Source organism: Pelobates fuscus, chromosome 3 (genome assembly GCF_036172605.1).
Source record: "Pelobates fuscus isolate aPelFus1 chromosome 3, aPelFus1.pri, whole genome shotgun sequence".
Taxonomy (NCBI): Eukaryota; Metazoa; Chordata; class Amphibia; order Anura; family Pelobatidae; genus Pelobates; species Pelobates fuscus.
In genome coordinates, this window is record NC_086319.1 from 92,610,292 (window position 1) to 92,732,187 (window position 121,896).

The following is a 121,896-nucleotide window of genomic DNA, read 5'->3' on the forward strand; positions in this document are numbered from 1 at the left end:
CTTAATTTTTACCATTCTTTTCTGCCTGATAAAGCCACTGTTGCTGAACCTCTGCATCGTCTACTAGATAAAGATGCTCCATGGAAGTGGACTGACGTTCATACTACCGCTTTCAGCGCTGCTAAAAAACTGTTGTCTTCTGCCAGTTTGCTTGTACACTATGATTTGGAGAAACCGCTCAACCTCACCTGCGATGCTTCTCCGTATGGCATAGGGGCTGTATTGAGCCACACTTTGAGAAATGGGGTTGAGGCTCCTATTGCATTTTATTCACGGACTTTATCTACTACAGAGAGGAATTACGCCCAAATTGACAAGGAGGCTTTAGCTATTGTGTCCGGTGTAAAAAAGTTTCATGACTATTTGTATGGGCGGAGGTTTACTATTATAACAGATCATAAACCTTTACTGGGTCTGTTCACCAGCAATACTCCCACTCCTCAAATAATTTCACCACGCATGCTCAGGTGGTCCCTTTTGCTGAATGCCTATGATTGTGAGTTCAAGTATCGTCCTGGCAAGGATATCACACATGCTGATGGATTAAGCCGATTACCTTTGCCTTCTCCTGACTTCCTTGTTCCTCCTATTTCTGAGGTCCTCATGTTGGAATCCATTCCAAACCCTCCGTTACATGCAAGTGACATTGCTTGTATGTCTGCCAAGGATCCTTTGCTGTCCCGTGTGCTCAACTGGGTTTGGAGGGGGTGGCCAAAATCAAAAGTGGAAGACAAGTTCAAACCATTTGTAGTGCGCCAACATGAACTATCTGCCTATAAAGGGTGCCTATTATGGGGAAACAGAGTGGTAATTCCAAATGCAGGACAAGCTCGAGTATTGCATGCTCTTCATGAAGGACATCCTGGAATAGTTCGCATGAAAGCTTTAGCCAGAAGTTATGTTTGGTGGCCTAAAATGGATGAAGTTATTGAAAAGTGGGTGAAGAACTGTGTACCATGCCAATCTACTCGTCATGCTCCACCTAAAGCCTCAGTACATCCTTGGGAAGTGACTAGGTCACCTTGGTCCCGTTTACATATAGATTTTGCTGGCCCTTTTCACGGACAGATGTTTTTTTTAGTTGTTGACTCCTTTTCAAAATGGTTAGAAGTTGTTCCAGTTACATCTGCTACCTCAGTCACAGTCATAAAGATTCTAAGGAGGTTGTTTGCTACACATGGGTTGCCAGATACAATTGTGTCTGATAATGGAACACAATTTACCTCATCAGAATTCAAAATGTTCATGGAAAGTAATCTTATTCGACATGTTACTATTGCACCATTTCACCCATCATCAAATGGTCAAGCTGAGCGTATGGTTCAGACTACCAAAGACTCATTAAAGAGAATTATTGAAGGAGATTGGAATCGTAGACTTGCAAATTTCCTTCTGCAACAACATGTGACACCTTGCTCAAGCACCGGTAGTAGTCCAGCAGAGCTCCTTATGAACCGGCGTCTTAAAACTTGTTTGGATCGTTTACATCCTGATTTGACAACTGAGTTACAAGAGAAGCAAGAATTGCAATTCAATAAGAACTATAATGCTTCTACTGTCAGAGTATTTGCACCTGACAGTGATGTCTATGTCAGGAACTATGTGTCTGGGCCTAAATGGATACCTGCAAAAGTACTTATGGCCACAGGACCTTTGTCATACAAAGTACGAATTCCTGATGGTAGAATATTACGAAGGCATGTCGATCAGATTCGGGAACGGAGTGATGAGATTGTGCCTGCTGCCGGTCCCAGTCATACTGGGTTTTCTGTGATACCAAATGATGTGGAACCACTGGATGATACAGGTCTCAGTTCTCCAGGAGTTGTTATTGAAGAACCAGTTCTGTGCGGTCCATCTGACAGAGCACAGGAAGAAGGGATGGGCACAACTGAAGGTCCAGGTGAAGCAGTTCCAAACACGGTTTTGGGGCGCCCAAGACGAAATATTAAACCTCCCAGTTATCTCAAAGACTTTGAGGTCTAGGGGGGAGGAGTGTTATGTATTGAGGTTTATGCAGTCCACCTTCCAGTAGATGGCATCATAGTGAAGTTATGCACTTGTTCTATTGTGTTTAGTCTCTTTGGTGTTATGTCATTATGTGTGTGTACTGAAGTAAAGAGAAGTTTATTTACTACAATGTCTGAGAGCCATTTTGTGAATATATAACATGCTAATACACTAAACTCTCTTTCTGTGTCTCTTTCTCTGTCTCTTTCTCTCTCTTTCTCTGTCTCTTTCTCACCTTTCTGTGTCTCTTTCTGTGTCTCTTTCTCTCTCTTTCTGACCTTTCTCCTACCTCCCCCCATCCCCCCCATTTACCCGAGAGGAGTCAGGGGGGCCGGCCGTGCTCCACGCTGGAGCTCCTGGGCTGCAGCCTCGCCGGTCCGGCGGCACTCTTAATGCTGAGGACTGAAGGAGGAGGGAGCATGTCTCTCTACCACGCTCCCTAGCGGTTCCCACAATTCACAGCAGCTGCTGCTGTGAATTGTGGGAACCGCGAGGGAGCATGGTAGAGAGACATGCTCCCTCCTCCTTCAGTCCTCAGCATTAGGAGTGTTGGCGAGGCTGCAGCCCGGCTGCTCCAGCGTGGAGCACGGCCGGCCCCCTCTAAGTGTGCCACCGGACCGGCCACCCGGTGGCACATACCTGCGCAGCCCCCAGATGCCGCGGCCCACCGGGAAATTTCCCGGTATCCCGGTGGGCCAGTCCGGCCCTGACTGCATCCATTACAAAGTACACACACACTGCATCCAATATACAGACACACAATGCATTCACTACACACACTGCATGCAATCGACAGACACTGCAGCCACTGCACACACTGCATCCACGACACAAATACACACTCTGTATCCACTATATACACTGCATAGCATAATGGATGTGGGTGTTTTCTGCTTGGTGTGGTTTTGTTGGGGATGTGGGAGCGTGGGGGGGGGGGGGAGGTGAGGGGAGAAGGGGTTGCATTTCATCCTTTGATTCAGGCAGCACAATGCCTTGGGCCAGAATTTTTCGGTTCTTTTACAACCTTAAGTTAAACCGATAAGGTAAGAAAGCGCCAGGGACCTCTGGGCATCATAACAACTTCATCTACGTTGTTATGGTGCCCATACAGTTACTTTAAATGATATATCTATCTAATTCATTAAATAAAGTGAGTCAAATTTGCCTAGCGTGTTTGTCTCCATAAAGGAACATTCCACTTGCTGTTTTTAACAAATTAGTAGATATGCCCGCAATGAAAAAATGCATGCATTTATTGCTTCATTTTATCATTAGGGATATATCCAAAAATCCTACAAAACCAGCAGATCTGTTGCGGACTGCTGTCTATGCAATAAAAAATATCTAACATTGCCCTCCCCTTCTTCCCCAGCCTAGACTTTCTGTGACTTTCAATCACAGATTTCCAAATGCAGCTCAACTAGAATTTTTCGCAAGGCTGTACAATTGCCTGTCTTTTGAGTTTAACTCCACTGAGCTAAACAACCAGGAAGCAACGGGACAGTTTTTTTTATTGACATCCAAGGGGGCTGTAACAAGGTTCCAAGTACCAAGTTCTATTGAAACCTGCACATTTTGTAAAATAAAAATAGCGGACAAAGTCTTCACACATAGGTGTTTGGAGTATTCCTTTAACTCATGTTCCAGAACTATTTAGTGCTATATGTGCCTGTACATTCATGATGCTTATTACTTAATTAAGAAACAACCTTAACTTTTCAATATTTAATTAAAAAAAAAAAAGAATATATATATATATATATATATATATATATACACAGGGCTTGACAAATTAGTGTGGAACCTAGGAGCCAGTTAAACAAGTTAGGAGCCAGTCATTTTCAACGAGAAAATGCAATTCTTAAAGGGACACTATAGTCACCAGAACCACTACGGCTTGATGTAGTTGTTCTGGTGTCTATAGCCTGTCCCTGCAGGCATTTTAGTGTAAACACAGCCTTTTCTGTAAAAAGGAAGAATTTACATTGCTGCTTAGTAACACCTCTAGTAACAGTGACTCAGACGGTCACTAGAGAGTCCTGGGTCACTGCCCCCAGGTTCAGTATCTCCAAGCTCTGCATGGAGGTGCTGAATGTTCCTTGTAGAGATTCATTAATTTAATGCATCTCTATGAGGAGATGAGGATTGGTACATTTGCTGCGCATGCACAAAATCCTCCCAATGCTTTCCCTTGGCTTAGCTGAGATCATAAAGATTGATCATCTCAGCCATGGGGAAACTGGCACGGCGTGAGAAAATGGAGAAAAAAGTGAGTAAAAACAATCGGAGGGTGCAGGTACTTAAACGCACACACACTCATGCTGACAACAGGCTTGGACGCACAAACTCTTGACAGACACACACACACACACTCGACAGGCACACACACACTCTTGACAGACTCGCTCGCGCACACACACACACACAGTCTCTTGACAGGCTCACACACAGTCTTACGCTGACAACAGGCTTCCACGCACCCACTCTTACAGGAATTCACACACACGCACATATAGGCGTTCACAGACACACACACACTCTGACAGGCTTGCACACACATACAGGCGGCGCACACACATACATACAGACACTGACAGGCTCACACACACACACACTGACAGGTTCTAACACACACATACACACACTCTGACAGTCTCTCTCACACACACACATTTTTGTTTTAATTGAAACCCACTCAGCCTCCCTACCTTCGGGAGAGCTGAGAGGGTCTTTCCTGGGGTCCAGTGGGGCTACACTCTTCCTGTGTATGAGGGAGCAGTACTCTGCCTGTAGCTCCTCTCTGCTCCCTCGCGCTCTGTAATGATGCCGGGGCCGGAATGACGTCATATTCCGGCCGCAGCATCATTACGCCTGCCTCCATGCTCCTCAGGGCGGCCGCATCCCAGGCGTCAGGGCGAAATTTTTATTTGCCGTGGCGACTTGGCGCCTGGGATTTGTTGAGCCCTGTGTGTATATATATATATATATATATATATATACATACTATATATATATACATTTGCCACCAATCTGATCATACATCTAAAAAGTTATCTTTTAAAGTACACTTTAAATCAATAAAGTATGCCAGAGACAGACTGATGAGATTTCTGAACAGTTGTGCTCAATTTAGATAAAATAGTCCACAGAAACACATTCTGCAGAAGCAGGGATGCGTTTGGATGTCTGTTTTTCATTATAATTGATATAATGAATTGACTTGTCTCCTAAAAAGTGTGTAACAATTTATATGTAACGCAAACACAAATAAATACAAGAAATCAGAATATAGCTATGGAGAAAATGTTTTAAAGTGCAATTATCAAGAAAGAAGAAGCAACTGAATTTGAAATGTTTAATTTGATTTTACAACAAAAGCAAAATGTATTTTTGAGAAAGCAAAATAATTTTTTTATAAAGAGACACTAAACGTTTTCATTGTTCCTCCTTTAGAACCAATGCAAGATTTTTTTAATGAAATGTAACCTCTCTAGCAGTCAGATAATGTCACTGCCATACAATCCCTTAAAGGATCATTATAGTGTCAGGTTTCCTGACACTATAGTGCCCTGAGGGTGCCCCCACCCTCAGGGTCACCCTCCCGTGGTTAAAACCCCTTCAGCAGTTTACCTTATTCCAGCGCCGGTGACCTCTCCTCCCCCGCCGACGTCAGCTCCCCCGTCCGACATTACTGGAGCCGCGTGCGCATCCAAAGTGTCCATAGGAAAGATTTCTCAATGCTTTCCTATGGACGCTCTGCGCAATGGAGGCGAAATTTGCCTCCAGCGTCGCAGATGCGCCTCTAGTGGCTGTCCGGAGGACAGCCACTAGAGGCTGGATTAACCCCAAATGTAAACATAGCAGTTTCCCTGAAACTGATATGTTTGCATTTGAAGGGTTAAAACCTGAGGGACCTGGCACCCAGACCACTTCATTGAGCTGAAGTTGTCTGGGTGACTATAGTGTCCCTTTAACTGATAGCTAATGGTGATAGGCTAGGTCGCTAGAGTGTACTCAGGGCTTTTTTTTCCAGGAGACTTGTGTATTAGTAAGTTTCAGGAGGTTTGAACAAATCAGATTCCTTTTAATCTCCCAAACAAATAGATCTGCCCGTTGGATAAGACTCCACAGTAAACCCTGGTCAAATAAACGCATTAGTCAACTGCGATGCTCATAATGGGTGGGCATGCCCCAAAAGGAGCTGGCGAGTCCAGAAAAGGGTTGTGCCAATCCACTGAAGCACCAAAGAACCCTATCTAGCTGGCCATGTAATGATGAGCTGCCCGCACAGTTCTCTGGTCTCCCTGGATGTGGGACAACAGGAAATTAAACCAGGACAGATGGACTCTCCCGTTGAAATCGGGACTGTTGGGGGGGGGGGCTGCATCTACTATGGAATGTCCCCAGACTATGAATAAATACTTTATCTTTTTAGATACATTTTATACATTTTTTTATTTTGTGTATGGTAATTGTATTTATTTATTTTTATTATTTTTGGAGGGAGGGGGTATGGATTGAGATATCTAACTGCTAACTCTTGTGAATTATCTCTAAATCATGGAGCAAGCGATGGCTGGCAGATGCCTGAGAGTTCATCCTTTACAGGCACATGACATGTAAATCTCACCATGGATGCATTTAGATGCTATTAGCTCCCAAAACAAGTCTGATCAACTGTGAGCAGGCTACGAGTGGTATTGATTTTAAAACATGTATTTACCAGAATACATGCCTGTTTTACACCACTCAGTCTGACATATTATTAGTATTATTATATTATATAAGAATCACAATTTAAAATTAGTTTAATGGCATTTCAACTAAAGTGCAGTCTCTCACTGCAGGTATACACATGGCTGCTATTAGTGGGGGTATGGCCAGTAATCTGTTAAGAAGCGCAGTCCTTCTCTGAGACATAGTAATTTGGTTGGGAAACAGACCACATTGTGGCTCTCTGATGGCACAGATCCTTTACAAGTCAGTACAGCTCCCCCTCACCCCTCGTGCACATCCAAATTAGGAGGAGGTGATGCCCATTCGTTTCCTCCAGAGACTCCAGGTAAGCCACACTTATGGTAAAGGTCAGGCAAAGAAGAGGGAGGATAACATTACTTAGATTTCAATATCTGAGTTTGTGTGTTTCTGTTAGTGTTTGTGCATTCCTGTTTGTTACTGTGTGTGTACGTGTGCCGTAGCATGGCTGTCACAATACAAGGTGTATATGTTTGTCAGTGTGTGTGTCTGCCTGGCAGTTTGTATTGGTATCTTATGTATGTATTTCTGTCATTGAGTAAGCATGAGTATGTGAGCGTGTGTCTATGTATGTGTGTGAATGTGTTGATGGGACCACAACCACTAGAACTGTAAGGAGGCCCTAATCATTGATGGCTAACATTGACACCATAAATTGTTTCTGGACTACATTTCCTTTGATGCTCAGCTAGCTTTTAGAGTCTAAAAGCTAGCTGAGCATCATGGGAAATGTAATCCAGAAACAATTTATGGTGTCAAGGTTAGCCATAACTGCCCTAACTGTTATGATGGCAGCCCTGGTTCTAAATGCTCTTTTTCATAGTGCATATACATTTACTGGGTTAGTCCAACAACAACAACAACAAAAAAAAACATGATACTGATTGGCCAGTGCTGCGGTTTGCCGCATCTGCACAATTGCCTTGGATTGGCTGGGATTGTCAATTCTGATTATTTCAGGGCCAGCAGGCCTGCACAGCTCTGAAAAATAAGTTCTAACCCGATTTAGGGAGACAAAGGGAGGGCCGGAAACCTAAATAGTGTTATTAACACTATAGGGTCAGGAATATATGTTTGTATTCCTGACCCTATTGTGTTCCTTCAAGGCTAGGATAGCCAAACTGAAAAAAAATGCTTCCTCTGATTGAGAGAATTTCTCCAGTCCATCTATTTTGACAAGCAAGATTCTCCCAGGCTGAGCTGTCCAGCCAGTTAAAATGTCCTTGACATATTTTGGTAAATAGAATGTTTGTTGAACATTCTTCTTTAACAGCACCAGGGTATGATCCACATTTAAATTAACTAGAGCCTAGTAAACTTTCCCCTCTGCTTATTTTATTTGTGTGTGTATATATATAAAAAAAATTTTTTCAGGAATATACTTTAAAAATATTGCAGTCTGACATAAGACATAATTTTAAGATATCTTAAATTCAAGGTGAAGAGACAGGTCAGTGCCAAAGTTCCATTCTAACAAATAGTAAACATAATGCAAAATATAATTTATAAATTCTATAGACTATAGCAGAAATAAAATACTCTTGGATAATGTGTAAAATGGGTAAAAGAGGTCACATTGTGTATGAGTGTCCCTGTCGTCCTGGTAACAGCGGACACAATCAGGAGGGTACAGTCCCAGCTCACACACTGACAGAGAACACGATGCCGCCCGTGACGTCACAACCTCTGCCAGAGCACGGGCTGCTGGTGGAGCTGGTGGAGAAGGTTGGGGGGGATGTGTGACGTAGATCTGCGCGCTCCCTCCGCAGCTCTCTCTCCTCCTCGCCGTTCCCGCGCACGGGGTCGCGCTGCGTGAGCGCGCCCGCCGTCTGTGTGAAGGATAGAGAGAGCCGTGACGGCCGAGGCTGCCCCCGCCGGCACCCATGGGAGGGTGTGTGGGCACTCACCACGACTCCTCGGGAAGCCTGAACGAGAACTCGGACGGGACCGGAGGTGAGGAGGCAGGGGTAGGGGGGAAAGCTCCAGGGATAGTGGGGAGAGGGCAGAGGCAGGGGAGGAGGAGGGGAAGGAGAAACGGATCCGCTGCTCTTTTGTCTGATACTGGACCCTTTAAGGCACATCCCTCAGCTGTTAGAGAACTACAACTCCCATGATGCATTGACAGCATTAGGCTGCCAAAGCATTGTGGGAGTTGTAGTACTTCAGCTGCTAGGGATGCCCACCCATGCTTTCATATAATGCCCACTCTAGGGACATGAAGAACAGGGGCTAACCCAGTGTATGCCCCTTCTAGGGGGAGAGTAGAAAATAATGTTACTGATAGCACCACCTGCTGGTGAGGGCACTAAGCACACCCTGTTATGTCAACCACCCCACATGGCAGGGGCACAGTAAGGGTAGGTGGAGCAGCCATAGGGGTTATAAAGGTTGGCATGTCATTCAGGATGAACAGAGAGACAGTTTGAATCAAGTAGAATTACATCTTCTTGTAGATTCACTCAGAACACTGGGGTAACTGGACAGATACATAGTTACAATTCAGAGAGAACACATTTGTTGTCACTCAATATAAACCTTTTTTTGGTTTGTTAGTTATTTGACACTGATGGTATACATACTCCCATTGATGTAAATCCACAGTTGTTAAGGTTGGAAGAGCATCATGGGAATGATAGTTCTACAACAGTTGGGTGGAGGGTCTGCATTTTGGCCGCCCCTGTGCAAACACAATTTTAAAGTGTTTTTTTATGTTAGAAACTAAACTTATAGACTCCATTAATACGGTGTGACATTAACCACCTCCTTTGTTCTAAATAATGAACACAACTGGCAACAAAGTATTGGTAGAATCCGCCAGTTCCAGCCTCTCATCTCCTCATAGAGAACTGTCAAATTCCCAGTTTCTTGAGTTGTGGAATATTGAGTTCCAGGTCACTTGACCTTCTGATCATCTGTTTTCTCATTTAGTGAAATGGCAACTTTCTTTTTAAAACTTTGGAGACAGTAGAGGCCGTGGGTTCTAAATAGCAAACCGTTTTTTGTGTGGTTTTTTTTTTTTTTGCAACTCTGCTATTCGCAGAAATGCTACATTTGGTGTGTTACATTATTTATTTTGCCATGTATAATGCAGGAAAGGCAGTGAATGTTGGACACAGTTCGTATTTGTTATTGGGTTTCATTGAGAAGCTGTTTCAATACCTCAGTGGTACTTTAAGATATATATATATATATATATATATATATATATATATATATATATATATATATATATATATATATATATATATATATATATATCGTTTAGGTCATGTTAGGTGGCCTAATCATATTTTAACATATTTGTTTGATGATATATTGGTGAACGTTTAATAGTTGTCAGAGCAGAATGTCATATATGTTGCTGTTTAACCAGCAGCTTTTTTCAAATTTATCCAAGATTTATTTTCTCTGACATTACTGTAAGTTTTACCAGATCTACGGAACTAAAATTATTGACTTCCACATTCACACACGATAAAGGACTTAATTCATTTTGACACAGATGTTAAAAGATGTCATAGGGAAACTGACCTGCTGCAAGGCAGATTTCCCTTGAACTTGGTAAATAGACATCTCCTTGTTTGCCAGCTGTGTCTACCTCCTGCTGTTATTTTTTTTCCCTCTCTCCCACCATCGCTCCAGTGCTTCCTATAGCATCTGGTCTTTGTCTCCTGCACACTCTTCTTTAGCTTCTCTTTGCCCTATCCCCACTAGGCCAAAAGCATGATTTATCACTATCATTATTGAAACAGACATACACACACCCAAATGCCCTGGATCATTAGAGGTAGATGAGCCACGGGATTAGTGTATATGTAGTTAGACTGACCAACCCTACTTTTCTGAAACTTATCCTTGGTGTCACTGTAACCTAGCATTTGAAACAAGATATTTTCTAGTTGTGTTTTAGTTCGATGTAACCTTTAAAAAAAAAAAAAATTCAAATAAAATAAAACCAATTTTTTACTCGAGTGTTTTGAATATGACCTTCAAACAGGTATTCTCTGTGAACTAAAGGCCCAGTTCAACAGCTTTTTTTTTTTTATTTCTTATTTTTTTAGTTTCTCTTGCAAATATTTTATTGGGTGCTTTATATCTGTTCGGTACTGGTAGCATTCTAGATCAAATTGGATGCTTTAGTTCTGCCCAACAACATTAGCATTCTAGATTATTTGGAGGTTTTAGAGTTCTGCCCAGCACTAATTGCGTCTTAGATTATATTTTAGACATTGGTTCTAGCCAACAGTAGTAGCATTCTAGATAACATGGGTGGCTTTAACTATGCCATGTAATAGCACCTGAGATGACATTGGATGCGTTGAATGGAACGGGTTGGAATACTTTCTCAAAATATGATGTCCCATTTTTGTTACATAAACCTTTGAACATTCTCCTTAGAAATGTGTGCATTTGCAAATTCTGCAAAAAAAACCCAAAATGTGTGACGTGGCCTGCTCCGATCATGCTTCAACTGGTGCAGGACTCAAAGTCTTACTCCCCCTAAAAGATCATAATCACTCTCTTAGGCTCTTTACTTCATTCCATACACCCCATGTAGCGAAGCGCTCCATTTTCCATCCCTGGGACTGCTCTGCAGGATCAGAAGCTATATGTCTGGAACTCTAAAATCAGACAAGTACGAGGCTCCTGCCCAGTGCAACTTACACTTATCGCCACTCAGTTCCCCAGAGTACTACTTGGAGAGGAGATGAGGAATATGAAGAACCATCAAAGCACACTGAAAGGAAAGGAGAGCCCTTTTTCTCCAGAATCAGGAGGTAAACATTACGGGGCTGCGGCAGCCTGGAACTCTGCGTCGGATTGGAAAATGTCCACAGCTTGGCTAAACGTCACTAGATAATTACTCGTGCTGGGTACATCTGATCCAGGCGCTTTGTGGACATTTTGCTCGACAGTTGTCGACATACTCTTGGAGAAAGTTATGTTTTGAGGTTACTGATGTAAGGTGCCGTCTTTGACTGGAAGTTTAATCAAAAATCATCCCCAGTTAATTGAGTTATCCCCCAGACACAGCGGCACCAGGCAAGGAACCTATTGTCCCTGTTGACGACCACTAATTGTGGAAGTCCCTATAAATATGTGCCTGTTGTCTAAATAAAGTGTTGTTGTTTTACCCTTCACCAAGTGTCATATGGTGTTTGGGGAAAGGGCTATATTCACTTCAAAGCTTTTTTTACTTCCAGCGAGAGGGAGCTCTGACAGAGATACAGGAGTTCCGTCACAACATGTTTTGTTGCTGAAAGTGTGAAACCTTAAAGGATATAATATGAATTCCTAACGTGAATGTGGTTAGCTTATTGGACCCCCTTAGAAGTAAAAATAAGATTTACTCCCCCTTAGTCCCCTTGCACACCAGTCTCTCTGTGGCGGCCATTATCTCCGTGGCTGAAGATCTCATTACTCACAACCTCTGCTAATCCAATGCTTTCCCATAGGGCAGTACTGGGATTAGTGCGACATTCTGCATTGCTAAGCATGAAAATTCACAATGTCGATCCTGCAAAGATTGCAGGACCACACCAGGAAGCACCTCCACTGGCTGCGAGAGTGATTGCTACTGGAGGTGTACCCAGCTGGCAATGTAAACACTACCTTTTCTCAGAAGAGGCAGTGTTTGCATTGCTGAGGCTGGAGAAATCCTGGTGCTTACAGGTTCCCCTTAAGAACAAATGATATTCATTGCCATTAACAAAGTTTACTACTTAAAGATCTATTTAACAACACAAAGCATCCTCTCTATTTTCCATAGTTTGATTGTCCCCTTCTAATGCTACATGTGTAGGACATTCTATGTTAAGATCTCTCAGGATCAGTTTATGATACCATAGACAGTCACAAGTTACTAGTTAGTTAAACCCATGCCACATGTCAGTGTGTTTTTAGCAGGTGTATTCTTACTGGCGATTTTTGCATTGGCAACACATTTGTTTACAGTTACTCAAATGAATTGTGAGATTTTACTAAAAAAAAAAATTTTGTTTAGCTTTTTTTCTTTTATATTATGGGAGTCTTGTTTTACTTTGTTTTGTTTTTTACTAGACAATGTTGTTTTTCCCAGAAAATATGTCCGTATCTTAAGATCTAGCTTTAGATCTTAAAACACAAAGGTATATACAACACAGATCTGCATATACCCCTTCCTTACCTATTACAAACGTCCTGGTGACTATTATTATTTTTTTTAGCTCTCGTAATTCTTCAAATGATTGCAGATTAAGAGTGAAGAAGGCTGGAATACCACTTGGAAGTAAAGGTTTTAGAAAAAAAGTTATTTAATTATATATAATGGTACTCAATGGTGGTAAATCTATCAGTTAAAAAAATACACCAGTGTATCATGAACAAGTTTGACAGTCACATGCATCCTTTTGCTTCTATTTTTTTTTCCTTCTTTTTAACAGGGATCACACGTAGAATACAGTTGGCAAGTAGCAATGAGAGATTCTGAAATTGTAGATAATTCAAGGTTACTGCAACTTTTTAGGTACAATTCCAGGGCTGAACGGTTATGATTCTAGTTTGACACTGTTAACATTTGCAATCGCCTTTTCAACTCTCAACAATTCTTTGTTTTCTGAATAAACCATTGAATTGGTGTCTCCATTAGATTGGCTGCTATCTATGTGGGCACAGAGAGACATTTTATTTAAAGGGATTCTATACTGCCAGGAAAACAAAGCTGTTGTCCCTGCACTATAGGTTTCTAAGGCGCCCCGCTGTGCTGAACAGTTAAAATCCCTTCAGGCACTTACCTAAATCCAGTGCCGATGTCCCTTGGTGCTGGGTCAGGCTCCGCCCACGCTCCTTCTTTCGCCGATGTCAGCCAACGGGGGAGGCCTAATGCACATGAGCGGCAATGGCCACGATTGCGTTAGGATTTTCCCATAGGAAAGCATTATTCAATGTCTTGTAACAAAGCCCTGGCTTGGAAGGAACATTCTTCAAGGATCAACAATTTGCAAACCAGACTCCTCATTGGTTGAAGGGGTCAATTTGTTCAATTTAAGGAAAATATTTTTTTTTAATAGAGACATTCTGTTACTTATTTATTTTTCAAGTGTGTCCACTTTTTTTCCTCATATATCATTTTTATTGAAGCACACATAGTAGTACAGCACTCTTGAATAATAGGCAGTTGGTAATCAGCCATTAACAATTAACAGTTGGCAAGAACCGCTTGCTAAACAGATTTCATACATTACTGAGCATCTAAGATAGACCAGGTACTCTCGATTGTGGCATCATGACTAGGTACCTCTCTGTAGTATTTACAGTATGATGCCATGCTATGATGCAGATTGTCATCTGGCATTATTCCATAGCCAATTCCTGCCACGTGTCTGCCTGTTTCGCTGCCTATTGTTCAAACTGATCACATTTAATTATGAAGTAACCTACATGGGAATGGGGGTACAGAAAAGAAAAGGACAGGGAAGGGTGGTATGGAGTTCTCACAGTTACCTGAACTAATTTGTGATACATTTCGTCTTACATGCACTAGTACCCCATTAACCTCCGGCTTATATTTAGTTCCTCAGTTTATGACCATGTTAATACTGCACTCTTGCACTCCTGTTGCATGTCTCCTCAAGACCCATCCTAGCTATAAGAGTTATCAGTGTGATCGGGCCCTATGCCTATTCGACCAGCTGCTCCAGTCTCTGGCAAATTCAGGCGCACAGTCATTCATCCTGCACACCATTTGTTCGTAAGAACTAATTGTGTCTAGTCTAGTGCTTATTTCGTCTAGCGACGGAATCGTTCTACTTTTCCAGTTGAGCGCTATGCAGATTTTTAACTACCGTGAGTATGTTTAAGATTACCTTGCGGTGAAGATTGCTGGCCATATTAGGGATTATATGGAGTAGGTAGTACTACAGTCATAATCGGAGGTTGAGTTTAGTGGTTGTGAGAATGACATCTCGAATTTGCTCTCAGAATTTATCAAGGTGGTGGCAGTTCCAAACCATATGCAGCATAGTGCCCGTCTGCTCTACACATCTCCTACACAGCGCAGAGGAGCCACTATATATACGTGATAACTTGTGCGGCAACTTGTACCATCTCATAGTGATGTTGCAATAGGCTTCCCAGAGCGAGGGACTCCTTGAGGCCTGCTTCATGTTAGCCATGGCTTCATGCCATTTTGGCTGTGAAAATGTGTTGCCCAGTTCCCTCTCCCACTGCCTCATGTAGGGCAATTTCTCTAGAGCCGTGCCTGTGATCAGTGCATTATAACACAGAGATAGCGGTTTAATCTGTTTTACTACTAGTACCTGATGAAGCGACAACAAAGCCGCTGTAGGTTGTTTCTGCCCATCCTGTACCACTGATAGTAGGATATTTTTTACTCTTAAATAGACATACATATCCCTCATCGGTAGAGCATATTGTCTTTTGTAGGTCTGGGAACAACTTAATATAATTTCCCTCAAGTAAGTCCTGTATCGTGCCCTTGGTGGTCCACGTTGACACTGGGAGATCCGGGGAGAGGGTAGTTAGCGCCTTTAGAGCCGCTGATCGGAAAAGCTCATTATTATACGGAATACTTGGACTCCAGAATAGCCATGAGTTCAACAGGAATCTTGAACACATTAGCATAGTTAGCATAGCATGGAGAAACGTGTTCGCCCAAAGTAAGTGAGCAATGTCATGTGGCTGCAGGCAAGCAATTTCTAGGGACATCCACACCGGGTGGTGGATGGATGTGAGGTCTTAAGTATGCATAGTCCTTGTGCCAGCAATAGCCCCCCCCCCCCCCCCCCCTTCGTGTATGGAAGCCCTAAACTGCGATATGCCACTCAAGGCTGTTTCCTCTTCAAGACTGGAAGAGTTAGACTGGAAGAGTTTGAGCAGTTTGTTTGGTAGCGCAATGGGTAGTGTTCGGAAAAGGTAGATAAACATGTGGGGGTCAGCTGTGGTGCAAGTTTAATAATAGTTGGATAGCCCGTCTGGTTTGGGGAGAGATTTTATTGCCATATTAACTTCCTCCTCCGTAAATGGGCTGTCAAGGAATGTGCACTGATCTTGGGATAGGTGAAGGAGGTGTACACAATCTAGAAATTGGTCTATCTCTGCTTGAGATGGCTGGTGCGTTTCAGGGTCATTTTGTAGCTGATATAGGGAAGCATAGTTACCCGCTAGATCATCTACCACATCCTGCGGATTGTATAGCTTATCCCCCTGTTTAGAAGTGAAGTAGGGAATGTTGTATTGGAGGTATTTTTGCTTGTCTCCTGGCCATGAGCTTATCCGCTTTATTGCCTGCTACATAGTGGGATTGACTCAAATATCTCGTGTGTTTTTCAGTAGTTTGTAGTTGTGAGGTATGAAGTTCAGCTTTAAGAAACAACAGCCATTTATGATATGTCTTGGCAGGGGTCATCTTGTGTGTGGCCTCCATGGCCGAAATCTCCTGAACTAGTCTATTCTGTTTCATGCAACCAGCCTTTTTTTTGAGAGATCCCAGCTCGCATTACTGCCCTATGTGCCATGCATTGCGTGACAATCGGGGTTGGGCAGTGCTTGTGGACTTCAAAGTAGGTGGTAAGATGAGATTTGATTTTGAGTAGACAATCTGTGTCATCTAGCAATGCTTAATTTAATCACCAAGTGCCGCAGTCCCTGGCTGGATACAGGATTGTTACTAGTAGTGGCGAATGATCTGACCATGTTATGGGACAAATATGCATGCTAATTGCATGCGGCAATGTGCACTTTTCAAAGAGACAGAGATCAATTCTTGTGTAGGTCATATGAACCAGCGAGTAAAATGTGTAATCCCTTGTGCGGGGATATAAGTTGCGCCATACATTGTAAAAGTCGTGAGTCTGTAGCAATTTGGCTAGGTGTTGGCTGAGAGAGAGAGACTTACGTTTAGACGGCCTGTTGTGGGCTTGCTTGATATCTAGCGAAGGGTCAGGGGTGCAATTGAAGTCTCCACATACTACATTATGCCCCTCCTGGGGTTGTCCTATTGTGCAGAAGGCCATGCTTAGGAAAGACTTTTGGGTGTCATTTGGGGCGTATAGAGATATCATAGTCAATTTAAGGCCATTTAGAGAGCCCACCACTATTAACAGTCTACCATCCCGACTTACATACTGTTTGGTAAGGGAGAAGAGCCAGTCGCTATGAAAATAAATAGACTCCTTTCGATTTGGTATGGGACATAGCATGAAAAGCTTGGGTATACTGCTTAACAATAAATTTAGGGGGGTTACGGACACAAAAGTGGGTCTCCTGTAAGCATACTATAGCCACCTTGGATGCACGTATTTCTTGAGAGGCTAGCCTTCTCTTGTGGGCGCTATTAAGGCCCTTGAAATTCAAGGACAGTATAGAGAGGGAATTAGTTATGGCCCCACATCAGTAGTATGCTTGCCCACCCTATCACTTCCATGGTCTGGATAGTATTGTAAGAGTTAATGTGAAAACTCAAGGAGAAGGGAAACAAAAACAACCTGAAAAATAAACCAAAGTATGCACAAAGCGCCATCACTACAGTTGGCGCTCTTTGTAGATGAGGCGCAAGCCACCAACTATGGCTTGCCGATTCTCTCATCCTTGGGGGAATACTCTGTGTTCCGAGCGAGGTACAAACGACCCTTAATGTAAACTCATAATCAACACTGCCTTACGGGATAAACGAGGCATAACTGTACAGTTTACTGCCTAGGGACCCTATCTCTCAACGCTCAGGGAGCTTAACTGGTATTGGGGAAGGGTGGACGTTTTGGTTCTAATTACCCCAACAACTCAAACTGTTGTAGCAGTCCGACACTCCTGCCCATAGTGTAAAATTCAATGCAATATCTGACATATATGGTAACACCATTTCATTTGGTAAGCCCCTATGCCCAGAGTCACATAGTAACCTCATGTCATCTGAAAATCAAAGGATATATTACGTGCCCATGGTCTAAGCTCCGGTGAGAGAAAGTTCAGTTGGCCCCGTTTTCATGCCTTATTAGGCAATCCCGCCATTTCCCACTCACCCTGGAGACGTTTTGGCGATAAGGGCAGCCGGATCCGCTTGTGCTTGGATAGGAAAAAGTCCCCATTCTTTTACGAGGCGCATGCCCACCTCCGGTTCGTTAGCAATGTTTCTTCCACTCCTCCATATGATTAGTTTAGCCAGGTATCCCCAGCGATATTGTACGTTGTTGTTGTTTCGTAGCAGATTCGTCACCGTCACAAATTCTCTACGACGGTTTATCGTTAATGTCGACAGATCCGCATATAGTTGGCAGCTTGATGATCTTTCTTGCCCCATTTAGCAGTGCATCTTTTCTTTTAAAATAATGAAAGTGCGCCACCGCATCGCATGGCATATCTTGGGCCAGTCTTGGAGGCCTTGTGAAGCGGTGGGCCCTGTCTAGCAGCCACTCACTGTCCTTAACATCTGGCAGCAGTGATTTACAAAGTCCCAGAATGTAGTCAGACAGTGCCTCCGCCGCCAAATTTTCTCGGATCCCGCGGTAGCGGACGTTGTTCCGCCTCGAGTGGTCCTCCATGTCCGCCAGCTTACACTTGTGTTGGAGGTGCTCCTCAGCCAAGTGTTGCACAGTGTCTGCCAGTTCGCTATGCCCTGAACAAAGCTCTTCAGTACGAACCTCCAGGCAGTTCGTCCTTTCTGCTAATTCCGAGATTTCCCGTTTTATTTCACATGTCACTCGCTTGAGGTCAGATTGAAGCGTGACCCTAAACACCTGCAGTATAGCATACAACCATTTCTCGGTCACTGGTGCATCCGTGTAATTGCCCGTTTCATGGTCTGATTCCGGCTGGTTCTTTGATGACTGTGAGAGCTCTGGCTTTCGTCTCCATCGCTAGCGAGCAGTCTTTTTTTAGATTAGCGGAATGGGTCTGTGAGCTTTTTCTGCTTCGCTGGTGCCATTGTGGAAGGTAAGGTTAGATCCCTTTTGGGCAAGGGAAAAGGCAGTGTTTGCTGCGATTATATCAAGCTATTGAGTCGTTCAGGACCGGGAGCTCTCACTTCATGCGTCCGTTCACCTCGGCACTCAGCCACGTCCCCAAGTGTGTCCTTTTTAAACTTACATTTTAAATGTGGGACCATTTTCAAAGTAGTAAATATTTTATAATTTTTCTTTTGCGTGTGTACTTTCAATCCAAATATTTACAAAACCCTCCAAGCTGGAGTATTGTTATTAAATACATTATATAGATAAACATATGGACAAAAAAGGGGAAAATATACTTTTCTGTGTCAAATTTTGTAATAGATGAGTACTTCTCTATTTTGTATAGATAAAGTGTCTCTGCCAATCCCTGCTCTCTCTATCGCAGTACTATGTGGCTGTTTCAGGATATAAGTAATTTGGAAGATAAGGATAAGCAGTTGAAGCTAATTGCATTCTGACTGAACCTTAGCCCAATGAATGCAATACGTCCTCTATTTAAGCGATAACTTTAAAAAGAGACATTTTGAATATCAGAGAAAAATAAAATCAAGCCAGACGATAAATTAGTTTCATGGCTAGGAGAGACAACAAAACACAAGAGTGCTGCTTAAAATGTTTACCAGGTTTTGCATGAAACTCAAAATTGTAAGAATTGAAGTCAGAATTGCAAAATGTAGGCAAATATAGCTAATTTGAAGAAATCATACTAGTTTGGTGTTTTTTGCCATTTGAATTGAAGTACACTGCAAATCATTTTTTGTAGAGAGAAGCCCACAGCTATTAGATCATTTTGAGCAATAAATATTTTCTTGATTATCACTTGAATGTGGAATGTTAGCTGAAGCTACTTTGTTCTAATGGTATATTATGAAATTGTGGTGCCTTGTCCATCAATGAAAAAGGTGTTTAAATTAGGAAAGTACTGGGTCAAGCATATAATGTCTTATTTTCCCCAAACTGGGCCATTTATTGTTTTTTATATTTACAATAATATACCTCAGGATGACCTAAAATGAGTACTTAGAAGTACTTTAGTCATCCAGTGATGTTTGCTCAGGTTTAATCTTAACCTTGCAATATCTTCAAAAACTGTCAACATTGTACATCAAACACCACAAGCTCTGCACAGTTTCATTATCAGTGTTACATAACTAGACTACTTGAAGCTCATAACAGTAACATTATCAGTCAGTCATTTGCAGCAGTAATAAATCTTTTTCTAAATGGACCTTACTCCTGGGTGATAAATATGTGCATTCCTCATACTTTTTTCTTTTCTTTTTTTAAAGTGATACTCTGGTATGCATTTACCATTGTTTGTAATTAATGGATGAAGCATTCTAGAAATAAAAAAAGTCACATGGTGTGTTCAGCATGTTTTGTATAATCTCTCTTGGGCAGAATTGCTTAACTGTGTATACATACACTAGGTACCCATAACTAGAGTTACCAAGTTAAAGGGACATACAGGTAACTTTCAAGAATGTCTGTGGCACAGGTTGACTGATATTGTCCTTGTACACAGATGAGTATTTTCTATCACTACAGTACCTAATGCTCTTAGGGAAGTGAATTAAATACCACATTTATTTCCACTGAACTTGTGTAAAAACGCATAACCAATGTACGTGCAGAAGCCATATTCAGTTTTCTTCAGCTAATCATTACCCATCTCTGCCAGATGGGGCCGACACTAGGTCCTTTCATTAGGTGCCTAACATCATATATCAATGACAGTGTAGACATTTGGGTATGTTAATATGTTCTGGCAAAACAGCTGTTACTTCATGCCTAACGTTAAAGGACTCCATCGGTGAGAAGTTTAAACCCTTTTACATCAGTAATTGAATCCTATACAGAGCTAAGTAGCCAGGAGTTGCCTTAGATACCATTTTACACAAGAAGGAAATCATGCCCCCCTTCTGTAAAAATAAAATAATAATTTTCTTATTAATTATTTATTTTTTTTAAATGATGGCAACAAAGAGGGAAGTCACAAGACAGTGAAAAATAATGCATGGAGGGAATTTAAATGTCAAATACATTGCTTACTCATCTGTTGGATAAAGTGTGAAAGGAATACTGTCACTTCTCTTAAAACTTACATAATTGAATAAAACATTTAAATTCTCGTATATGTTGTGTTAACCTATTTTCAATCCTGTACTGTAATACTTTGTTTTATATTAAATTTATTAGTAGCAAATGACATCACAATCCAGGCACAGCCAAGGCACACAATGCAAATCAGATGGAGAAATGGAAAAATGTAAAGCATATGCGTTCACTATGGTGACGTCCAGATGCATAAGATTAAAACAATGGTTGACAGGGAGCTACAGTGGAGGCATCCAGCTGCAGAATAAAGAGGTGTGGATTTCTGAATGTAAATTTCAGACCTCACAATTGCATATTTGTTAAATATAAGGGATACACAAACAAAATATTAAACCTTTTGCTGTCTATTCCCCTTTAAATCACTTTTCTGGTTTTCATTTCTGGGTATAAGCAAATGTTTTCATGAGATTCTTTCCATCATGTCATTGTCATGCATAGCTCTATTCACTCTTTGAGATAACACATTAAAAACTCACATGAGTACGAAGCGTACATTTATTAAAATTGCCTAAATGCCTCTCCCAGGCTAATCCACCTTACCTGTCACTCCAGACCTACCGCACCTCTCTGTGAATCCCTTCATTGGCTGACCAGTCACAGTGGAATTCAATACATAATGTCGCTCCCCACTACCTGTCCTCACTAATAAACTAGTATGCTCCAGCCCGCCCCTAATAGCCAACAGTGACCTGCTCCTTGCTTCTTCTATTATTACCTCTTCCTATGCTAGATTGCAGGACTTCTCTTGTGCTGCACCAACCCTGTGGAATGCACTGTCAGACCTTCCTTTAAAACATTTCTACAGTGATTCTTCTTCAGAGCCGTCTACCACTCAACTCATTTAACCAATAAGTGCCCTCATCTCACTCTATTAACTTAATTCCCATCTTTGCAGTCCCTGCCTCCTGTGTCTAACCCTTTCTATCCATGTAGATTGTAAATTCCCATGGTGATAGGGACCTCCTCTTCTCCTGCATGTGTCAAATTTTGTACGGTCTCTTTGTTGTATAGTACCTTTTAGAGATCAACCGATATTGATTTTTTAGAACCGAGACCGATAATCTGTGAACTTTCAGGCTGATAGCCGATAATTTACCAATATTCTGTACATTTACCGTTTTGAAAAAAAGGAAACTATTTCTACACAAATCTACTATTAACTGAACATGTTTCTAATTTTTTTATTTTTTTTTAGATCTTTTTTTTTATTAAGGTAAATGCACAAAATATTTATGCCAGTCAGAATGTTGTGTGTTCTCAAGAATATATGTGTGTAGTGGATACAGTGAGAGTATTTGATTAGTGAATGCAGTGTGTGTGTGTGTGTGTGTGTGAGTGTGTGAGTGTAGTGGATACAGTGAGAGTATTTGATTAGTGAATGCAGTGTGTGTGTGTAGTGGATACAGTGAGAGTATTTGATTAGTGAATGCTGTGTGTGTAGTGGATGCAGAGTGTGTGTAGCGGATGCAGTGGGTGTGTTTGTATGTAAATATGTGAGGTAGGAATCTGGGGTAGATATGTGAGCAGCTGCACTATGGTAGACAGGGAGCAGCAGCACTGGGGTAGATGGGATAGTAGGGGCACTGGGGTAAATAGGGGAGTAAGGGCACTATGGTAGACAGGGAGCAGGGGCACTGGGATAGATGGGGTTGTAAGGGCCCTGGGGAAGATGGGGTTGTAAGAGCACTGGGGTGGTAGGGGCACTGAAGTAGATGGGGTTGTAAGGGCACGGGGTTAGATAGATGGGAAGCATGGACTCCTTCTAGCTTACCCCACACTTACCAGTTCGGGCCACATTTATGCATGCTAAGCTACGCCCCCATTGCCCTGTCTGCATTATCAGCAATATCGGTATCTTTATAGGCCGATGCTAATACCGATATTGCTGAAAATTCAGAATATCGTCCAGACTGGTAATTGGTTGATCACCTTTATCTTTTTACTTGTACCTATTGCCCCCATGGTCAGTGCTGTGAAATATGTTGGTGCTTTATAAATAAAGTTTAATAACAATAATAATAATAATATAAAAAGTTAAATCATATCTAAGCCTTGCAAAAACAAACTAAATTCTAAATATTTGTAATGCGTTCTACTATAGTCATTGATAGTCACAATTATATTGCACAAAAATCATTCCTGAAAAATAAGCACCAATACCAATTAAACACTTGAGTCATATAAGCAAAAATGCATCTAACAGAAGGTATCCTGCTAAATAAAATCATCTGGATTGCTTTCTGTGATTCTAGAAAAAGACTCAATAGACAGCTGAGAGCTGTACTACATGTCATATAAAACCCTGCTCTGAGTTCGTTTGTGGGATATTCGTCTATACCCACTGGAGCAGCTCCTAAATCCACCTGCCTAATCTTAAAATGTACGTCACAATACACACAATTTGGTTTTAAATGAAACTGGTTTTAATTACATACATTCTGCTACCAGAATTCCAAGCATGTTTATACATTTTATTAATAAGCTATGTAAAAATGTCATCCCTCTCCAAACCTGTTGCTCATGTCTCGGCAAAGAGTGACATCGCAGAGCCTGAGAACCTGATCTCGGTCACGCCAAATAACATATGTTCACTGTTGTGATTATTACACACCGCCAAAAAGTGCAATGTATTTTAAATGTTTCTAACAGAAACACTGCACTAAACAGATCCTTGAACTTAATGGTTGTGGTGCTTAGAGTTATCATTTAATTTGTTATAAAATCGGCAAATTACTTCATTGCACATTTAGTGGAGGAGTGAGATATAGCCCAGTTGGTAAGATTCTGCGATTGTCTAAAAAAGTGCACTTCCCTTATTAAATCTCTGAACTCCTCAGTCTAGTGCATAAACATCATTGGCTTGCGTCACTTCATACAAAAATAAAACAACAAAAAAAACTCCATATAGGTTAAGGGATAAGGCAGACATTTTCAAAATGTGTGTAGCAGCATTTTGTATGTGTGAAAAAAATGAAACGAACTGTACTTGTGTATCATGTGAATTTTTTTGCAACATATTTACAAAATTTCACAATTTTTCAGCCAGGTGAATCTACAGAACAGAAAAGGTATTACATATCACTAGTTCTGGAAAACATAAAAAAGCCATTCTTCTAGACTACTTCGTTTTTGTTCAGGTTTGTATTTCTAGTGCTAAAGTGTTCCTTTAACATAAATTCAGGTGAAGATTGTGATGATTTCTCAATCTCAGAAGGCCTCAATGTTATTGAAATAAGAATTTACGTATGGTTACAAAAGTATAGCCTGTTTTAAAAAGTGGGAGAGAGGTTACATGTAAAATGTTGACTCTTTTTCTTTTAGAAATATACAACCCCCTTCATTTTGACTTAAAGGGACACTATAGTCACCCGAACAACTTTAGCTTAATGAAGCAGTTTTGGTGTACAGAACATGCCCCTGCAGCCTCACTGCTCAATCCTCTGCCATTTAGGAGGTAAATCCCTTTGTTTATGAACCCTAGTCACACCTCCCTGCATGTGACTTGCACAGCCTTCCATAAACACTTCCTGCAAAGAGAGCCCTATTTAGGCTTTCTTTATTGCAAGTTCTGTTTAATTAAGATTTTCTTATCCCCTGCTATGTTAATAGCTTGCTAGACCCTGCAAGAGCCTCCTGTATGTGATTAAAGTTCAATTTAGAGATTGAGGTACAATTATTTAACCCCTTCCCGCCGTTACGACGTACCATGCCGTCACGCATTAAATGGGCTTTAAAGCCGTTGCGACGGCATGGTACGCCGTAACGGCTTACAGCCCCAGGAGGTATGATTTACTTACCTCCGCCGCGATCCTCTTCTGGGGGACTGCCTGACAGCCCAGGCAGCCCCCTTCCGGCAAATGAGGCCCCCGGGGGCCATGTGATCGCTTTCAAAGAGCGATCACATGGCCCCCTATAGCTGGCTATGGATCTGCCAGCAGGGGGACTGTTTGAAATATCAGACAGTCCCCCTGCTGGTAGGAGGTGTAAAAAAAATAAATTAGACATGTGTAAAAATAAAATAAATATAATTTTATATATATATAATATGTATATATATTATATATAATATATATGTAACGTCATACAAAGTGTATTTTAATATTAATATAAGTATATATATTAATATTAAAATACACTTAGAATGACGTTACATATATATAATATGTATATATATTATATATATATATAATAGATGTACATATATATATTATATATAAATACGTATAATTAAAATAATAAATAAATAAAATAAATAAATAAATAAAATATTGAAACAAAATTTAATATAAATTATATATGCATATGTAATTTCATTCTAACTGTATTTTGTTATTAATATATATATATCGGTAACAAAATACACTTAGAATGACATTCTATATATATCTATCTATATATAAAATACAAATAACCGCAAATATATATATATATAGATAAATACATATAATTACATAAAAAAATACATTAGTATACACGTAGAATTTAAATACCTTTAAATGCATATATATTAAAATTCTACGTGTATATTTAAATAATCTTTTAACGTAATTATGTGATTTGATTAATTAAAATTTGATTGACATGCCTGACAACACAGGGAGAAAGTGCAGAGAATTTAATTTGCAAGCACTATATTTGACCCTGTAACTCTCCAAGACAACATAAAACCTGTACATAGGGGGTACTGTTTTACTCGGGAGACTTCGCTGAACTCGAATATTAGTGTTTCAAACTGGTAAATTGTATTACAACAATGATATTTTAAGTAAAAGTGACTTTTTTCGCATTTTTTACAAGCGAACTGCACTTTTATGGTCTATATTATTGTTGTAGTATGTTTTACTGTTTTAAAACACTAATATTTGTGTTTAGTGAAGTCTCCCGAGAATAACAGTACCCCCCATGTACAGGTTTTATGGTGTTTTGGAAAGTTAGAGAGTCACATATAAGGCTTGCATTTCATTTTTTTCACATTGAAATTTGCCAGATTGGTTATGTTGCCTTTGAGAGCGTATGGTAGCCCAGGAATGAGAATTACCCCCATGATGGCATACCATTTGCAAAAGTAGACAACCCGAGGTATTGCAAGTGGGGTATGTCCAGTCTTTCTTAGTAGCCACTCAGTCACAAACACTGGCCAAATATTAGTTTTTTTGCTTTTTTCACACAAAAACAAATATGAACGCTAACTTTGGCCAGTGTTTGTGACTAAGTGGCTACTAAAAAAGACTAAACATACCCCACTTTCAATACCTTGGCTTGTCTACTTTTTCAAATGCTATGCCATTATGGGGGTAATTCTCATTCCTGGCTACCACACCGTCTCAAAGGTAACATTACTCATCTGGAAAATTTCAATTTGAAAATGGAATGTTCTATATTTGACCCTGTAACTTTCCAAAACAACATAAAACCTGTTAATGGGGAGTACTGTTGTACTCGTGACACATCACTGATTACAAATATGTGCATTTATTTGCAGTAAAACCTAACAGTATTATGACATTCACAGTTAAAATGTCAGACGGAAATGCAAATTTAAAAAAAAATCTTATTTTCTCACATTTTTTTTTAAATTTTATTCATAATAAATTATGTTCCATATATGAATAGTGAATGATAGATTAAAGCCCTGTTTCTCCTGAACAAAATGATATATAATAAGTGTGGGTGCATATAATTTGAAAGAGGGGAACTACGGTTAACCAGACATATAGCGCAAATTCCAGTTTTTGTTTGTTTTGTTTTGATCAGAACGTGCACTATTGACTCCGTCCTGAAGGGGTTAAGGTAAATTACATCTGTTTGAAAGTGAAACCAGTTTTTTTTTCCATGCAGGCTCTGTCAATCATAGCCAGGGGAGGTGTGGCTAGGGCTGCATAAACAGAAACAAAGTGATTTAACTCCTAAATGACAGTGAATTGAGCAGTGAAATTGCAGGGGAATGATCTGTACACTAAAACTGCTTTATTTAGCTAAAGTAATTTAGGTGACTATAGTGTTCCTTTAAGATTCCTTGGGATGTATGGAGTATGGATCAGGGACGGATTGTGTGGGGGCAATAGAGCTAGGTCTCCAATAAAGGTGTGACACAGCAAGACGGACTCAGGGCAGCCCATATTCTCTTCTCCCTCTTAAGTTTTTAAATTTTTATTTTTTTACTTGATTCACGATTTTATCTCTTGGCCCCAAGAAGAGCTGTACACTAGAATTCTTTATAGATTCTATACATTTTTGGTTTCTGAAATTGGCTGACCATTCACAGTGGAATCCAATTCATAATGTCGCTCCCCACTACCTGTCCTCACTAATCAACTAGTATGCTCCAGCTCGCCCCTAATAGCTAACAGTGACCTTGCATCTTCTATTATTACCTCTTCCTATGCTAAATTGCAGGACTTCTCTTGTGCTGCACCAACCCTGTGGAATGCACTGTCAGACCTTCCTTTAAAAATTTCTAGTTTGTTTTTCTTAAAGAATGAAGTGTGTGTGTGTGTATATATTTATTTACATTTTTTTCGTTTAATGAAAAACTTAATAATCCCTTTAAAAACGTACAATTTCAAGACACCAAAGAAACAGGTATATTTTAGTAAACTTTTCTTAACTAATTTCCCATTGATGTGTAAATGTGTTGACTTCAAACAAGGAGATAAAAAATTACTGAGAGCCAAATGGTTTTGAAGATGAATTTCAGAAGAAAGGGAAATAGAAGCTCTGATTCACTTGGATCTTACTTCATTGAGATTTCCTATTAAATGAGATTATCATTATATATTAGATTATAATTTGTCATCTGCCTTACTTGCTGCCTGTCTCCTTTCTGTCTTTTCACATCTTGTTTAAAAACATGCCTATCTTAATAGTGCTAGACCACACATTGCCTCCTCTTCTAAATTAATATTGCCAGGCCCACTGAGTGTTGAACGTAAAAGCAAATGTGGACAAAATAATGGAAACCCCTAACAATATATTACTAAAAGGACACTCCAGGCACTTCTGCCCATTGGAGTGGTCTGGGTGCCAACTCCCATCACCCGTAATCCTTAATTATTGCAGTGTTTAGAATGTAAGCTCATTGAGCAGGGTCCTCCACCCCCTCTGTTCCTGTCTGGTTACAATTACATGTCTGTTAGTCCACCCATTGTACAGCGCTACGGAATCTGTTGGTGCTGTATAAATAATAAAATAATGATTATATAAACTGCAATAATTACCTTGCAGGTTAAGTCCTCCTCTAGTGACTGTCTATCAGACAGCCACTAGAGGGACTTCCGGGTTCTTAAAACACGAAAAGTGTTTTAAATGACGCTGGACGTCCTAATGCTATGCATAAGGACCTCCAGCGTCGCCGGAATCCCCATAGGAAAGCATTGAATAGGGATTTGTTTTCCTGGCAATGGAGAGTCCCTTTAAGGAAGGCCTAATAATGAACAAAAGCTTTGCCTTCAGTTTCAGCCTTAATTGTACTATGGAAATCTCTCTCTTTGTCATACATATGCTAAATTGTAAATAGTGTAATATTTCACACAAAAAAGTGTTTTCAATTGGTTTGTTTTTGAGATTAAAAAGATGTAAATGTACTCTACCCTCTATATGAATGTAAATCAAAAGTTATTGAGCGATATTTGACTAATATTTTTCCAGTTTAGTCCAGTCAGTTGGCCCAAGGGCCACATTCTAAAACCGCACCCTGCTCCACTTCTTGGGCCTTTGATAAGGAGTCAAAGGGGGTTCTGGGATATTAGGCACAGTCGGTTAGGGATGTGAGGGATAATAAGCAGTCTGTCATATTGCTGCCATAGTTCAGTGAGAAAAAGAAAAAGGAAAATTTGTTTCCATACTTATTTTAATATTCTTTACCTGACAATCGTCCATTGCAGCATTTCGTGGGTACTACCAAGAGTAGTAATATACAGAATATCCAAATGTTTCTTTCTTTTTAATCTTATGATCATGTTCAATGTAGATTAGAATGCTGACAAAAAAAATATTTGTGTCCATAGTTAGCCATCAGAGGAAGTGTCTGTAAATGGACTTATTTAACGAGTGATTTCTCTTCAATAGTGGTCTGTGCTCCCCTTTTTAGGGTTGCCACCTTTTAATGGAATAAAAATACCCGCTGTGCCAAGTTGCATAATTTATTATCTTTGCTATGACACTACCAGACGTAACATGAAAAAAAATAGAATACATTTGGATGAGGAAAATTCCATGCCTATGTGCATGCCCCCACATTGTACCATTGTCTTTCAAATCCTGTTCCCATACCTCCTACCACTCAATGCCAAGTTATTTTCAAACTGGTCGAGGAACGCATGTCCCTTCAGTGAGGCTTCCATACCGGGTGATGCAAAAATGCAAATTAGGTTGTCATGTCCCCAGACTCTCCAGTGATACAATCACTTCTTGACTGTTCTAATTTTCCAGTGGGTTAACCCCGACACAGGCAGCCTGCCCCTGCACCCACATTAATCTGCTTTATACCATATACCCCTTTGCTGCTAGCAAAAATACCAGCATTTGTATGACCAGTATTTGCATTAAATACTATCTGTGCTAGTAAAATACCAGCTAGGTGGCAACCCTATGCCTCCCATGAGTGTATCCATCCATTCGATCGTGCACTAGGCCAAACAAATATCTAGTTTTAAGTCAGGCTACAATCCTGGCTGAAGACAACTGCCAAGCTTCTTCTAAATATATATATATATATGTATGAATACACAAACAGCCACGGTGCATTACTTTTAGATAGTCTGTTTGACAAAATGAAAGTAATGTTAACCCCTTAAGGACCAAACTTCTGGAATAAAAGGGAATCATGACATGTCACACATGTCATGTGTCCTTAAGGGGTTAAGATAATCTGCCGTCATGCAGTCAATCATCTCCGAGTCCTTTTAAGAGTACATTGTAAGTTTGACTGCCCTAGTACAGCTGTGCACACCATGCAAATTCATTTAATCCCCATGACTCTGATTAGTGTGTGGTGTGCCTAAATGTCCTAGATCAGTGGTTCCCAACCCAGTCATCAAGAATCCCCTAACAGTCCAGGATTTAGGGATTAGCCAGTTGTGTCTAAGGTTTTGTTTTTAGAAGAAAAAAAACACTCTAGACACAGGGGTAGTCCCTGAATCCTGGACTGGAATGGGGATCTTTAGGACTGGGATAGAAACCCCTGTTCTAGAGCATCATGGATTGATAAAGTTCTTGTGGACATATATGTGCTGTGGAGGTAAGTGTGTTTGTACATGCCTAGCCTGCAATGTTACACCAAGTACATACCACCCAATATACTGCAGAGCTGGACAATTTTGCTTTTAATTCATTGAGAACCAGGACATCAGTGGGAGGGGCATAAAGGGGCAGATCAGTGATGCAATCATGTCACTGGCTCTGTCCAAAGGGCAGGTCTGTCCAAATTCCTGGCAGATCAGCCTGGCATGAATGCATATCATTGAGCACTGTTTAAAGGACCACTATAGGCACCCAGACCACTTCAGCTCAATGAAGTGGTCTGGGTGCCAGGTCCATCTAGGGTTAACCCTGCCTGCTGTAAACATAGCAGTTTCAGAGAAACTGCTATGTTTACATATGGGTTAATCCAGCCTCTAGTGGCTGTCTCATTGACAGCCGCTAGAGGCGCTTCCGCGCTTCTCACTGTGATTTTCACAGTGAGAAGACGCCAGCGTCCATAGGAAAGCATTGTGAATGCTTTCCTATGGACTGGCTGAATGCGCGCACAGCTCTTGCCGCACATGCACATTCAGCCGATGGCGTCCAAAGGAGGAGGAGAGTCCCCAGCGCCGAGAAAGGTAAGTGTTTAATCCCCTTCCTCCCCCTTCAGCCCGGCGGGAATGGGACCCTGAGTGTGAGGGCACCCTCAGGGCACTATAGTGCCAGGAAAACGAGTTTGTTTTCCTGGCACTATAGTGGTCCTTTAAGTGCTCTCTGCAAGTTCTAGTATCCTGAGTGCAGTGCAATTGTGTCTAATGATGTACTCTCACTCAAAGTGAATCATCCTTTTTCATCCTATTTACTGCAGAAAGATCCCTGTCAATTGGGGAAAATGTTAATATTATTTTTTGTTCTGTATTATTTGGCATATAGTTTACTTTAAGAACCAGCTGGTCCCACTTAGCTAGCTATATGTTATAAAATCTCTCTATATGCATGTTTTTCCAGATGGGGGATTTTGCATAGTAGGCAGTTTCTGGTGCACCTGCATTTAATATGTTAATTTGGATTCTTGTAATAAATGAACTCTTGTTTAGGGACAAACCTCTTGTGCTAATTAAACTAAGGGTGTCTAATCTAGTTCTTTAAAGAGTTGTTTTCTCTGTACTTTTTAAACTAAATGCATCTTATATAATTTGAACTTGTACTTCTAATATCAAGGTTTTAATCTATGAACACCAGTTTTTCTTTGATACATCCCATATCGTATACCAGTAACATCAAAAACAAAACTAGTATTAAAGTATCAGCAGGACACATGAGAAGTACCCCAAGGATGCACGTAACACAGGCTGAGAAGCTGGGGAGTAATAAATGTTCAGGTCACTGAAATGTAATTGGGCAATTGGACACATTCATTAAACAGTGAACTGTAGTAAATGGAAAACCAAATTGAAATATTAAAAGGCTATCCCAAGTACCATGACCAGGAGAGTGATTTAAGTGGTTATGGTACCTGTATGTGCAGCGATGCTGTAACTCTATTTCCAGTGTCTTTGGGTCAGGATTAGCCAACGTGGAACAAGAGTTTCTTGCTGTCTGATGTCAGTACACATAGCTGGTGTCAGTCTGTTGTGGCACAGCCACCCACCCTTCCTGTGCCACCTTTGTATTCCTCTTACCCGCCCTCCCCGTCAACCCTCCCACTCTGGTGACGATGAGTGACAGCGGAGGAATATCGGGCTGTAGGACTGAAAAAGGCACATGCCCCAATCAAATGCAGCGATCACCAAATAAAATGCTTCTCATTGGAAACTGCCCTACCATCACAATAAAACAAATTCTCAAGCACAGCCGTAGCATCATTGACAGATTATTAGACTGTTGCAGAGGTTCGAGTTGTCGGTTTTCACTTCACAAGAGTGTTTTAGGTGGGTTTTTTTTAATGGTTTTTCTTTTACATTATATTTTTTGTGTGATGCAATACTCACCACAGTAAGTACCTTAAAAAAAATGTATAAAACCAATATTTTACATTGCAGGGTTAAAATTAAACAAGCACTGCACCCAGACCCCTTCACTGAAATGATGTGGTTTGGGTGACTATAGTGTTCCATTACCATTTGGTGGAGTAAAGGAATGATGTTTTATCAATTGCAGAGCTTTAGAAATCAGATTATTATTATTATTATGGAATACCCCGTTATTGGTAATAAATGGTATAATAATTCCAAACGGACAGGTGTAAATATTTATTATCTGGAGTCTCATGGGGTAAACCTATTAGTTTGGCTGACAAAAGGGTAAAAAAAGAGAAATCTTAACATTGCAGTAGACCTGACTAATTGTCAACAGTAACTTTGCTATTGAAAGTATATTCTTTAAATCACACTGCTTTAACCCTGATACACAAACTCTGCAGCAGTACGGAGTTCTCTACTATTTTACACATTTTAGCTAACCCTTTTTGGAGCTGTTCTCCAATAAAAGTATTGTAATAGCGGCACACATGGCGTTGCCTTAGATCTCCACATCATACAATAGAGGGGGAGATCTCATATTGCAGATGCGGCATAACTCTGCTTCATAATGAAATATGGAACGTGACAGTTCTGTTTAGACTACCTGCACATATTATTTCATTTTATAAAGGGTGTCCCAAAGTGAAACTGGGAGTGATAGAGAACTAAAAGAGAATTAAAGCAAGCGTCAAATTGTCCTAATGGAGCATACTAGGGAATATTAGAATTATGTTCTGTGTCAAAGTATCCAATGTCCAAAAAAATTACAATGTGATTTTACGTTTGTTTTTACAGAGACAAATTTTTTTGATTGTGGTTGATTCTGCTAGTTTGTATACCGTGTGCACATAGTTGTCACCATTAAAAAAAAAAAAAAAAAATTCCAAGAAAACTTTGGGAGAGATTTAATAGTGTTGATAACAATTTTATCTCTAATTTTACTGTGAATATTTGGTGCAGCTTATTACATTTGTCAGGTTTTTCTTTTCTTTTTCTGTCACTTCTGACTGTCATGTTTTCTTCAACAAATCATATTTGTAAATGTTACCAACAATTTGTCCCCAGTACATCGCTCCCCGCAGCCACATTCTTACTCTAGAACTTTCCTCCCCACAACCATGTTCTTCTGACTGAGCAGTTTACAGGAGAAGGATGTGCAGGATATCAAATGTCTTTGTACGGTATCCCCTGCAATTCTTTTGCATTATAGAAAAGGCTGATATTGCAGCCCAGCAACTTTTTTTTTTATAGGCATCTCTATTCTGTGGCAGAACTTATGAAGAGTTTTTTTTGGGGCCACCATATAGATCAGGGGTGGCAAAGAGGTAGATCCTCAATGGCTACATATTTCTTACCTTGCAGTGACTGCTGAGGATCTACCCTTTTCCCCATCCTTGCAAGGTTGAATATGTGTGTAGTGTCTGTGTGTTTCAACATACATGGGTAATTTATGTTGTAGGCATGTAAATGGGGGGGACTGTATTTGTGTGTCGTGTTGGCGTTTGCATGTAGGGATGTATTTCTGTCTAGTAGTGGTATTTGTGTGCAGTATATGTGTGTGTGAATGTAAGAATATTTTTATATGGTGTGTGTGATTGCAAGGGTGTAGTTTCTTGTGTATTGTTGGCATACTAATGCCAGATGTATTCACACATGAACACAGATAAGCACACACCAATACATTCAAAGAGTTACGCAGAATGACACACATAGATATGAACACATATTTAACCACCCTGCAGGATGCCTCAGATTAGGGTAAACTGAGGCTGATGGGAGTGGGCTGCTGCTGGTCCAGGTTCTTTCCATTATATCTCCCTATCCTCCTTATCTTTATCCCAGTAGTCCCAGCAGTTAGGAGGCAGTACTCATTAACTTGGTGCATATACTTGGAAGGAGAAGGCAGGGAAGGTTGGGGAAGGAGGTGGAGTATTATTATACTGAATGTGAAAAGCATTTGGGGAAGGGAATTGAAAGAAGTCAGGCAATAGCAGAGAGAGACAGGCGGAGGCGGACTTCCAGCGAGGGAACACAGGTCTGGTAACCAAGGGCAGGTCTTGGGACCCATTACTGCCATAACAGGAGCCCAAAACATGGGACCATCCCAGCAAAATAAAAACTGTTAGAACAATGTATGCACATATAGAAGCGTTTTGTGTTGCTTTCTAATGTATCTATTTTGTTTATTTGTATTTTTTTTTATCTTTTCAATAAATGTGTTAAGCTATATTACACTATATATTAGGCCATATGTGTAACATCCCTTTTGACAAATTGACAGTCAGATTTCTCCTTGGATCAAGAAAGCATCACCCAACATATTAACTATTATATCCTTAGCTATTGTTTTTCCACAGCCCATCTGCTCTTTCTATGTTCTTCATATCCATATAAGCCATGAATTATTAATTACCTTACAATGAGTATAACTTATTTCTTTACTATACCTGTCATTGATGCATGAGTTGCGCACCATTTGATCAACTATCAATGTGCAGCGCCAGTGCAAGTTTAAAACTCCACCCACTGCTGCAATTACTCTCAGAATATGATCCTCATTTATGCTCTGCAAAGACTCTGTTTATAACATAAATTATTTCTATACATATGCTCTGTGTTGTTTAGCAAACCAGAAATTGTAGAAGCTGCAATTTTTAGGCGAAAACAGCCTAATTGTGAAAAAACATCCGATCTTGGCTGCTGTGTTAGCTTAATTATTTTGGCGTGTAACTTGCAGTTCCCCTGGCAATTCTCCACAAGTCTCGACTAACCTCTAAAGTCTACATAGAAGTAGTAAGCTTTTTCAGAAATGTTATACTTTGTTGGCTAGCCAGCTCAAGTGATATTTTCTAATATCAACATGAAGTATAGGTAAAGATTAGAGATATACAATATATTTTTACTTCCCCTCTCTCCATCTACTCCCATTTCAGGCATCCTGTCCCGTAATATATGTAGGGTTTTTGTATTATTCACCATATTAAAATTTACCATACATGTGGCATATAAATTGACAATTCAAAACGTAAATAAAAACCTCCCAAAAACTATAAGTTGACTAATACCCGAACATAAATTTGTGGAGAGACAACCAAAAAAAAATAAGGCCTTGGCCTATTGTTTTATTGATGTACGAGATAAAAATTAAACACCTTTGCTAACTTCCACAATGCACACTCTGGACACACTAACAAACACACTCTCCATACAAAGACAATCTGACACACACTGACTAATTTATGCACAAACTACATATTTGTTGACCCACATACTGTGTAGTAATATTACATCTTTCACATAAGCAGCAGCAGCCTTAATAGTCCAACACTCTGTCTGCAGCTAGTCCCCTTCACCTCTTTCCTTCATGCACTAATGTTGGCCCCTGGGATTTGACATCATGCTGTATTTTGATGACCTTCAGCTATGTTCATCAAAAGCAGTAGTGTCTCGCACCTCTCCTTAGACCTACGGCTGCCCACTGGGAAGTTTCCCGGTGGGTCAGTCTTTCCTTTGCACCAGTCACCACCAAGAAGACATTCCACTTGCCCACTGCAGGATTGAAATACTGCCAGCCCATCAATGTTTGCTGATATATATTATATATTCCACCTCCCTGTAATCTACACATTTGCTATCACAACGTAAAGATATTGTTTTATGTAGTTTTATTCAATACTAATTTGTGTGCACCTAGACAGGTCATTTTAACACAACGAGATTACAACTTCCAACAGTGACTTTCCAGCATGCTAAATGGATACTACAATGGGAACACGTGCAAGGGTGTAACAAGTACAAACAACTGTCCAACAAGTGTAAATAAAAAAACAGGAATGTAACCAAACTTTTTTTTTTCTTCCTCTCCCCTCTCTTGAAAGTGACTGCCAGTATTGCTTGCAATCATTTTTGTTGTTGGCCGAAGTGGTTAGTTCTTTAACAGCCGTCTGACTGCTTCTCTTAAAAATCAATAGAAAGAGGATTTTTTTTTCTTTCTGATTTCTGCTAAATGCAAACCTATTATTAGCAAAGTTACTCTAGTTAAGAGCAGCTAGGCCGCACAGAGAACTTTATTAATACTGCTATCACATACAAGTCTCTGGCTCTCGGTTAATATCATTTTATGAAAAGCTAGTGATAGATTTCATATATGACTTGTTGAAATTGGATGTGCAGATATTCAGCAGCTGTAGAAAACCAATTTCCCATTGCATTCCTCACTTTCCCCTCTGCTTTGCACAATTGTATAGAGGATGGATCTTCAATTGAAGACCTTCAGGGCTTTTGGAACAGCTCCCAGCCTGCTTTAAAAAAAAAAAAAAAAAAAAAAAAGCAGTTGAGGTTTATTCCCAGGATTCCAGAATTCATTTAGTGCAGGCTGACCCCAACCAACCTTCCAAACTGATATACCATAACGTTCATGTTCATTTAAACCCTTAGTCAGTGCGTAACCATCTGAGTTAGAAGGATCCTTTTCCAATATTGAACATCTTACACGTTTAATGGCAGCGAGGCATGGATACATGCAGCTCCTCCAATGCTAAATAAGCAGGACAGTCTATGCTGACATAAGATCTCTAGGGACCAGATTGCTATGCCATTGTATGGTTACAATTTAGTATATTTAAAAGCATCTTAACAATGTTAATTGTTTCTACCTATCATTTCCAATCTCCTTTTATTCAGTCTTAGAACATGGAATAAATAACAGATCAGCATATGTATAATCACATTACCATAAGGCAAAACCGACATGAGGTTGAGGTTTTTCTGCACAAATAAAATAGCTAACTAAAAGTATGTTGTTATTTTTTTGTTTTGTGTTTTTTTTTTTTTTTTAATGTATTTATTTAATTTACATTGCATGCCTGGGTAGGGGAACAAGCAAATAAGGGTTAAGTGGTACATCAGGCTTCAGAGCTTTACACTGATTTTCAGGAAAGGGGATCAGTAATGAACCCCTAGATTTTGCCAAATGGTTTGACAAAGCATGGGGGAAGGATAGTCTCTTGCAGCCTACCAGCACCGTGACCACCACAACAGGCTGTAGTGGTTATGGCAAATTAGCTGAACCATAAAAAAATCTCTAATTAAGCTGTGATTCTAGTTAATCTATTTTAGCCTTAAATTTGAAATTCACTTTGAATTCTTAGTTTAGTGAATAACCCTGTTAGTATTTTACTTTCTGGGATCGAGGAATTTGATAAGTAGTCTATTATTTCTTAACTGCAGTACAGTGATGGCTGAGATTTTTAGAACCAGTATTTCCCAGAAATCTTAGCTGCCAAAATTGGCCATGAAAAAATGAAAAACACAGCAAGAGGACGAGACAGAGAATTGATGTTTTCAACGGTTAATACAAAAGTAAACTTCAATCAAAATGGGTGCAGGAGATATGAAGTTACAGACACTTACCGGTACTTAGTACTTAAGGAATGTGATAGAAAATGCTTTGAGACCTCCTTTTCCAAGATGATTTATGTGGATTGCAAGTGGTCCTTAATAATGGTTTCTGTTTAAAAGTTTAACAAGGCTGTAAATGTGCAGATGTTTTCCCTTTTGCTGAATCAATATCAGGCCACAATTTTCAAGAGGATTCCTTAATCTGTTGCCAAATCAAACATCCAAACAGCAAAAGTTCTTGAACTAAGGGGGGTTGAGGGTGATTGCATTTCCACAGAAACAGTTTTTTTTGTTTTGTTTTTATTTAGTTTTACTTGTGGTTTGCAGCTCAACTTTGGCCTCCAGTTATCAAACATAGATAACTATATGATGGCTAATGTAATCCATTGATCATAGTGGTAGGGCACCGTATGTAGGTTATGTACTTTGCTGGAGAGCACATAATGAATGCAGATAATGCTTCTCTCAGATTGCACAAGGCTCCGTATGGTATTCATCATTTGCTTTGTACGCCACCCTGGTGCTTTATAAAGTTACCCAATTATGTTTTTTTTGTGCAGTGGAAAAAACACAAAACCTGGCAAGTACTAAAAACATGTCTGGGCTATATTGATGCAAGCATTTGTGGATGCCATCCCCCTAGATTGTAGCTAACCATTTTCAAGAACTTTGATTAAAGAAAAAATAAACGTAAATAGGAAGCTTCCCAGCTACTGCTCCCCTAATGTGCAATCGGACTTCCACATTAACCCATCAACACTATGGAAGGCACCAGTATGCACCCCTTGGGAGTGGGCTATTTAGTCAATTCTTGCCATCAATATTTTGCTGGAGCGTAGGCCATTTGTTTTACTTTCCAAGAATGAATTATTTATGACGTTCCCAAACCGCAACCTGTGCAGTGCATCAAATGTTATATTGGAATGATGTAACACATAAAACAAAAACACTGTAACGTGTGTGTGTGTGTGTGTGTATAGTTTTATATATATATATATATATATATATATATATATATATATATATATAATATATAATTTTTTTAATAAATGTTGGTGTTTCTTAGTGGATATTGGGGATTACTTTTAAAGGGGCCACTAAGCTACAAGCACAGGATCTATAGTACAACATGTAAATGTTTCAATTGACTACTGGAGCTTGTCAGTAATCTCTTTTTAAGACTCCCCATACATCCTGTATGTAATGTGGCTAGTTCAAATACATTTTTCTTAATATTCATTAAAAATAATGAATTGTAATGCCTTTTCTGCACACTTTCTCTGTTCCAATAAGCAGGATTTGTTTTAGTTTTTTTGTTTGATGTACATCAAGGTCAGGGCTGCCATCAGAAATTTTAGGGCCCCTGACACAGCTCAAGATCTGGGCCCCCGGGGCCAGCCCCGAGTCCGCCCACAAGGATGAAGTGTGTGTGTGTGTATAGTGGATGTAGAATGTGTGTCATGGATGCAGTGTGTATAGTGGATGCGGTATGTGTGTCATGGATGCAGTGTGTATAGTGGATGCAGTATGTGTGTCATGGATGCAGTGTGTATAGTGGATGCAGATTGTACGTTTTGTGTAATGTATTTAATGTTTGTATGCATGCATTAGATGCAGAGTGTGTGTGTACTGAATGTAGGTGTGTGTATAGTGAATGCAGAGTGTGTGTGTACTGAATGTAGGTGTGTGTATAGTGAATGCAGAGTGTGTGTTTTTGTAGTGGATGTAGTGTGTATAGTGAATGTAGTGCAAAGTGTGTATAGTGAATGTAGTGTGTGTTTAGTGAATGTAGTGTTTGTAGTGAGTGCAGAGAGTGTATTGTGAATGCAGTGTATGTGTAGTGCAGAGTGTGTTTAGTGAATGTAGTGTGTGTGTGTAGTGCAAAATGTGTATAGATACATATATATATGTGCACATAATGAATGTGGGGCTCGAGCCCCCCAGGACTGCCGGGCCCATGACAACCGTTATGGTTGTCATGCCCTGATCAAGGTGGTTTAAACAGACAGGGGCACTGCACCCAAACTACTTCAACAAGGTGTCCCTTTAAAACCTCTTTAATCCCACAAAAGGTCTGTCTCAAGCACTTCCAGAGCTTCACCTTCAGTATATAATAGATGCTACTCTTAAGATCAACATAGCCTTTGGCTATGTTTGTTAAAATAACTGCTTTTTACGAGTAAAGAGGGTCTGTCCATCTGAGAATTGTCCAAATTGTCTGTCTAATTGTCTTGAATCCTTACCTGCCCATATATTAAAGGAACACTCCACACCTCCAAAGCACTTAAACTTGCTGGAGTGTATTTGGGGTTAGCAGAGCATCCCTTTTTTCCCCCACACTTTCTAAAAGTGCCGAATCACCCACAGGGCCATGCAGACATGTGGCTAAAGGCCTGCTTTTTACTGTTGGATTGCAGGTAAGTTAACACTTTTTTTTACAGGTACTGTGGAGGGCAAAGCGGGGCTGGGAGATTCACCTGCACTGTATTATCGAGTTACTGTATTTATTTATAACACTGGAGTGTCCCTTTAATTAATTATGGACATGGTGCATGCATTCTCCATTATAATCCTGGGTTGTAAATTTAAAGGATCACTAGAGGGTCAGGAACACAAACATGTATTCCTAACCCTAGTCCCACAATAAAAGGAGAGGGAGCAAATGCATCTCTATGAGGAAAATTCAGTATCTCCATGCAGAGCGTGGGGACGTTGAACATCAGGGCTGCTTTGTCGGCAACACTGATCCAGGAAACACCTCCAATGGCTTTTCTCTCTGAAAAGGCAGTGTTTACATGAAAATGCCTGAAGGGAGCAATTATACTCACAAGAACAACTACATTAAGCTGTAGTTGTTCTGGTGACTACAGTGTCCCTTTAATCTCACCCCACTACAGGTGCTTTCAAGTTAGGTTAAAGGACCACTATAGCCACCCAGACCACTTCAGCTCAATGAAGTGGTCTGGGTGCCAGGTTCCTCTAGTTTTAACCCTGCAGCTGAAAACATAGCAGTTTCAGAGAAACTGCTATGTTTCACTGAGGGTTAATCCAGCCTCTAGTGGCTGTCTCACTGACAGCTGCTAGAGGCGCTTCCGCGATTCTCACTGTGAAAATCACAGTGAGAAGACGCTGGACATCCATAGGAAGGAACTGAGTAATGCTTTCCTATGGGCGGTTTGAATGCGCACGTGGCTCTTGCCGCGCATGCGCATTCTGAACTGACGTTGGCAGAGGGAGGAGAGTTCCCCAGCCCCGAGGGAGACCGGTGCTGGAGAAAGGTAAGTGGCTGAAGGGGTTTTAACCCCTTCAGCCCAGTGGGGTGGGGGCGACCTAATGACCCTATAGTGCCAGGAAAATGAGTTTGTTTTCCTGGCACTATAGTGTTCCTTTAAGTGAAGGTTGGAAACTTACCATCAATGTAAAGTGCTAGCCCACTCTTTAGTGAGTTTTGTTGAAACTGCATGCATCTAAAGTTTTCAGATAACTTATGACTTCACTTTATTATGATCTGAAATGTCTCTGAAGAATAATACCATAAACATTTTGTTTTATTTAACCATATGGTCACCATTATTTCCATATTTTACACAACACATTAGGATAAACTTAAAACCACCTTCCAATACTCCATTCAGATACCACATCGCTCCCCATTCTTCCATTTTGAAGCAAATAACCATAACAATTATTAGTTAAAATAAAGAAAAGGGAAAGAAAAATATTCTCCTTTGCCGTTCTTGTACACAAATAACTCAGAGGTTGCAGTTTATGCAGCATTCTCTCACCAAGCTATTGTATGTGTTTTTTTCTGCATTATCTGCATAAATCTATCCAACTTTGGATGGATATGTTTGCATAATGCAAAAAACTTTAAATTTGAGTACATTGGCTGGGTTAGGGTGCTCAAAAGCCCCATGTCTGTCAACACACTCACTTTGTGTTGGGAACAAAATAAGAGGATGAGGAACATGCAAAGGCTCATTGTACCATAACCACTATAATAAGTGTCTATGCATTTCTATTTCTTGTTATTTTTGGGAATTACAATATTCATTAGAGTATAGCCTATTTAGTGGTTTTATTTTCTACTTTGCTATGTATGCCTTTTTTTGTCCAACCAGTTGTCACCTCATGTCCTGTGCATTTACCTATAAAATGAAAACTTTTCTATATGGTCTCCTATCAGTACATGGATAGTCTTAGGTAATTTTTGTATTTTATTTTATTTTTTATTTTTTTTGGTAGCTCTACAAAATGTTTCTATTGATGTTATGATACTGTTTCTTACTCTCCTCACTGTTCATTTATGTGACTCTCTAAAAAAAAAAAAAAAAAGCAAGATGGATGCTGACTTTAATGTCATTTAAAGTGTTTTGCTCTGTCCAGTGCTGAAGGTTTTTGTTTTTGGAAATTTTCTGGTGTGCTTACAAAAGGGTTTTGTTTTTGGGGGTGGAGAGGTTTGCTATATGTCACAATATTACAATATATTTTTGTTTGTTTTGGTTCTAACTTTTTTCTTTTTTTTTTATTATAATAACAATTTACATGAAAACTACATTACCCAGAATGCAACAAAAATGGAAATTTCAGTAATACAACGCAAATAACAATATTAAAGGGTTAGTGTAAGCAACATTAATATTTTTGAATCAGTGCAAAATGTATGATGCAGAGAGTACCCTGCACCCACCCTCTCTTCCCTGTGCAGCTTGTAATCGCTGGCTCTCTGACATCAAAGGAAGATTTTTATTGTCTCCTTTGCTGCCAAAGATCGTTCCACACTGGGCATTCAATATACATAAACCGAACACACAAACTGGACGAACATTTCACCCCATTTCTGGAGAAAGCCCAGACCGTGCCAACTCGTATAGCTGGCCAACAGCTTAAAAGTTGCCGCACACAGCCTGGTTCACTAAACTGGGAAGCGGACTATGCAAAAATTAATAACAGCTGCGTTATTGCTGCTTTCTGATTATACATTGAGAGGTTCCACTCTATACTATGTGGTAAGTGGACCAACAACTAGGAATTAATCTGCTTATTTCATAAACCTCATTTTGCCGCAATGTTAGATGGCGTAAGCCAAATTTTAAATTTTTCACATTTTAGATTCTTTAAATTTTAGTAATCTTTACTTCTTCTTTTTTTTTTGCAATTATTTTAATGGATTATTTACATCATGTAGCATTAAATGTGAATCTATATATTTCCTACTGGAAACACAACAATCTAGTTTTGTTAAATAGCTGCATAGGAAAAAAGCAGCCTTTGGCATTTCCATCTGATCTCGTACTAAACTACCCATAATCTATTGCCAGCTCCTGCATAAACATGCTGCTAAGTTGTGATTGGCTCCTAGATGCCCTCTTTTGCACTCTTTATTTTTTTTCCTCTGCCAATTTTGCTCATTTACTGGCGGGATGTCTTCGTTGGAAGTTCCCCAGACATAGGGCAGCCAATGCTGATACTGTAATGCTTGCCATGGTATGCCAACTGGATAAATTTACATTTTTAAATCAACAGAAGTTGGGAAAGGTTATGAATTCAATTCATTAGCTCAAATCTTGAATGGATAATGGGTTAGTTTTACAGCTTCTGCTATCAACCACCCAAAACAAATCTAATATTTGAACGTGTTCATGAAAATGAAATGGTTACTAAATAGAAACAATCTATTTTTTTATTGAGCTTTCATTCTTTAAACAACTTTGGCCATGATTTCTTATGGTTGGATATGTTTTCCAAAGTAATGTAAAGAAACACTATAGAATAGGAATTCAGTTATTTATTTCAATCACTATAGTGCCCTAGTCAGCGTTTAGATGACCGGGCCAGCTCTGCTAGGAGTAAAATAGGTGATTTGCTTCCCATAGGAAAGCATTGTGAGGCTATTGTACATGCGTGACAAACTCCTGAGATCATGTGACTAAAATGGCAGAGTTTTACTCTCTTTTACAGACAGTGGCTGTCATATGGACATATTGACAGCCACTGGAGGAGGTAAACCCAGCAGTGCAGGACAGCAATAGTTTTAACTGTAGGGTTAAAAGGGGGGGGGGAGGGGGGGAACGTGGCACCAGGACCACTCATTAAGACAAAGTTGTCTGGGTGCCTATAGTGTTCCTCTAATGTTTTTGGTTAAACCTTTAGAATGATTTAATATTACAAACAATATTTTAGTTTTGTGATATTTTGATACTTTTTAAAAATATTTTTATATATATATTTGTTATATGTTCTGATATTTCTGGTTCAGCTGTTAAAACCTACGGTAGATTTAGAAATTATCTTTGAATTATAATCAATTCTCACTTTACGGAATAACGTGTGTGTGTGTGTGTGTGCGCGCATTTGTCACGGTGTTATTTGATATGATTTTATTTTGTTTGTCAGTTCTCTACCTACATTTCCATTACATAGACATTTTGTGAGCCAGCAAAGTAACAAAAATGCCAATCAGAGAATTTGCTGCATAAAGACATTGGCTTGTCATTACTGTAATTTTCAACTAAGTGATGCACTACATGGCCAAATGTATATTTATACTTCCTAATCAAACATCACATTCCAAATTCCAGAATAGTTCTATTTGTTTCCAACTCCCCCCATTTGCTGCAATAAAAACCTTGAATCTTCTTGGGAACAAGAATATTGGTGAGGTACTCCTGGCATCCTTACCACTACCATGTGCTGTAGTGGTTATGGTGTTTGGAGTTTTCCTTTAATGGATTTCATGCATGAAGAACTTGATTATACGTTCCTAGTCCCCCTAATGTTGTGTATGTCTACATGGCAGAAGCACTGATGGCCTTCCGTCTTTATCTTTGTGAATGTCTTCTGTCTCTTCTGCTGTGATGGAAATTATGGCCCTCACCAGAAAAAGTTCATTTGTATGCACCAGAAAATGCTGAATCTTCCTTGTAGTACAAATGGAACTGATTAGTTGTTATTATTTCATCAAACAAAGTGTTTGGCATCTTATAATGCTTATATGTCAAGAGCAACTTAAAGTGGCCTCACATGACAAAGAAAAAAGCCATTGTACGTTTGCAGGCCAACATTCTTTGGGGTGTGTCCACAAATATTTTTCCCAAGGGAACAAAGCCGTTTACTGATGGTTTTTCAGTTGCCATTATTAGCTATTATTAGCCAATATGGGATGGTTCACAGTGAAAATGGAATAAATGTTGAGGAAAGCAAGGAATGTATGTTTCATCTACTTAAACAAAATACGTATTATGATATATCTGGAATGCTATTCTTTAAATGTTTGCTAGAGTTCTAGTAAATATGTCAAGGTTTAAAACGATGCTCATCAGAAATCCCTGCATTAATCTTTTTCATCTGGGCAATCAACAGTTAATGTCTGCCTTTATTATTTTATTATTTATATAGCGCCAACAAATTCCGTAGCGCTGTACAATGGGTGGACTAACAGACACATAATTGAGATCAGACAACTGTACGTACAGGAACAGAGGGGGTTGAGGGCCCTGATCGATGAGCTTACATGCTAGAGGGAGTGGGGTATAGTGACACAAAGGGTTAAAGTAGGGGAATTAAATAGTTTGTTAGAGAAGGGTTTATTGAGTGCTTGGTATGTCATTTTTGACAGTTGCAGGAAAGGAGTCATGGGGTGGGGGATGAGAAACCTGCTGACAGTGTAATTGATACGCTTTAATGGAGAAGTGAGTTTTCAGAGATTTTTTGAAGGAGTGGAGGCTGGGTGAAAGTCTGATTGAGGAGGGAAGGGAGTTCCACAGAAGATGTGCAGCCCTGGAGATGTCTTGAAGGCGAGCATCAGAGGTGGGGATCCGGGCAGAGGATAGGCGTAGGTCTTTAGGCTGAGCGCAGGGGTCTCGACGGGACATACTTGTGTATGAGGGAGGATAGGTATGTTGGAGCAGCATTATGTAGGGATTTGTAAGCAAGCGCCAGAATTTTGAATTGGGCCCTATAGCTAACTGGAAGCCAATGCAGGGACTGACAGAGCGTGGAGGCGTGGGAGGTGCGACCGGACAGGAAAATAAGCCTCGCAGCAGCATTCATTATAGATTGCAGCGGTGCAAGCTGGGAACATGTAAGACCGGTGAGAAGGGGATTGCAATAGTCAAGGCGAAAGAGAACAACAGCATGAACCAGTACCTTCGCTGCGTCCGGCGTTAGATATGGGCGGATGTGCGCTATGTTCTTGAGTTGGAAGCGACAGGATTTGGCTATCGATTGGACATGGGGAGTAAAAGAGCAGTCAGAATCAAGAAGAACCCCTAGGCAGCGAGCTTGCAAGGTAGAAGTGATAGTAGCGCAGTTGACTTGGATGGAGACAGACACAGGAGTAGCAGCACTTGAGGGAGGAAAAACTAGAAGTTCTGTTTTGGACAGGTTGAGTTTAAGGAAGTGAGCAGCCATCCAGTTGGAAATAGCAGAGAGGCAGTCAGAAACACGAGTCAAGGTGGGTGGAGAGAGATCAGGGGAGGACAGGTATATTTGTGGGTCATCTGCATATAAATGATATTGGAAGCCAAAGGAGCTGATGAGTTTACCAAGGGAGGCAGTATAGATAGAGAACAGTAGGGGGCCGAGGACAGAACCTTGGGGGACGCCGACAGAGAGGGGTTGGGGAGAAGAGGCAGTGTCAGAGAAAGAAACACTGAAAGAGTGCTGGGTGAGGTAGGAGGAGCACCAGGATAAAGCAGTATCCCGTAGACCAAAGTTACAGAGAATGTGAAGAAGCTGTTGATGATCAACAGTGTCAAAGGCGGCAGAAAGATCAAGGAGGATTAGGATAGAGTATTGGCCGTGAGATTTAGCAGCAATTAAGTCGTTGGATACTTTGGTCACAGCAGTTTCGACAGGGACCAGTGCGGAATCCAGACTGAAGGGGGTCAAGCAGAGAGTTGGATTCGAGAGAGTCTGTCAATCTGGCGTACACAACTCTCTCGAGGATCTTGGAGGCAAATGGCAGTAGCGAGATAGGGCGGTAGTTGGATGGGGAGTTGGGATCAAGGTTGGGCTTTTTCAGAATCGGGGTTACAGTTGCATGTTTGAAGGGTGAGGGAAATGTGCCAGAGGAAAGGGAGAGATTGAAGATGATAGCGAGAGGTAGAGCAAGAGAGGGAGACAAAGTGCGGATGAGATGCGAGGGAATTAGGATCGAGGGAGCAGGTGGTGGGGCGGGAGGACAGGAGCAGAGCAGAAACCTCTTGTGCTGTAGCAGGTGCAAATGAGCATAGGATGGCAATGGGGGTGGGGTTGGGTGTTGTATTGATAGGGGTAGGAGAGAGATTAGAGATCTCATTCCTGATTGTAGAGATCTTCTCAGTAAAATGAGATGCAAAGTTTGTGGCGGACAAGGTGGTGGAAGGAGGGGGAGTGACAGGGCGAAGAAGGGCATCAAAAGTGTGAAACAGGTGTTTGGGTTGATGGGACAGTGCTTATGAGGGTGTTGAAGTAGTTTACTTTTGCAGAGGAAAGAGCCATGCTGTAAGAGCGCAGCATAAATTTATAGTGGACAAAGTCAGATGCAAAGTGAGACAGGAGCGGGAGGACAGGAGCAGAGCAGAAACCTCTTGTGCTGTAGCAGGTGCAAATGAGCATAGGATGGCAGGGGGAGTGGGGTTGGGTGTTGTATTGATAGGGGTAGGAGAGAGATTAGAGATCTCGTTCGTGATTGTAGAGATGATCTCAGTGAAATGAGATGAAAGAGCCATGCTGTAGGAGCGCAGCATAAATTTATAGTGGACAAAGTCAGATGCAAAGTGAGACTTTCTCCAGCAGCGTTCAGCAGTTCTGGAACATTTTTGGAGGTAATGGGTCAGCTTGGTGTGCCAGGGTTGTAATTGGGGGCGCTTGCTGCGTTTAACTGTACGAGGTGCCATGATGTCAAGTTGAGAGGAGAGAGTGGAGTTGTAGAGTGTGGTTGCAGAGTTAGGGCAGTTGAGATTTGAGATGGGTAAAAGGAGTGTTTGGAGTTTGGTGGAGAAGTGCTGGAGATCGAGGGACTTGAGGTTTCTGCGAGGTTGGGGAGTTGATGGTGGTGAAATATTGATATGGGGTATGCAGATGTTAAATGTTAGCAGATGGTGGTGAGACAAAGGAAATGGAACAGTGGAGAGATCAGAGGTGGTACAGAGATTGGTGAAGATGAGGTCAAGAGTGTTTCCTGCGGTGTGAGTTGCTGAGGTAGAAATCTGTGTGAGTCCAAAGGAGGAGGTTACAGAGAGCAGATGGGAGGCATCAGGGCAGTTGAGCTTGTTGATAGGGATATTGAAGTCCCCAAGTATGAGGGAGGGAGTGCTAGAGGAAAGAAAGTGGGGTAACCAGGAGGAAAAGTGTTCAATAAATAGTTTAGGGTGACGATAGATGATGGCAATTCCTAAAGGAGTGGGCTTAAAAAGGCGTACAGTGTGAACTTCAAAGGAATTAAGGATAGGGCAGGGGCAGGGAGGATAGGTTGAAAGGTACATTGAGGGGACAGAAGGATGCCTACACCACCTCCTTTACAGTCGAGTCTGGAAGTATGGGAGAACTGTAGGCAACCGAAACATAAAGAAGCAGGAGTAGCAGTATCGGATGGGGACAGCCAGGTTTCAGTGAGTGCCAGTATTGTGAGTGAGTTAGAGATGATGAGGTCATGTATAGCTGTAGATTTGATATTACTACAAATGGAGCGAGCGTTCCAGAGTGCACACTGAAATTTGGTAGAGGAGGATAAACTGCAGGGTATTTGGAGGAGGATAAACTGCAGGGTATTTGGAGGAGGTTTGCATGGTTTCTGGTTATTTTAGTGTGAGCAGATGAGATGAGGGGCCCTGGGTTGAGAGAGACGTCCCCAGCTGCCAGAAGTAGGAGGAGAGATAGTGACAGGAGGTGTGAATGGGTTTTATATGGGCGGCGACTAGGGTGAGATTGGGTTAGAGCAGGAGAGAGAGAATAGAGAAATGAGTGCAGGGCTTGAGATGAGAGAAGAGGGGAGTGTAGCAAAGAGGGATTAATGTAAATGTGAGTGTGTTGTTGAGGGAAGTGGGTGGAAGGGGATATTTTGATCCTGAGGGAGATGAGAGAGAAGGAGAGGAGGAGAATATAGATCATTGCTCTGATGGGTAAGTAATTAGAGCAAAGGAGAATGAGCAGAAGTATGGAGAAGGACTGGGTGTTGGGGGTTAAGAAGGTGGATTGTGCTCATTACTGGTAGTGTTTGCAGCTGCTATTTGAAATTATCTAAAGTTGTGTGTGGGATTCTATCTATAAATGTAGTAAGAAACTTGGGGAGGGGTGGGCGGGAATCTGAGCACTGTTCAGGTTTGCTAGAAGTGGTCTTTTAAAACTCAGACTGTGGAAGACAGAGATGATAGGGTCAAAACAGGACTGCAATAAAAGCTATGGAATGGAGATGCACAGAGGAGGTGAGGATTGGTCAAGCAAGACATTCGGGTGGGTATCAATAAAATAAGGGGGGGGGAGCAGAAATAACAGAGAAAGTCTTTAGAGATAAGCAGAATGTTGAATAACATTTAAGTTAACAAACCAATGTTGAGCAGGGCAGGGAGCAACTAGCTTTAGCATGCAGGAAAAGACAAACTGCAGAATGTATGTATGTATGAACAAACACTTAAATAAATAAATATATATATATATATATACACACACACACATATATATTAAAGAACAAGCACACCCAGTTAAGATACAATGACAAAGAAATGGTGGTTAGAGATACATAGTTTAAAAAATATGCAAGTGGTTAAAATTCAATAAAATTGTAGTGTCCAGTATTAAGGGTAGATAGTTTCCTCCATAGTCTACCTTTCAAAACCTCAGGCATGCATAAGGCCTTTATAATATAGCCATTTTTTGTGATTATTATTTTAATTATAAAGCAGTAGCACCAATGTATTTTTCAGTCATCAATACATTCAATAAAATTGCAATGGGAATTTTTTGCGCATATATAGCTGAATTTTAAACATTTATTCCAACTCCACTAATTTGGACTAAAATGTAGAAACTCCTTTTCAGTTGATTCCCCATTTATTGAAGAAACCCCCTGGTAAAACCCAGCATGTTTGTACATATCCCCAAGGAGCCCAAAGGAATTTGCACAATTCTAGGAGACTGCTTAATGTCATGCATGTGACTTCGAAATAGGCACAATGTTGCCCTTTCCATGATACAAAATCAGGAATTAAACTTCTGCTTTTCGATAGGAAATGTGCAGATAGATTAATAAACTTTTGTATACTGTCAAAATAGACAGGGCTGTTCACTAAACACTAAATTATAGCTAATTAAAAGCTGAATAGCAACATTTAAGTAAAATAGCCGCTTTGGAAAACATTTTCATATCAAGTATAGTTAGAGCTTGACTGGTTTAGCCTGAATGTCGCCATTTGGAGTTAAATTCACCTTTTATTAAGTTAAACCTATAGCTTATCTCCCTACAAATTGCTCTCGAGAGCTGTATTTCTTTAACACAAATGTCAATATGGAATGGCTACTTGCAATGGAACAATAGCTTGAACAAATTTGGGTTGGTATGTAAGAATGGTGAAACACAAGATTAAAATCAGTTATTTTTAAAGGATCACTATAGGGTCAGGAACACAAACATGTATTCCTGACCCTATAGTGTTAACACCACCATCTAGCCCCCCTGGGCCCCTCATGCCTCCATAAATATAGTAAAAATCTTACTGTATTCAAGCCTGAAGCTGTAAATCTGCATGCTGTTAGACTCAGAAAAACAAGCAGTCTGCTGACATGTGGTAGCCTGATCCGATCACAGTGCTTCCACATAGGATTGGCTGATACTGACAAAGAGGCAGATCAGGGGCAGAGCCAGCATGATTCAAACACAGCCCTGGCCAATCAGCATCTCCTCATAGAGATGAATTGAATCAATGAATCTCTATGAGGAAAGTTCAATGACTGCATGCAGAGGGAGGAGATACTGAATCACAGGATGCTGTGCACAGTGCTGCCCTGTGCTCTGCTGACAGCAGATCTGAGTGGATAGAGGCATATTATGCCTCCATCAACTGCGAAGTCCCTCTGGTTCACTCTGAGTGACTGCAACTAGAGGTGTTCCTAGCTTTCAATGTAAACACTGTATTTCCTCAGAAAATACAGTATTTACATGAGAGAGGCTGCAGGGAGCTATAGTTCTCACCTAAACAACCTCATTAAGCTGAAGTTGTTCAGGTGACTATAGTGTCCCTTTAATCTAATCTTTAATATTTTGTTTCTAATTGTTATTATTGTAATTAAACATTTAGGGGAGGGGAAACGTCCAATCCAGCTGTTTTCTTCTTTTTCAAAGACTGGTGTCTAACATATGCCACTTGGGGTTAATCACAAATTTGGGAATAGTGGGTATTTGCAAATAAAGGTAAACAATTTGCAGTACTGTAAAAAAGGTGTTTGAGAGTATTTCATTTTGACTATTTTGTCAATTTTAGCATTTTGTGTTTCTTTTAAGATGCTTAACCCCTCAAGGACCAAACTTCTGGAATAAAAGGAAATCTTGACATGTCAGACATGTCATGTGTCCTTAAGGGGTTAATGTATTGTATTATATTGGTGTGATTAGTTCCGTTTAGAAGCATGCAACTCTTTTTAGTTTATGCTGCTGAATTTTCATTTATACTACACTTAGACTTGATGAAAATTCTGATCTTTTATTGTACTTGCCATGCATTAGGTTGGGTTATAGTGATGTCCCGAACTGTTCGCCAGGAACCGTTCACCGGCGAACATAGATTGTTCGCGGCGGGCAAACATATGCGATGGTCGGTCCGCCCCCTATTCGTCATCATTGAGTAAACTTCGACCCTGTACCTCACAGTCAGCAGACACATTCCAGACAATCAGCAGCAGACCCTCCCTCCCACCTCCATGACGAATAGGGGGCGGACCGACCATCGCATATGTTCGCCTGGCCTGTTCGCCACGAACAAGCTATGTTCGCCAGCGAACGGTTCCTGGCGAACAGTTCGGGACATCACTATTGGGTTATTCTGAAGGCTGGTGTAGGTCTGTTTGCGCACAGAATCCCTCAGACAATGCTGCTGGGAGCATGGAACTGGTTTTGTTTATATAGGAAATCATTCTGGAAAAGAGCCACAAGCTAAAGTGAGCCAGGTTTGGGGTTTTATATGCTATACTTTTATATTCCTTTATAACATTACTCTTGAACAGCTTTCTAGAAATCATTGCAAAGTATTTTGTTTTTGTTTATTTGTGTTTTGTTTTATAATAGGGAGTTTATTTTTTTAAAGTAAATTTTACTTAAAAGTGACACATCTGGACAAGTCATTGTACTGTAAGAGACTACACGTCCTACACTCACTCTCATGGTATGTATGCTGTCACTGAGCAATAAAACCCTGAACTGCATGGAGGCATTGACAATCATGTGGTCCTTTTGTTGTTAATATACATAAATTCATGCTTCCCCATAACCTTCCTACCAACTTTAAATATATATATATATATATATTTCTCTCTTCAACTTTAACTTACCCTGCCTATTTCTTCCTTGTTTGCTTTTTATATGTGCCCTTTGCTTTTTATTTTTCTCTTTTATAGCTATTTTTTTTTTTTTGTTACCTTACCTTTTGAGTTTTGACTTTCATTTGGTGATTTTTTTTTTTTTTTTTTATTATGTTTCCATCATTTTCAATCAACCCTTTTCTTTGTTTCTCTGAACCCACAACTTATTTAAAGAAAGAAAATGTGTTTTTCTTTAAAGAAACACTCCAGGCACGTTACAACTTCATTAGAATAAGGTTATGGTCCCAGGAGGTTACCATTAGGGGTTAAACAGATCATGAATAGTTTAACCCCAAGGTCTTCTCTCCAGTGCTGTTTAGCTGTCCCCTGCCTTTCTGGATCAGCCAGGGTTGTGTGTCATTAATTGTATTTAAAGTATTCTCTGATTAATTAAGGACACCTAGCAAGCATAGATTTATGCAACCATAACCACCAGCATGAGCTTATTTTAACCTTCACATTTATTCATCTATTTTTTTTTTTTTTTTAAATGTTCCAATCTTTTTCTGACTAGTTAATCAACTAAAACAAATATTTGTATAGTGATTAGTGTAATACTTATCTAAAACACAATATCCCAAAGCACCATTCAAGGATACAGAAAAACAGTTATGCGTTAATTATCTCAAGCTATTAAAAGAAGCATGTAAGGTTATAGTATAATATAAAGATATAATAAGTAGAGATTTGCTAGCGGTGAAGGTTAGATTTATTATAATTATTTGGTGTTTAATCAAGGAAGTCCTTGTTTACATTAGACACCCTTCCCAATTAGCTGGTGCAAACAAGGCTATATCCAGATGTCACAGTACACAAACATGCAAAGAATTTGATATATTGTTTGAGTTTGGCAATTCAAAATGACATACGGCAGTTCACCTTTGTAGTGGCCTATCATACATGGAATGCTTTTAATGTAATATCTTAAAGGAACACTTCGGTTAATTTGAACATTTATCTGTGTGAATCTGTATGCGATGTTCGGTCCGCCCCCTATTCCATATCATTGAGTAAACTTTGACAACCCCCCCACCCGCCGCTCGGGGGTGTGGGCGGGGGGGGGGGGGGGGTTGTCAAAGTTTACTCAATGATATGGGGTGGGCCCTAAATAATGAGCGGTGGGTGGGGGCCCTAAAAAAACAATAGGGGGGTAACTTCTGTCCCCCCCCCGGCCCCCACCCCTGAGTGGTGTGTGGGGGCCCTAAATACTAATAAGGGGGGGACCTAATGTCCTCCCCCCTGGCCCCCACCCCTGAGCGGCGGGTGGGGGCCATAAATACTAAAAATAGGGGGGACCTAAGGTCCTCCCCCCTGGCCCCCACCCCTGAGCGGCGGGTGGGGGATCCTAAATACTAATAAGGGGGGGACCTAAGGACCTCCCCCCTGGCCCCCACCCCTGAGCGGCGGGTGGGGGCCATAAATACTAAAAAGGGGGGACACCTAATGTCCTCCCCCCTAGCCCCCACCCCTGAGCGGCGGGTGGGGGCCCTAAATACTAAAAGGGGGGGCCTAAGCTCCTCCCCCCTGGCCCCCACCCCTGAGCGGCGGGTGGGGGCCCTAAAAAAAATGTCCCCCCCCCAGGTGACTAGCGGTCCCCAAACCCCTAGTCACCCCCTCCCCCCCAAAAAAAATTGAACCTCCTACCTACCCCCCTCACCCTAAAAACCTTTAACTAAGTACCTGTAAAAAAAAAAAAAAAAACTTACCATTCAATGTTTTCTTTCTTCTAAATCTTCTTTTTTCAGCCCCAAAAAAGGGCAAATAAAAAACCATAATAACCGACGCAATTAAAAAAAAACAAAAAATAAAATGAGCGCCAAAAAAATAATCCATGTTCACCCGGCGAGGGCTCCGCGCAGACTGAGCTCTGCAGGGCGGGGGAAGGCTTATAAAGAGAGACAGGGCGCTCCATCCGGCAGACCCAGATGAGAAGTCAAAACGGTTTTGCTACTTATGTTGGGGATGGTGCCAGGGTGTTCTGTGAACCATAACCACTACAGTAAGCTGTTATGGTGCTTGGTGCTGCGTGTTCCTTTAAAGAAAAAAGTTACATAGCGGAAAAGAGCCCATCAAGTCAGCCATTCTCACATCTGTTTTTTTGTGCTGTTGATCAAAAAGAAGGCAAAAAACCTAGTGTGAAGCACTTCGAATATGCAACAAAGTAGGAAAGGAAATCATTCTTGATCCCAAAATGGCAGTCAGATTTATCCTTGGATTAAGAAGCTATTACTCCACAATTTAAAAATTATATCCTTGAATATTATGTTTTTGCAAGTGTGCATCCAGTTGCTGTTTAGACATCTGTACAGACTCTGATAAAACCATTTCTTCAGGCAGAGAATTCCACATCCTTATCATTCTTACTGTAAAAAAAAAAAAAACCTTATTTTGCCTTATACTAAATCTCCTTTCTTCCGGTCTAAATGTGTGAAATTGTGTCCTATGTATAGTCCTGTTTGTGAATAGATTTCCAGACAATGGGAGTTGTTTTCTTATTTCAAAAATGAGTTCAGTTAGTCATTCAGTTTACAAAGAGAACAAAGAAGGCTACTAAAATGCCTATCTAAGTATAAATATGGGGATTTGGTTCCACCATATGGCCATATGTTGTTAAGCCCACCACTACTTTCAAAGTACCCCATTATTGGTGGGTCCTACACTAAAATGTGGGGGGGGGGGGCAAATAAATAGTAATAGTGTTAAAAATAAAAGTGTTAAATGAAATACTTGTAAGAGCATAGTGAGTATACAAACATATGTGATGAAAGCAATTAAAAACAGTGTTAAAACTAAATAGTTAATGTGTTTGTGCTAAAATGGGTATACTCACTATTGCAGATGACTGTGCTAGCTGGAAAAAATAATAAAAGTGAACTGACTATTGATAAACTCCTCCTCTATAGCACAGGTTTTCTGTGCTAGAGCGTCGCTGGACGTCCTCACGCTGTGTGAGGACCTCCAGCGTCGCTCTATTCCCCATAGTGAAGCATTGAAATTCATTTTCAATGCTTTCCTATGGGGTGCGCTAATGCGCATGCGCGGCATTGCCGCGCATGCGCATTAGGTCTCCTCGGCCGGCGTGCGAGATCAGTCTCGCCCACCGGCCGACGTAAGCAGAAGGAGGAGCGGTGGGGGAGGAGGAAGCAGCGACGTGGGAACTGTCGCTGCCTCTGGTAAGTCACTGAAGGGGTTTTCACCCCTTCAGCAACTGGGGATTAGGGGGTGGGAGGGAGAGGGACCCTCCAGTGCCAGGAAAACGGATTGTTTTCCTGGCACTGGAGTTTCCCTTTAATGACATGATTTTGGGGCATAGATGCTGCACCTGCAGCCTTGCATTTGCAAACCGTGCCATTTAGCATTTAACTCTCGTCTGTCTGAGAACGAGTAGGGGCGTTGGACTAATTAGTCAATCTATATTCAATCTGCATTGGATTGAGTGACTGTGGTGCTAGTTGAGCATAGAACATATTTCCTTAATGCTTCTCTTTGAGAAGCATTTGATTGGACAAAAGTCATGTGGAAAAAAGTTATATTGAAATATGATGTTTATGTTCTTTTTGTCTTGTTTGTTTTAAATATAAAGGTAGGTTATTAATCTAAATAAAAGCACTGACACAGCGGATTTAAAAAAATAAGAAAATATATTTAATTTACCTGTAGAGTTAACCTTTAAAAACACCATTGGGGTTATTCAATAAACTCAGAATTTTCGCTAATCAAATCTGACTGGAGAAGCTGAGGCAAAAAAAATTTCTCAAACTTGCAAAAATAGCCATTTGGATAAAATGTAAACTCTGCCAAATCCGTTATCATACGGCTTCTTCTGTCACTGGATTCGGAGAATGAACCCGTAACGTCAGAGGAAAACCATTACAGTGTACATGCACATATAGTGAGTGCTGTCTTAGAACACCTCCCGCGACGGCTGAATGAAATGTGTCGTTTGTAGTTATGGAACTTACAGAATACTTTATGGCAGTTGTACCATAACGTTAAATCTAGTAATTTTTCATCTTTGTGTTTTGATTCCAAAATCAAAACTGAAAAACTGTGTTAGCTTGTCTGTTCCTTTAAAATGTAGTTGCTGGGTTCTAACATGCTATATAAAGGTGCCTAGTAATCTAATTTTTGAAGGAATCCATTTTTAGTTTACAAATGCTTTTGATTATCCTTATATAACTGTTAGAAAATCAGCATTTTCTAACTGTGTTTGTGTAATATTTTGGATTTTTGTTTATATTTTGTTTATTCGGTTGTTTTCAAACTACCGAACGACCGACCACCCCTCTGGCTCATTATTACTAAAGGAAACCTTCAATTAAGAGCTCTCTATGTGTGGCCGCCGTTCGTATAGCCGAGCGCCACGTGGAAGAGAAAACGGCGGCCATCATGTTTGCATGAAAGGAGGCAGCGGGACTTGGTCGTCGAGTGTCTGGAACTAAAATCGGACACTCGACTTCCCGAAACACCGTTCAAACTGGCGAACGCCTGCTTCCTTTTCCCGAACAGCTAGGAGAACACTGTTCGGTAGTTTGGTTCCCACGAACCAGGGGAACAATCGCTGCTATGAGCCAAAGGGATCCATTCATGCATTTGTTCGGTTTTATGACAACGAAATAGACCGACCGCACAGCCTAAACTCATGGAACTGTTCTGGGCAGGAGCCTCGTGTGCAGTTGGTCAAATGCCCTTAACCGATCTGGGTGATTTTTGGATATGTTGGTCACCCAGATCGGGGCTATCAGGAGATATGACATTTCTGGAGGTCCTGTATGGTTTGGGGTGTTTTCCAAGTATTGTGAAAATTGTGTTCCCTCTGCCCAGAGATAATCAAGTTATTACTTTATCTGACCCAATTATCTCCAGGCAGAGAGGAGGGAATTAACTGTTTGTACTGGGAGTGTCCCTGTTTGTCTCTGTATTGTTATTGGTTGTACTAAGTTGTGTCCCTGTTTTCCACCAGGTCCAGGAGGTGTTCCTCTGGCCTGGAGAATTGCATAATAGCCAGTGTGGCACAATAAAATTTCATTCCTGTTACACCCTTCGTCATGTTTCGGCTGATGTTTGGGTACCCGATTACTGCTTTGGGGAAATTATGCTTGAATGCTGCATCTACTCTGGGATAATAGACTAATGGAAATCCGAACGACTAGCTATAATCACTCTTGCTCTTAGCTGTTCGGATAAAAACCGACTAACCCCCAGCTACCATTTCAGGGTTCGTCACAATAACCCTTCTCCACAATAATTTACCTTGCAAACGCTTCATGCTACAAGTACTTGGCAATAGGAATAGCTCTTTACTTTAGCTTTTCAGATGTCTACTGTGCTTCATAGCAATTTATCTACTATTGCATGTAAACTTTATTTTTACATTTTATGAGAAAGGCTGTTTTTTATTTTTTTTATTTATCGGAGATACTGGGTTACATTTTTTTTTAGGTTGTTGATGTTGCCAACAAACCATTTATTTCCCCCGTTATGGTTTTTACAAGAACAGCAAGGACTTTTCTGAGGCTGCTAGTAAAACCGAAGGCCTTTTTTAAAAATGTATTTTTTATTTTTTTTTGCAGCACTATGAAAGCTTATGAAAGAGCATATTTTCCCATCTTTACAGCACTAAAGTTAGATACACACAGGGGTGAATGATTCAGTGACTGCTCTGGGCAGAGATGCTGAGGCATATCAATTGGCGTGTAATTCATAGGAATTCAAAACTACTAAAGAACATTGTGCATTGAGAAAAATGTGCAAGTAAATCCTCATACAGTTCAAATGCACTTTCCCAGTGATTTGAATGGTTAGTGATTAATGAGAGTTGTCTTGTTCCTTGCTAATCATATGCCTTGGCAATCAGAGCTTGTTGTTTGTAAGATCTCGAGATCTTACAAATATATTAATCATTTTTAAAGATTTCGTCAAACATTATAAATTGTGATGTTGTTATTGTTTATTGTATAATTTAAAAATTAATATGATTTTGTAGAAGCCCAAAATATTGCAAGTAATAATGCCTTCTTATTCGGTTTTCAAATTATTCTCGGTTAGCTGTATATATCAAAAGTGAATATTTTGTAAAGCACCCTCTGTTGGTAGCAACAGCAATATGCACTACCTGAATAGCAAGGCTGGTTATTTGCATATTGCTAATTCTGCAGACAGGAGAGATATTATGTGTTGGTTATTGACTTCCCCACCCTTTCGTAGATATGTTATTGTATTATTATAATACCCTCTATGTTTTCTGATATGATTTGATTATTTGTATTTTTTCTTAATTGTCACCATAAGTTACATGTAAGGAGCATTTGGGCAAGTCCCAAGAAAAAAAATAAAGTTTTGTCTATTAGTTCCTTTTGGATTGGTGTACTGTGTAGATTTCTAGGGACCTCAGTCACAGAGTTGTCATGCCTATTGGCTGGCTGCATGATCCCTCTAGCCCTGGGCTGAATCAAGAAAATTGATAGAGCCTTTGTAAAGGCAATAGAAATCACATTGCAGACAGTGGAATAGGCAGAGTTGCAGCCTGTTCAGGTGGAAAATCTCCAGAAGGACCACCGTCAAGCCACGGCGACTAGGGCGGAAGAGTGTCAAAAGTGTACCATATTGAAGGAATATTTAGAGGGAAATCTGTCACATGGGTGTTTTTTTTCATAGTAATGCTGTTTGTCAATGTTGCTTATCCCACATATTTAAGAAAAGGGGAGGTTTAAAAAATAAAGTAAAAATGAAGAAATCCACACATCTTCATCCTTCAGCTGAGGGCCGCCATTTTAGCTCTCTACCAGTGATTGTTGTAAATTCTTTCCTTTGCAACTGGCAGTCAGTATATAGAAAACATACAGAGAACAGGAGACATTGTACAATGTTTCTATTTCCTCTAAATTTCAATGTGTGCCATGGCTGCGCCTAGACAGAACTAGATTGTGATGTCATTTGCTAAATCTCTATTGTAAAAAAACAAACTAAACAAAAACAGAGCATCACATGAAAATAAGGTGAATGCAAGTAAATAGATATTTTTGGTGTACTATTAAATTGTGTCATTCCAAAGCAGTGGCATATCCTTCAATTGTATTGCTCTGCTGTATAACCAACAGAGAGTATAATCACTGGAGGAGAGCTGACAAGATCATCTGGCATAAGGCAACAGTCAGAGAGAAAGCACATAATAAATTAGAGAACTCTCTCAACATAATGAGATACATTTGGAAATAAAATCATTTATTATTCTAAAATGGTCAGCTATAACCCACATTTTTCTTAGAGCACTAAAGCAAGCAATGATCTGCTTCACATTCCATACAGTACCTTTATCCTGCCCCCATTTAACCTTGTGAGAAAAATAAGGGAACCCAATCAATTGGTGTGTGTATTTAAAATAAACTTGTACAATTGTTTGTATTGGTGCATTCTAAACATAATTAAGCCTGTTAACACCTTAAGCACTTTAACATGTATTTTATTATAAATCCGTGTTGTGGGGTTCTGTCTGTTTTCTGTAGTTGACAGAAATATATGAATTGTAATTGTTGGGGTGCAGATTTCCTACCGCTTGAGACTGCACAAATCCCAGATATCCTATTGCCTATAGGTAGCAATCATTGATACACTACTACACCATGTCACCTCACGTTGGTGTATTTAACTAGGCAATCCTCATGATATCCCTGATTTGTGAAGCCCTCCTAAAGATTTTAAAGGATTATTCTTGTTCAATGCCTGGCCTTTTGATCTTGCGTGTCACAGCTCAACCTTCTTAAGTGGAGCCCTGTATGCTGAATAATCAGAGAATGTAATCTGATTGCGGAATATAACCCACAGGCTTACAATGTGCTTCACCTGGGATTGTCATGCATTAAAGTATAAAAATCTAATAGCTAAAAGTGATCTCCAGCATACAAAATGCATCACATTCTACTTAACCCCTTAAGGACCAAACTTCTGGAATAAAAGGGAATCATGACATGTCACACATGTCATGTGTCCTTAAGGGGTTAAACTAACCATAAAAACACCTGACCTACGTAAAATGACGGGGATTTAGTTACTGGATATGTTCAAAAGAGCCTGCAACACGTCAGCGTGCCCTATTTGGCATGTCTTACTCAATACCGACATAATGGCTGCTCTTATAAGATTAGCTTACTTACATGGAATATTGATCCATTCTGCAGTTCAACATTTAAATAGGGACTTGTGACACATACACTCGTACTTTCTAAGGTTTTATTTCAACAGGCAGATAATGTGTATATAGACATCACATTAATGCATAGGTGGTGACGTCATCTGTGATATTATTTGTGTAATAAAGGATGCTTGACACATGCAAATCTCAGCCAAAGACATAAACGCCCCCTTCTTGAGCTGCTGATTGTCTGACAGCATCAGCGTATGCTCTAAGCCTGGGATGCCCAAAAGGTAGATTCCCAGATTTTTACTACAAATTCCATGATGCTTTGTCATTCTAAAATCATTCTAGAGGCATGCAAAGTATCGTGGGAGTTGTAGTTCTACAACATATGGGGATCTGCCTTTTGGGCACACCTGCTTTAAGCCAACCAGTAGCTCCTTATTCACAAAACCTACACCCTATTTTTCACTTTGTCATAAATTGACCTTGTCTATTTGTCATAAAGGTTTGCTTAAAATACAGTAGCAATGTTAATGTTTTACTCTCGTAGTCCTTTAAACAACTACTTGTAAGGGAATACTATAAGTGCCAGGAATACAAAGCTGGGTCGCGGCTCCACCTGAAGTCCCGCAACAAGCTGGCGCCAATGCCCATGTGTGGTAAATGCTGCACCCGCATTAGGCCTCAGCATTGAATCAATGTTTTCCTATAGGGAAAATAGCTCACGCTTGATGTCCTCATGCAGAGCGTGAAGATGTCCAGTGTCAGCTACCGGACCAAAAGTCAGTTAATATCCAGTAACAGCCACTGGAGGCAGACATCATGCTGCAATGTAAACATTACAGTTTCTCTGTGTAGTGGGTACCTACGCCCAGGATTGCTTCCTAGCTGTAATCGGGGAAAACTGACTCTCTTCTGGAGCTTTTCCACCCGACCAGGTTGCAACTCTCTTTCCAGGCAGGTATCGCTCCCTCTGCCCATTCCACTGCAGCCCTACTTCCAGGCTAGTATACATTGCTGCTTGCAATGTGATTTTGGTTGTGGTTGTCTTGATTTATCCCAGTGCTAGTGGGATCATGCAGCCAGTCAGCAGGTATGACAACTCTGTGCCTGGGATCCCTAGAAATCTACACAGAACACCATTCCACATGGAACTAACTTACAACATTTAATTTTTTCTTGGGACTGGCCCAAATGCTCCTTACATGTAACTTATGGTGACAATTCAATAAAAATACAAATAATCAAAACGTGTCAGAAAACATACAGGGAATTATAATAATACAATGACATAACCACAAAGGTGTGGGGAAGTCAATAATCAACACACAAATCTCTCCTGTCTGCAGAATTAGCAATATGCAAATCTACTTGAATATGCAAATAACCAGCCTCGCTATTAATGTAGTGCATATTGCTGTTGCTACCAACACAGAGGGCGCTTTACAGGCTCCATAGCCAAATTCACTAGTTGATAACAAACATCAGCAGGATAGCAGAGCACACAAAACAATTAACAATATACAAACACATTATAAACACCCTGCACCTATAATGGGTACAGGGTGACTTAGACATAGGAATAATTTAGAAAACTTTGTAAAGTGTCCTTCTGCTCCCAGTGATGGTGACTACCGTCACACTCTGGAACTGTAATGTTTTACATTGCAGTACTAAGTGCAATAGGGACAGTGCACCCAGACCACTTCAATCCTATAGTGTCCTTTTAACAGCACTTTTCCAGGTATTTGTGTGACCCAATACCAGATATCTGAATATAATCAACATTTGAAACTAATTCCTTTATTTTATAAAGAGAACTTCTAGATAAGCCTCCTAACTGGCGTTCTTTTTGCAACCATGTAACGTCTCCAATGGTGCAATAATAATGTTAGTGGTATATTTATTGGGGGAAAAAAAACATTATTTGGTGCAGATTATTTGATTATAAGTTTTATTTCTATTTATTGTTTGTTGCTCAATGGCTACACTGCCTGATCATTTCTCTGGAAAATACACAATTCAATAAAATATTGTGTTGACTTTTTTTTGATGCCCTGTTCTCTTTTAAATGTATATTACTGACTTGGCAAGTGACATCTCAATCCGGTTCACTTAAAGCACAGCCAAGGCACACAATGCAGATGAGAAAGAGGACTGATACTCTGGAGGATATTTATTAAAGCGGTGTAAAAGGTCATCTTTACATTCCGTCGTTATTTTGATCATATTAAGTGATGTAAAACTCATCTTAAAAGTGATTCTTTTCTTAAAAGAAATTTTGAAATTTCTGTGAGAACGGGCAACTTAGTATTTAAAGGGACACTATAGTCACCAGAACAACTACAGCTTATTGAATTTGTTCTGGTGAGTAGAATCATTACCTTCGGGCTTTTTGCTGTAAACACTGCTTGTTTCGGAGAAAATGCAGTGTTTACATTACAACCTAGTGATAACTTCACTGGCCACTCCTAAGATGTTTGTTAGAGATCTTTCCTGGGTCATGGCTGCCTAGAATGTATCCAAACATTCAGTATCTCCTCCCTCTCCATGCAGACACTGAACTTACCTCATAGAGATGCATTGATTGAATTTATCTCTACGAGGAGTTGCTGATTGGCCAGGGCTGTGTTTGAATTGTGCTGGCTCTGCCCCTGATCTGCCTCTTTGTCAGTCTCAGCCAATCCTATGGGGAAGCATTGTGATTTGATCAGGCTACAACTTCTGATGTCAGCAGGCAGTGGGCAGGTCTAAAGGAAGCTGAGTCAAAGTAAGCAGCTGCAGACTTGAATACAAGTAAGGTTTTTACTATATTTAGGGAGGCACGAGGGGCCCAGGGGGGCTAGATGGTGGTTTTAACACTATAGGGTCAGGAATACATGTTTGTGTTCCTGACCCTATAGTGCTCCTTTAAGAACACTTCTAGATTTAGAATGGCAGAAAGAAGAAGAAATAAAAAATAAAAAAAGCTTAGAGAAACCCCCACTTTAATTGTGGAAATATTGGTAAATCTATTGCATGATAAAAGAAATGATGGTTAGAAAAAAAAAGTTAGGACAAAAAGGAAGCAACATATGAAAAATATCTGACGGGGGGGCGTGGCTAGCAGCCGAGCGAGCTGGACGTGTCCGGATAGAGCTCCGCTGCAGCCACGGTGCCAACAGCCTACATAAGCCGAAATTCGACAAAATTTGTTGAAAATTTGGAGTGCTGGAGTGGGGGAACCAAGATGGATAAAAAGGCCCCGAGGAAGCAGACGAAAAAACCGTCGGAGACGGTCACATCGGTCCCTGAAATGTTCGCGGCCACCCGCGCTGCACGAATGAGCACCCAAGATGGCGGACGGGAAGGCCTGGGGACGCCGCGCTCTCCCTCGAGCCCGGGAAGCAGTGCCACCACTGGGGCTTCCGACGCAGACATAAGTCAGGTACTAGCCAAATTGTCAGAGGTGCGTACTTACCTGGCCACTGAAATCGCTCGGAACTCTGCTGAGGTGAAGGCCGAGATCCAGGCCCTGGGCACGAGGACGGCGGAGCTTGAAAGCCGGATGGAGACCACTGTCTTGGCCCAGAACGACTCTGCTGCCCGGATCAACACGATGACAACCCAATTGCTAACGGCTGAAGCAGCGATCGAAGACCTCGGTAACAGGTCTCGGCGGAACAATATTCGCCTTCGTGGCCTCCCGGAACAGGAGGGAGAAGGATCCCTCATAGAAGTTGTTCTGGAAATTTTTAAGCCACTTCTTCCTGGGGTGCCAGACCACCTGTGGCACATTGAACGGGCACACAGGGCGCTTCGGGCCAGAAGGGCAGCTGATAGAAGGCCGAGGGACGTCATCATAAAGTTCCTGTCTTTCCAGACAAAGGAGGCCTTGATGAAACGGGGCAGGGAAGGCCCCATTGTGTATAGGGGGTCTGACCTGGCCCTGTACCAAGATTTAACCCCGACTACCCTGCGGAAGAGACGAGATTGGCGCCCTATTACCGAACTCCTACAGCAGGCATCAGTTAAGTACGCCTGGGGTCACCCTTTTAGGTTGCTGGCCTTCAAAGATGGCCGAACCAAAATTTTATTTGCAGATGGCGACCCGGTCCTTCAAGCCCTCCCTAGAGAATGGTATACGGCGGGCGAGTGAGGTCGGTCTTTTCTGCGCGGTTGTTGGTCGGCTACCGGAGGCTCCAGGTGGTGAGATTTTCTGGGTGGGTCCCTGTTGTTTGGGTCGGCGGGCTGCGGGGGCCATATATCGTTCCCTTCATTTTTGCTCTTGGGTCTGGCCCGGGTCTTTGATATCTGCAATGGGGCCCCCCGAGATTGGCGAAATAGGCCTTTTTCACGGCCTCGGGAGGGCATCTACCCTTGGGGCGGGCTAGGGTTTTTGCTATTATTATTATTGTTATTATTCCTATGTTTAGGCTGCTGGTTCATGCCCGTATCTCCCTATGGGCCCATTGGTTTTGGCCCAGAGCCTGTCTGCTCCTGCGCCCCGGGGACCGGAGAGGCCTGTGGCATGTCGCTGGGGGGTCGCGCCTAACCAACTCTGCGGGACTATTATGGCAGTAGGCGATTATGCGCTTTGTGTTTTTCACTGTTTTTCATTCATTTTTCACATGTATCCGATTTGGAATGTTAATGCACATGTCTTTTGCCTTCCGGGCCTGAGGGCCCTGGAACAGAACTGGGGGGTGGGATAGGGGTTTTCGGGTGTGGTAGGGGCATTTGATTTGTAAAATGATATGATGGTACACGGTTGCATTGTCTTTCGGATCCTTAACCTTAGGCTTGTATTTGCCGTCCCCCCCCCCCTCCCCCTTCTCTGGGCATGCTCTGTACTGTCCCTTAACCTAGGCCTGGATCCTTTCGATCACGTACAGCTTTTGGCTTAATCATGGGGGGTGGTTTCTCCCTCTGAGGTGGCGGGGGGTTATGTTGGTCCCCTTCTTCCCTGTACGACGGGATTAACCTGCTGGATCCCTTCCTTCTTATTATAATTCCTAGAAATTGCGTTATCTAAGTGTTTATGTCAATCTCTATTATCTCGCGCTCCGAGGGGCGGGCGGGTGTTACTATCCTCGTGGCCACTTCTCGGGGCGTGTAGAGCGTGTAGGATGTGTAGCTTTGAGCTGGGAGGTCCCGTGTGGGGGGGGTGAGGTGCCCTTTTCCCGAGGGGTTACCCTCGGCCCTTGGGGGCCTTTGGCTGCTTCGGATGTCTCCCTGGTATATGTCTTCCCCCTCCACCCGCTTGTCGGTCTTAGAGGGGGGAATGCCCTTGCGGGGGAGGCGGGAGGGGGCTTCGGGAAACTAGCAGCCATGGGCCGACTGGGTGGGAAGGCTGTCTCCCCCTAACCCGACCTTAAGGTTCGGACTGTTGTTGATGGCGTAGTAATGCACGTCGTCTTTCTAGTATAATTTTAGATTGGCACCCTAGGGGTGCTTTATTTTCGTTGGTCTATGTTTTGGCTACTCTGGAGCCTTTTGTGGGCTCTGGTGGAGCTTCAACATATTCCCCTACTATCCCTGGCTATGGGTAAGACCAGGAGTTTGTTCTCATTGTTACTTAATTTTCTCTTTCTTCTTCTTCTTTTTTCTACCTCTCTTTCTCTTTTTCCCTCCCCTTTCTCTCCTATCCCCCTCCCCCTCCCCCCACCTTCCTGAGACTCCCCGTGGGAGGGGATGCAGATATACTTTATGGTACCTCGATGCGCTGCTCCGGCCAGTGGGACCCGGGTGGATTTTTGTCAATGATATATTATTTATTACCCCTTGAGTCTCGGACTCAGACAACTGCGGTCAGGAGGTTGGGCCACCCCTTTAATAAACTACAATGTCTTTGAACTTGTTAACCTTAAATGTTAAGGGCCTCAATGCTCCGAGCAAACGCCGCCTTATGTTTAGGGATCTCAAACGTAAGAACCCGGATATAGCATTCCTGCAGGAGACACATATACCGGCCTCAGCAAAATTTGCGCTTAGGGATCATACCTTTTGGTCCGTACACGAAGCAAGGGCTCTAAATAAGCGGAATGGGGTAGCGGTGCTGATACATCACAGGTGCCCGTTACGGGTGGGTACTGTTACGGCCGACCCGGGTGGGCGCTTTATATTAGTTTCGGGCTGTCTGTACTCTCATACAATTCACCTCTTAAATATATATGCCCCCAACGACCCCTCTGTAGATTTCTGGGACAGTATGACCCGGATGGTGAACGGCCTACCTCCTGGCATGGTGGTGGTGGGGGGAGACCTTAACGCCACGCCGTGCCCGGCAGTGGACAGAGGACATTGTAGAGGACTCCCGCGGTCACACGGGAGGGGCAGACAAGATAAGTTGCTTCGTTCCTTCCTACACCGTACTGGTCTCATAGATATCTGGAGAGCACACCACCCTGATAATCGGGATTACACTTTCTATTCCGCGCCCCACGATACCTACTCTAGAATAGACTTGTTCTTAGTTAACTCTTGCTCCGTACCCAGAGTCTCTGGCAATGCGATTGGCTCCATTACATGGTCAGACCACGCAGAGGTCGCGCTGACCCTGGATAAGTTGTGTGTGGCCTCTCCGTGGTCTTGGAAATTAAACACCTCCCTTCTGCATGATCCGGCCGTGGTCGAGACTGTTCGTCGGGAATTACTAGAATATTTTGCACATAACACGGAGGCTGGAGTTCGACCAGCCACAGTGTGGGCCGCACATAAAGCGGTGATCAGGGGCGTATTGATTCGTGAAGCCTCCCTGAAGAAAAAGCGTAAAACACAACTTTTATCATCTTTACTAGAGGCTCTGGGGAAGGCGGAAGAAAAACATAAAACGGCGCCATCAGCTGACAACCTGTCGGACGTACGTAACCTTCGATCCTCGATTCGCGACGCACTTATAGACGATACCGCCAGGGCCATGGCATGGTCCAAGAGGACCTTTTACGAGAAGTCCAATAAAATGGACACATTATTGGCCAGATCTCTCCGCCCGAGACAGGGACATTCGCATATAACAAGGATTAAGGATGCTTCGGGCAAGCCTATCCCTTCCGGTGTTGCAGGGTGCTGAGTCCGCCGCCCTTGGGGCACGCATCTCCGCTGAGGAGATAGCTGATGCTATCTCCATGTTGAAAGGCAACAAAGCTCCAGGTCCGGATGGATTTGAGGGCGGTTACTACAAGACTTTCCGTGAGGAACTCATTCCCCACATGGAGTCGGGGTTTAATGATCTAATGGAAGGAGGCATTCCGGACAGGGATATGTCACTGGCGGATATAGTACTTTTGCCAAAACCGGGGAAAGATGATCTTATCCCGGGTAACTTCCGTCCGATCTCATTGATCAACCACGATTCAAAGATCTTGGCGAAAATTCTAGCTACTAGGCTGAATCCCCTACTCACTCGATTAATACATCCGGACCAAGTGGGTTTCGTCCCCGGACGGCAACTCTTCGAGAATACTAGGCGGAACATCGACCTTATCTGGAGGCAAACAACTAGGAAAATCCCGACGCTGTTATTGTCCCTCGACGCAGAGATGGCCTTCGATAGGGTAAAGTGGCCCTATCTCTTCGAGGTCCTTCGACATTTCGGCTTGCCGGACACTTTCGTCACCATGATTAGAGCAATGTATACGGACGTTAAGGCACGGGTTCGGATATCGGGGGCGACGCTGACGCCCTTCAACCTGGGGAACGGCACTAGGCAGGGATGCCCTTTGTCCCCCTTGCTGTTTATCCTCTCCTTGGAGCCCCTTATGCAGGAGATGCGTAGTAACCCGGATGTTCACAGGGTTTCGATCAGGGGCCAGCGGTACGTAGTATCGGGTTTTGCCGACGACATATTGCTGACCCTGACTGATCCGATTGGCTCTATGGGGGCGCTGGCGGGAATCTTGGATACTTACGGCGGGCTAGCCGGATACAAGGTGAACTTGCCTAAGTCGAGCGCACTCCCTCTCTGTATGACTGAAGCGGATATCATCTCTATCGGTGATACCTACCGGATTAGTATAGCGAGGGACCAGATCAAGTACCTGGGGGTAAGGTTAACGGCGGACCCGGCACGTCTATATGAGCAAAATTTTACACCTTTGATACGTGCCTTGATCGCCGATATGGAGAAATGGATAGACAAACCAATTTCTTGGATTGGTAGAATCCATTCGGTGAAAATGAACGTATTGCCCAGAATTTTGTTTCTGTTCCAGGCCCTCCCGGTCAAGCTGACTAAATCTGACCTAGGCAGGCTTCAGCAGGCAATAGGAAAATTTATTTGGCAAAATAAGAGGCCAAGAGTCTCCCGAAACATTCTTTATAGGGCTAAGACGAAGGGGGGCCTGGGACTCCCGAATCTACACTTTTACTATTTGGCTGCACAGCTGTCACAAGTGGCTCTGTGGCATTCCCCTCCCGAGGAAAGGCGGTGGGTAGACTTGGAGTTGTCTCTCATGGGACCCGACTTACCTCAATTTGTGATGTGGGTCCCTAGGGAACACCGACCCTTAACCCACATCGAATGTCCCGCTATTGCAAATTCCCTGAGAATTTGGGATGCTACCTAGACTAAATACGGTTTGTCACCCAGACTTTCACCCTTAGCCCCTTTTTTGAGAAACATGGCCTTCGCTCCGGGACTAGAGGCTAAGGATTTTGGGGGCATTGAAAGTACAGGGCTACAGCGTATTTGCCATCTGTATGAAGATGGATCCCTTATATCGTTTGAGGAACTGAAAAGCAGGGCTGCACTGCGCCCTGCAGACTTTTTTCGCTATCTCCAGGTTCGGGACTTTGCCCAGACCCCTTCGATTAAGATCAGTGCCCTGACACCGCTCACATTCTTTGAAAAAATATGCCTCAAGGAACGGATCCCTAAGGGTCTTATCTCCTTACTATACACTCACTTAAGTACGAGTACAAAAGAATGGGGGGACCTCACTTATATATCTCAATGGGAAGCTGATTTGGGAGAAGAACTGGAAGGTATAGATTGGCAGGAGATTTGGGAAGCTGCGGCCACCTCATCTATATGTGTCTCCATGCAGGAACAGGCATACAAAACTATCTTCCGGTGGTACACCACCCCGGTGAAGCTTTACAAGATGCATAAATCGCCCACAGACTTATGCTGGAGAGGGTGTGGTATGCAAGGGACGTACCTACATATGTGGTGGGATTGCCCCGAGGCACAAAAATTTTGGAACCTGGTGACAGGGCTTCTAAAAGATATTTTTAATGAAGAAGTTAAACTAGACCCTTGGGTGTTCCTTCTGGCCAGATCTGTGGATAACTGGCCCAGGACGGAACAATCGTTATTACATAAGGTGAACCTGGCAGCCAGGAGAGCACTTGCCCAAGTTTGGCTACATAGTAAGGCTCCCTCACTTGACGCTGTAATACAGAAGATCAAAGATGCTTTCCTCATGGATAAGCTAACGGCGCGGGTCAGAGGCACCCTTAAAAAGTTTGACAGGGTTTGGGCCCCGTGGGTAGGTAGCGGGATAGGCGATTAAGTGACCGGACGGGCGGGAAATCTTTCCTGAGCTCCCGCCTCGGACCCCGAACCCTCAGCCCAGTCTCACGCCTCGAGATGATGTCATACGAGGGACGGATAATGTCTCTAGCCTCAAGCCCCCTGGAGTGATCCCAGCCTCTGACTTCTGCTTTGGGCTCCCAAGTCTTTGTTGCCTCCCATAGCTGTATAGCGCCTAGCCCACAGAGAAGATCCATAGTCCTCGCCGGCCAGCAGTTTATCGCACTCTCCCCTCCCTTTACCTTTACCTTCACCTTACCCCCCCACACTATAGTCGTTCTTCCTTCTTCTTTAATCTATCCCTTTCTTCTCTTTCTACGATCATCTCCATTCACGTCACATATCTTTTACTAAGCTCCCTCTATAGTCATACATGCACGACTTCCGCATTGGGAACCGACATAGCACTTTCAATACGATCGGTTTGTTAAACCAGACTGATGTTGCAGGGTTGGCTTGTCCACCCTTGCAGGGGGATGCGTACGTTGGGCTGTGGATAGACGGGCTATTTGATATATGCATTATGCATATACCCTACATCTCAAAGATTACGTGTGCTATGTTGGTTCGAAAGTTATACGGGAAATGATCGTTTTTATATTACTAAAAATTTAAAACCCAAGGCGTGACACCATGATTGTCTATTGCCTACTGGACTATGGCTAACAGACTGCTGTTCATGGGGACACCGTCAAGATGGACTACTCAGTGATTTAACTGCATTCTTCATAAACCAGTTCCTGTTTTTGACGTTCTTACATGCGATGTTCTAAGCCATTATTCACTGTTAATTACTGTTGCTTTCTAGATACATGTGGTGTCTTGCCTTGTTATAAATAAAGAATAAAAAAAAAAAAAGAAAAATATCTGACACATTTAATAAATTGCACCAGAAATTTGACAAAAATTAGACGTAAAAATGTCAGTGGTACTTTGATAAATCTCTGCCATTGTCTTCTCTTCCACTAACTATCAGTGGGAGAAAAGGGCAACATTTATGATGACTGGCGGGAAGGTAGGATGGAGGCTCAGTTGCAGGATAAAGAGGTGTGCATCTCTGCATTTAAGTTTACTTTTCACACCCCGCAAATAAATATTTGCTAAATATATGTGTATGTAAGCATGATTTATTAATATTCTTGAATCAATGCATCTGTATGAGGAACGTTCAACGTCTCTGTGCAGAGTAGTTATTCTGGTAACTATAGTGTCCCTTTCAGCAATTGCTGGTACACAAGACATATCAGAGTTAGCCCTTGTTATAGGCATTGGTGGTGTTAATTCACAAGTAGAGTGCATTCACAATTATTTAGACTAAACTAACCGAGGACGATGTTGGAGTTTTATTTCCAAGCTCTATGTTTTCCTTTGTTTTGTAAGTCGATTATCATCTCTCCACAACTCACCATTTAGTGAATAAATCCCAGAGGGAATAATAATATAGGAACGATAAAGTAATTCGTAGGAAATGTTTGAATCAAACGTCGGACATGCCTTCACAAAAACATGTTTTTCCAGTTGTTTTGTTACACAGCGGGAATGGGAATTATAACAGAGCTGTTAAGTCTACATAAGTGTATGAGTCAGAAAGGTTTTCAGTACTTTTTAAATCATTGTGTTTGTGGTGTACAAAGACGGCTGTAAAAGTTGCGCATTGCTTAATCTATTGGAGCCGAAGCACTAAATTGGTTTTTTTTTTTTTTTAAATGTATGTTATTTTTACTTTTCTGGTAGTAGCAGCACAAATTCATTTAGCCCATATGTAAATACGAATGTACGTAGTGGATATAGAAAGCAGTTCTCTAATTCTATTACCTCTAGCTTAATTTGTTTTCCATTTTCAATTATTTCATTGTATTCTGATATGTTGGTTTTTAGACTTTTTTTTTTTTTTTTTTTAATACGTCTAAAAACATCAGATAATGAGCCAAGCACCTTATCTTAATGGGAACGTCTGAAAGAGGAAATTAATTGCGTGATTCATATGTTTTGCATTGTGTGGCATGCTGGTTCATCAAACTATCTAAGCAACCGGTATGCGACAAGTAAAGCACATTATTGATGTAAGAATGCAGTTATCTTTGAATCACTGTTGCCAAACATAACAAAAATGCAAACCAGTTGTCACCTTTTAAATACATACCAGCGTGTGGAGTGTGATCGTGCACTAGAACAAACAGGCAGCTCTATTTAACTTTTCTTTCATTTTTTTTTATGCAGAACATTAATATCCAGGTACCATGCACTGGTGACTTGCTGACCTGTTTGACCACTGCTTATAAATCATACTTTGCATCTATTACAAAAGTACATATTGACATCTAAAAAGTGCAGTTTATCTGCAGTGTTGAGTTTTTTTTCTTCAATTTTATATGGTTTAATGTGGTTCTATGACGTCTGGGGTATTTACAGAATTTGCAAATATTCCTGATAGTGAGATTGCCTCAGTGGGGCAGTGGCCATGGGGGGGCAGGAGAAGGTAGGTTATATTTGCCTGAACTTGTCCCTCATGGGCACAGCCATCCACATCCTTCCCCTGCTTTTCAGTTCCTGGTGTTTCAACTACCAGGAGCCGATATCGGTGCTGTACTCTTGAACATGCGTAAGAGTACAGCATTGAGGTCTACATGCAGGATCCTCCATGGAAACTGTAACTCCTCCTTCTGTCAAGTTGCAGAGAATTACTGAGACAAAGTCCCTACTTTGTCTCAGTATTTCTTTTGATGGAGTTGGAATTTCATTCCAACACACTCTGTATGAGTATTTCATAAAGAATCCTTCATAAAGATTTTATCATTCTAAAATACAAATTTTTGATATGGGGGTGACAGCCGTTTTAATATTTATATTCTAATAACTTTCTCTCCCCCTCTATTTCTCAATATCAAATCTTATCTTTTTATCTCGTATAATATTCTTTCTGTTCCTCTCATCCAATTTCTGTGTTGCATACCTTCCATCTTTTTTCTTTCTCTGTCATATCTTTCCATATGATCTGTTATTCTCCCCTCACCCTACCCTGGTGGTATAGTGGTGCAGTGTTGAAGCAATACCAGCGATCATTGCTTCTTTGAGCAGAATTTGCTTTTAATACCATTTGTAGTGTCTGTAATAAAATTCAGGTCAGACAAAATGTAAATGTATATGAATTTGGAGTTTAATAATAATAAACCCTCCACCACCCCCCTGTCCCCCCCCCCCCCGTGTTTTAAAGTTGTATTACTACTATATATATATATATATTATATATATATATATATATATATATATATATATATATATATATATATATTTATGTTTTTTTACACACTGTGGGTTTGCACATTTTTTGTATTTACTATTTATCTATTTGGCTCTATATATTAATAAAGATTCATACCACTATGATGATATTTTAACTTTTGGAGGTTTTCTGGGTGGAGTGGGTCCCACCTACTTTGTGGGTGGATTTTTCACCCCACTTTAAATTTTGTCTCGCTAGTATATATAGGGTTCATGCCCTTTATTAACTCCGTAACCTATTGTGGGGTATCAGTGAAGGTAGGTCCTACATCTGTAGCCTCTTTTTCTGTAATAAAATTCATCTTTTTTTTTTTTTTTAATTAATATTATAATGAATTTGCACTTTAGTGTGCTATAGTGGTTATGGGGCTGAAAGCAGGGCCAGATTAAGAGCCCAGTGGGCCTGGTGCTAACAGTTATGATGGGTCTAATTACAAAATCTTATCGACCAAAAACACTAAAACAGTACTACCTCTCAAGCGTCATGTATCTGATGGAGTTGGTGTTGGAGGGAAACTCAAAGAATGCAGCTATAAGAAAACACATACTCTATGCTAATCACGTGACCAGAACTGCCAGAATAGGCGAACATGCCCGAAAAGGGGGCATGTCTGTCCAAAGAATTGGAAGGCCAGCCTGACATCAGTGTCCCCATGTCGCCCAGTCCCCTAATCTCCCAGTGTCCCCATATCTCAGTGTGTCCCGTGTTACCAGGATACAAGGGGACACTGAGAGACTTGGGGACACTGGGAGACATGAGTAGAGAGACACTGGGAGCCATGGGGACACTGAGACACTAGGGACACTGGCTAGGAGACATGGGGACACTGGGAGACAAGGAGACACTGTTCCCTAGTGTCTCCGTGTCCCTGTTTCCCTATGTCTCACAGTGTCCCCCTGTGTCTCAGCATCCCCATGTCTCACAGTGGCCCCTAGTGTCTCAGTGTCCCCTAGTGTCTGTGTCCCCTAGTGTCTCAGTGTCCCCTAGTGTCTCAGTGTTCCCTAGTGTCTCAGTGTCCCCTAGTGTCTCAGTGTCCCCTAGTGTCTCAGTGTCCCCTAGTGTCTCAGTGTCCCCTAGTGTCTCAGTGTCCCCTAGTGTCTCAGTGTCCCCTAGTGTCTCAGTGTCCCCTAGTGTCTCAGTGTCCCCTAGTGTCTCAGTGTCCCCTAGTGTCTCAGTGTCCCCTAGTGTCTCTGTGTCCCCTAGTGTCTCTGTGTCCCCTAGTGTCTCAGTGTCCCCTAGTGTCTCAGTGTCCCCTAGTGTCTCAGTGTCCCCTAGTGTCTCAGTGTCCCCTAGTGTCTCAGTGTCCCCTAGTGTCTCTGTGCCCCCTAGTGTCTCAGTGTCCCCTAGTGTCTCTGTGCCCCCTAGTGTCTCTGTGTCCCCTAGTGTCTCTGTGTCCCCTAGTGTCTCTGTGTCCCCTAGTGTCTCTGTGTACCCTAGTGTCTCTGTGTCCCCTAGTGTGTCTGTGTCCCCCAGTGTCTGTGTCCCCCAGTGTCTGTGTCCCCCAGTGTCTGTGTCCCCCAGTGTCTGTGTCCCCCAGTGTCTGTGTCCCCCAGTGTCTGTGTCCCCCAGTGTCTGTGTCCCCATGTGTCTGTGTCCCCATGTGTCTGTGTCCCCCAGTGTCTGTGTCCCCCAGTGTCTGTGTCCCCCAGTGTCTGTGTCCCCCAGTGTCTGTGTCCCCCAGTGTCTGTGTCCCCCAGTGTCTGTGTCCCCCAGTGTCTGTGTCCCCCAGTGTCTGTGTCCCCTAGTGTCTCTGTGTCCCCTAGTGTCTCTGTGTCCCCTAGTGTCTCTGTGTCCCCTAGTGTCTCTGTGTCCCCTAGTGTGTCTGTGTCCCCCAGTGTCTGTGTCCCCCAGTGTCTGTGTCCCCCAGTGTCTGTGTCCCCCAGTGTCTGTGTCCCCCAGTGTCTGTGTCCCCCAGTGTCTGTGTCCCCCAGTGTCTGTGTCCCCATGTGTCTGTGTCCCCATGTGTCTGTGTCCCCATGTGTCTGTGTCCCCCAGTGTCTGTGTCCCCCAGTGTCTGTGTCCCCCAGTGTCTGTGTCCCCCAGTGTCTGTGTCCCCCAGTGTCTGTGTCCCCCAGTGTCTGTGTCCCCATGTGTCTGTGTCCCCCAGTGTCTGTGTCCCCCAGTGTCTGTGTCCCCCAGTGTCTGTGTCCCCTAGTGTCTCTGTGTCCCCTAGTGTCTCTGTGTCCCCTAGTGTCTCTGTGTCCCCTAGTGTCTGTGTCCCCCAGTGTCTGTGTCCCCCAGTTTCTGTGTCCCCCAGTTTCTGTGTCCCCCAGTTTCTGTGTCCCCCAGTGTCTGTGTCCCCCAGTGTCTGTGTCCCCCAGTGTCTGTGTCCCCCAGTGTCTGTGTCCCCCAGTGTCTGTGTCCCCCAGTGTCTGTGTCCCCCAGTGTCTGTGTCCCCATGTGTCTGTGTCCCCATGTGTCTGTGTCCCCATGTGTCTGTGTCCCCATGTGTCTGTGTCCCCATGTGTCTGTGTCCCCATGTGTCTGTGTCCCCATGTGTCTGTGTCCCCACGTCTCTTAGTGTCTCAGTGTCCCCATGTGTCCCCTAGTGTCCCCTAGTGTCTGTGTCCCCATGTGTCCCCTAGTGTCTGTCTCCCCATGTGTCCCCTAGTGTCTGTGTCCCCATGTGTCCCCTAGTGTCTGTGTCCCCATGTGTCCCCTAGTGTCTGTGTCCCCATGTGTCCCCTAGTGTCTGTGTCCCCATGTGTCCCCTAGTGTCTGTGTCCCCATGTGTCCCCTAGTGTCTGTGTCCCCTAGTGTCTCAGTGTCCCCATATCTCCCTGCTGCCTTTCCCTCCATCCTTCACTTACCTGAGCTGTAGTCTGTCTGTGCAGGCTGGTGCTGCTGTCTGGACTCTCTGTGCTGTGTAGCTGTTACCCCGCAGATCAGGGAGTAGAGAGAGGCAGGGAGATGCTGTAACTTCCTATCCCTCCCTCTCTTCAAACACAGTGACCCCTACTGGCTGGTGCTGGTATTGCAGAGTAATCTCCTTTTAAACTGAGAAAAATATTTGCATTTGTATTGTATTTGTCACAGCCAGGAAGCCTCAAATACCGGCTGTGCTTTAAAATACCAGTCAGGTGGCAAACCTAGGAGTATTTGTTTTTGTTTTTTGTTTTTTAAATGGGCCTGGGCCTGGAGCTGCAACTCCATCAGCCTCTATGTTAATCCGGCCCTGGCTGGAAGTGCCGTGGTGCCTCCTCCAATTTAGGTGATCAACCAGTTTTCTAGCTCTATTTTTATCTGGGGTCCACCAAGCGATGGTCCCTCCTTCTACCACGGACTGAGGCTTTTTGACAGTGGAAGGGCACTCCTGGCAACATCATCACTATGGTAGGCTGCAGTGATTATGGTGCTCGGAGTGTTCTTTTAAATTAACCTTTAAAACAAGAATATTAGGACTAAGATTATATGTTGGTTACTATGCCGATTTGGACAAGTATCTATGGAACTTGTATTATTGCTGGGTTATTCACTAAACTAGAAATGGTGGGAAATTGAATTTTAAATCAAATTTTGACCAAAATGGTCAACCTGAAAAAGTAGTGTGATGTAATTCCAGTAAAATACAAGTTTAGCAGGCTAAGATTGCCACAAGGCATATGTATGTATATGTGTTTGTAGTATCAGTTAGTTAATAACACGTAGCTAAGATACTGTTATCACTGTACTGACCAGGTGCAGGAATGTAAGAACTGGAATTACGCGTCCCTCTCCTTTGTATCAGATGAGCCACGTGGTTAGACCGGATGGATGAGTTTAGACTCTATTCATTAAATAGGTTAAGGGTATGTGTGGGTGTAGTTAATTGTGGGAGGAGCTACAGTGCTATATAAGGAATGTACTCTATGTATTCAGTACTCAGACTTTGCTGTATTTTGGTGACGCTAGTCCCTCTGAGTCCCGATCGGTGATCCAATAAAGAATCTCTTCCTTCCTGAAGAAACCTGTGTCCATCTCTCTGTGCTTGGCTTCCGTCAGTTTCTCCGGTATCATTTGGTGCATTGGCCGGGAAGCTCATCGTTCAACGGTAGCTGAGAGGCAGAGGCGTGAGACGGTCTATCTTTGCCCACGTTCTCTACGGCTGCACCCCTGAACTTCTGCGTGGACCTCCCTTCGTCTCGGCGCCACTGGTCTGTTGTCCAGGAGATCATCGGCCTCTACGTGAGAAGTGCTGGGGTGTCCCCGTCGATGAGTGTGAACTCAGGTTCAGGAACGAGGAGGTAAGACAACTGCTGTTTTAGACGGCAGGACCCACTAGGGGTATACCGATTGTGCGGTAGGCCCAAAGGGGTTTTGAATCTGTGTATCTGCCCCCTCTGTCGGAGGGAAGGAGCGAAGGCGCACCGCTCGATCGAACGCTCTTTAGTCAGACCGTTTGATTTGGTTAGTCAGGCGGGGTCCTGGTGTAAATAGCCCTAGCCGGACACCGGTGTCTTGTCTAGACTAGCGTTCTAGGGTGTATATTACGTTCGCTAGGTCGGAGGGACCGGGAGACTAAGCGGCGCCTGTGTAAATTCGGTTCGCTAGTTCTCATCCTATCTGGGCTAAGTGGGAAGGCGTGTAAATTTGGAACCCACTAGACTTTTGATAGTGCGACTAAGAGGCGCCTGTGTAAATTCGGTTCTCTAGCTCGCTATATATGTGGTGATTGGGCAGTGTGGCTAACCAAAACGGGTGTATATAGTTTTAGGTAGTCCATTCAAGGTACTGGCCAATAGTTTAGTTGGGAATTGTAAATGTGTTAACGATTGTTTTAGTAAAGTGTATATCTTGTTAGATAGCGCGAGCTCAGCCGTCTAGCGAGAGTGTTAATAGTGTGTTGCTGTATTATAGTGCACGGTACCATAACCCTGTATATTTACTGACATTATATAATAAGTACTAATCATTGTCGTCCATTGCATGTTTAACACCATAACCACTAATAATTGTATTGTGACCTTAACTTGTGCTTTGACCTATGCTAACCGTACTGTAACCGCTATTTGTAAAAGACGATGTTACTGGGGTGTGTTATAGACGGGTAATTCGTATATAGAGAATTATAGCGTGGGTGACTGTATAGTTACGCCAAAGGGCATAATATTGATTATATAGTGACTGGTGTAACAGCTGTGTGTGTACGGGAATTCCCTGAGTGTTTATTGTTATTGTGTACGTTTCACTTGGTAACCGTACCACGTGGTGCTGTTGCCAGAGGAAACGGGTGTGACTGTTGAATAGTACGCGTGTATAGTATTCGTTGTCGACGACGTTCCATTGTTAAGTATGGGTGCGTCGCAGTCAACGATTCCGGATCCCTTAGGATGTATGGTTAAGAATTTTAAAAAGGGATTCAAAGTTTGTGATTTTGGGGTAAAGATGTCTCCTGTACGTTTGGTCACTTTGTGTACTAGGGAGTGGCCTACTTTGGTTGCGGCATGGCCGCCACGTGGCAGTTTGGATCCAACTCTGGTACAGCGCTTACACGTGGCTGTATCGGGTAGGCCTGAACTTTACGGCCAGTTTCCTTATATTGACTGTTGGAGACAGGCCGTAAATGACTCGCCAAAATGGCTCCAGACATGCCACGAGGAGCAGTGTCGCCTCATGGTAGCTAGGACTTGCTCGTCCACTAGGACTGGTGTTAGGCCCATTTTGGACACGCCCCCTGAGTCCGAGATCCCTTTGCCGCCCCCTTACTTTCCGTTAAGAAGAAGTGACGCAAACGCAGGAAGTCCTGCACCCTTCCCTCACTACCCCCATCCACTTCCGCTTCCTCCTCCAGTGCAGGATCCACCCCCCCTCGTACTAAATCCCCCCTTCCGGAACCAGATAGACCAACCTCCATTAAAAATGAATATCCTGATTTGGCGCCACTTCAGACTTCCGGTCAAGCTTCATCTAGCTCGGCCCGAAGTGTTCTATTCACTACCTTTTCCCAAAACCAACCTCCCACATCCCCATACCCTATCTCTCCCCGACCGGAACCCATGACTGACGCTTCCCTACGTAGCCCCATCCAAACCCGACAGTTGACTGGTGCCCAACAATTAAAGCACTATCAGATGCCTCTTCGCTTAAATCCCGGGTCAGCTTATATCGATGCCGCAGGTCAAATGGCACACGCTGACCCTGTCTTCGTATATGTCCCATTTACCACAACCGACCTTTTAAACTGGAAGACCCATAATTCCTCGTATACTGAGAAACCACAAGCCATGACTGATCTGTTCACCTCAATAGTACAGACGCATAATCCGACATGGGCTGATTGCCAGCAGTTACTAATGACTTTATTTAACAATGAGGAAAGGACAAGAATAAATCAAGCAGCCATTAAAGCATTAGAGGATAGAGCCCGTGCTTTGAACCAAGCCAATCCAGCAGCATGGGCCGCGACACACTATCCCAACACCGATCCCGATTGGAACGTAAATGGTGCTGATATGGTTCAACTCAGAGCCTATAGAGACGCTATAATTGCTGGCATGAAAGCCGGAGGAAAGAAAGCCATTAACATGTCGAAGACAGTTGAGGTGATCCAGAAAAGCGATGAAGCGCCCAGTGTCTTTTATGACCGATTATTGGAGGCATACCGCTTGTATACCCCCTTTAATCCGGAAGACGCAGACAATTCCCGAATGGTTAACTCCGCCTTTGTCAGCCAAGCATACGGAGATATTAAGCGCAAGCTACAAAAGTTAGAAGGGTTTGCAGGTATGTCCATCACCCAACTAATGGAGGTAGCAAATAAGGTCTATATGAACAGGGATACAGAAAGTAAGAAAGAGGAAGAGCGCAAGATGCGTAAAAAGGCTGATATGCTAGCGGTAGCGATCGCAGGCGTAGATAAACGGGGCCCAGATAGAGGCAATAATAGATGGAGTAGGGAGCCTTTGAATAGGGATCAATGCGCGTATTGCAAGGAAGAAGGGCATTGGAGGAACGAATGTCCGCAAAGAGAGCAGTACGAGAGAGACCAACCCAGGGCAGGCTACGGAAACTTTAGAGGTAGAGCGAGAGGTAGAGGAGGCCCCGGAGGGAGTAATGGTTATAGAGGGAGTAATGGGAACAGAGGAAGTGTTAGGGAAGACAGGTATATTCCAGCAGCGCAAAGGTCCCGCGATAGAGAAGGTAGGGACTTTGTAGGATTGGCTGACACTGTCATGGAGGACTATTGATACCGACCGGGCTCCATCCCCCTTGGTCGAGCGGAGCCTATGGTCGATGTATCAATAGGGGGGAAAAGGAGTGCGTTCATGATCGACACTGGTGCTGAACATTCAGTGGTGACTAATCTAGTTGCTCCTCCATCTGGAAGGACTATTACTGTGATAGGAGCAACTGGAAGAAGTGCTGAAAAACCGGTTCTTAAAAGTCGACTCTGTACATTGGGAGGCCACGTAGTAAAACACCAATTCCTTTATATGCCTGAATGTCCAGTCCAATTGCTGGGACGTGATATGCTATCCAAATTACAAGCGCAGATTACGTTCCTACCAGATGGAACAACATCTTTAAAGTTTAATGGACCTTCAGGTATTATGACTTTATCCGTACCAAAGGAAGAAGAGTGGCGACTTTATACAGTGTTGACTAGCCAAAACCCTAGGAGTGATGAGACATTGTTTAACATACCAGGAGTTTGGGCAGAGAACAACCCACCAGGACTGGCCCGCAATATTCCACCAATAAAAATTGAACTGAAACATGGGGTTTATCCAGTGAGCCTAAGACAATATCACATTCCGCAGAAGGCTAAGAAGAACATCCAATCCTATCTGGATAAGTTCATACGGTATGGTATCCTAAAATTCTGTACTTCCCCCTGGAACACCCCATTGCTGCCTGTTCAAAAGCCCGGTACAGATGAGTATCGACCTGTACAGGACTTAAGAGCAGTCAATGATGCGGTTGTTAGCATACATCCAGTTGTACCCAATCCATATAACCTGCTTGCTTTAATTCCGGGCGGGGCTACTTACTTCACAGTCTTAGATCTCAAAGATGCCTTCTTTTGCCTCCGAATTGCCGCAGAAAGCCAATGTATTTTCGCTTTCCAATGGGAGAACGCTGTAACGGGCTCAAAACGCCAAATGACTTGGACAAGACTGCCCCAAGGGTTTAAAAATTCACCTACCCTATTTGGTTCAGCTCTAAGTCAAGATCTACTGGATTTCGAGTCTATCCCAGGAGAATGTGTATTGTTACAATATGTAGATGACTTGTTGATAGCAGCAGTTACAAAAGAAAAATGTCAGCAAGCAACGCACGATCTACTACATATTCTCTGGAAGGCAGGATACAAGGTGTCCAGGAAGAAGGCTCAGTTGTGTTTGCCAACTGTCAAGTATCTGGGATTCCATATCTCTGAAGGTCAAAGGATTATGGGGCCAGAGAGAAAAGAAGCTGTCTGCCAAATACCAATACCCAAGAATAGAAGACAAGTGCGAGAATTCTTGGGGGCAGCAGGCTTCTGTAGGATATGGATTCCCAGCTATGCGATACTGGCAAAAACCTCTGTACGCAGCCATCAAAGGTACAGAGCACGACCCCTTCTTATGGACCCAAGAACAGCAAACGGCATTTGAAGATGTGAAGAAGGCTTTGATGAGTGCCCCAGCATTAGGTCTACCTGATCACACACGACCATTCTACTTATATGTACACGAGCAAAGAAGAATGGCTGTGGGAGTATTGACACAGTACTTGGGATCATGGCAAAGACCTGTTGCCTACATGTCTAAGCAACTGGATGCAGTGGCCAGCGGACTTCCACCTTGTCTAAGAGCCGTAGCTGCAGCCGCCCTGCTAGTAGCTGAAGCCGATAAACTCACTCTGGGTCAAGAACTTTATGTACGAGTCCCACATGCAGTACAGACGTTGTTGGATTACAAAGGAAATCATTGGTTTAGTAACAGCCGTATGACCAAGTATCAAGCAATGTTGTGTGAAAACCCAAGAGTGCATTTAGAGACTGTAAACACCTTAAATCCAGCTACCCTTTTTCCGCAACCTACTGAAAGTCAACATGATTGTTTGGAAGTAATGGATGAAGTATTTTCAAGTAGACCAGATCTTCGTGATTTTCCCATCCAGAACCCCGATGTTCAATATTACACCGACGGCAGTAGTTATGTGAAAGAAGGGATCCGCTATGCAGGATATGCAGTGACAACAATAGACAAGGTGATAGAAGCTCGGCCACTGGCGAAAGGAACATCAGCACAAAAGGCAGAATTAATAGCACTAACACGAGCGTTACAATTGGCTGAAGGTTTAAGAGTAAATATCTATACGGACTCTAAGTATGCGTTTTTAACCACTCATGCCCACGGAGCTTTGTATAAAGAAAGAGGACTACTGAATTCAGAAGGCAAAGAAATCAAGTACGCAGCTGAAATCCTACAACTATTGGAAGCAGTGTGGGAGCCGAAAGAAGTCGGTATCATACATTGTCGAGCGCATCTGAGAGGAGATGGTGATGTAACCAAGGGAAATCGGATGGCAGATAGTGCAGCTAAGCGTGCTGCTGAATCAGGAAGACAGGAGTATGTGGGGCATATAGCTGCTCTTATACCAACTCCACTGTCCCAATGGACTCCAGTTTATACAGCTCAAGAAGAGGAGTGGTTAAAGACTGAACCGGGAAAGTATTTGGAGAACAAGTGGTATCAGCTAGAAGATGGAAGAATAGTCATACCAGCATCACTAGCGGTAGAAATTGTCCAAAATTATCACAACGGGACACATTCTGGGAGAGACAGTACTGAAGAATCTCTCAGGAAACATTTCTACATACCAAGATTGTCCAACTTGACTCAGGCCATTGTACGCAGATGTGTAACGTGTGCTAAGAATAATGCAAGACAAGGACCAGTAAAGCCACCAGGAGTCCAGTTTATGGGGGGACTCCCCATGTCCGATCTACAAATAGACTTTACAGTAATGCCTAAATCGGGTGGACATCGTTACCTGTTGGTAATTGTGTGCACCTATTCAGGCTGGGTAGAAGCATGTCCTACTCGTACAGAGAAAGCAGGAGAAGTTGTAAGATTCCTGCTACGAGAAATAATACCCCGATATGGACTACCCTGTTCTATAGGATCGGACAATGGTCCAGCTTTTGTTCATCAGTGCCTACAACAACTGACTCATATGCTTGGTATAAAGTGGAGGCTTCATACTGCATATAGACCCCAGAGTTCTGGTAAGGTAGAGAGAATGAATAGAACTATAAAGAACCAGTTGGCTAAAATGTGTCAGGAAACCCAACTTAAGTGGAACGTTCTCTTACCCATAGCTTTATTGCGAATCCGCAGTACCCCTACCAGAAGGATGGGCCTCTCTCCTTTTGAAATCATGTATGGGCGACCACCTCCCGTACTTGGTAACTTAAGGGGGGACTTGAGTCAGTTGGGAGAAGGAATTACCCGGCAGCAGGTTGTAGAGTTGGGTAAGACTATGGAGGAGGTACAGAAATGGGTACAAGATAGATTACCTGTGAATATTTATCCCCCTGTTCATAGTTATCATCCAGGAGACCAAGTGTGGATTAAAGAGTGGAATAATGTACCGTTAGGGCCCAAGTGGAGAGGTCCTTATGTTGCTCTTTTGTCTACCCCTACAGCGATAAAAGTAGCCGAAGTAACTCCGTGGATACATCACTCCAGGGTTAAACCAGCAGCAGTCGATTCTTGGCAAATTACAGCAGATCCAGAGAATCCCTGCAAGATCCGGTTGAAACGCACTACTCAGTCGGAGTAACGAGGAATTATTGTGGATTACAAATTTTATTGTTACAGGTGTGAGTGAGAAGGCCATAATAAAGCCTGTCCGCTTACCAACACATAGTGTATAAGCCAGGAAAGTCTCGAAGGGACACCTGTGAAGACGAGCAGAACTCCATTCCCTGCAGCCCTCACATCCTGGAAGCTGAGGTTCCATCGCACGGACGAAGACTGAGGATGACGGCGAAAGATGTGCTTTTGATTGTGTTTATTTATATGTGTTTTTATATTCAGGAAGGTAGAGGTACCGACACTCCTAGCTGTGAGGTATGCATTAAGACTACGAGAACAGGTAACCATATTTCCCAAACCCTAATTTGGCATTCACAATACGAATGTAAAGGAGAGGTATCAAGATGTAGATACCTAAATATAGACTATAGTGTGTGCCATTTAGGAGTAGGAGAACCTAAGTGCTTCAGTCCAGAGTATCAACCTCGTACAATTTGGTTGACTCTCAGGAATGGAGATCCTCAGGGGACCCTAATTAATAAGACGGTGTTAGAATCCGTACATTCTTCGGGTGTTCTGCTATTTGATGCATGTAAGGCGATATCAAGTGGTAGAAAACCGTGGAATGTATGTGGGGATCTTAGATGGGAGAGGACGTATGGGTCTAATGATAAATATATTTGTCCCAGTAGTAAAAATAAATATGTGAGTCCTAGATGCCCAAATAAAGACTATAACTTTTGTCCATATTGGTCTTGTGTGGGGTGGGCGACTTGGGGACAGACAGTAGATAAAGACATGATAGTGACTAAGTTGCCGACTAGCCCTTATTGTAAGTCTATGGAATGCAACCCAGTCCATATACTTATTAATAACCCCGACAAGTTCCTAGATAAGTATGGAAATTTATTTGGGTTTCAGATATACGGGACGGGTTTAGATCCTGGGACATTATTGTTTATAGGAATAGAGACTGATACGGTATCCTCCCAGACTCATCAAGTATACCATTCCTTTTATGAAGAGATGAGTATAGATAATAAGATCCCCCATAACGCTAAAAACCTGTTCATTGACCTAGCTGAAAGTATTGCCGGTAGTCTTAATGTTACCAACTGCTATGTGTGTGGAGGTACTAACATGGGAGACCAATGGCCTTGGGAAGCAAAGGAGGTAATGTCCGGTTCTGAGGCAGTTGACCAACTAATATCTACACAAGCCGATTATCATTTGAGTGTTAGAGGTAAATCTGAGTGGAGATTAAAGACCTCCATCATAGGTTATGTTTGCATAGCAAGGAAAGGAATAATGTATAATACTTCTGTAGGAGAATTAACTTGTCTAGGGCAAAAAGCTTATGATGATGATACTAAAAATACAACTTGGTGGTCGGCTTCAAATGTCTCAGAACCATCTAACCCGTTTGCTAGATATGCCAGTTTAAAGGATGTGTGGTTTGATTTATCCATCACATCTACCTGGAGAGCCCCAGCAAATTTGTACTGGATCTGTGGTAAGAAAGCCTATTCGGAGTTGCCACAGGACTGGGAAGGGGCATGTGTGTTGGGTATGCTCAAACCATCCTTCTTCTTGTTACCGATTGAAACAGGTGAGACTTTAGGTGTTAAAGTGTATGATGTGAATCATAGGAAGAAAAGGGGACCCTTAGAGATAGGCACCTGGGAAGATAATGAATGGCCTCCCCAGCGTATCATAGATTATTATGGGCCAGCCACGTGGGCAGAAGATGGTACCTTTGGTTATAGAACCCCAATTTATATGCTCAACCGTATTATAAGATTACAGGCGGTGGTTGAGATTATTACTAATGAGACCTCACAAGCACTCAATCTTCTAGCGAAGCATAATACCAGGATGAGGACAGCAGTGTACCAAAATAGATTAGCCTTGGATTACCTTTTGGCAGTAGAGGGAGGTGTATGTGGGAAGTTTAACCTGAGCAATTGCTGTCTTCAAATAGATGACGAAGGGCAAGCAATAGCTGAGCTTACTAGCCATATGGTTAAACTAGTGCATGTGCCTACTCGGGTATGGAAAGGGTACAATCCAAGTAGTTGGTTTGGTAGCTGGTATGAGTGGTTTGGAGGGCTTAAGGCAGTGGTAGGTGGAGTCCTACTGATTTTACTGTTGTGTCTACTCCTACCGTGTCTTATACCCTTAGTAGTTAGGTCTGTGCAAAGCCTGATAGGAAGTATAGCAGAGAGGAAGGCTGCTGCACAGATAATGGCGATATATAAGTATAAGGCTCTAGATCAAGGAGAACCAATGCAGGAAGATGAGTGTTAAAAGATTCACATCATAAGATAAGTCTGGTCTGGTTCATGGTAACCTGAGGTATATGCAAACCAAGGTTAAGTGATGCCTCAAGTAATTGTGAAATATCAGAGGCATCAAAGGGGGGAATGTGATGTAATTCCAGTAAAATACAAGTTTAGCAGGCTAAGATTGCCACAAGGCATATGTATGTATATGTGTTTGTAGTATCAGTTAGTTAATAACACGTAGCTAAGATACTGTTATCACTGTACTGACCAGGTGCAGGAATGTAAGAACTGGAATTACGCGTCCCTCTCCTTTGTATCAGATGAGCCACGTGGTTAGACCGGATGGATGAGTTTAGACTCTATTCATTAAATAGGTTAAGGGTATGTGTGGGTGTAGTTAATTGTGGGAGGAGCTACAGTGCTATATAAGGAATGTACTCTATGTATTCAGTACTCAGACTTTGCTGTATTTTGGTGACGCTAGTCCCTCTGAGTCCCGATCGGTGATCCAATAAAGAATCTCTTCCTTCCTGAAGAAACCTGTGTCCATCTCTCTGTGCTTGGCTTCCGTCAGTTTCTCCGGTATCAGTAGCTGAATTTCTCCCCCTCCCCCCCTCCCCCCCAAGTTCAGCTAATTTGACCTAAAATTTGCAATCATTTAGACAATTCTGCACAGTTCTCATAATAGTGAATTGCCATATCAGAATGTTTCCTTAAATAGAGTCCAGTCAAACAGTAGATGCTTACAGAATATCACAAGCCTTATTAAAGCTCTTATAGAAACATATGTTGCATCTGACATTTGTATATTACACATGTTAGGTAATTTATAGTGATGCTGCTTGATCATTTTTCTAAATCGTGTTTTTTCAAAGAGGTCTCAATTTATGCAAAGAACATTGATTGTGTTTTGTGAGGTATGTGTTGATCAATATCAGCAGGATGGATTCTATTAGGAGGACAATGCCAGTGGATTAATTTGGCAACGTGTGCTGCTTTGATGTTTTAGAAAGTGAATTCCTTTTATTGTCTCCTGTTAATATCTTCCAGACCATTATAGCTTTTGAGATTGTGTTAAAGGTGTAGGTCAGTGTTGCAAACGGTACCATTTTTTAACGGTTTTGCAGAGATAATATATTGCATTTAAGATGCAGTGCATTTCTCTTCCTTTTCCCTCCAGCAGAGTAATGCGATTAAAAAGCACAGGAAATTTATCCTGGTAATTAACTTTTTATGCTTTAAGAAGAATACGGAACCAGACCATAATTTGTCACCCAACCTCCAGTCTTGTTTAGACCCCTTTTCCTATTTGACCTCCTTCTCTCTCTAAAACATGGTTTATTGGCAAATATTACGTCATTTATGACCAATAAAAAACAGAATAGCAAACCAAGAATTTGACAAAACCCTGGTCCTAAAGGAGTCCTAATGTTTTCCTCCGATAGTAACATGAGGGTGTAGGAAGTCTTTTCAATGGCTGAAATTCTAAGTCATGCAAGATAGATAGGTACCTTTAAAGGTCCTTAAGTACCCCCTACCATTCCAGGATTTAGGGATTACCCTGTTGTGTCTGTTAATGTTTTTTTTTTGTTTGTTTGTTTTGTTTCCCAAAAACACCTTAGACACAATTGAGAAACCCTAAATCCTGGACTGTTAGGGGGTACTTGAGGACTGGGTTGGGAACCACTGGTCTAAGAGATGGCAGGAATACACTGAAGATCTATACAGGAAGGATCTTAACAGCAGTGATGACCTCAATAGTTGGTCCAATGAGATGGAACCAGAAATCTTGGAGAGCGATGGGCCATAGGATGCCTTGCAGATAACAAGGCTGCAGGAGTTGATGAAATCCTAATTAAATTATTCAAAATGCTGTGATGCTGTGAAAATTCTGCTTGCCTTATGACAACAAATTTGGAAAACTCAACAGTGGCCAAAAGGCTGGAAAGGTCAGTCTACATCCCAATCCCAAAAAAAGGCAATGCCAAAGAGTGCTCCAATTATCGAACAATTGGGACAACAGAATGGTTCAAGATCTGGAAAGGAGTGCGACAAGGTTGTATATTGTCACCTTATTTATTCAACTTATATGCAGAATACATAATGCGCAAGGCTGGGCAGGATGAATCCAAAGCTGGAATCAATATTGCTGGAAGAAATATCAACAACCTCAGATATGCGGATGATACTACTCTGATGGCTGAAAGTGAGGAAGAACTAAAAGACCTGTTGATGAGAGTAAAAGAAGAGAGTTCAAAAGCTTGCTTGCTGCTAAACGTTAGAAAGATAATGGCAAACCGCAATATTTGTACCTGGCAAATAGATGGGGAAGAAGTGGAGGCAGTGACAGATTTTATTTTCCTGGGATCCAAGATCTCTTCAGATGGTGACTGTAGTGATGACATTAAAAGACGTTTGCTTCTGGGGAGGAAGGTTATGGCAAGCTTGGACAAGCTGGTAAAAACAAAAGATATTACACACAAACGATCTCAACAAACGTCCACATAATCAGAACCATGGTATTCCCAGTAGTAACATACGGATGTGAGAGCTGAACTATAAAGAAGGCTGAGCGTAGAAGAATTGATGCCTTTGGACTGTGGTGTTGGCGAAAACTGCTTAGAATCCCTCGGATGGCAAGAAGATCCAATAAATCCGTACTACAGGAAATCAAGACAAACTGTTCACTGGAAGTTGTGATCATGAGGCGGAAGGTCAAATATTTTGGCCATTTAATGAGAAGGCAGGATTATCTAGAGTAGACTCTGATGCTGGGAAAGATTGAAGGCACACAAAGAAGGGGACGACAGAGACGGAGATAGATAGATGAGGTCACTGAAGCCATTAACATTAAGTTGTTGGATCTCAGAGGGGCAGTGACTGACAGATGTACCTGGTGTGCTGTGGTCCATATCGTCATGGAGAGTCGGACATGACTGAATGACTAAACAACAACAAAGCATCACATCTACTACATACTGTTTTAGTGGTTATGGTGACTCAGCTAGTTAATTCCATTCAAATGCCAGTCAGCTGCCATAAACCTGGTATCATGGGACATTTCTAATCTGAATCAGATGGTCTTAGGTACTAAGCCAAATATAAGAAAAAACTGAGGGATTAAATAAAAATCTGAAAGCAAGGCAAATGGCCAACTTTTCGTTAGTTATTAGACAGTAGTGCCTTTATATCCAAAGTGACTGATCATCTTTAATGGCTTCTGTAAACACAGATAACAACTACAATGCATTGCACCTAAAGAGAAGTAATTTGTTTTTAGCAGAACCACCAGAAAGTTTAGAAAATGTTCTCATCAGTTATTTTAGTATCTTTGACAAACCATTTGCAGAACTTCCTCCAGCTTTATTTGCTTTAAACATGTAGTTAGTAAGCTGTGTCCCGATATAACACACGTCCTTTGCACCTTTACAGTTATAGTTCAGTGAAAGCAGTCTCTTTCATCTTGATAGAGTAGCACAGGGTAAAAGATCAGGGTACCGTATATACTCGAGTATAAGTCGAGTTTTTCTGCACCTTTTTTGTGCTAAAAAACTCCAACTCGACTTATACTCGAGTCACTGTCTGTATTATGGCAATTTACATTGCCATAATACAGACAGGGGGCTGGCAGAGAGCGCTTACCTCTTCTGCAGCTCCTGTCAGCTCCCTCCGCGCCGATCCGGTCAGCTCCCCTGTCAGCTCCCAGTGTAAGTCTCGCGAGAGCCGCAGGGTCATAGTGCGGCTCTCGCGAGACTTACACTGGGACTTGCAGAGGGAGCTGAGCTGACCGGACCGGCGCGGAGGAGAAGGGAGCTGACAGGAGCTGCAGGAGAGGTAAGCACTCTCTGCCAGCCCCCCTCCACTGAACTGCCATTGCCACTGGACCACCAGGGAGTGAGAGCCCCCCTCCCTGCCATGTATCATGCAGGAAGGGGGGACGAAAAGAAAAATTATTATAATATTAAAAATAATAATAATATAATATAACAAAAAAAATTATATTAAAATAATAATAAAAAATAAATAATAATAATAATAAAAATGCCCACCCCCCACCAAGGCTCTGCAACACATACAAAAACACACACTGCATCACACACACACTCACACTGCACTCATATACACTGCATTCATACACACACACTGCACTCATACACACACTGCATTCATTATATACACACACTGTAAATAAATATTCAATTAATATAATTTTTTTTAGGATCTAATTTTATTTAGAAATTTACCAGTAGCTGCTGCATTTCCCACCCTAGTCCTATACTCGAGTCAATAAGTTTTCCCATTTTTGGGGGGTAAAATTAGGGGCTTCGGCTTATATTCAGGTCGGCTTATACTCGAGTATATACGGTAATTCACAAAACGGTGACATTTTCAAGATAATTCCAAATGACAAAACTGAGGCAAAAATAGCCATATCGGGATATTAGCAGAATTTGAGAATTTTCCCAAATAGGCTATTTTTGCTCCGGTTTTTCTGTTCAGATTTAATTTGTGAAAGTTAAGAGTTTATGAAATAGCCATCACTCACCATGGAAGAAAAGAGCTTTTCTTAATTTTGATATTTCAACTGGTTATTGAGGCTACCTAATTTGGTATCCTTATACATGACAATCCCACATGAGGAAAACAAATTAGGGGGCAATCTACTGAACTGCTGAAAGATCATAACTAAGACACATGCTCCATTCCTGTGTTTGTTATTACCTCTATTGGCATTACTATATTACATTTTAGCCATACCTGTAGATAAATGCAGCCCTTCATTCATACACAGACATGGCAACCGGCCGTCATGCAGAAAAAGGTTGCTGCCCCCTGGGATTGACCAAAGTTGGCCATCTTTATAATGCACATGTCTGCATTCCATTCATATGGATTGTCATACGTCAGGTGTGCCCAAAAGGTAGATCCCCAGATGTTTGAGGTAAAAAAAAAAATGGCATTGTAGTTGTAGTTCTACAACATCTGGGGATCTACCTTTTTGGCACCCCGTAATACATTATCAACTTTAATTATCTAGCCAGTTAACCAGCTACACAGTAATGCTAAAAGCTTGATCAAGCTCTGCAGAGGGAAAATTGTTTTTTTTTTTTTGTTTTCTTTCTCTCGCTGTAAACATGTACCGTGATATTAGTAGTTTGTAACAAGGATTTAGATCATTTTAGATAGTTTAGATCAATTTATGCAAATTTATTTTATGCTCCCTAATACTTTTTGGTACAACATGTTTTGATCATTTTCAAATGTTTTGGAGCTGGGCTTACACGTCAAGGCTACTTTGAAGATAAGCTAAAGCCGCACATCTTTTAAAATGAATAACATAAGTCATGACTTCTTTATTTCATTATTTATTTTTAAAAATCATTCCTTAACAATCGTTTCAAATGTACCTGTTTTTCTGTAAATTGTCTATGCCAGATCTATAGCAGTGGGCTTTCCTAATATTGGCAGTGAGGCAGTTAACATTTCTATTCATACGCCCTAATCCCTATGGCCATGTGTGTGTGATGTAAAATGATAGTGCACCCCTGTACCACATGAAAGAGTCGCGGAAGCACTACATTTCTGAATCTCCTATTGCTGCGTCTCGTAGCAGAGTTGCTTAATGTATGCCAGCAGGGAAGTCTAGGTTGATAAAATATTTAAAATCTTCCTTTCATGTATGTGTGACCTTCTCATCTGAAATTTTAAAAGCACAGCTCTGACCCTCTTTTTCGAAGTTGAGTTAGGCACCCTGCAACCAAGGATCATTGTTCAAAGCATTTGGAAATAGTAGCTATGAATAGATGTTGTGAGTGTTAGGAATACACAATAGCCCAAACAGTTGCTTATGTTTATTGACTTTTATCGATACGTCCTTGCAGAAGAAGATAATTTATTGGAGGGGCTTGAAGAAGGTACAACTCCAATTATGATAACTTCATGTATTCATCTTAAACTCAGGGTTTATCTTGAACAGTAAAAGATAACTCCCTTGCAGATGATGTTGATATTTAAGTATTTATTACCCAATACTTTGTCACAGTTCTAATAAAGCAATGGTTTAAACATTCTATTTTTATTTTAGTGGTGGTGGTGGTGGGGGGGGGGGGATGGGGGGAAGGGGGATATGTCATCAACATATTTAGTAATGATGGCCAACTGTAATACAACTACCAGAAAATAAAAGCCCCATAGCAACACTATAAAAGTAAAATAATTTAGCATTTTGGAAATCGCTAAGAGAAAATAAAAACTCACAATGAGGGTCTTTTATTCACATGTTGGCATAAATGGCTGAGAATTGAGCCGTGAGTTTTCAGTGGCATGATATATACACAAAAAATGCTTCATTAAGCTGAAGTTGTTTTGGTGACTACAGTGTTCCTTAAATCAGTGTGTCACATGACTCAGTGAGTGTCCTCCCCATGACCGTCAGAAGCTTGCTTGCGGCAAGGGTAAAAGACTCCAAAAAATCTGCCAGCCAGGCACCTAGAACTGCATGTCCTGGGCAACAGGTGATAGAAATTGCCCGTCCCTGACTGTCTATTTCCATATTTAAATATGAAATATCAAAATATTGGTGCACTTTGTCAAGGGTTCACTTCGTTCCTCCATTTGGTCACATATTTATACATTGTCTCTATTCCACAATCTATCCCTTAATTGGTGCTTAATGTATAATCGTCCAATTTCAAACTTCTCATAGCAACTCTGTAAAAAAATAAATAATAAAAATAAGTAGTGTGTGCAATGCTTCAGTAATTGTAAACAGAAACATATTAAAAAGGCAACAGATACAGATCTACAGGTGATACTCGAAAAATTTGAATATCGTGCAAAAGTTCATTTATTTCAGTAATGTAACGTAAAAGGGGAAACTATTATATGAGATAGATGCATTACATGCAAAGCAAGATAGTTCAAGCCATGATTTGTCGTAAGTGCGATGATTATGGCTTACAGATCATGAAAACCCCAAATCCACAATCTCCGTAAATTAGAATATTGTGAAAAGGTGCAATATTCTAGGCTCACAGTGTCCCACTCTAATCAGCTAAGTAAGCCATAACACCTGCAAAGGGTATCTGAGCATTTAAATGGTCTCTTAGTCTTGTTCAGTAGGAATCACAATCATGGTCAAGACTGCTGACCTGACAGTTGTGCAGAAAACCATCATTTTTGTCACATAATTATTTGGTTGCTGCACTTTATTGTAATTCTGGCACTTTAGCACATATTTGCACATTTAATGCTAAATAGTTTTAGATGGCTTACATGTTACATATACAATGTACATTACTTTATTGTAATTCTTTAACTTTAAGTATTTTGAAATAATTACTTTATTGTAATTCTGACATTTTAGCACATATTTGCACATTTAACGCTAAATAGTTTTAGATGGATTACATGTTACATTAGCGTGTGAACCTTGCTATTTATTGAATTTCCATATTATAGCTATATAAACATACCATGTGAAACATCTTTAACCCCTTAAGGACACATGACATGTGTGACATGTCATGATTCCCTTTTATTCCAGAAGTTTGGTCCTTAAGGGGTTAAGTGCTAAAGCTTAACATAGCTTAGCCCAAAAAATCTCCAGGAGAAACGGAATCTGGCACATTGTCATCTTCAGTAATTAAAACCCCAGGTGTAGGTTGGTGAAGACGAGTTCTGCCTTCACCTGGCAGGTGCCCAACGTGAAATTCTTTCATTATTGCCGACGTGAAGACAATGCACAAGACTTGTTTTTTCAATGCTCCATCCTGGGACACCCTTACTTCAGCCAGACTCGGATCTTTAATGTAGCAAGCAATTAGGACAGCTGGTGCTTTCAGCACAAGTGCAGTGTTTTAAGTAAATTGGCCTGAACCAGCCAGGCATTCAGTAGTCCGCGAGTCTGCTGTCATTCTTCTAACATAAGATAAGATTCTGCCCTTGGTTTCACACCAAAACGGTATAGCAGAAATCTTTTTATTGTTTAATTAAATACGGGTAGAGGCACAAATAATTGGTTTCTATATTTATTGCTCAAAACATATCCCTGTACTTACCCCTGCACTAAATTATTATCCTGGGTATATTTACTAAATATTGAATTGTCGAATTTCGTTATGAATGATAAGATTTCTAAATTTAGCAAAAGGACCTATAACAATTTTGCCGTTCTTCCCATGATTTGCAAATTAAGTTCAGGGGAATTCAAATTTAGGCAAACAAAATTTAATTTATTTATAAGTTGAAGCAGTTGTACCATTTATCAGCTGCTAAATTGTAAATCAATGACTCTAGATTGGTCGTGTCGTAGGCAGATATACGGTAAGTAATTTGAGACAAGTGACTGAACTTCCTAAATAAACAAATTGCCCTCCCAAGACCTGTAATACAAGGAATGAGTGAGGACCAGAAGCCCTCATGTTTTGTCAACCATTCACTTCTGGTGCTTAGGGTGTCTCCTCTAGTTATTAGAGGCTTTCTTTTGTTTGAAATTTATGTTAAGTGGGCCAGTTTACATAGCCAGTACCATACCCTTTGTATTATTATATTTAATTTGGGGATACTTGTTTTGTTAAAATCCTTTTCTTCCCCACCGTCATCTCCTTACAGAGGTCCGTCCATTTCTCCTCTTGCAGTCTTCACGGACTTGCCCTGCTTGGGAACACGTGCACAATGGGCAAACCTGCTCCATGAAGCTAAAAGCATGTCGGCATCTGAACGGAGTGACATAAATCAGTCCGATACTATACTCCCTAGCCAGCACTAGTTACACCGCCTTGGGAATTACCATTGCAACGTTTTCGTCGTGGTGCAAACAAGGCATTTGCCTTGGGCGGCAATTTCCAGGGGGCGGCAAAAAACGCTGCCCCCAAATGCATGGGCAAATGCCTTGTTAGCCTGGCGGCTAACAGTCCAGGCAGGCGGTTGTCCGGCTAAAAATCCGGTTGGGCGGCGCTGGCGAGGGAGCAGTTTCCCCTGAGCTCTCTGCTCAGCTCCCTCGCGTGCCGCAGAGTGATGCCGGGAGCCGGAATATGACGACCAGATTTTTAGCTGGACAACCGCCTCCCTTCCTGTGAAAAGCCCCACTGGACCCCAGGTAAAAAAAAATCCACCCAGCACTCCCAAAGGTAGAGAGGCTAGGTGGATTTAAACTAAAAAAAATAATAATAAAAGTAAGCAGTTAATGTTTGGGGAGGGGAGGGGGGCTGTCAGTGTGTGTCTGGCTGTCTGTGTGTATGTATGTATGTCTGTCAGTGTGTATGTGTATGTATGTCTGTCAGTGTGTATGTAAGTGATTGTGTGTGTCTGGCTGTAAGTGTGATGTGAGTGATTGTGTATGTATGGCTATCAGTGTGTTTGTGTATGTATGGCTGTCAGTGTGTATGTGAGTGATTGTGTGTGTCTGGCTGTCTGTGTGTATGTGAGGGATTGTGTATGTGTGTATGTGAGGGATTGTGTATGTGTGTCTGTCAGTGTGTATGCGAGTGATTGTGTGTGTCGGTCTGTCAGTGTGTATGTGATTAATTGTGTGTGTCTGGCTGTCAGTGTGTGTCGGTTAGTGAGTGCGTGCGTCTGTCAGTGTGTGTTCAAGTAATAGTGTGTGTGTATGTAATTGTTTGTCAGTGTATATGAGAGTGTGTGTCTGTCAATGAGTGTATGCGTCTGTCAGTGAGTGTGCGTCTCTCAGTGAGTGAGCATCTGTCAAAGTGTGGCCTTGACAGGAAGGGGTGGGGAAAATTTAAACTGGGGAGGAGGGGTGCCTGAGCACCGTCCTGCCTAGGGCAGCCCAAATCCTAAATACACCCCTGACCACCCCGCATGCGCTGTCTGTGCTATGGATTGAGAGCAGACGTACTCCCTATGGGTGTTTTTTTTGATTGACTGGTGGAAGAAAAATCTATAAATAGGTTATAAAGTTTAATCATTTGCATAAAAAGAGCATGAAATTCCATCTATACATTGTGCTAGCAGTTGTGTGTAAGTAATTTGGGGCACTACAGTTGCCCTTTTAATGATTAAGTGGGTTAACTGACCTTTTTAAGACCCCCTATTGTTTTTAAATGTGTTAAACAGTATTTAGAGGAATTTCTGCCTTAGTTGCAGATTGCATTTCATATTTTACAAAAAAATAGTTGGCAGTGTACTACATGTACTGTTATGTTTACTGTAAGCTTATTGTTGACATATTCTGTTCTTTTCCTCTGGACTTATGGAATAGTTCCCCCCAAAATTTGTAATTTTTTTTTTTTTTTTTTATGAATAGATGATTTTAAAAAAAGCTGCTGAAGTCATAATTCTCATAATTTCTTTTATAATATGAACTATACAATATTAAAGAAAACATGTATGCCTAATTTGGACCCCAGTGCTTTACTGTTGCATATTGCGTTGTCCACCATCTTAACTCTCTCACAAAATGTGGGGTGTGCACAGGCCCAGACTGGCCATCGGGCACACCGGCCAAATGCCCAGTGGGTCGTGACGGCCATGGGCCGAGGCCCGCAGGGGAGGTCTACCCGGCCGGTCCATGCAGGGCCCGTGCTATCCGAGCACCAGCCCCGTGTGTGTTCCATGCAGCCACTGGCTGGGGAGGGAGGCAGGGGGACAGGAGAGGACCCGGTGGAGCTTCACCGGGTTCCTCTTGCAAGATCTGGACTGTTGCCATGGCAAGGTTATTCACTAAAGTAAGTATTGCCAGGACTTCAGAGTAAATTCAAAGTGAATTTTAAATTAATTATCGAAATAGTCAAATTAATGAAAATAAAATTAATTTGGAGATTTCTTTCTAATTCACTTTGAATTCCTGTCAATTTTCTTTTTAGTAAATAACCCTGTGAGTGTAATTAGAACTGGACAGTTCAGACGCGTGGAGAGCACATTTCAGTGTACCTCCCTCCATTTCAAATGGCTCAAATGGAATCTAAATGGTATGGGGTATATGCTAATTCTGTTTTAGTCTGCAATTAAAGTGAAGCTTTAGAGTTTATTAATTTGCTGTTTTAAATATATATATTTTTTATTTTTCAGTGGCCTTAGGTCGTAACCAACCTTTGAAAAAAGACAAACCCAAATGGAAAAGTGACTACCCTATGACCGATGGACAGTTACGCAGCAAAAGAGATGAATTCTGGGATACTGCACCTGCTTTCGAAGGGCGCAAAGAGATTTGGGATGCTCTGAAGGCAGCAGCACACGCCTTTGAGAGTAATGACCATGAACTGGCACAGGCAATCATTGATGGTGCAAGTATAACATTACCGCACGGTAAGAAACAAGGGCAAGTCTTTTCACTTAATGGAATAACACTTATTAAATTGTAGCTCTTCAGAAATTCGCTACTGTAATATGACTAGCCTGGAGAAGGTTATGGTGACATTATATATAATGTACTGTCTTACAAGTCAATGCCCTAAGGATCCATTAAATCTGTAGCTGAAAAGACTTGCCGGGTATGTAAACTCTAATAAATAGATTTGTTTTTAATAATCATATTACACAGTCCAGGATCTCTAATGTGGTGTGTTGCTTAGAATCTCATCCTGGTGTAGCTTAATATTAATTCATTCCATTTTCTACCAGTGTCTAAGTACGTTTTTGTAACATTAGGACTGGGAAATTTTAGCCTTTGTGACTGATGGCATCTGGTTTTATATCTGACTCTGTTAACATTTCATTCAGATTAATTGGCCAAGAACAAAAGTAATAAAAAATGGATTTAAGACCTGTAGTGGAGCTGCAATAATAAAATCCAAAATCTCTGCTGGAGTTCTCTGAAGCTGGAAAAGAAGCACTGTTTAGCAGATATAGCTCAATCCCCCAGTAACCGGACGACACACAGTTCTAGGAGTCAACTGGTTTATTCTGGGCCACACACAGCCTTTTATGCAAAAGCCCCTACATGGGGTTTCCCTTACAAACTTACAGGGTAATCCCTCCCATGATCCTCTGTGCCCGAAAGATAATTACCTGGAAAAATACAATTCATTGTGTATGTTGACTATGGTTATAGCCTCTTCCACACTCCTTCTCTCTTCCGCTTGCTCATTAATATAATGTACAGATGTGTAACGCCCCCTGAGAGATTATTTACTGGATAGATTTGATATAAACTCATTTTCCTAATTGTTGTCATGTACAGTTTAAGTTGCCTTGTGCGTTTGTGTTTCCAGAATGACAGGGTTTTGTTTACAAGGCCATTAGTGTTAATGGAATTAATATGTTCTTTGTGCAACAGATACTTATGTACATGGACTATTCAGTCACTGGACCAGACACAGAATTAATTTACACCTGACTTTAAGAATCCTCTATTCATTACAGTCTATGTATATCAGTCTGTGTTGACTGTCTGTTTTCTAATGCAGCACCATAAAATGTTTACATGGCCAAATACCTAGGTATCTCAAGGGGCATAGGCTAGGTATATGCATCAGCAAGCATCGGACAAGCCACTTAGCCAAACACCTGTTCATTGCTACCCATTATTTTAATTTAAAATTAATACTTTATTACTTTTAGTAACAAATTTGATCACCCCACTGCTACTGTAGCCAACAGAAAGCTCTTCACCTGTGGAAAAATACCAGTTCCATACCCGTCAGTGTTATGGAAAATTAGGGAAGAAACCAGGTGGAATGGCCTGTAGTTTAATGGATTTTAGACATATTAAATCATATATGAACAGACTCTATACCTAGACTTTCAGATATTTTAATAACATTTAATCAGTTTTGCTCTGTAGCTCTATTTTTGTTTTGTGCTCGAAACTTAAAGATTTTACTGTGGATGGTCCTAGTCACATGTATTTGCTAGTCCTGCAAAGGAAATCATTCCAGTTTTTGAGAAACTGAATAATTACATTGGAGGACTAAGACTGCCAAAAGTCACCTAGCAAGCAGGAAGTGCCTCTAGTGGCTGTCTGAGCAAGCACTTCCTGCTTGCTAGGCGACCTTTGGTCGCCTAACTGACGCTGGACATACTCATGCTCTGCATGAGGGCATCCAGCGTCTTCTAAATCCCCATAGGGAAGCATTCATTGCAGTAATGCTTTCCTACAGGAAGGGTCTTATGCACTTGCTCGCAGCGCATGCCTATTAGCCCCCCATCGGATGACGTTGAAGGAGGTGCTTATGAAGATCTGCACCTTATGTCAGTGGAAGGCTATAGGAGTTTGTCTGCAAATTGTTTGTACTAAAACTAGCTGCTCCAAATATATATATTTTTTTGTTGTTCAAGTTTTACTGTCATATTAACAGTGTATGAACTGCGTTAACGCCTTCCATGAATTTCTAGGTGTTTATTTCCCTTTAAATGTTGAATAAAGAGCAGTAAAAGCATGGTTTATTTTACTTTATTCTTGTATAGAAGATAATCACTTCACTGCATTGAGCTTGACCTGTAGTACTTGACCCCTACCTGATATGCATCCCATTTTCTCACTTGGGAGGTTATTCGTTCTTTTTAGACATCTGCGTTTGCATAGAGATGAATCACTTTTGCCTCGAAAGACAAATACAACAGGAGTTAAATAGTAAACCGTAAATATAGCAAAAGCTGCTGCACAGCATTTAAATGGAATGAGTCCTGACCCATGGTGCTGCCTGCCTCGTCATTCTGAAACAAATTATATTGCCAAATCATCGCACATGACACTGTTTGACACAAACTGGATCAAATGGTAACCTGACAGTTTTAGAGGAAATTACTTTTGTCATTTGTGAGAATGGAAAGTGTGATCGCTGTAATATCCAACACATTTTAACTGCAACAAATATTATATTTTCTTTTTTTGTAATAGAGTCAACAGTGTTTTTCACAGCAGAATATACTTAAATTTGACATATGTTTAAATATCATGCACAATACTGCACGGTGTAAATCACATCCTTCACTATAAAGTGTGACCATTTCTACTAACATTCTAGACTAATAACATAAAATTGAATTTTCTATCTGTGTGACAAGGTAGAAGTTTTTGGGGTTTCTCCCCCCATAGGCCGCAATATCCCTATAAGCGGGACACCAGGGAACAAAATCAGGATGGTGGAACAGAACCCTAAAATTGGGACTGTCCTGCCGTAATTTGGATGGTGGGAGGCTTGATTTCATATGTAGGAAAGGTAAAAGAATCAGGCGAGTGAATTGTTGCAATTGGTAATAGTACGTTTGATCAACATGTCAAATGTATGGAGGGACATAGCTTGCCCTCTGAGGAAGCATACAAGAGGTTTCAGGAACCTGTGTCATTTAAATGTGGGGCCAAAGAAACAAAATGCAAACTACAAACTTGACTCACATGAGCCACTACACTTCTGACCAAAAACAGCTACTCATCAAAAAATTAGCATACAGACAATACACAACTTCTATAATACTGAACTTTATAGGCTCCCTCATAGCATTTTATGAATTACAGAGACACTTAAAGCTACCTTTTACTTACTGCTTAGTGTAGTGGTTGTGCTTCCAAGTGTATATACCCCACCCTTTTTATGATCTTTTTTTAATTTTTATTTTTGTCAAACTGTTATGGAGCATTTTGAGAAAAAATAGCGGCCCTCCCAGCACCCAGGGACCACCATCTCTTCAGCCAACTTGATTATACAGAATTTCCAAATTCTTAAAGGAACACTATAGTGTTAGAGATACAAACATGTGAGGGTTTGAAAGATCAGTAATACTAGCTTTTCAGCCCTCACTGCACCTGTCTCTACAATAATCCTCCATCTTTTTTGGAGAATTGAGAAGTGAAGATGATCTCTGTTGATTCAATGTTTCCCTCTAGGGAAACATTGGGAGACTAGTGCACCCGTATGGCAAATAGCAGCGCTATGCCAATCATATGGTATCTATGGGACCATCTGGTTGAACAGCTCAGTTTAACTCGGCTATTGGGTCCGACGTGCCCCTAGTGGCTATCAGGAAAACAACCACGAGAGATATGCAAACATTGCCTCTAATGAAAATGGGTGAATCTAATATGCCCCTACACACGAGCTTCGGATGGGTGCTGTATTTATAATAATGGTGGGGACTATTGACCCCTTATTCATTCTCCCCCCTCCCCTCCCCCCCCCCCCCCCCCCCCGCCACCCAGGAGCGGCAGGTGGAGGCTGATAGTAGAATAATATACATGGGGGCCAACATACTATTGTGCACCCCCTAAAATGTAGGTCAGTTTACATCCCCACTGAGAGAGAAATTATAATTACCATTAGATGTCTTATTTCTTTAAAACATTTATTTTCTCAAGCCCCAAAATAGGCTAAATAAAAAAACCATTAAAGTTGCCATCAGTGAGTGACAGGTTAAAAATAAAATTGATTTGTCCGAATTTCATTTGCAACGATAATCCAAAACAAACCATAGACAAAATTTGGTTCAGACAAATAGTTTTTTTTACTTTCTGCTAAAACTATTCATACAAACCAAAATCCCTGGCATTGCATAGGTCTATCATGTTCCTATCATCGTTCTGATGCTTCCCTGAGATTAGACACGCTGGGCAATGCATTGTGGGAATTGAAAGCATGATCTGAACTTTGAAATAGCCGGAATACCATACAGATATTATGGAAAGGTTGGCTCTGGTGATGGTTATGTAGATATATATCACAGAGATCAAAACCCAAAAATACTGATTTATGTAAAATGGTTTTCCTACTTGTGCGTTGCCATGTTCTCTTGCAATTATTAATTAGCATCTAATTGCTGGGCTTTTATTACTTAACGGTCTAAAGCCGTGACATTGAACACATTAATGTTAAGCAACAATTAAGGGAGCACTGACAAATTCACCCACCTGGCACTCCAGGGAATAAATTATTCTTCCAACACTATTCATATATTTAGATTATTGAAGTACATAAGCAGCTGTAAGTCTCTTTACCGGCTGTAAACACACAAGACCCATAATTCGCAGGTTTATGTTTTCCCCGAGATTTTCTCAAATGTTTGGGAGTTCCGTTCCAACAGCTGGGCTGCCATAGCAGGCCACACTTACAGATTTTCATATGTATGACTAAAACAAAATGTGACGGATATTATTGCATCTGCTAGATTTGGGCTCTGATGCTGACAGGTTGCGTTAACCTTTGTCCACAGCTGTTGAACGAGTGGAATAGTAAAATTCAGTGGCCAATATCAGATCGTTTAATGTGTATTCTGGGATGTCATCGTCTTAGCAAAGAAGGACAGAAGCTGACAGCTTGTTTGTAAAGTTTCCAAAAATAAAGAATTAAGAAGAACCAAGATCACAATCTCCACATATTATATTTAAACCTTGTTCATCTTCAGTTTATCTTCTAGAATAGAATCCCTTAGTGGGGGTCTGTTTAGTGTCTTGACATAGAATTGAAAGTCAAGTCTTTATTGCCAAATCTGAAAGATTTTGGCTGGACTTCATAGGAGTAACAGTTTGCAGGAAGTGGGGTGCTGAAGTTAGGTGTCACTGTATAAGTGCAACTTAAGCACTAAAAGTGTCACCTGTTAATTGCTGTACCTATAGAGAAAATCTTACTTGCTAAATAATATATCAGGCATCTTTTCAATTACATGGTCTCCCAAGCTTTTCACATTATAAGGAATTTGAAACCAAACGTGTTTTATTTCCAGTGTCCTCTGGCTGTAATGACCTTGTATGTCTTTCTCATGGTTTTTCCAGTGAAATATTTATCAAGCAAAATAATCCATTACTGATCAATATACAACACAAACATTGTGGTATCATTGGGGAAACTATACTAATATATACATGTAATTAGTTCTTAACAATCCCTTGAACAATGAGCCAAACCGATATTAAATTAATCATTTAAAATATGCGGTTATTTTTGGGGCCAATTACTAAAGCGTGAATTGTAAGCAAATTTCATATTATAATCAAAAATGGCCAAATTAAAACCATAGCTGACTTGTTAGGCTATTTGACAAATCACACTTGAGTGTACAACCCTGGTAATATTATTTTGTTTGGGTCTTTGTTTCTATGTTAGTTAATCCGTAGCTAGAACATCTTCATCTGTGAATGAAGTAGCAATTGTAATCCCACATATTGTCCAAATCTAACAGAGTTCCAATCTAAACCACTGACTATTAACCTTTTTTGAGAGGGAGCAAAATTATAGACGCTATCTTGTTGGCTCACAATTAAAAGAATTCTATGTTTATTTTGTAGAATTCTGTTTCACGTAGCATGTGCTCTTTAATTAACAGGTGATGACTGTCTATATTTAATAGATATGGGGAAGGTTCTAATTAGATTGAATGAAGTGCACTTGACTCCATCTGATAAACCTTGAGCAGTTCAGCATGAAAAAATAATGTACATTGAATGTACTCTTTTCATCTACATCCACACATTAAATTTTATCTTAATAGTTATATCAAAGTGACAGTGAGGCTAGTATAAACTCTCATTGCAGCCTGACATGTAGCATGGATGTGCCAACCAAGTGCACATATGTCCCTCTCCCGAAACACATTGTGCCAGCTCTGCACTTTCTCATACACAGATCTCAAAACAGAGACAGTCCAACTTACGTGAACAATCCTCTCCTTTCCTTTTGTCTGTATATTTGGCTGCCTCAAAGTATTTCTTGATTTCTCATATCAGTGTCACATAGAAAACGGATTTCCTTGAGTACGATGGCCAAAACACTTGGAAATCAGCCACCGAAATAGAACTTTTGGAGAAATTGTGCCCCAAAATGTTTAATTCTCTTACCAGTTTCGCACAATTCTTAGTTTGGTGAATACACACTATAGTTTTTATTCTGATACTGTCTGGGAAGATGACTTTAAGTGCTTAACGAGCATTGGCATGGTACCCAAATACAGTAGAATTGTTTTTATGTAGCTCAATTTACTGGCTGCAAATTTTTCCAGTTTCCTGTTAATGAGGAGAGAGATCACGCTCGTCCTATTTGTCCTACAGGAAGGCATCATTTCCTAATACAGAGTCAGTGGAGTCCGTGTAGCCAGGATTTGCGCATGCACCTCTCCATAGAAGGCTAAATCAGTGATCTCTTGTTTAGCTCGGCTATAAGTAACCTGTGTTTTATTGGACGCTATGGGGGGGGGGGGGGGAGGGGGGATGACACTTATACAAAGTAAGATAGCATTTATCCACATCGCTATCAAAAGCCGGCAGATGATTATGTCATGACATTTCTATTTCATAATTGTGTGCAGAACTGTGCAAATGCATTTTAGAAGCTTGTATTAGTATAGGCCTTAGTCACAGAAGCTCATCAAACTGGAAAAATAAAATCACACTGTTCATAGTCCTTCGTAGAACCATTTATTAGATCCAAAGCTGGTAATCTTATAAGTGGTGTGAATTGTTCTTGAAAAGAACGACCCCTAGGGAGATGTTACATTCACCGATGCATTGTATTCTGCACAGTCCTAACTAATTTGACTATGGATGGCAGGCAGAATTCTTCTGGGCTTACAGGAAGAATATAAATACTAACTCAACCTGGCAGCTATGTAGGTGGAGTCAATTTGATTAAGCTGTGAATTACAAACCCGATAGCACCTCTGCTGTCCTCATTAAAATAACATTGAGTCCCAGAATTGAACTGACTGTAGCTTTATATTCCCACGCGATCTGATCAGACTTCTTTCTTTGTTTCCAGTTAATGGAAACGATTTAGCAATTTCCAGAAAATCAGACCTGTAGTTAGTGTTTAGTGTATTATTTTTAACAATGTATTGAATTCAGAATGTATTTATTTTGTAGAGAGTGGAAATAATGTTAATGAAGCTAGATAAACATATCTCTAAATATAAGTTTGTACTTTTTATGTACACATTGCCCAACAAGCTAAGGGTTTGCAAAAATAAATACTCTATTTGTTTACTGGAAGGGATGCTGGAGGCATGAAAACAACTTTAGCTTAAAGGGACAATCCCAGCACCAATATTATTTTAATGTATTTGATGTTTTGGCTTTATTAATATGCTGTATTTTTTGCATGCTCAAATCTTTATTGTTTTTACATAAAATAAATGTTTTGCAGAATGCTGCACCATAAGTCTGCCAATGACAGGCACGTCCTTCCTCAATGTGCGCATGTAGAACGCACATTTTTTACTCCTCAAAACACAGTGAGATTATTTTAATCTCTATAGATCTTCATTAGTCTAGCGGTCTTTACTAGTTAGTGCGTGGTAAACCACACTATCAAATAAATATTAAATTACAACCCAAGCAGAGCAAGTATTTGATATACAAAAATAGTATTATTTAATAAAGTATTAGGCCTAGTACACCCTAATGATCGGGCTCTCCTGGCAGACGGCATACTTACCTTCTGACAGCAAAGACTATCGGGGGTACTGCCTGACAATCCTGCCCATCTGCATCATGTGATGGCACCACAATCACATGACTCAGATCGGCATGATTGACAGATTGCCTGCAGGGGGACTGTCTGGGTTGTCAGGCAGATTTCCCAAAATATAATTAGTAAAATCTCTAGAACCCTGCAGGGATCTCTGAAACAGTGCTCTTTGCATGCTCGAGCCCTCAGTGGGCTGGCCTGGTTCTCTGGACACCATTTTGAGGTTCATGCCATAACGCATGGCTCAGTTGTCTACACTGTGCCCCATTTACCTCCCAGCCAACGCTTATGCAACAGTTTTGGATAGCATATTATACGATTTAAGATAGATTTTTATTTATTATGTTTGTAAATCATGTTTTTTATTATTATTATAAAAAAAAATTTTTTTTTTTTTAAATAAACGTTATTCTAGCATTAGAAATACAAAAATACAGTTCAACATTGAAGTGATCTCCGGCAGGGACACACATTTTGCACGAAAACCACTGCATTAAACTGTAGTATCTTTGCTGTTTACCATTAAGTTTGTACCATTAAAAAATAGTGTATCTATGTTTTAAATTGTGTGATAGATGGAAGTGATCCTTATGATGCTTGAGAGGCTCAAATATTTTCCATCCCAGACATGGATTTGTGAAGATGTATAAGACCTTTACTGTTCTTGATTGCATTCCATCAGGCTTTCGGTAGGCCGCGGCCGCTTGTTGTCTGGTCTCTAGAGGCGTTTGATCACTTAGTATGTTTAGATCAAAATACTTTTAAGTGCAGTGACATGTGGCTTTAAGGAGAGTACTCTGCAATATAGTAATAGCTGTCCTCTGGCCTGCATGTGGATGAGTTTCCTATCCCGGACGCTCAGGGAAAACATCACAAAAATCCCCATCATTTAGTACCAATTACTGTTTTGCAGAATGAGGTCGTCGAACATGCAATGAAGATGGATAAATAACCGCAAACCAATCACCAGCATATCTGCATGTCATGCTCAGACAGCATGAAGCAGTGCCAGCTGACACCAGTAACATAAAGGAGAAATACGCTTACATTTTTAATGAGGACCAGCTGAGAAACATGTGCAGAATAACCGTAAAAGAGCTCTGGAAAGTACTTGACTCATTATCCAGAATAGAAATTCACATTTAAGTTCTTGTGCGCCATCTGCAGGCCAGACTTCATTTGGCAGTTCTCTTGCAAGCCAAACTATAGACAAGAACTTGTGTACATTTTCAGTTCACTTGCCAGCCCTAATCTAAGTGAGGCTTCTCACCATGATTATCTGGGGGAAAAAAAGGGAAATATGTTTCCCTATAACTATTTAGCAACGGTTACCATGATATGCTGACGTATCCGCGTTTTCAAATGTTTACCTTTTGCATTCTGAGTAAATGAAATTATGACACACGTTACAATGTGTGAAATACTGTACCAATTGTCTAGCATTGTTCTTGTCCTTCGGATTAGCCAATAAACCAAAATTTTGGCTATATCTGTACCTGTGTTTTAGTGTATTTAAAACCAATGAGACATTAACGGGGTTATCCAAGCACTATCATGACCACTTAAGTGACTTAAAGTGGCCATGGTGCCTGTAATAATTTGTATGTGCAGCGTTTCTCTGTGAAATGATTCAAATAGAGTTTAAACCCCATGGCCGCATCATGGGATGTCATCAGCCAGGCCAGAACTTGAGTTCCGAGCTGGCTTCTGTGCTCTCAGCCAATGAATAGCCAAAGCATCGGCTTCCAGCCTCTGCAGAAGGAGGGTGCTCATCACCAGCAATGAGAGCAGATCAGGAGCCCAGCAGGGATTTAGTAAGCTGACAAACTGTTAATAAATGGTTTGCCCCATTACCAGGGTATTCCTGGCATCAAACCACAGTAGCAGGCTTGGAGTAACCCTTTAATTAAATCACCTGTGCTAATTTCCCCAAGGACAGATTTGAAGGGCACTTGTCTAGAAGGTTTTGTGGATGGTCCAGTTTTTCAGGCATGCATAGTATGAGACATCCAGTTATCATTATACATGTCATAAAATGTATATATCCATAGATTCAAACACTTTTACAATTAGTTTTGTAAATTTGAAAATATTTATTGAATAACTACTTTCAGCACGTGAATTACAGAACTGCAACAATTTATGCTCAAAGGAAAACAATGTGACAGTTAAACTAATGCTATATCTAATAAATTATGTAAAATTACACAAATTGCATACACTATTGCTGTCAAATCTAAAACCAGCATATATAGCAAATTCAACCTCCATATCCACATACGCTAAAGGAGGGCTTGTCGTTCTCACTTTCATGTTTGCGCCAGCTTTGTGCACGTGCACCTTTTTTAAGTCTAAACATGTTACACCAACCTTTATACAATCTGCATTTCCTGACACTCCGTTTCAGAAGCCGAATACCACTGAGCCACCTGGGGTTCTGGAGCCCGAGGAAGTCTTTGGGGTTAAACCGTTTGAGAGAGGTTTAACCCCTTAAAGGAAAGGGGCCTCCTGGCATCATAGCATTTTCATTTGTTATGGTGACCAGAATGCTCCTTTAATTTGATTATAGTATACCAAATAACTAGTCTTTCTACCTCTTTTTATTGCAATTTTGCATTTTTGTGGTCCTCTTCTTTTTTTATTTATTTTTTCTATTTCTAATTTTACCTTTGATTACATTCACAAAATAAGACAAATTAATAATATTACTAAGAAAAACAAATTTTCAGTTGGAAAGATTTGTGCACATTAAGCAAAGAGTTAGACCGTGAAAGTAGCGTACTGGTTACAGAAAACTGACAATCTCACACTGGCGAAAAAAAAAATTGTCAGAAACAGAAAAGCGCGCTATTGCACTTTTTTAAATTTATTTTTTATAAACTTTGTGAACCAGAATTGAACAGGAAAATAAAATGCCAGAAGAAATATTTTGCTGTAAATCAGGGAATAAATACATAAATAAAAACCTAATATGTGGTGAACACAACATTTGTTATAAATAACTCCAATATGTGTTTTATAACATCTAGCTGCTATGGTTTGTCTTGGGCAGCAAAAAGGGTCACCGTATTTGTTGACCATGTGTGCCCTACTCCAAATTCTGTGCTTGATAATTAGGAGTAGATATAACTTATTGGTGGTTTGACTCAAATAATGTGTATTTGTCTGGCTTTGGCATCAAGAGAAATCTGATTCAAATAGTTTTTTTTAAGGATCGATAGATTGGCAGGCTCACACTTTTTTTCAATTTTTGTTGAAAGTCTAGTTAAGGGGGCACTACAATGAAATGATGTTGGATTGAGGGTGTGATTGCTTTCAAATTTGTATGAAGAAAAACATCCCATTGCAGAACTTATTGCAAATATTTATTCTGTGTAAATTGATACGGTGTTGCAGAACTACTGCTGTTTTCTAATGAATTAACAGTTTTCGAATGAAACCGGAAGGGACAGGAAATTGCAAAATATGCAGCTGTTTAACTAATCTGTATGCAGTTATTAAAGGAACACTATAGTGTTAAGAATGCAAAACTGTATTCCTAACACTATAGTATCTCTCTGCTCTCCCCCACCTCCACATGAAATGATTAAAAACGTTTTGTTTTTTTCATTTACCCGATTCCAGTGCAAATGTCCTTTTGGAGCTGGGTTGGGCTCCTCCTCGTCAGACGTAATGCAGGAACCTAATGCTCATGCACAGCGACTGTAGCGCATGCATTAGGCCTCCCCCAAAGGAAAACAATGCTTTTCTATGGGTTTTTTTAAAGACGTTGGACGTCCTCATGCACAGCTTGAGGATGTCCAGAGTCATTTCACTATGTTAAACGGACGGCCGCTGATTATAGTCACTAGACCAACTACAGCTTTTTGTATTTGTTGTGGTGAGTAGAATCATTCCTTGCAGGCGTTTTGCAGTAAACACTGACTTTTTAGAGAAAAGGCAGTGTTTACATTACAGCCTAGGGACACCTGAAGTGGCCACTTCTCAGATGGCTACCACAGTGTGCAGCACTGACATTCAGTATCTCCTCCTTCTGCATGGAGACACTGAACTTTCCTCATAGAGATGCATGGATTCAATGCATCTCTATGAGGAGATGTTAGTTGGCCAGGGCTGTGTTTGGCTTGTGCTGGCTCTGCCCCTGATCTGCCTCCTTGAAAGTCTCAGACAATCTGATGCTTTCCTATGAGAGAATCAGGCAGGCAGGCAGATCAGGGGCAGAGACAGTAGCCGCACACTGGAATAAAAGTAAGATTTGAGTATATTCAGGGGGGGCTAGATGGTGTGTTTAACACTATAGGGTCAGCAATACATGTTTGTGTTCCTGACCCTATGGTGGTCCTTTAAACTGTGAAATTGCAAGAAGCTCTTCTAGTGGTTGTCTGGTAGACAGCCACTAGAGACAAACTTAACCCTGCAATGTAAATATTGCAGTTTCTCTAAAATTGCAATGTTTTACATTGCAGGGTTAAGGGGACAGAGTCACTGCACCCAGACCACTTCAATGAAATGAAAAGGTCTGGGTGCTTATAGTGTCCCTTTAAGCACACTTGCTATCTTTTTTCAGTGTAAATCAAGAGCGTTAAAGTAATTTACTGCATTCAAACCAACACTAATAGTCTAATACATCTAACTCTTTCTATCTCCTTTCTCTCCAAGGTGCCCTTACAGAGTGTTACGATGAACTGGGAAATCGGTACCAGCTTCCCGTTTACTGCCTTGCCCCTCCAATCAATATGATAGAGGAGAAGAGCGACACAGAGACTCTGGACATCCCTGAACCCCCTCCAAATTCTGGCCATGAATGCCAGCTACGCCTACGCCTTTCCACGGGCAAGGATCTTAGACTTATGGTGCGTAGCACGGACACAGTGTATTACATGAAACGGCGTCTCCACACAGCAGAAGGGGTGGAGCCCGCTAGCCAGCGCTGGTTCTTTTCGGGAAGGCCGCTGACAGACAAAATGAGGCTGGAAGAACTGAAGATCCCACGGGACTATGTAGTACAAGTCATAGTGAGCCAACCTGTTCCGAATCCAACACCAGTGGAAAATTGATCATCTCAAAAAGAAGGAAAAAAAAAAAAGACACGCACAACCGTCCTCTTTCTCTACTTTAATCACTCCTTGATATGTTTGTACTCAGCCTGTAACTTTTTTCTTTTTTAATTATTTCCACTACAATTTAAAGTTGAACCTTCGTTGCAGGCCACTTTGGCAGCAAAAGACTTAAATGGCGGGTTCAAAAAAAACATACATGTAACCGAAAAGGAAGAGCCGGGCCTTCCTTTGAGGTCTGGGGGAGGGTAGAAATTTAGTCCTGTTTCTTAATATTACAACAAGAGACTTTTTATAACATCAGGGAAAAAAATTACATTTTTTTAAACTGTTCTTAAAGGTTTGAACTGTACGTGAAGTATCTAGCATTGCACTTTTAAAAACAAAAAAAAAGAAAGTTTAAAAAAAGCAAAATTTTTGTTAATTTTTATGAATACACCACACACATCTCTTTCCCGGACACGTATAAATGATATTTAGCAGCTGCTACATTGTGATTTGCACTGATGCCTTGACCCAGCCAAGCTGCTGAAACTGAGACAGTGGCACTTGTATTTATAGAGAAAATACATTACATGTTACTGTGCAATCAATGGTAACTTGCAGGTTAAGTCCTCACCGGTAGTAAGTCATATTATTACATTTATCCAATAAGATTAGTTTTAGGGAGCTTCTGTTTATAATCTTTTCATTGAGATCTCCATAATTCTGTATTGTTTAATTTATTTTGTGTTTGCTTCAGTAAGTCCACCAGTTGGATATTGCATAGCTTTAGATAGACAGATCTTCTTAGTGGATTACTATAATCAGTAGGCCAAAATATTACTTGAATGTCTGGTGTCTATGGCCTAGAATGGATGGGATCATTTGTGTATGTACCTGTATCAGCATAACTGATCAGTTAATAATCTTGGGGGCTTATTTACGAAACCAGACATTTTGGAGAATTGATAAAAGGAACTGCAAATGTTCCGCCAAAATAGCCAAGCTGGAGAAATAGTCAATTTGGATTATTTTATCTTAAAATGTAGATCTCCGTGGCACCTGGTTTCACAAATAAACTCTCCTTAAATTGATGTGGATAATAATGACATCTGAGACCATAATCATTGCATATCTGCAAAATTTTGGGGATAAAATGCAAAAATGTATAGGAATTCAGGGACATTTCAATGCATCATATGGTGCCTGTCCCAAATATATCACTTTGGCCCTTATTTGCTTCAGAGCTTCTTTGATAAATATGGTCTGAAATGTCATCCCTAGATACATTCTAAAAAATAATTTACATAGGAAATATGTTAAGATCTATTCCTATAACTTATATCTATAATGTAATGACATGTATGATGCGATTGGAACTTTCAACACTTTGATTAATGACCTAGCACAGCATCCTTCTGCTCTCCAGATGTTGTGGACTACATCTCCCTAATGCACTTACAGCCATAATGCTGACAAAGCATCAGAGGAAATGTAGTTTGCAACATTTGGAGAGCTGAAGGCTGCCTGTCCCTGATCTAGCATGTCCTGGCACTCCAGCTGTCACAGACCATCTTGGAGCTCCCACAGTCCATGTTGCAGACTCATTTCACAGCATGTTCTTGTGATATCTAGCTTTGCAGGTGGTGGAAGCTATATCTTTACCATGCTGTGATTGTGAAACTGTCTCCCAGCATGCACCAGCAACCTCTGTTGCTTCTTGCATATTCTCACATCAAGTCATATGTTTGTCACAACACCCAAAGTGCCGGAATTGCTTACCCTGGCACAGATTTTAAATCATTGTCTTTTCTACACTGATGGCCATTTTAATGTTCATCTCTTGTCCTGTATAAAAAGAAAACATTCCACTGATGGCACAATTTTGAGAGCATAAGAACTTGTGTTCCCCCCCCCCCCCCCCCCCCCCCCCCCCACACATGATGACAATACGTTGCTAAACCCAGCTGCAATTCCATCCTTTTCATCATGTCTGTATACCTTTTTTTTTTTTTCATTTTATGTTTTTTTTTGTTTCCGTAAGTCCACACATATTGCTTTCTGTACTTCCATGACATCTCTGATGCAAATTGCTTTTGGGGAGTAGAAAAATTTACTTGTGGTCAATGTAATCACTTTTAATCCCCACTAGAGGGAGCCATATGTGTTTTCTTTAGCTTAAAATTCAGATTGTCATTTTGTTTTTATTTAATTTTTTTTTCTTGCAACTTGGTTACTAGGCCCCACAAAGTGAAGGTATATTATACAAAGTAGCTGCCCCTTCCAAAATGTTTGGTCTTGCACCATTATAGCAATAAACCATGTGTGATTTTGCTCTTATTTTGTTTTACTCTTAAAAACAAAACAAACCAAAAAAACTATTCTACAAACAATTCTGTTGGTGTTTGCTTGTATATGGGAGAGTCTTTGTTCATATAGAAACTGAAATAGAATACAGGCAATGGACTAAGGGAGAAGCAGAGGCAACAGTCGACCATCATTCCGAGTATGTTTTACACGCAATGGAAACTTAAAGGGACACTTCAGGCACCCAGACCACTTCTGCCCATTGGAGTGGTCTGGGTGCCAACTCCCACTACTCCTAACCCTGCAAGTGTAATTATTGCAGTTTTTTTTATAAACTGCAATAATTACCTTGCAGGGTTAACTCCAGTAGACAGCCACTAGAGGTCACTTCCTGGTTCCTAGCACAGGAAACCTGTGTTAGAGCGTCGCTGGACGTCCTCACGCTGTGTGAGGACCTCCAGCGTCGCTCATTTCCCCATAGGAAAGCATTGAAAATCGTTTTCAATGCTTTCCTATGGGAAGACCTAATGCGCATGCGTGGCATTGCCGCGCATGCGCATTAGGTCTCCTCGGCCGGTGGGCGGGATCAGTCTCGCCCACCGGCTGACGCAATGCAGAGGAGGAGCGGCGCGGAGGAGGAGACAGCGGCGAGGGACATCGCCGCTGCCTCAGGTAAGTGACTGAAGGGGTTTTTACCGGGGATTGGTGGGTGGGAGGGAGAGGGACCCTCCAGTGCCAGGAAAACTGATCGTTTTCCTGGCACTGGAGATTCCCTTTAAGATTAGTTTCCGTTTGCTGTGCAATATATGAGTATGCAACTAGGGCATGAATTTGAGAAAATAATTGCAAGAAACATCAAACCTATATTTCTGGTTAAGGTTTTTAGAACATTATTCTGGGTAACCAAACCATGTAAAATAATATACTATGAGGATGGAAGACTAAATACAGAGAAAGTGAAAATTATGTTTTTGTATTGTGAATACACAAATTATTGCAGTAGAAACACATTCTTGTTTAAGCTATAGATTATATGCCACAGGTAACACCTCTATGATGCTATGAGTGGTATGTTTTGACAGTGTTTGCAGTGTTATGGATCAATGTTTTGGATCTGTGTTAACAAAGGAGATTTCTTAAAGGGACACTCTAAGCACGATAACTAGTTATTTAAGTGGTTTGGTTGCTTGGGCTCTTTCCTTGTAAACTTAATTCCCTAGCTACATGTAAAGCACACAGACTACAATCCCCTTGGGATAATTTGGGGAAGCAACTTCCTCATTTCACTGTACAGGTTCTTGTATTACACTGCCTGCGTATGTTGTGCAAACCAGCTTCCTAGCAGCTCACGTATTCTTCAACCTTTCTCTGAGCTGGATAGTTGTAAATTGTGATGAATATGTGCACACTTCACTGTTCCTACAGGTGACAGAGAGATATACTGCCTTTACTAGAGATATATGTGTGTATGTGTATAACAATGATGCACAGGACAGAACAACCACACCACAATAGACACATGTAAGTATTACAGATTTAATGTATCCTAGATTACCAAAAAAAAGTCCAGAAAACCAACCTGCTTGCTGTATGGTGTCCCCTGTAAATTATGAGTGTACCACCGCTCACCAACAGATGATCATAGAGTACACATCAACCGAAGCTCTGAGCCATCAAGCTAAACCCTGCACTATTCCTGCTTAAGAACTTTCAGCTCTCCGACGTTCATAATGGAGACAGTGAGTGTAGTTGGAACACCCCTGGCACTATAACCACTACAGTGAGCTAAAGTGGTTATGGTCCATCGAGTGTAAATTATAAGGATGATTGTTTATCGATCCCCTCACATGAGAGTTTAAATGGTGAGTTTTAGTTTATCTTTATCTTTTTACAGTAAGTCCATTTAAGGCAAGCATGTCAAATTTAAAGTCTACCATTGGCCAAATAAACAAGGTTTAAGTTTATGTGGGCCGCAAAAAAAAACTTACATTTTCAAAGAAACATACCGGTAGGTTTATTTTGAAAAATACAGTATAAAAAAAAAACACAGCACCCCTTCTACTAAATCCCAGTTCCCCCCATATACTAAACTCCAGTCCTCCCCCTCTAGCCAACAAGCAGACTCCACTCACATTGCCGCTGCCAGTATGCGAATCCGGAGTCCGGCCTCTGGTATACCCCAAATGGCGCCGTCCGCAACCTGTGCCAAAGCAGATCCTCCTGCTACTTCTTGAAAACCCTGTGAAGGTGGAGCATGTCAATGTCCTGTCGGAATGTGACGTGGTGTTGCATACCTCCGTGCACCTCCAGGTACTCACTCACTCACTCACTGACAGACACACACATTTACACATTCCTGCACACACTCACATCATTCCCTGTTGTCCAGGGAATCTTCTATCTGGAGTTCTCCTTCCTGCTCCATCGCGTGCAGTTTTGTGGTGCCGGAATATGACGTCATATTCCGGCACTCGGCATCACTACAGACGGCGTGCGCAAGGGAGCAGTGAGGAGCAGGAAGACTGAGCTCCTCTAGCGACCTTTTCCCCAGCCGGGTAATTTGGGGAGAGCAGGTGCCTACTCTGCTTTAACACTAAGCATGTACTCGCTGCTCACCGGGCCGCAAAGATGTCCGTTGTGGGACGCGTGTTTGACATGCTTGATTTAAGGGAACACTATAACATTAGCAATCCAAACATGTACTCCTAATACTGTAGTATCCTACATACTATTTAGGTGCCTCCTCACTCATTTGCAATAAAATAAAGCATTTTCCTTACCTTCCATCTCCATGCTGCTGACACACCTCTCCAGATGAGATTATTAAAGGAACACTCCAGGCACCAAAAAACAAACAAAAAACTATTGAATGAAGTTGTTGCTCAAGTATAGCGCACCTGCCGTTTCCGTCAGTTCAGAGGATGTAATGGAAGGAGGAAGCAGACCTCCTTGGCTGTCTAATTATAAAAGTGCTAGTTTCTCGTACAAATCAGCACTTTTCTATGCTCAGGTTAACATAGGATAATCCTCACCAATAAAGTGCTTCAACAAACTGGAGTGCTTCGAAGGTGTGGAGTGGCCTTTAAGCGATGCCTCAGTTGCAAGGTAAACACATATGTTTGCTGTTCTGGGGTTCTCAACCCAGTACTCAAGTACCCCCTACCAGTCAAGGATTTATGGATTACCCTGTTGTGCCTGTTATAGGGATTCCCCCACTCCCCCCCACTTAAAAACAACTGTTAGGGGGTACTTGAGGACTGGGTGGAGAACCACTGATCTAGAATGATATTGGGTCTCGAACCAGTAACTGGCTGAATGCCTCAGTAACCTTACACTGCTAGTATAATTCACAGTGTACAAAACATAAAGTGGAGCTTGTACTCAGTGAATCCAGACTCCAGAATCGGTGCCTCAGAGTTTAATACAGCCATGCACCTATGACAGTATGCGAACAGAGCAACCAGGCACACGACACGTTCAGCTGTAGCAGCTTTAGCTAACATTGCTTCAATAAACGTTATACTGACGGATGTTTTGTGTGCGTAATCCTTTTCAATGTATTCTGTAAAAGTGAAAGATGAGAGAATCTATTTCTCTGCAGATATAATCATCAACCAAACACTCAAATTCACAGTGATACATAAAGAAACAAATATTCTACTCATCTACATAAAATTTTATTATGACTACCCCCTCACAGCATGTGTAAGATCAATTGTCACATACCAAAACTCGAGCCAAAATTGTGCTGAAATCATGTTATGAGAATTATTGACAATATTCGAAAAAAAATGTGCTGCTACTGAGACATTTTCTGGAAAGCCCAGAATGAGATCTTATAGCCATATACTACCGAAGTCCACAACATCTGGAGTGAAAAGGCTTCCTACCCCTGAGCTAAACATTCAAACTGCCTCATGAAATCTGGTGCTTCCGTTTAATTCCTGTGCTACTTTATAAGTTAAAATGCAGCATTACACACAAGATAAAATGGTATTGATTCTGTGTTCCATGAGGTTATGCACCCTTGTAAGCAAATTCAAACACACTTATTACATAACTCATTTTCATTGCAAAGTTAGTCCTTCTGGAGATTTTTATGATTCCTGAGGACATAATGAAAACAAACGTCTTCATTATACAGCCCAGGGTCCTTGGCTGATCTCGAACTTTAAAGAGTAATTTGCTTTGTTTTCTTGTTTTTACATATACAACAAAGAAAGCACAGTTTACCTTTGCACGTCTGTCACTGTTCCCGTTAACATACGCTCACACTTGCTCAGCTTGTATTATCTTCTGATAATATATTATTTTTAATTAAGTAGTTTGGAATATATGCTTAAAAAAGTAGATCTGGTGTACCTAATGTAACACACAGAGAGAGGGAATAAGGCTAATATAAGGTAGCTTCAAACTGGAAAAATAGGGTTTCACCAAAACCTATAAGAAAGGCAGAAAAGAACACTTGGGAGGATAGTATTATTAATCCAGGTGCTACCAGGTAAGAGAGGCTCAAATGGACAATGGAAAACAAAGAGGGGTAATACACCTTTAAGGGGTATATATATATATATATGACAGCAATAAATCGTAATAATATGAGAGCTAGGATAATAAATCAATGAATGCAACAAAACTCTGGAAGGTACAAATAACAAACTATCTCTGATGGATACAGAGTAGCAAATATTTGAACCGGGATAATCTACTTTGTAACGAACAAAGATAGAAAAAGTAGTGTTATGGCATTACAGTATAGGGAACTGCATGCTACACTAATAAAATCGCTGATATCTGCAACAATGGTGATATGATAACAGATACAAAACTGGAGGCAACAGGAAATCGGTATTGAGCATATTATCATTAGATTAAAAAGATTTACAGGGGAGAGGGAAAGAATGCAAAATACATATTTCTAACATTAGGGGGCGCCAAAGTGATACATTTTACCAGGAAACATTAAATGGACTTTCTCTTTCATTTTCATCTACTGCTGTTGATAACTGTTACAATGTAATATTATGTAATATGGCCAAACTTCTACAATTATTCTTTACAGAGTAACTCCAACCCTTTGGGAGAAGGTTATTCGGTGTAATGTGAAAATGTGAATTAGCCCCCCACCAAGGGCAAAGATCCATTTTGCCTCCCCTTCATGTCGCTCACTCACTGACATACACACACATACACTCACTGACACACACATACACTCAGACACTCACTGACAGGCATACACTCACTCAGACACTCACTGACAGACATACACTCACTCAGACACTCACTGACAGACATACACTCACTCAGACACTCACTGACACACACATACACACATACACTCACTGACAGACATACACTCACTCAGACACTCACTGACAGACATACACTCACTCAGACACTCACTGACACACACATACACACATACACTCACTGACAGACATACACTCACTCAGACACTCACTGACAGACATACACTCATTGGAAGAGAAACACAGGCAGCACTCCAGGATATAGAAGGTGAATTTTTTTGTGGGTTCACCACCTCACCAAAATAAGTGCAACGTTTCGGCTCCTAAGAGCCTTAATCATGCATAAGGGTTACAGCATAACAGCAGTGTTTAAATAACCCCAGAACCAATCAAGTTAATTAAATAATATAATCACATGTTAAAACATATGTATCAGTGACATTTAAAAACAAGACATGGAATCTACTCAAGTATAGGATCAGGATTTAAAGATGCAGTAATATATTATACAATCACATAGAAATACACTCATCTCTAGTTGATATTCCAAAGCATAAAAGGGTTAAATATCCTGTCTAATACAGCAAGCTAAACTGCATACATATATCCATGCAATAAGTTAAACAACAATAATTAATTAGAAAGTACTACATAAACAAAGTCTATTCGACTAAACAGTCAGAGCCTTAAAGATACAGTGACCTTTTATTTAATAGCATGGTAATGCGCTCATCTATGGTAAATATTCCATAACTTGGAAAAATCAGATATCATATCTAATGCAGTAAGTATGTTTTGAATTCACATAGCAGGCAAAACACATGTTTAGATATTAGATTAGAAAGTACAATACCAATGAAGTCTATTTAAATGAATGCTCTAGATCTTAAAGTTACACTAACTTAATATGCAGTACCATAATAATATAATCCTCTTCAGTAAATATTCCATAACATGCAGAAAGTATGAGGTCATGTAAAATATAACAGATAGGACTAGTATCTAGAAATATATATATATAAAGGCATACACTCGTTCACTAACAGACACACACACGCTTACTGACAGACATACACACACATACACACTCGCTAACAGACATACACTCACTCAATGACAGACAGACACATGCATTCACTGACAGACAAATAGTCACTCACTGACAGACCTACACTCACTCACTGACAGACACACACACACACACACTGACATACATACACTCACTGGCAGACAGACACACACTCACTGACAAACACTCAAACACTCACCTCCCTGGGGTCCAGTGTGGGGCAGCTCCTCACTCCTCCTGCCCGCTGTATAGTATGCAGGGCCGGAAAGACGTAATATTCTGGCTCCCGGCATCACAGATGGCGCGCGAGGGAGGAGTGAGAGGCTGCAAGAAGAGCCTCCCTCACTGCCTGCCTGCTCCATCCTCTCTCCTCTGGTCACCAGCATTTGATGGCAGAGCAGGAACCTGTCATCAAGGTAAGAAGGTGCTCTGCCATACTCCTGGAGGAGCGGCCCAGCGCTGCGGCCCTAAACAGGGGGATCTTACCAGAAAATATCATGGTGGGCGCCCCCAGCAGGCCTGCACCCTAGATGAATGCCTAGATCGCCTAACGGTGGTGCCGCCTCTGCCCCCGGGCCCCATTTGCAATATAACCTGCAAAGAAAGATCCCGATACTGACTTCCACACTCACACTGATGTCACAGGGACCATGCACAGTCCAATCACAGGCTTCTCACCGGCTCGGGGTGTTAGAGGGGTGCTCCAGGCCAGCTCATATGTGCCATTACAGAGGGAACCAATACAATTTGTATATAAGACTTATCTCACACACAAGGCCAATGAGATTTAGAAAATCCAGTCAGGTATTTAAACAGATATTCTCAGCCTTCCATTGGAGCCCTCTTTATATTAGTTCTGCCACTGTCTGTAGTGGTTATGGTGTTTGGCGTGTACCTTTAACAAAAGTTTGTGAGGACTGGGGTATAGAGGCAAACGCAACCTGAGGCAGGGGTAGAAAATGCATGCAAAAGACGTTGGGAGAGAAATGGATGAGAGACTGGCAGAGAACAGTCTAGACTCTAGTAAAAAAAAGACAGAGGCATCAGACTGAATTTAGGGCAGTAAAAATCTTTGCATCAGCCCTGCTCACCAACCATTGTTGTGTGTCATCGCCTTCTTTGTATTTCTCTTATCCAGAGTGCTTAGAGGCTACTTTTCATTAACAGACAACGCACATTTTTAGTAGATTTTTTTCCAATTCAACTGTAAAAAGTTAAATGAGCAAATTATCTTACATATCGCTTTTATTTTAATATTTAGATATTCACAGTAATATCTAGTAATAAAGATGAACTAAAGTTACAAAAATGAGTGACAATCTCTCTACCATTCATCTTTTACTAAAATAACTATTCATTTTAAAATAATTTTTGCTGAAAGGTAATTACCGAAATGATTGTACTTTGCATAATTAGATTATTTCGGGAAGCTAATTTAAGTGTTTAATTGCGTACAGATGTTTTATTGGCACAATTTATGATGCTGAGCCTTTTAAAGCAAGTGTGCCAACGTACAAAAATACTTGGTATTCAAATAGCAATTCTTAGTGGTTTCTGCATGACTGAACTCCACATTTGTAAAAAATAATTTCAATTTATTGTTGTGCCCTATATACCAACGCCAATTTCTGTTCTCCTGTGTCACATTGGGTTGGCCATTTATTCAGGTCTACATGACTTTAAGTGCTGAGTCCCTAACCTTTATCACTCCAGATGTACCAGACTACTGTTTGGCTGTCCGAGTATCAAAGGAAACAGTCCACAACAGCTGGAATAGCAAAGGTTAGCCATTCATGCCAAAGTACTTTCAAGTTCCTTATTCAACTCTGCAAAGAGCAGAAATGTAAAATCTGATCTGTTCGTTATTGACTTGTTGATTTTGTATTGAATATCATTTGTAATTGTATTATAAAAAAAACTAAAAGTGCTCGGTCTCTACAATCTTGCAAACACATCAAAACAATATGCACGTGCAGCACCAACGGTGCCCAAATTGCATACTTTTCTTTTGTTTTTTTTATAATTTATATTTGCTGTAGTTTGTTAGGACAACTCCTGGTACCCTGCTCTCCTATCAACCAAACTATATAGTTCATATTTTCTTTTCCTTTAATTCTTTATTTTTATAGTGCATAGTAATACAGGAGAACAAAGACATTGTATATGATAGCATTAGAAAGTGGTAGACTATTTTCATTTTATTTTAAGTAAAATTATTGAACTCATAAAATGAAGAAGTGGGTGCTCTGTCAGACATCTGGATATCCCACAATTTAAGAAAATTAGCATACAATTGTACTTTACTGCTTAGAATTCACACGGGCAAAAGCTGTTGCTTGAAATGCAGCGCAGATCATATGTATGCCTCTAAATGCCATGAACATGCTAATGTACCCATTTTTTTTTTATTTTTTTTTTATTTGGCATATTTGAGTCTTTAAATGTTGTCATGTTATGACTGGTTTGACTCCTAAATAGCTATCCCCACTTTCTCCATCATACATTAACGAAAGCATTTTTAATTAACAATATGCATATGTACATAATTGAATTTCGAGCACAAGTATTTGGATATTTACCCAAGTTTAATGATTTGGTATTGAATGATGGCAAATTGGATTCAAAATGAAACAAAAGGTTATGCCAAAAGGGTACGGTGTGACGTTTAGCTTTAATTTGATTTTATAAATTATTCCATAAACCGTACAGAAATTATAAGCCTTTATGTACATAGATGTTGCATGCTCAATTAAGACAAGATGTCCGGTGATCGCCAATATGTGACACTGTAACACTAGTCTGATAATCTCTCACAGAAAGCAGGCCATGCCACAAACAGTAAGTAACTTAGAATGAAGCATTACCCGTCCTTCAACTGGCCAGGCTTTACAGCAAGACCCCTAGAAAGACAGAAAAAAAGAGAGCCCGAGAGTGATTAGCAAAGTATAAAAC

General features: G+C 41.3%; 1 protein-coding gene across 2 annotated transcripts; it reads left to right on the forward strand.

The window, feature by feature from the left end:
* Positions 1-8,539: 8,539 nt before the first annotated feature.
* Positions 8,540-111,029, forward strand: UBTD2 (ubiquitin domain containing 2). Of its 2 annotated transcripts, none has more exons than XM_063447357.1 (3): positions 8,540-8,718; positions 96,960-97,196; positions 109,940-111,029. In XM_063447357.1, exons 1-3 carry the CDS (start codon positions 8,649-8,651, stop codon positions 110,335-110,337), a joined length of 705 nt encoding a protein of 234 aa, XP_063303427.1. In that variant the 5' UTR covers positions 8,540-8,648; the 3' UTR covers positions 110,338-111,029. The 2 variants fall into 2 exon arrangements, with proteins under 2 accessions (XP_063303427.1, XP_063303428.1); XM_063447358.1 differs by lacking the exon at positions 8,540-8,718 and adding an exon at positions 23,877-23,965.
* The last annotated feature ends 10,867 nt before the right edge of the window (positions 111,030-121,896 follow it).

Bases quoted from the DNA above. Each gene is read 5' to 3' on its own strand.
- UBTD2 (XM_063447357.1), top strand. From the start codon at position 8,649: ATGGGAGGGTGTGTGGGCACTCACCACGACTCCTCGGGAAGCCTGAAC. The intron at 8,719-96,959 runs GTGAGGAGGCAG...TTTATTTTTCAG, and splicing joins GAACTCGGACGGGACCGGAG to TGGCCTTAGGTCGTAACCAA. The intron at 97,197-109,939 runs GTAAGAAACAAG...TTTCTCTCCAAG, and splicing joins AAGTATAACATTACCGCACG to GTGCCCTTACAGAGTGTTAC.